Source organism: Amphiura filiformis, chromosome 17 (genome assembly GCF_039555335.1).
Source record: "Amphiura filiformis chromosome 17, Afil_fr2py, whole genome shotgun sequence".
NCBI classification, from domain to species: domain Eukaryota; kingdom Metazoa; phylum Echinodermata; class Ophiuroidea; order Amphilepidida; family Amphiuridae; genus Amphiura; species Amphiura filiformis.
Window position 1 is genome coordinate 26,374,637 of NC_092644.1, and position 144,179 is coordinate 26,518,815.

The 144,179-nt window shown below is 36.8% G+C and overlaps 1 protein-coding gene across 1 annotated transcript; it reads right to left on the reverse strand.

The window, feature by feature from the left end:
* Window positions 1–38,396: 38,396 nt before the first annotated feature.
* LOC140137531 (influenza virus NS1A-binding protein homolog) lies at window positions 38,397–115,232 on the reverse strand. Its single transcript, XM_072159246.1, is given in 13 exon segments — window positions 38,397–39,339; window positions 40,397–40,570; window positions 41,335–41,460; window positions 42,331–42,576; window positions 44,737–44,943; window positions 45,598–45,661; window positions 45,664–45,894; window positions 54,228–54,350; window positions 57,599–57,723; window positions 61,714–61,838; window positions 62,755–63,059; window positions 101,077–101,423; window positions 115,061–115,232. Coding segments are annotated over 12 exon segments (2,094 nt in total). The 5' UTR covers window positions 101,101–101,423; window positions 115,061–115,232; the 3' UTR covers window positions 38,397–38,995.
* Window positions 115,233–144,179: the final 28,947 nt, after the last annotated feature.

The window sequence follows — 144,179 nt, forward strand, 5'->3', positions numbered from 1 at the left end:
CACTGGAATATTCACTAGGCTATTGAATATATTGATGAGGCTGTTGAATATTCATTAGTCCATTTTGGATATTGATGAGTCAAATTGGATATTCATTAGGCTATTGAATATTCACAAGTCCACTTGAAAATTTATGAGACTATATTGAAAATTCATGAGTCCACTGATATTCATTAGGCTTTTGAGTATTCATTAGGCTATTGAACATTCATGGGTCATGCATTTGGATATTCATTAGGCTATTGAATATTCACGAGACTCATAGACATGAGGCTATTGGAAATGTATGAGTCCACTTAAATATTGATGAGGCTATTGGATATTCGTGAGTCCACTTGAATATTCATTGAGAATATTCACGAGGCTCATGATATGAATCAGTCATGAGGCTATTGAATATTCAGGAGTCCATATGGGAATATTCATGAGTGCATTGAATGATACTTGAATATCCATGAAGTTCTTGAATATTCATGAGGCTTTTGAATATTCGACACCTGGATGATATAATGTGTTCACCATCCTATAATAAGGCATTCACAGAATGTTATGACATACAAAGCAAAGATAAATGTATATCATCCTAACTTATGAGTCATACTGATTCAGAACAATTCTTCAAGAGACATCCTACTTTTTTTATATTTATTTGTTTATCAACAACAAGGAGATTATGATTAGGCTATGTGAAATCTGTGTTAGGGGCTGTGCAATAATTATGTGTACCCCCGGGTGTTGAATTTTCAAAATGGTCTGCCGAAAATCGCTCCTCCCCCCCCCCCCCCATTTGGCCGTGCCAAAAATACTTTGCCCCCCCCTTTTGACGTGCCATAAAACCTTTGCCCCCCCTTTGACGTGGCAAAAATTCATTGCCCCCTTTACACATGCAAAATTTTGGGAAACCCAAAACCTTAAATTGCCTATATCTTATAATGCGAGCACAGCGAGCAGGAAATGTTGCATATTTGAATGTGTTCCTAACGTTTTCCTATACCTTTTTAGGGCGTAATATAGAAATGGTGCCCAAAATATCTGTGCCAAAAATCTGTTGCCCCCTTTCGACCTGCCAAATATCGCTTGACCCCCCCCTTTCGACCTGCCAAAATGCTTCCCCCCCCTTTGGCCTGCCAAAAAATCTTTGCCCCCCTATAATTCACCAGACCAGGGGTAGGCCTACACATAATTACTGCACCATCCCTTAAGTTTGACAGTCATACGTGTTTCAGTGTATGTCAAGCTATTATAGCCTAGATGTTTTCCTATATCTACCTTGATTACCTTGAAAATATACCCGTAACACTCTCAGTTCCAGTGGGGACGATACAGACGACCACGAAGAGGTTAAAGAATCGGTGAGGGTGATGAAAATGGAATCGAGCTTTGAATTGAAGGTAACCGTGGCAATGGCAAATGATGACAAAGTGCCATCGACGAAGTGAGTCAGATGTGTGGAAATTATAGAAGGCGACAAGCATGAAAAGAAAGATCGAGTCTCGAAAGTTCTTGTTGAAAGGAGAAACGGCAGCTCAAGATCAAAAAGAAGGGGTGATCAAAACATTATATTGCATGGATCTTTAAAATGGACACGACCGACTTTGATGTATCAGTAGCCACCTTTGATGAAACTGGTCTGCTACTCATAATGTCATCATGTGATTCATCATTTGTGGCCAGCATAGCTCCATGCCTTTGTTACCATTTTAATATGTGACCATAGACTCGATTGGTGTTAATAGAAGGGACATGGTCAGCAACCAAGGTTTCAGCAATAAACAGAAATACAAGATAATATTATACAGTAGCGAGACTACAAGATGAAACTGAGTCTCGTATATGGCCTGGGTCCCCGGACAAAGAGAAATGACTATTGGAGAGGTAGTTGTAACACAGACAATTTCGAACTCAACAGCAACATTGTTAAATACAAATTTAAATCTAAACAAACTAATAAATGAACAAAAAGATGCAAATATAAATCTCTAAAGAACAACAGAACCGGGTGAAACACAAGTGGCCTCGCTACCCTGAACTATTGCAGCTTTAAAGATATTATACGAGGGGCAGTCAGTATGTTTTAAGAGTTGACTCGTGACGTCATTTGTGGATCGTTTTCATGGCATTTCTCAATGATTACATAAACACTGTACCTATGTCTTTCAAACAACACATGTAAAAATTCTATCACACACATGATTACGTAACAGCATTAACATAAAATCAATGGTCTAGAGTCACCTGGTGAAATTGAGGCGTTTTTGTTAAGGGGAATAAGAGGCTGAAATGAGGTATTGTTGTATTTTCTATATTTTCACGGTAATTAAAGAATGGAGAATGCTGCCTTTTTGAACAGTAATAGAACACAAACTACCAGTTCATTAAACCATGTTTGCTGGGCTGTAAAGGTTTTAGTTTATTTAAAATGCGTGGTCAAATATGTCTTATTTTTGACAAAAACAAGGCTTTTCATTCTTTAAAAATCTTGATATTGCCAAAAATAGCAAACGTGGAAATTTAATTTTTTTTTGCCAGTTCTGTTGACTAATCTCCAAACATTTAAACGGGAGTCTCCCTAGAAAATATTTGAATCCGTGATTAAAATATAACTGTTATTGTACCATTGTTACATTTATACAAAAAGTAGTGGTACAAAGAGAGAGGCCATCGTTTGAATGAGAAATTTATTTTAAAACTTTTCTGTTCATTTCAGGTTGAGATCATCCATAAAAATTCATATGAATATTTAAATTACAATTTTCATAGCATTTTGTATTATTTTAGGCCCTATTTACATGGAATTTAGCAAAATTTGTGCATTTCCACCATGTTGTATCGGTCATCCCACCTGCGAATGCGCAGATTGTTGTTTCATTTGCACCAGTTATCATCGCACTGAGTACCAGCTCTCCCACGTGACTAGTCATTATATTTTAGTCTTTTTCATTTTGGAGATAATTAATGTCATTTGTAATAACTGCTTTTTCATTTTCGCCATTTTTGCAGAATAATTTTGCTTCCATTCAAGCCCTAAAGTTGTTGAAGTTTCCAGACGTCCCATTTCCACCAAAGTTAAATGGCAAGTCTCATATTTTACCAAATGCAAACGGAGGACCTAGTGTTTATTCCTGCCCAAAACTAGCCACATGCACCTTGTACTTTTGCTGTTTTCGGACATTGTAAACACGTGTTTTTTCTGTAATTTAAAAGGCCCGCCTTTTTGCGTGATTTGGCAGTGTCCCTAGTATATTGATTTTATGCTCATGCTGTTACGTAATCATGTGTATGATATAATTTTTAAATGTGTTGTTTGAAAGACAAAGGTACAGTGTTTATGAATTCATTGAGAAATGCCATGAAAACAATCCACATATGACGTCACGAGTCAACTCTTCAAACATACTGACTGCCCCTCGTAATCTTACTATAAATATGCGAATGTTGTATGTATGTATGTATGTGGTTTATGTAAAAGGCTCCGTCAGTTTCGATCCACATGTCGCCAAATTCATACGGGAGATCGAGGAATATACGGGAAATTGCCTCGACTTTATTTGGTTGAAATCGGTCAAGAATTGGCTGCAAAAACAGTGAAAATATGGGTAAAAACGGGGTTTTTGTTATGAAAATCAGTTACCAGCCTGCGCGTCACTGCAGCTGGCAGGCAGCGCGTCGGCGCGCGAGCGTAATGCGCACTACGCCAATGCGCGCGTAAACGGCGCAGAGCCACGCGACTTGCGAGCCAGAGACCAGTGGACATGATAATACAGAAAGAAGGAAAAATAAATAAAAATTAAAGGACAAAAAGGTACATGGACGGGTCACGGGATTATGATAAAGATGAACATGTCCGCATACACGCTCTGAGAGGACGTATACGGGACAAATATGTGTGTTGTATAAACAAAATGAAGCGGTAGACCTATACTATAAAGAAACATGAAATTAAAATGACAAAAGAGGTACGAGTAATAGGCCAACGGGTTAAATTAACTAAATGAAACGGGAACGAAACAAAGAAGGAAAGAAACTAATCAGGAAATGTAAGGGGAAAAAGAAAGAAAAAAAAAAAAAAAAAAGAAGCTATAGGCCTAATAATGATAACAGAATTAAATAAAAAACATGGAAACGGGAAATCACAAGCAGCAAATAAAAATGAAGCTAAAAGGAAATGTAACAAATAACAGATTTAGAAAAAAATGGGAACGGGTTTAAATAAATAAATAACATGGAAACGAAAAATCAAAATGTATCTTTTCGATGATTCTACCTGTCCAGTAATTCTTCCTGTTATAGTGAACGCTCCCATTTACTCATCAAGCGGGGACCCGCGCGAAGCGCGGGTATCCCGCTAGTTGTATCTAAACAAACTAATGAACAAAAAGATGCAAATATAAATCTCTAAAGAACAACAGAACAAGGTGAAACACAAGTGGCCTCGCTACCCTGAACTGCTGCAACTTTAAAAGATATTATAATTGTATCTAAACAAACTAATAAATGAACAAAAAGATGCAAAAATAAATCTCTAAAGAACAACAGAACAAGGTGAAACACAAGTTACCCTGAACTGCTGCAACTTTAAAAGATATTACAATTGTATCTAAACAAACTAATAAATGAACAAAAAGATGCAAAAATAAATCTCTAAAGAACAACAGAACAAGGTGAAACACAAGTGGCCTCGTTACCCTGAACTGCTGCAACTTTAAAAGATGTTATAATTGTATCTAAAAAATAAATAAACGAACAAAAAAATACAAATCAAAAGAAACTAACAGAAACACTGTAAAAGGCCAACAAAAACAAAACCAATAGCAAAACAACAAACGGGTCACAGTGCAACTACCCCCAAATAATCATTCAAAAATGCAAAGGAAATGATTCTGATACCTCAAGAAACCAAGAAATACCTCAAACCAAGAAATACCTCAATAAACCAATATAAAATACCTCAATAACCCACGAAATACCTCAATAACCCACGAAATACCTCAATAAACCACGGAATACCTCAATAGCCCACGAAATACCTCAATAAACCACGAAATACCTCAATAAACCACGAAATACCTCAACAAACCAAGAAAAACCTCAATAACCCACGAAATACCTCAATAAACCACGAAATACCTCAATAAACCACGAAATACCTCAATAAACCAAGAAATACCTCAATAAACCAAGAAATACCTCAATAAACCAAGAAATACCTCAATAAACCAAGAAATACCTCAGTAAACCACGAAATACCTCAATAAACCAAGAAACACCTCAATAAACCAAGAAATACCTCAATAAACCAAGAAATACCTCAGTAAACCACGAAATACCTCAATAAACCAAGAAACACCTCAATAAACCAAGAAATACCTCAATAAACCACGAAATACCTCAATAAACCACGAAATGCCTCAATAAATCAAGAAATACTTCAATGAACCGGGAAATACCTCAATAAACCACAAAATACCTCAATAAACCGCGATATACCTCAATAAACCAGGTCCAATCCATATACCAATTTAAAGATCCATGCAATGTAATGTTTTGATCACCCCAACTGCCGTTTCTCCTTTCAACAAGACCTTTCGAGACTCGATCTTTCTTTTCATACCTGTCGCCTTCTATGATTTCCACACATCTGACTCGCTTCGTCGATGGCACGTTGGCATCTTTTGCCATTGCCACGGTTGCCTTCAATTCTGAGCTCGATTCCATTTTATGACCCTGTCCGATTCTTGAATCTCTTTGTGGTCGTCTGTATCGTCCCCACTGGAACTGAAAGAGTTACGGGCATATTTTGAAGGTAATAAAGGCAGAATAGGAATACATCTAGGATATAATAGCTTGACATACATTGAAACATGAATGCTTGTCAAACAGAGTGACTTAAGAACGCCGACCACGCCTCCTTTTGAGGAAATTGAAACATGAGAAGCAGTTGCTGAAACATTTGCGGATGCGGCCTTTGTGACGTTTTTCTTTGGTTTCCTCGGGAAGTACTGCTTCAGTCACGTCGATAGCTTCATCCCCAGCTTTGTTCCTTTCCTTGGTGCTACTATTAGACATGTCATTGTTAAGTACACTTCCGGTCTCAGCTACATTTGATGCCTTCAGGCCATCGTTAGGTACCTCAAATTTGACTTCAGCGTGTGATGTATTACTTGTGGTCTGTTTGACTTCAGATGCAGTAATTTCCTTGGGAATGACTTTTTCAGTCAGGATGCCAACTTCATCTCCAGCTTCGTTCTTTTTCTGGGTGCTACGGTTAGAAACGTCATTGATGAGTACACTTTTGGTCTCATTTGATGCCTTCAAGCCATCGTTAGGTATGAGTTCAGCGAGTGATGTATTACTGCTTGTGATCTGTTTGACTTCAGATACAGTTGTCGTCTTCAGGTCATCCCTTGATTCTTGCAGTTTGACGGCAATGTTGGATACGGTTTGTGGTGTATAGTCATGAAAGCTGGTTGATAGCAGATTGTCCTTCTGTTGAAAGAGTTTCCCGGTACTACACATGCATGATCCTCCGAAGTTCTTACGTGATTGCGATTCCGTTGATTTAATGCGCCGCCCCAGATTAGTAGTGGGAAAAACATTACAAGAGTTTGACCTTAAATAGCGTGATTTCAAAGCTTTGTGGCGCGCTAACGGGATGTTAGAAGTATGTGTTGATGAGCTCGAATTGGCCAATGAGGAATCCTTGCTTATGTTGCACAACATGAAGTTGTTAGAGGATTGAGACCCAGTTGATGCATAGCTGTAGCGGTAGACGGGTAAAGCGAAGCCCGATGCACTGAACATTCCCTCATCTCTGTCTGATCTAGATGCGGCCACAGCACTGTTTGATACGGACAATCTGTTTTCAAAACATGTTGTTGTGGATGGTCCTGGTGTCACGGTGTTTACACGGGGTCGTACTATATTAGAGGATGTGTCCATCACCGGTGTGAATGTAGGAGAAGTAGCGGTGGTAGCAATTGGTCTACCAGAATCAGCAGCACACTGACTTGAGGTACCTTCATGAGACCCTGAGATATTTGATGTGCTTTTCTGGGACACGACCGATGGAACTGATTCGGGATTTTGACTGTCGACGTCAGCACCACGTCCTTGGTTAGGTAGCTTCTGATCCCAAACATCGGATTTGATGGCCCATGCGCTAGATGTGCATCCATTTGTCAGATCCAAATTGGTTACTGCTGAAGAATCCATGTTTGATGACGCTGTATTTTTACCCTGATATTTGCTGTCTCCACAGGAATCGGGTTGCTCAGCTAAGCCGGTCATATCCGTAGCAGCAGGTTTTGTTATGATGGCTACAGATTCACTGGCAGGAGCTGTTGCACGAGGCTTGGAAGTGGTTGCCGTTGGTGTCGCTGACCCGGTGTTATGAAGAACAGTGCTTATGACCTTAGGTGATCCTGATGTTTTATATGACTTGGATTTATCTGACATTGAAGAGTCGGATGTGTCAGATATTATGGGCAAACATTTGTTGACAATGGGGGTGATACTTCGTGAACTTGGAATTGGCCCGGCTGGTCTAACTCTGGCTGCTTAAGGCCGGGTTTTTTTTGCCAGAAACGGTGGCGTGGTGTGAGACTTCCGCTTGAAACTTAGCGCATCCACAATAGGGCTGCATGCTGTTGGCACTACGACTTTCTGTGGGATCCGGATCTTACCAGGCTTTGGCTGGAATTAAAATAAAAACAAGAGGCAACATATTCAAAATAAATCAGAAATGTTTGGACATAAAGATTTGATTTGTATATTGCTCAATCAAGTGATCTAGTATCTACCAAATATTGTGTGAACAAAAGCCAATATTCAGGCACGATGATTTACATATATGGTTGAGTATAGTCGGGTCAAGCACTGCATATGTGTAGGGGGTGTTTTGGTACACCAGATTCATATGACCGCCTGCAAGGGTAAACCATCTCCAAGGTACCTGACTGGTATACACAGAGTACCTAATAATAATGCTACTGCACCCGGGTCCTACATTGACGACGGCGGTGTGTATGGGTAGGTTGAGTCTGCATGGTCTCGGTGCAGTGTCAGTGGGTGTAAAATGTGCCAACTTACCCGGTGTTTCTCCACTTGCTTTAAAAGCCCCTTCAGGTTCATAACAACCTCGACCATTGTCGGGCGTTGTCTCGCATCTCTTGCCTGGCAAGTGCGTCCCAGAGCAACTAAAATTAGAAGCTGGCGTGCATTGCCCATCTCTCTGATCATGTTTCCCAAGGCATAGGTTTCGGTCGCCAATGTATCACCACTTTTGTTTAGTAAAATCTCCGGAGCAACATGAGGGTAATCTAACTGATTTTGCTTGAAATCTTGGGGTTTGCATACGTTGAGTGGCTTGCTGTAGTACCTATCCTTCGGTACTTCTACGGAAAGGCCGAGGTCGATAATCTTTGCCCGCCATAGCCCTTCAACTTGATGAATAACTATATTCTTCATGTGCAGATCGCCATGAAGAAACCCGATAGTTTGCTGCCCATTTAGTGCCTCGGCGACGTCCAACAACAACTGTGGTAAAGATGAAAAAGAAAGAATAAAGATTTTTTAGTCTAAAAAAAAAAAACCCATGCAGACGTAATCCTCTAACTGAACAGCAGTAAATTTGGGCCAAAATAATTATCACTAGGCAATGCCCCCCCCATTAAAAAGTCAAGGCACGCCGCTGGGTCGCAACGTTACCATGGTTACTAGAAAATTCGATGGTGAGTCCAGAATTTGATTCATATTTTTGTGCATGGGAACCCAACCGAATTCCAATACACCCTTCGTAATTCGTCATAAACTGTGTAACGGGCCTAATCTCGTGCATATTTGAATTAAAACGCGCTACAAAAAGTAACTACAGTTTGATCAGCTCATAATCGACAGGAATTATTTGGCTTTTACCACTACCAGGGCCGGATTTACCTTTTTGGGGCATTGGGCATGTTGGGTCAGGCTAAAATTTGGAGGCCCCAAATGAGAGGGTAGTGATGGGTGTAACCTACAGCACTGACCACCCTATCCTTGATCGAGAGGTATCGTCTGTCATTAACCTAACGCACTGACCACCATATCCTTGATCGAGAGGTATCGTCTGCCATTAACCTAACGCACTGACCACCCTATCCTTGATCGAGAGGTATCGTCTGCCATTAACCTAACGCACTGACCACCCTATCCTTGACCGAGAGGTATCGTCTGCCATTAACCTAACGCACTGACCACCCTATCCTTGACCGAGAGGTATCGTCTGCCATTAACCTAACGCACTGACCACCATATCCTTGATCGAGAGGTATCGTCTGCCATTAACCTAACGCACTGACCACCCTATCCTTGATCGAGAGGTATCGTCTGCCATTAACCTAACGCACTGACCACCCTATCCTTGATCGAGAGGTATCGTCTGCCATTAACCTAACGCACTGACCACCCTATCCTTGACCGAGAGGTATCGTCTGCCATTAACCTAACGCATTGACCACCCTATCCTTGACCGAGAGGTATCGTCTGCCATTAACCTAACGCACTGACCACCATATCCTTGACCGAGAGGTATCGTCTGTCATTAACCTAACGCACTGACCACCCTATCCTTGATCGAGAGGTATCGTCTGCCATTAACCTAACGCACTGACCACCCTATCCTTGATCGAGAGGTATCGTCTGCCATTAACCTAACGCACTGACCACCCTATCTTTGACCGAGAGGTATCGTCTGCCATTAACCTAACGCATTGACCACCCTATCCTTGATCGAGAGGTATCGTCTGCCATTAACCTAACGCACTGACCACCCTATCCTTGACCGAGAGGTATCGTCTGCCATTAATCTAACGCATTGACCACCCTATCCTTGATCGAGAGGTATCGTCTGCCATTAACCTAACGCACTGACCACCCTATCCTTGATCGAGAGGTATCGTCTGCCATTAACCTAACGCACTGACCACCCTATCTTTGACCGAGAGGTATCGTCTGCCATTAATCTAACGCATTGACCACCCTATCCTTGATCGAGAGGTATCGTCTGCCATCTGGATGCCCAAACTGTTCTGAATGTCAGGATGTTTTCAGTTTATGTCATGTATATAGTGTGCACCCCCACCGCACCGCTTAGGTGTGTATCTGGTGTGAAGGGGCCAGCAATCCCCCTCCCCCACTTTAAGCTGCTGTGAACCACTGAATGGCCCATGTGGTTGTCTTTTATAGTGCCTAAAAACGCACCGTGAGGAAGGCATGTACACTCAAGTGGCCAATATTTGATTTAGATATAAGATCGACGGTGTCTGCGAGAGCATTACAATTTAGAGGGAGACAAGCATTTGCACGTGAAGCGCGCGAAACTTTTTTAATTTTAGACTATTTTAGCCCAAAATGAAGCTGAAATTTGCTATTATAACAGGCCATTGCACGCAAAAAAATTACAATATTGTAGGGCCTACCCTATTTTGGCCCAAACATGGTGTTTTCGGCTAAAATGGAAGATGTGCAGGGCAATTTTGGGGCCCCAAATTTTGAAGCCTATCTGGCCCAATGGTAAATCCGGCCCTGACCACTACGCCAAAAAAGTAGACCCATGCTAAGTGTGATATAGTTGACCTGTCTGGTCTATATTGCGCGTATCTTTTTAAAAAAAAGTAGGACTTGAAACATCATTTGGAACGCTTCTGGCGACATTTTACAAGACAAATCTCACAATAAATATCGGCCGATTGATATTAATCCGCGATGTTATAGGGCGCGCCGATTACGATCTGATCAAACTATAAGGTTTTATGCCACTTACCTTTACAATTTCCCATCGATTTAATGGTGGGCAATTTTGTCCTTCTTCCACGTCATTTAGAGTACAGGTCTTGAAAGTGGAGTGGTCTCCAATGAATTCTATGACAAATGCATCGATAGGGGTACGATCGACTACCCCGTAGAATTCCGGGAATCCAGCAACTCCAGATACAGCCTTAAACGCTTTCACCTCCTTGTTCAGTTCTTTCGTACGCTTGTGTACGGCAACCTGTAAAGCTGTTACAAAAACAAACACAATACAAGGTAAATGTGGCACCTAACCCTGACCCCTAACCCTATAATTAGCATGTGATGTTTCTGTCTAAAATACCATGCACATCTACCCAATACAAGAAGACTCGAGATCCGAGCTCACTAGTACGAACTACGCCATCAGGGTCGGATTATCAAAAGGGCCATTACCATATTGACCTATGACCTGGACCCAAGTTCCAGGGAGGGAGGGGGAAGAAAGTTAAACGAAGACAAAAGAATAAAGGAAAGTGGCAACATTTACGGGCAGTGTTTTGATATGAATCACGTGGCCGTGATGGGTGTAACGCGTGGCCAGTGGATCCGATAGCCGAAATGGACCCTATATTGCCAGGGTCCTGAAACAGGTTTAAGTCAAAACCAATGAAGGTATTCGTGAGAAAGTGTTGGGGCGTATTATGTATACGTATTCGCTTATTTGTCGGGGTGTGTTTATGTTCGTTGGGACTGGGTCATTAATTTAGTACTCTCAAGTTGGGTACGAGTGTTATTTTTGTGAGGCAATCCTGAGACGGGAAAGTCCACATTGGTTTGCTGTTACACACACTGTAGGCCTACATCAAATTGCCTGTGACGCGTGTTCCAGGAAGCTGTTCCATGTCAGTGTAATTTGCTGTTGTGTCAGTTGGGCAACTGCTTAGTTACTGACTTGTGTTATGGAGTAAAGTATTGAAGTAATCCTGTGTGTAATTTTGATTCATTTTGATGGACAGGATTTTAAGAAAAGACCTTTTGAAAAATTGCCAGTTTCTGAATTGAGCGCAGTTTAGTTCTGGTTATAATAACTTACTCATGTTCTGAACATCTCGCAATCGCAGTAGCTTCTCTACTACAAGCTTGTTTCGATATCTCCTAATAATGCAGTCACCGAATATCCCACTCCCGACGACTCTATCGTTTCCGTGTCGGTCTATCACCCTCTTCAATTCAGACGGGTCTATCATATTTCTCTCTGATTGGTTGAAAGGTCGCAAACTGACTTCACTTCGACTAAACGAATGACTCAAGTAAATCACAAACTAAAACTTAAAATTCGCAGAGCTGCGGGACTATGCACTGGACTCATTGAGTTCAGTACGGTGTCTGAAGCGTTGCCACGATCACGTTGATTACGGATTACATTGACCATTTGTTGCCACGCGACATGTTTACGCACTCAACGCACGCGTAATTACGCACTCCCTGGGAGCTCCTGGGCCAAATGCCCTCTCTTGCAGATCTGCATATGGCAACATCACAAGCCCAACTTGCCGTACGTATCAGGAACTAGAGGATTAACAAAAGGATAGCATTTACGGTGCGATTTGCAAATCATTATAGGCCCTTTGCAACACGCATCACATCTGCTGTCAAATCCGGGTGTCAAATACACGCGAGCAAAGCCCACTAACGGCCTGCATTATTTTCTCGGAACGCGCAAACAGCTATCTTCAGAAGATAGCATCGCGGGCCTAATAAAAGAACACAGAAAATATTTCACAAATTTAGAAAACGTCTGTTAGGAAAGTGTCTTTTGATGTTTTTTGTTTATTTGTTTGTTTGTTTGTTAGATTTTCGTTATCTACTTAAGATAGTATTTATTTAGTGTTTATAAAATTTATAGAAATTGAGAAAGAATATTACATGTTTGTTTGTTTGCTTTTTTGTTTGTTTTATACTCAAGATAGCATTTACGGTGCGATTTGCAAATCATTATAGACCCTTTGCGACAGCCAGCATTGTGGGCCTATAATAAAACAGCACGGAAAATATTTCCCAAATTTAGACAAATTCTGTCAGGAAAGTTTCCTTTGATGTTTTTTGTTTAATTGTATGTTATTTTTCCGCTATCTATGTACTCAAGATAGTATTTATTTACAAAATACAAAAAAATTAAGAAACTATGAAAATATTTTGTTTATATCTACTGATGAATGGATTTGGAACCTTATGAAATAATTTTTTTTAAGTCATAGATTTAGCATGAGACGAGTCAGAAATTTCATTTGGTATATTTTTTTTAATATATATATGTTACATGTCTATTTGTTTGCTTGTTTGTTTGTTATCTGCTCAGGATAGCATTTACGGTGCGATTTGCAAATCATTAGGCGTATGCATGTAGGCCCTTTGCGACACGCATCGTCTGCTATCAAATACACGCGCGTAAAGCCAACTTACGGCCTGCATCATTTTCTCGCAACGCGCAAACAGCTATCTTCACAAGATAGCATCGCGGGCCTAATAAAAGAACACAGAAAATATTTCACAAATTTAGAAAACGTCTGTTAGGAAAGTGTCTTTTGATGTTTTTTGTTTATTTGTTTGTTTGTTAGTTTTTCCGCTATATACTCAAGATAGTATTTATTTATTTCACACAAAAATTGTGGCCCTGAGGCCAAATTACAAGTGGTTTACAATATTAAAAAAACAATTAAACAATAAAAGATACAGTATCAATATTAACAAGGAAAAATACAGCAACTGCTGTTGATAGAAAATGAATATTGCACTTATTCAAGACATCATTCAAAAACACACCAAATACCAAATTAAGTTTCAGATTATTATTGGCAGACCAATTCACTGAATTCATCCAAAACATCTTGAATTTGGCTGGATTTGGGGTGGATACAGTTCTCAACAATTGTCAAATCGTCAACATATTTCCAACATTTTGTTTTAGGCACACTACTTGATACAGCATCATTGATTATAATCTGAAAGCCTATTGGTCCTAGTTTCGTACCTTGTGGGAGACCTCCATTTACAGTTTTGTATAGTCAGAAAGAACATGTTTATAACGAACACACTGTTGTCTATTGCTGACAAAGTCAGACAACCATGGCACAATAGACTCACGGACTCACATATGGATAAATTTCTCCATAAGCAGAGTATAGTCGATCAAGTCAAATGCTTTTGAGAAAACCGTGAGTACCACTGTGCCAACGTTGCTGACCTTGTCAGCGCCTTGATGAAGAATGTGAAGCATGCTAATTAAATAATCTGAGGTTGACACACCTTTGACATTACCAAACTGTTGGTGGTCAGTTTTATGACTTACATCTTCTAACCCACTTGGATATAAAACCCTCCCCGATTTTTGCAAAGCAGTCAGTCTTCTGAAAATAGCATTGCGGACCTAAAAAACAACAGAAAATATTTCACAAATTTAGAAAACGTCTGTTAGGAAAGTTTGTTTTTGATATTTTTTGTTTGTTTGTTTTTCCGCTATCTACTAAAGATAGTATTTATTTACCAAATATAAAGAAATTTAGAAAGGTTGAAAATATTTTGTTATCTACTGCTGATAGCATTTGAAACCTTATGAAATAGGCCTAATTAAAAAAAAAAAATCATAGATTTAGCATGAGACGAGTCAGACATGTCATCTGGTATATATATTTTTATATTACATGTTTGTTTGGTTGGTTGGTTGGTTAGTTGGTTGGTTGGTTGCTTGTTTGTTTGTTTGTTATCTACTCAGGAAAGCATCTACGGTACGATTTACAAATCATAATAGGCCCTTTGCGACATGCATCATCTGCTGTCAAATACACTCGAGCATAATCCACTTACGGCCTGCATCATTTTCTCGGAACGCGCAAACAGTTATCTTTTGAAGATAGCATTGCGGGCCTAATAAAACAACACAGAAAATATCTCAAAAAATTTAGAAAACGTCTGTTAGCAAAGTTTATTTTGATGTTTTTTGTTCGTTTGTTTTTCCGCTATTTACTCAAGATAGTATTTATTTATAAAATACAAAGAAATTGAGAAAGGTTGAATATATATATTTTAATCATATCTTACTAATGATAGCATTTTGAACCTCATGAAATAATTCATAATAGATAGAAATCATAGATTTAGCATGAGACGAGTCAGAAAGGTCATTTGGTATATTTTTTTATATTTCATATTTTGTTTGTCTGTTTGTTTTTTAGCTACTCAAGATACCATTTACGATGCGATTTGCAATCACCCGTTGCGACATGATGCGTCATCTTCTGTGAACACGCGAGAGCCCACTTACGGCCTAGCCTGCATCATTTACGGCCTGCATCATTTTCTCTGAACGCGCGCTCAAACGGCTATTTTCTGAAAATAAGATTGCGGCCTAATAAAACAACATAAAATATTTCACAAAGTTAGAAAACATCTGTTAGGAAAGTTTGTTTTTGATGTTTTTGTTTGTTTGTTTGTTTGTTTGTTTTTTCCGCTATCTACTCAAGATAGTTGTTTATCAAATACAAAGAAAGTAAGAAAGGTTGACAATATTATATGTAATATTTTACAAAGTTTTACAAAGGAAATTGAGAAAGGTTGAATATATTTTATTAGGCCTAGCTGTTGATGATAGAATTTTTAAACCTAATGAAATAATACAAAAAGAAGGAAATCATAAGACTTAGCATGACACGAGTCAGAAAGATCATTTGTTTCTTTGTCTGTCTGTCTGTCTGTCTGTTTGTTTTCTTATCTACTCAAGATACCATTCACGATGCGATTTGCAAATCACCCGTTGCGACATGCATCATCTTCTGGGCAATGTCCTCTAATAAGTCCATAAAATTGCGGCCTAATAAAACAACAGAAAATATTTCACAAATTTAGAAAACATCTGTTAGGAAAGTTTGTTTTGATGTTTTTTGTTTGTTTGTTTGTTTGTTTTTATCCATTTACGGTGCAATTTGCATATCACCCGTTGCGACATCCATCATCTTCTGTGAACACGCGTACGCGTGAGCCCACTTTACGATCTGCATCATTTACGATCTGCATCATTTTCTTGCAATGCGCTCGCAAACGGCTATCTTCTGAAGATAGCATTGCGGGCCTAATAAAACAACAGAAAATATTAAGAACGTATGTTAGAAAAGTTTGTTTTGATGTTATTTGTTTGCTTGTTGGTTTTCCGCTATCTACTCAAGATAGTATTTATTTGTAAAATACAAAGAAATTGAGAAAGGTTGAATAATTATATTTTGTTAGGCCTATCTGCTGATGATAGCATTTTTAAACCTAATGAAATAATACAAAAAAAGAAGGAAATCATAAGACTTAGCATGAGACGAATCAGAAAGACCATTTGGTATATTCTTTTATATTTCATGTTTGTTTGTCTGTCTGTTTGTTTAATTTTTTTTATCCATTTACGGTGCAATTTGCAAATCACCCGTTGCGACATCCATCATCTTCTGTCAACACGCGTGAGCCCACTTACGATCTGCATCATTTACGATCTGCATCATTTACGATCTGCATCATTTACGATCTGCATCATTTTCTTGCAATGCGCTCGCAAACGGCTATCTTCTGAAGATAGCATTGCGGGCCTAATAAAACAACAGAAAATATTAAGAAAACGTCTGTTAGGAAAGTTTGTTTTGATGTTATTTGTTTGCTTGTTAGTTTTCCGCTATCTACTCAAGATAGTATTTATTTGTAAAATACAAAGAAATTGAGAAAGGTTGAATAATTATATTTTGTTAGGCCTTTCTACAGATGATAGCATTTTTAAACCTAATGAAATAATACAAAAAAGAAGGAAATCATAAGACTTAGCATGAGACGAATCAGAAAGATTATTTGGTATATTCTTTTATATTTCATGTTTGTTTGTCTGTCTGTTTGTTTGTTTTTTATCCATTTACGGTGCAATTTGCAAATCACCCGTTGCGACATCCATCATTTCTGTGAAAACGAGTACGCGTGAGCCCACTTACGATCTGCATCATTTACGATCTGCATCATTTACGATCTGCATCATTTACGATCTGCATCATTTTCTTGCAACGCGCTCGCAAACGGCTATCTTCTGAAGATAGAATTGCGGGCCTAATAAAACAACAGAAAATTTTAAGAAAACGTCTGTTAGAAAAGTTTGTTTTGATGTTATTTGTTTGCTGGTTGGTTTTCCGCTATCTACTCAAGATAGTATATATTGTAAAATACAAAGAAATTGAGAAAGGTTGAATAATTATATTTTGTTAGGCCTATCTACTGATATGATAGCATTTTTAAACTTAATGAAATAATACAAAAAAGAAGGAAATCATCAGACTTAGCATGAGACGAATCAGAAAGACCATTTGGTATATTCTTTTATATTTCATGTTTGTTTGTCTGTCTGTTTGTTTAATTTTTTATCCATTTACAGTGCAATTTTTCTAATCACCCGTTGCGACATCCATCATCTTCTGTCAACACGCGTGAGCCCACTTACAATCTGCATCATTTACGATCTGCATCATTTACGATCTGCATCATTTACGATCTGCATCATTTACGATCTGCATCATTTTCTCGCATAGCGCTCGCAAACGGCTTACTTCTGAAGATAGCATTGCGGGCCTAATAAAACAACAGAAAATATTAAGAAAACGTCTGTTAGGAAAGTTTGTTTTGATGTTATTTGTTTGCTTGTTAGTTTTCCGCTATCTACTCAAGATAGTATTTATTTGTAAAATACAAAGAAATTGAGAAAGGTTGAATAATTATATTTTGTTAGGCCTTTCTACAGATGATAGTATTTTTAAACCTAATGAAATAATACAAAAAAGAAGGAAATCATAAGACTTAGCATGAGACGAATCAGAAAGATCATTTGGTATATTCTTTTATATTTCATGTTTGTTTGTCTGTCTGTTTGTTTGTTTTTTATCCATTTACGGTGCAATTTGCAAATCACCCGTTGTGACATCCATCATCTTCTGTGAACACGCGTACGCGTGAGCCCACTTACGATCTGCATCATTTACGATCTGCATCATTTACGATCTGCATCATTTACGATCTGCATCATTTACGATCTGCATCATTTACGATCTGCATCATTTACGATCTGCATCATTTTCTTGCAACGCGCTCGCAAACGGCTGTCTTCTGAAGATAGCATTGCGGGCCTAATTAAACAACAGAAGAAAACGTCTGTTAGGAAAGTTTGTTTTGATGTTATTTGTTTGCTTGTTGGTTTTCCGCTATCTACTCAAGATAGTATATATTTGTAAAATACAAAGAAATTGAGAAAGGTTGAATAATTATATTTTGTTAGGCCTATCTACTGATGATAGCATTTTTAAACCTAATGAAATAATACAAAAAAGAAGGAAATCATAAGACTTAGCATGAGACGAATCAGAAAGATCATTTGGTATATTCTTTTATATTTCATGTTTGTTTGTCTGTCTGTTTGTTTGTTTTTTATCCATTTACGGTGCAATTTGCAATTCACCCGTTGCGACATCCATCATCTTCTGTGAACACGCGTACGCGTGAGCCCACATACGATCTGCATCATTTACGATCTGCATCATTTTCTGCATCATTTTCTTGCAACGCGCTCGCAAACGGCTATCTTCTGAAGATAGCATTGCGGGCCTAATAAAACAACAGAAAATATTAAGAAAACGTCTGTTAGAAAAGTTTGTTTTGATGTTATTTGTTTGCTTGTTAGTTTTCCGCTATCTACTCAAGATAGTATACATTTGTAAAATACAAAGAAATTGAGAAAGGTTGAATAATTATATTTTGTTAGGCCTATCTACTGATGATAGCATTTTTAAACCTAATGAAATAATACAAAAAAGAAGGAAATCATAAGACTTAGCATGAGACGAATCAGAAAGATCATTTGGTATATTCTTTTATATTTCATGTTTGTTTGTCTGTCGGTTTGTTTGTTTTTTATCCATTTACGGTGCAATTTGCAATTCACCCGTTGCGACATCCATCATCTTCTGTGAACACGCGTACGCTCGAGCCCACATATATCTGCATCATTTACGATCTGCATCATTATCTTGCAACGCGCTCGCAAACGGCTATCTTCTGAAGATAGCATTGCGGGCCTAATAAAACAACAGAAAATATTAAGAAAACGTCTGTTAGGAAAGTTTGTTTTGATGTTATTTGTTTGCTTGTTGGTTTTCCGCTATCTACTCAAGATAGTATATATTTGTAAAATACAAAGAAATTGAGAAAGGTTGAATAATTATATTTTGTTAGGTCTATCTACTGATGATAACATTTTTAAACCTAATGAAATAATACAAAAAAGAAGGAAATTATAAGACTTAGCATGAGACGAATCAGAAAGATCATTTGGTATATTCTTTTATATTTCATGTTTGTTTGTCTGTCTGTTTTTTGGGTTTTTTTATCCATTTACGGTGCAATTTGCAAATCACCCGTTGCGACATCCATCATCTTCTGTGAACACGCGTACGCGTGAGCCCACTTACGATCTGCATCATTTACGATCTGCATCATTTACGATCTGCATCATTTTCTTGCAACGCGCTCGCAAACGGCTATCTTCTGAAGATAGCATTGCGGGCCTAATAAAACAACAGAAAATATTAAGAAAACGTCTGTTAGGAAAGTTTGTTTTGATGTTATTTGTTTGCTTGTTAGTTTTCCGCTATCTACTCAAGATCGTATTTATTTGTAAAATACAAAGAAATTTAGAAAGGTTGAATAATTATATTTTGTTAGGCCTATCTACTGATGATAGCATTTTTAAACCTAATGAAATAATACAAAAAAGAAGGAAATCATAAGACTTAGCATGAGACGAATCAGAAAGATCATTTGGTATATTCCTTTATATTTCATGTTTGTTTGTCTGTCTGTTTGGGTTTTTTTATCCATTTACGGTGCAATTTGCAAATCACCCGTTGCGACATCCATCATCTTCTGTCAACACGCGTGAGCCCACTTACGATTTGCATCATTTACGATCTGCATCATTTACGATCTGCATCATTTTCTCGCATAGCGCTCGCAAACGGCTTACTTCTGAAGATAGCATTGCGGGCCTAATAAAACAATAGAAAATATTAAGAAAACGTCTGTTAGGAAAGTTTGTTTTGATGTTATTTGTTTGCTTGTTAGTTTTCCGCTATCTACTCAAGATAGTATTTATTTGTAAAATACAAAGAAATTGAGAAAGGTTGAATAATTATATTTTGTTAGGCCTATCTACTGATGATAGCATTTTTAAACCTAATGAAATAATACAAAAAAGAAGGAAATCATAAGACTTAGCATGAGACGAATCAGAAAGATCATTTGGTATATTCTTTTATATTTCATGTTTGTTTGTCTGTCTGTTTGTTTGTTTTTTTATCCATTTACGGTGCAATTTGCAAATCACCCGTTGCGACATCCATCATCTTCTGTCAACACGCGTGAGCCCACTTACGATCTGCATCATTTACGGTCTGCATCATTTACGATCTGCATCATTTTCTCGCATGGCGCTCGCAAACGGCTATCTTCTGAAGATAGCATTGCGGGCCTAATAAAACAACAGAAAATATTAAGAAAACGTCTGTTAGGAAAGTTTGTTTTGATGTTATTTGTTTGCTTGTTAGTTTTCCGCTATCTACTCAAGATAGTATACATTTGTAAAATACAAAGAAATTGAGAAAGGTTGAATAATTATATTTTGTTAGGCCTATCTACTGATGATAGCATTTTTAAACCTAATGAAATAATACAAAAAAGAAGGAAATCATAAGACTTAGCATGAGACGAATCAGAAAGATCATTTGGTATATTCTTTTATATTTCATGTTTGTTTGTCTGTCGGTTTGTTTGTTTTTTATCCAATTACGGTGCAATTTGCAATTCACCCGTTGCGACATCCATCATCTTCTGTGAACACGCGTACGCTCGAGCCCACATCATTTACGATCTGCATCATTTACGATCTGCATCATTTTCTTGCAACGCGCTCGCAAACGGCTATCTTCTGAAGATAGCATTGCGGGCCTAATAAAACAACAGAAAATATTAAGAAAACGTCTGTTAGGAAAGTTTGTTTTGATGTTATTTGTTTGCTTGTTGGTTTTCCGCTATCTACTCAAGATAGTATATATTTGTAAAATACAAAGAAATTGAGAAAGGTTGAATAATTATATTTTGTTAGGTCTATCTACTGATGATAACATTTTTAAACCTAATGAAATAATACAAAAGAGAAGGAAAATATAAGACTTAGCATGAGACGAATCAGAAAGATCATTTGGTATATTCTTTTATATTTCATGTTTGTTTGTCTGTCTGTTTTTTTGGGTTTTTTATCCATTTACGGTGCAATTTGCAAATCACCCGTTGCGACATCCATCATCTTCTGTGAACACGCGTACGCGTGAGCCCACTTACGATCTGCATCATTTACGATCTGCATCATTTACGATCTGCATCATTTTCTTGCAACGCGCTCGCAAACGGCTATCTTCTGAAGATAGCATTGCGGGCCTAATAAAACAACAGAAAATATTAAGAAAACGTCTGTTAGGAAAGTTTGTTTTGATGTTATTTGTTTGCTTGTTAGTTTTCCGCTATCTACTCAAGATCGTATTTATTTGTAAAATACAAAGAAATTTAGAAAGGTTGAATAATTATATTTTGTTAGGCCTATCTACTGATGATAGCATTTTTAAACCTAATGAAATAATACAAAAAAGAAGGAAATCATAAGACTTAGCATGAGACGAATCAGAAAGATCATTTGGTATATTCTTTTATATTTCATGTAGTTTGTCTGTCTGGTTTTTTTTTTTTATCCATTTACGGTGCAATTTGCAAATCACCCGTTGCGACATCCATCATCTTCTGTCAACACGCGTGAGCCCACTTACGATCTGCATCATTTACGATCTGCATCATTTACGATCTGCATCATTTTCTCGCATGGCGCTCGCAAACGGCTATCTTCTGAAGATAGCATTGCGGGCCTAATAAAACAATAGAAAATATTAAGAAAACGTCTGTTAGGAAAGTTTGTTTTGATGTTATTTGTTTGCTTGTTAGTTTTCCGCTATCTACTCAAGATAGTATTTATTTGTAAAATACAAAGAAATTGAGAAAGGTTGAATAATTATATTTTGTTAGGCCTATCTACTGATGATAGCATTTTTAAACCTAATGAAATAATACAAAAAAGAAGGAAATCATAAGACTTAGCATGAGACGAATCAGAAAGATCATTTGGTATATTCTTTTATATTTCATGTAGTTTGTCTGTCTGTTTTTTTGTTTTTTATCCATTTACGGTGCAATTTGCAAATCACCCGTTGCGACATCCATCATCTTCTGTCAACACGCGTGAGCCCACTTACGATCTGCATCATTTACGGTCTGCATCATTTACGATCTGCATCATTTTCTCGCATGGCGCTCGCAAACGGCTATCTTCTGAAGATAGCATTGCGGGCCTAATAAAACAACAGAAAATATTCAGAAAACGTCTGTTAGGAAAGTTTGTTTTGATGTTATTTGTTTGCTTGTTGGTTTTCCGCTATTCAAGATAGTATATATTTGTAAAATACAAAGAAATTGAGAAAGGTTGAATAATTATATTTTGAAATAATACAAAAAAGAAGGAAATCATAAGATTTAGCATGAGACGAATCAGAAAGATTATTTGGTATATTTTTTTATATTTCATGTTTGTTTGTCTGTCTGTTTGTTTAATTTTTTATCCATTTACGGTGCAATTTGCAAATCACCCGTTGCGACATCCATCATCTTCTGTCAACACGCATGAGCCCACTTACGATCTGCATCATTTACGATCTGCATCATTTACGATCTGCATCATTTTCTCGCATGGCGCTCGCAAACGGCTATCTTCTGAAGATAGCATTGCGGGCCTAATAAAACAATAGAAAATATTAAGAAAACGTTTGTTAGGAAAGTTTGTTTTGATGTTATTTGTTTGCTTGTTAGTTTTCCGCTATCTACTCAAGATAGTATTTATTTGTAAAATACAAAGAAATTGAGAAAGGTTGAATAATTAGGCCTATATTTTGTTAGGCCTATCTACTGATGATAGCATTTTTAAACCTAATGAAATAATACAAAAAAAGAAGGAAATCATAAGACTTAGCATGAGACGAATCAGAAAGATCATTTGGTATATTCTTTTATATTTCATGTTTGTTTGTCTGTCTGTTTGTTGGTTTTTTATCTACTCAAGATACCATTTACGATGCGATTTGCAAATCACCCGTTGCGACATGCATCACCTTCTGTGAAACGCGCGAGCCCACTTACGATCTGCATCATTTACGGTCTGCATCATTTTCTCTGAACGCGCGCGCAAACGGCTATTTTCTGAAGATATCATTGCGGCCTAATAAAACAACAGAAAATATTTCACACATTTAGCATGTTTAGAAAACACCTGTTAGGGAAGTTTGTTTTTGATGTTTTTTGTTTGTTTGTTTGTTTGTTTGTTTGTTTTTCCGCTATCTACTCAAGATAGATTTTATTTTTTTGGAAAATACAAAGAAATTGAGAAAGGTTGAATATATTTTGTTAGTCCTATCAACTGATGATAGCATCTTTTTAAACCTAATGAAATAAGACAAGAAAAGAAGGAAATCATAACACTTAGCATGAGACGAGTCAGAAAGATCATTTGGTATATATTTTTTATATTTCATGTTTGTTTGTCTGTCTGTTTGTTTGTTTGTTTTTTATCTACTCAAGATACCATTTACGGTGCGATTTGCAAATCACCCGTTGCGACATGCATCATCTTCTGTGAACACGCGCGATCCCACTTACGATCTGCATCATTTATGGCCTGCATCATTTTCTCTGAACGCTCGCGTAAACGGATATTTTCTGAAGATAGTATTGCGGCCTAATAAAACAACAGAAAATATTTCACAAATTTAGAAATCATCTGTTAGGAAAGTTTGTTTTTGATGTTTTTTGTTTGTTTATTTGTTTTTGCCGCTATCAACTCAAGATAGTTTTTTTATAAAATAAAAAGAAAGTAAGTAAGAAAGGTTGACAATATTTTGTTATCTACTGATGATACCATTTGGAGCCGTATGAACTAATTAAAAAAATCATAGAAGTCAGATATTCCATTTGGTATATTTTTTTGTTACTGCATGTTTGTTGTTTGTTTGTTTGTTATCATGTTATCTACTCAAGGTAGAATTTACGGTGTGATTTGCAAATCATTATCTGCAAAAGAAAACACGCTCAAAACCTACTTACAGCCGGCCTGCATCATTTTCTCGGAACTAGCAAACGGCTTTACGGGCTTAAAGGTTGGTCTTAACCCTGGAATTATGGAAACTTTCGGGCTTCATAACTGCTAAATTATTGGTCTAAAGAATATAAAAGTATACATTTTAGAATGGAAATGACTTGATGAATTCATCTGTGAGGTCAATTTGGGCCAAAATGCTCATTTTGGAGAAAATTACAAAAAACAGGTTTTTTGGCCCAAATTTTTTTGCGCAACGTAACAAAAAAATTATTTGGTCAAAAAAATTTTTTTATTAATTTTTAAAACTAGATAAAAATATCTAGGGACCGTTTTTTATTTTTTGAATTTTGACCAATTTTGACAAATTTGCACCAAAAATGGTCAAAAAAAGCCTGATTTTCGCCCAAATTTCAAATATTTTTGGTGAAGTTGGTCAAAATTCAAAAAAATGAAAAAACTGTCCCCAGATATTTTTATCTAGTTTTTAAAATTAATAAAAAAAAAAAATTTTGGCTAAACAATTTTTTGTTACGTTTTTATGAAAAAAATTTGGGCCAAAAACCTGTTTTTTGTGATTTTCTCAAAAATTAGCATTTTAGCCCAAATTGGACCTCACAGATGAATTCATCAAGTCATTTCCATTCTAAAATGTATACTTTTATATTCTTTAGACTAATAATTTAGCAGTTATGAGGCCCGAAAGTTTCCATAATTCCAGGGTTCAGACCACCCTTAATACAACAACAGAGTAAATATCTCACAAATTTAGAAAACGTCTGTTAGGAAGGTTTGTTTTTGTTTGTTCGTTTATTTGTTTGCTTGCTTGTTAGTTTTTCCGCTATCTACTCAAGATAGTATTTATTTGGAAAAAACAAAGAAATGGAAAAAGGTTGAATATATTTTGTTAGTCCTATCTACTGATGATAGCATTTTTAAACCTAATGAAATAATACAAAAAAGAAGGAAATCATAAGACTTAGCATGAGACGAGTCAGAAAGATCATTTGGTATATTTTTTATATTTCATGTTTGTTTGTCTGTTTGTTTGTTCGTTTTTTATCTACTCAATATAGGCCTACCATTTACTGTGCGGTTTGCAAATCACCCGTTGCGACATGCATCATCTTCTGTGAACACGCGCGAGCCCACAAAGTTTACGATCTGCATCATTTACGGCCTGCATCACTTTTCTCTGAACGCGCGCGCAAACGGCTATTTTCTGAAGACAGCATTGCGGCCTAATAAAACAACAGAAAATATTTCACAAATTTAAAAAACATCTGTTAGGACAGTTTGTTTTTGATGCTTTTTGTTTGTTTGTTTGTTTTTTCCGCTATCTACTCAAGATAGTATTTTCTTTATAAAATACAAAGAAAGTAAGTAAGAAAGTGAAGTTTGGAATTAAATCAAATTGATGAAAACATTCATCAATTTGTAAGTAAAAAGGTTAACAATATTTTGTTATCTACTGATGATACCATTTGGAACCGTATGAACTAATTTTTTTTTTTAATCATAGAAGTCAGAAATTTCATTTGGTTTTTTTTTGTTACTATACGTACATATTTGTTGTTTATTTGCTTGTTTGTTTGTTTGTTTGTTATCTACTCAAGGTAGAATTTACGGTGTGATTTGTAAATCATTATAGGCCCTAAGTTGCGACATCACTCATCATCTGCTGTCAGCTCAAAGCCTACTTACGGCCTGCATCATTTTCTCGGACCGAGCTTAAGGGCTGGGGTATGAACGTTTGGACAGTATTTATTGTGGGACATTAGAGCACATCAGACCTATCGAATTGCATTCTGAATACGAAGAATGTCATTCTGATATCAAATAATTTTGATTTTTGAAATTCGCAATTTAATACATTTTATGGCAAATCATTAAAATTGATATTTTTGATATTTAACAGTACTTGAAGTAAACTTTATAAATTTGATGATTTATACTTAAAGTGTATGTAGGTGGGATGAAAAGCCGACGATCAATTGAAAATTTTGACCTTTCGTATTGAAGATATGGATTTTTCCCAAAACACCAAAAATATTTAGGTCTTTTTGGGAAAAAAATCCATATCTTCAATATGAAAGATCAAAATTTTCAATTGACCGCGGCTTTTCCTCCCTGCTACATACACTTTAAGAATATGTCATTAGATATATATAATTTACTTCGAGGACTGTTATATATCAAAAATGTGAAAAATATCAAATTTTTATAATTTGTCATAAAATTTGTATTATATTGTGATTTTCAAAAAATGAAAATTATTTGATATCAGAAAGACATGCTTCGTATTCAGAATGCAATTCGATAGTCTGAGGTACTCATGTCCCACAAAAAAATACTGTCGAAACGCAATAAACGCTCATTTTAGATCCCTTAATAAAACAACACAGAAAATATTTCACAAATTTAGAAAACGTCTGTTAGGAAAGTTTGTTTTGATGTTTTTTTTGTTTGTTTATTTGTTTGCTTGTTATTTTTTCCGCTATCTAATTGAAGATATTATTTATTCGTAAAATACAAAGAAATTGGGAAAGGTTGAATATATTTTGTTAGGTCTATCTACTGATGACAGCATTTTCAAACCTAATGAAATAATACAAAAAAAGAAGGAAATCATAACACTTAGCATGAGACGAGTCAGAAAGATCATTTGGTATATTTTTTTTATATTTCATGTTTGTTTGTCTGCCTGTCTGTCTGTTTGTTTTTTATCTACTCAAGATACCATTTACCATGCGATTTGCAAATCACCCGTTGCGACATGCATCATCTTCTGTGAACACGCGCGAGCCCACTACTTACGATCTGCATCATTTATGGCCTGCATCATTTTCTCGCAACGCGCTCGCAAACGGCTATCTTCTGAACTTCTGAAGATAGCATTGCGGGCCAAATAAAACAACAGAAAATATTTCACAAATTTAGATAACATCTGTTGCGATTTGTAAATCACCCGTTGCGACATCATCACACTATCTACTGACTTTTAAACCTAATGAAATAATACCAAAAAAAAGAAGGAAATCATAGATTTAGCATGAGAGGAGTCAGAAAGATCATTTGGTGTATTTTTTTATATTTCATGTTTGTTTGTCTGTCTGTTTGTTTGTTTTTTATCTACTCAAGATACCATTTACGGTGCGATTTGCAAATCATCCGTTGCGACATGCATCATCTTCAGTGAACACGCGTGAGCATAGCCCACTTACGACCTGCATCATTTTTTTCAGAATGCGCAAACAGCTCTCTTCTGAAGATAGAGGGCCTAATAAAACAACAGAAAATATTTCACAAATTTAGAAAACATCTGTTAGGAAAGTTTGTTTTTGATGTTTTTTGTTTGTTTTTTTACGCTATCTACTTAAGATAGCATTTAGTTATCAAATGCAAAAAACATAAGTAAGAAAGGTTATAAATATTTTGTTATCTACTGATGATACCATTTGAAACCGTTTGAACTTTTTTTTTTTAATCATTGATTTAGCATGGTAAAGTAATATGTCATTATGTCGGCTCAAAAATACCAAGATAATCTCTTTGATATTAATCTTATTTTATATGTGGACTTTTTAAATCAAAATTCGTCATAAATCTGACATTGCTTGCTTTCTATTTCACATTGAATTCAGGCATAGATGTTTATTCTACAACATATGACTCAGGCAAGTTGTAAAATTATGTCATGTCGGCTCAAATGCTAAGGGAATCGTTTTATTGGCAATGCAATGAATTCAGGCAAGTGAAATTACTTCTTGACAGTGAAAATTAATGTAATTATATTGTGTCAGGACTAAAGAAAACGAGCAAGGTACACCAACTTGATGTGGGGAAACAAGTGAAATACAGACTAGACAATATGCAGGGGGGACCAGCAAATGTAGGCATAGGAAGTAGGTAAAGTTCGATAGCCAAAAATTACCAGTTCCAAGGCTCACAAAAGTGCTAAACCTGCAAAAACAACAAGGATCAATGATGTAAATCACTGTGCACATAGACATACTCGGTAAACCAAACAACCAATGTAGGTACAAAACCAGGCAAAGTTCGATGGCCAAAAATGGTTAATTTCAGAGCCCACAGAAGTGTCAGCGAAAGAGTACAAAAGTAACCTGGAGCAGACAAACAAAACCAAACAGATAAATTATTGTGTCCTTTTTTAATCATAATTCTTTAGAAATCTTTACATTCGCAACATTAATTCAAGTAAAATAATTCACAGCAGAAACCCGATTTTTCTGACTCCAATACGAGCGTATAACAAGGTCATCACCAAAGGTAAAATGCAACAATTGAGTTATGATATGGTGGGAAAAATGAATGATGTCAATTAAAGTTAGTTCACTCTGAGACGAATAGGTATATTCGTCTCAGATTCACTTTAAGGGCGCTCAGTCGACTCACAATACTTGATTGTTAATAAAATTAATGGCAAGTGAAGTTTTTAACGACAAAGATATAGCCTATCACAGAAAACAATTGAAAAATTGATACTTTTTATGATATAACAAGAAACAAAGATGGGAATAAAAGTTAGTAGTTGCACTGTAGACACTTAACCATGACAACTGAAACTTGTCTGTGATGAACACACTAATCGGAGTAGGCCCTATAGATTTTCACAGTTAACTTACTACTTAGGACATAAAATTATTTACAAATTAGTGTAAAGGTTTTGCACTGAAGGCTTCAGTATAGTATAGGATTTTTTGGCCTTTAATTTCTGACTACCCCCCCCCCCCCAACACTAAATACTCTACTGACGATTTTACTAAGAATGGAGTGTTCTACATTTGCTGGTTTTGCTCTTTTTGTGAGCCTTGGAACTGGTAATTTTGGCTATCGAACTTTGCCTACTTCCTATGCCTACATTTGCTGGTTTTGCCCCCCCCCCCTGCATATTGTCTAGTATGTATTTTACTTAGTTTCCCCACATCAAGTTGGTGTACCTTGCTCGTTTTCTTTTCAATGGAGTGTTCGTTTACTTGTTGATCCGTATCCGTTTTAGAGTACTAACCATCCTGCTGATCACATTTTCATTATGCATAAAAAAAGTAAAATTCTCAAAAATAGCCCAATTGGGCTACTAAATCACGGGTTTGATACTCCACCAATAAGGGGGGGGGGGCTATTAATTATGGTACATCAATTATATACAAAGTGAAATAAATTCAGATATGGAAAAAGAGGTTTTCATGACATCGGCCAAAAATATGGCATTTTTTATTGACCTTATACTTCAGTTCACCTCACGAACAAAACACAACATACATTGTACAAATGCAGAAATTGAATTACAGTAATTAGGTGAAATTGAGTAACCAAAATAAGTCATCAATATTACATACATACATAGCTGCATTCCGTCTCTTACTAAGAGTAATAATAGAGCAAAGAAACAAAACTTCAACATAAATAAAAATGTCTCGATCTATACTGAACTTCAGAAGAGAAACAAAAACAGCTGGCAGGGGAAAAAAATTGCATTATTGTATAATTATTGGATATATTCAGATATAATACAGACATTGCAAAACTTAAAATGGTTGAACATTCATTTGATTACAGGTTGATTTATAGGAAAGGAATAAATAATAGACATCTTTTTCAGCGTGACAATATTTATTTCAGGCACATGCTTAAACCAGATGAGCAGGTCGTGCTTTTTCCTTTATTTTCTCAAAGCAGAATTTTTCAAACTGAAATATTGCAGGGGAACAGGTTTATTGAGGATGACAAATCTCTTAATGCTTATAACCAAAACGCACCGCATTTTCAACTTTGAACTCATAATAATTATGGTACAAAAAGCAAGGTAACCTGATAGGAATGTTCAAATGATTCTTGTTCTTCAAATTTGGGGGGAAAGAACATCACATTTATCAACTGATCAACAGTTTAAAAAGATCCAAAAAATACTATTTTCTTGATTTGAAAGTAATCCGTGTCAGAATTTCATTTCAGAATTGACTATTTACACCAGTTTTCAGAATAGAACAGAGCCTGCCTATGTCTGGATGAATCAGGTCTTCATCATAACTCAAATTTTGAAACATTTTGAGCGTATTGTCATGTAAAGCTAGACACCCAAGTTTCATCAATCAATCACCCTCACCATAACCAAATCATGCCCAAAATGTTGCAGATTTTTTAAATAAATTATTTCAGAAACCACATGAAATTTAATCCCCTCCAAAAACGGGAGCATAACTATACAGTGCAACTCTGTCTTTGTTTTTCATTCTCATTTTGTTCCTGTGTATTTTGCAGTCCTCAAGTTCTTTTTAGTTCCTCAAATACTTCTGATCTACACTCAAAAATTGCATTACTTCTAAAACCAATAGTTTTTATGAACAATTTGGTGCAAGATTCTCAAATTCAGAACAATTTACTCAAAAACAAAAACCTCTTTGCAGCACTGACTGACTTGGGGACAAAGCCTTAATTACACGCATACAAGGAAACATATGTACAGAATATACAGAGAAGGCATGTCTTATAACACATGAATATTCATTATGGTTTAAAATCACCAGGTCTGATAGGCTAGTTGTCTTGTTGAAATATGAATATTCATTATGGTTTCAAATCTGCAGTTCTGATAGGCTAGTTGTCTTGTAACACATGATTATTTGTTATATTTATTTATAAGTTGTCTTATTAAAACATGAATATCCATTATGTTTTCAAATCAGCACAGTTCTGAATGAATATTCATTAAGGTTTCAAATCATCAAGAGTTTTGATTGGTTAGTTGTCTTGTAACATGAATATTCATTATGGTTTCCTATTCCTAACAAGTGCCCGCACTCAAACATATAACTCCTTAATAATGCCCAAAAATTATGACATCTTCCTCTTAAAACTGCCATGCTAAACTATCATTTCAAAAATTTGTCTACATTTTTGTAGAATATTTCCCCACTGGGAAACAGGAAAGATTCTTAAAATTCACTCAAACATCTTACCCTAACCTACAGGCAAGTAAATTCAGTTTTTGTTTTTTCATTCAGCTGCGTACTAGGCCTAAAAGACTCAAAAATGAAAAACACAAATTCGCTAACTTTTTACAAAATAAATCTTTACATACTACCAGGATTTGATTCATCAAGTTGATAAATCTACATATCATCTTGAATTCAAAATTTTTTTATCGGTTCATTTATACAATGTCCTATGCAACTAGTAAATCTCAGAAACAAGCTGCCACAAAATGTTTTAATAAAAACATTTAAATTTTGGGTTACATAAAGGTCATGAAAACGTTTTTAAAACATTTTACATGAAAAACACTACATTTTAAAAATGTCAAAATGTTATTGTAAAATATTTCTTGGCGCACATTTTGCAAAATGTTTAGAATGTTTTGCATCAAGTTTTCCTATTTTAGGAACGTTATAAAGCATTTTATACCCTTTATATAACACAACAATAAAACATTTTCTGTAAAACATTTTGTGTTTGCTGGGAAAGCATACAGTTGCATCATCAATTTTCTCTGCTCAATATTGCTGTACAATACTAACTTAAATAAACTTCTAAATCTTACATTTTATACAGTCAAGAGGTCACCGCATCTGTCCGTTCATCTCTGTCTATTCTCTGTACATTTTAACTACATGCAAAATTTTACATGCAAATCATTTCAAAATGGTTTTCACTACTGTCCCAAAACTACATGCACAATTTACATGTAAACCATCCCCAAAAAATTGTTTTCATTACTCTCCCAAAGCTTACAAATTTCTACTCGCCCCCTCTTAATGTGTTATAATACGACACTCTTGCACCTTAATTATTCAATTTTTAACCACAAATTAATATTCCTTTGATAGTACGCCCTATGACTTCAGATTTGTTAGTTTTCTTCATTAACCATGACTTACCTAAACTCCCTCCCCAAATCCTTCGGCATAAACTTGCCTATGATCAGTAAACTCCCTCCCAAAATCCTTCAGCACATACTTGCATATGTTTGGAGTGAAATCCTCAACCAGACCAGAAAGTGTTGCTTGAAGAGTCAAGCCACCCCCGAGTCTGATACAATACCAAACTGATTTTTCTCTAGTACAATCAGAAACATAAATGCATATTACAATGGGCTCAGATTCCGACCATGACATTCACTCAAATCGTTGACGTACATACGTTTACGGACACCGAACAGGTGTGCATGCAAAAAGGAGACCATCCATTGACCTCACTGACAGCACCACAAAAAGTGTCCAGACTTCCGTAAGAAAACAATATTTCAACATGATTGTAACTTAACAAACAGGTAAAGTACATCATTAACTGATTGAGTTTATAGCTAACATGCAATCATTTGCATTTACTGAAGGATTAAAACAGACAGTTTATCTATAGAACACCTTCTTCAACATAAAAGGATACTCTTTAATTGTCAGACAATCACATTAAATAAATAATGCAAAAAAATATTAAATGGACATTAAATAATGGGCAATGGTTCATAGTGAAGCAGAAAAATGAAAAAAAAAATCAATACGTAAGTTGCATAATTTAACTATTTCATTGTTTAACAATAAGCTAGCACACAATGTTTATTTGAAACTCGTTAATCAAGATGTAACCACCTTTAATTAAAACTGCACCAGCGGAACTCGTTTAAAATTAAAATTAAGATAATACTGCGTAAGCCAAGTTTTACACAATTGTAAAATATTGTAAATCTTTATTCCAATACATTATAATAATCTCTTGTATTATTAGTTTCAGTCAAATATGTTAAGTATTTTGTTTGGCAAAGACATTCCATGTAAAATCCACACTATAAGACGTTGAAATATCTTCCACTGGGGAAGGGAGTATGAATTTCAAATGGAATGGTCACATTAGGCAGTTCCATTTGAATATCATACACCCTCTTTGACAAAGATTCAAACTGAATCTTCCACAGAGATAGGGTGAGTTTCAAAGAGTTCATTCCATTTGAAATTCATACTCCCTCTGTGGAAGAAATTTCTAACAAAGTGGATTTTGAATGGAATAGTCCATTGCAGCAGTCTAACACCGAACTGCGGTTGAGTTACAAATGCAATGATTTCATGAAGTTGCAAAGTTTTTTTCTTCAAAGTAATAAAACAGAAAGACACATTCTTCTATTCTTTAAATGCAACTTCTCATATACCATAATTAAAGAGCTTTGAGGTTCTGGTTGTGTTCATACAATCAGCACTAAACTTTCAACAATTAATTTCCAACCACAAAATTTACATTAAGATATGGACAGACGTAACATTTTTTCTTTGGTATCTTAATTAACATCAGGAATTTAAAGAACTGTGCTAGCTTTTAAGAGAAACTCCCCGTATCAACACCAGTAAGTGAGACCCCACCGTGTGCGTGCATGTAATAATAACTAGATACAGAATACTTTACTCTCAAAACATATTACCAATAATTGCTTTTGTTTGCCTTTTGTTGGTTTCAGATTCTTTGTCTGAACGGGCAACAAAATCTGCATAGAAAAATGAATAGCTTTGGAATGCAGCATACATTGGTACCCCTGGTGCACTGTGCCTTTGAGCTTCGCTTTAATGTTCAGAATGACTTACACATGCAGGTACAAGATGATCAAAATTATTTTGACACAGACTACACCATGGCTTTCTCTAGCTCTAGTATTCCTACCACATTCCTCAAAATATTTAGGTGTGTGATTTGCATCACACTCCTGGTATTTTTACGAGTATTCGCTACTTTAATTTGCACTCCTTATGATCATGATTGCATTCACATGCCTCATCAGACAAGGCCTATTAAGTCCAAAGTACTGGATTATAGCACTGACTTGAGTTGGGAGAGATATAAGCGACGCCTGCCAGAAGATCATCTGCGCATGCTTCATGCATTATAAAGCGACACACTGACATTCTCGAGTGTGATCATGCAGTTTGCGGCACAGTGAATACAACTGTCATAAACAGTGCAAGTCAATCAGTATAATAAGCCACCACCAGCGTTCACTTTTAATCATTTTATTGTTGTTCAGATTTAAAGTGGTCAAATTAGACTGAAAACTTCTCCCATTTTTTTTTTTTTCGCGAAAGGCTTTGCACCAATTCTGGCAAGTCCTGCCTCAGCAGGAACACTTGCCACTACCTACAGATATTAGTCACTGCCGTACAACCCAAAGTAACAAGGAACAATGGTGTGAACCGAAAGGCGCAGGGAGCCAGGGAACACATGCTGGGCGATACAGTGTGAAAGTCAGGGAAATTCAAACTCTCAGTCACGTGTTTATTTATTCGTAAGATACACAACAGATTCGCACTACTTAATTTATGGTATATTAATTTACATGCTTCAGGGAATTAGACACAGTGGAAAGTAATGTCTTCCCATGATGCAATTGGTGAAATTGTGCTTAATCACAGCAGCTGAAAGGAGTATCACATTATGCATTGCGGTACCATCATGCGCCATTGAAAATGTACACAAAATCCCTCATTTCAACTTTCAATTACTCACTTCCCTAAGGGGTGCTTAGACTTTTGTTTGAACAAATATGACCCCTGTATTGTGCAACTACCCATAGGTCTCAATATTTAAGCAGCTCTTCTTTTTGTTGTAAACATTTGGTAGAGCAAACCAATTCACTGCAATGCATGATGGGATGTTCCCTTCAACTGCTGTGGATGTTTAATAGACATGATGGGATGGCAAGACTATCTGCCGTGGGAGTGGGCCATTCCAGTTGAAATCCATACACCCTCTGTATGGAAGACATGATCTTATCTCCGCACAGGGGGTGTATATTTCAAATGGAGTCGCCCATTTCAGGTAACCACGTTTAAATTTCTCACTCCCTGTATGGGAGATTAAGGTCATGTCTTCCATACAGGGAGTGTATGGATTTTAACTGGAACAGCCCAGAAGGGTTTCTCTATGACTGGAGTACTGCACACTTACATGCGGTATGCATTGTACATGTGACGTTACAAAGGTGACAAAACTTCATAATTTTGCAACTTTCACACTTTTTTTACAAAGCATTTTTTTTAAAATCTTTATCCCACTGACTGACTGACTGACTCGCCTACTGTTTTGTCAACATACATTTGAAATTTATTTATTTATTATCCTATAGAAAAATAGCACTACATTTTGCAAAAATTTTCCCAAAGTTTGGCTAATGTTTTAGAACAATTAGCCATGTTTTTGGTACTAGATGCATCCTCGTAATTCAACATACCGATGACCACATTAAATGCTTCATGCCATTTACATATTAATTTGCCTAGAAAATGACATGGAAGTAAAAAATTTTGTACGTCCATATTCTTTTGGTTTTTTAAAATTGTTTTTGCCTATATCTCAATTTCATTATTGCTGACTTTATTAGATCACATTGTGTAACATGTGTCCGTCTACTCTTGATAGCAAGGAATAACCCAAGACTAAATTCCTTGCAAAGACATTCGGGATGTAATAATTGACAATGGCAATTTTCACGGCCTGCGATGTCACTAACAACGGATGAATGCATCCAGTACCAAAATTATCATTATTAAAATTCTACTCTAAAAAGTACAAAAATAAAACACTGCATTGTCTTCAAGCAGATACAAGTACAAGAATAATGAAATTCTACAGCATTCACGTCAAAATACAAAAACATTTTGAGCAAAGTCATATTGTTCATTATAAATTCTAAACACATCCATAAGTGCACAAGGCCATGGAAATGTGTAGATATAAGGACTTGTATATGACTGTGCTATGCTGATGTTCCCAAAATGGTACAAGATGATTGAATCATAGATTAATAAAGAGGTGCAGATAGCGCCCCTAACAAGCATAGTCCCAGTGCTTCGTATGCAATACGAATTCTACATATTCATGAGGGCTCATCATCCTATCGTAAGTGTCTAACAAAAGTACACAGCTTTGTGTACCTTTGCATTTACGCAAAAAATATCGAGACTATATTTAAAGTAATATATGCCCTGGCGCAGTCCATTTTTCGTCTTGTTACATACACTTCGTGGAACGATTAACCCTCATTAGCAGATAATGCTGAACACTGCCAGTTGGTGCACTGCCTGCTTATTATTAGTCTATATGGATTTAACTATGTGAGAGGTAGAGAGATGTAACCAAATGGACCGACTAACTTACAAATCCCAAGTCTTCAAAAGTGAGAACTTTCCTCTGTGGTAACCTTTGGATGGTCTAGGGGATACAATCAGACGAAATCCATACAATCTATGGAAGACTTCACCTTAATCTTCCACACAGTGGGTGTATATTTCAAATGGAGTCACCCATTCAGGTAGCCCCATTTGAAATTCACACCAACTTGTGTTTTCCATAGGGGGTGTATGGATTTCAAATGCAATAGCCCAATTGCCTGAGACACACAATTTGACCTTTTCGGGAAATCCCATAATTCCTTGCGGTTAGACCCCAGATGTCGTTTATTTGACATCACGCCGATACGCACATCGTTTAGCGAACATCGCTACTGCATACTGTAAATCGGCCTGACGTCCAAATCTGGGGTCCAACACAAAAAGGTTAATACCTGTGCCAGCTCATGTTGGTTCTTCACATCAAGAATATTAACGAGTTTACCACTTCATGTCCAATTTGGTTACTAGCTCTCCGACTTCTCATCGTGAAATATTCTTAATGCTATCACAAGACACAACATGTGTGCTAGTGGCTTTTGTAAGGAACATACTTATATATTGTAACACTAATTTGTCTTGTGTGCGTGTCTGAATTTCTTTACGAATGTCTGAAGTGTTTTTCGTACAAAATGTTCACACAATTGTGACTTAAATTTATAGTTTGAACACAGATATAGACAATGGCTAGCCTTATGTTGTGTATCAAGTTTAAATATTCTTAGTTGCACCACAGAACTTGACTGCGAGACTCGGGTTGCCAGTTTCCGCCATGTTTAAATGCCACTCATACAAGTGAATATAATATACCTTTGTAATGGGCAGTATTCCAGTTGAAATCCATACACCCCTATGCAAGACATGACCTCAATATGCCACACAGGGAGTGTGAATTTCAAATGGAATTACTTGAATGAGTGACCCCATTTGAAATTTACACCCCCTGTGTGTGAGAGATTTAAGTCATGTCTTTCATAGGGGTGTACGGATTTCAACTGCAATAGTCCAGTGTATGGATTTCTTTAAATAGATACACAACAGCGCCCAAATCATTGTCATCGTCATCTGTGATCAAACTATACATAAATGTGATGATGGGGGTATACATTCAGACTTTTTTTTAAAAAAGGTACGTAACTACTTTCAAGTTTTGGCAAGGTTTCCATAAACATGGACATTTAACTAACATATCTTAGCGACATCACCATTGAAAAACTATCCCAACCCTGTAATTACTCTCTTAAACAATAAGATCATGCACACATGATCATTTGTAAAAAATGTCACAATTCAAACAAATGATTTCAAAACTTGCGAGCAGAAATTCATACCCTTTTAAAATGGGACAAAACAAGCATTTAGGGTGTCTTGAAAATTTGTTTCAATAACAGGGAGTGTACATTAGTATCATTACTCCTGGAATTATCAGAGTTGTAACGAGCCATGACTTGTGACTCAAAAGTACAATGAGGCTACTGACTCAGGTGATGTTTAGTGACTCAACCCCATTGACTCGACTTCAAAATTAGGCTAAATGACTCAACTTGACCTGAATATCTTATGACTCGTTACAACCATGGAAATAACTTGTGAGTGTTAGTACTCGGATAAATACAGGGACTCAAACAAGGAATACTTAATAATGGATAACAGGAAATTTTCGCGGGCGTTAAACGCAACCGCAAATTTAAAACCCCACAGAAATATTTTTACCCCATGGGCTCCAAACCGAGAAAAAAATACCACGCAACTGTTCCGACCAGTTGAAATTGCGCACATTTAACCCTGCGAAAATACCCCGTTATGCATTAGCAGTTAGGAAACAATAACACTAAATCCATCCCAACAAGCCTTGAAATAAGCAGACTGGAACCAGGAGCAAATTGTTTTGAACATTGCTCCTGGTTCACTGGAATTTTACAAGAACCAGGAGCAATTTCTGAAGAAACAGGAGCAATTTTCAACATTAAATCCTTTTCTGCATATATTTAATACAGCATACCAGCACAACGGCATCAAGTACAAAACTGTAACCAGGAGCAATTTATTTTAGAAAATTGCTCCTGGTTCATGTGAATTTTACAAGGACCAGGAGCAATTGGTGGCTTTACGAGGGTAAATTTGCTCCCCGCGCCCGCTTATTTCAAGGCTTGCATCCCAACTGTAAAATCAGTCTCAAGATTCATTATAGTGTTGAAAGTTATCATCACATTTGGGACAAGACACAAAATGAATCGCAAAAAATTGTGAAATGAAAAAAATATCACAAGATAGATGAACATCATCATTATTTGTGCAGAAATAAGCTTTAGTCTACATGTATGAATACAGCACTATGTGACATTTAATTCACAAAATCTGCAAATAAATCACTTTGTCTTTAAATTCTGTAACTTTAATATTTGTTTCTGAAACAATATTAAATATATATTTATTACCTTTGTGACAAGTCTGTAACTTTCAAAACTTTTTATAGCAATATTATATATAATTACCTTTGTAACAATTAATTCACTCAAATTACTTGAAATTCCATAACAATATATAATATTTCCCCCTGTAACAAGTTGATTTGGTTGCTTAATTCAATTTTTGGTACGTAATAGAAACCCTGAAATGTGTAACGATATGGCAAAGTGGCATTCCAAAAAATAATGTGCCATTTTTGTAATCACCATACAGTATGATACACAAAGAGCAAAATACAAACACGTCACAACCTATATATTAACACTGTTACTACTTCATTATTTCCCTAATTGACCGGTTCATCTTCGGGTATTTCAGCCTCGTCGGGTGACAAATCTGGTGATTGTGGCGGTGTTGGTGACCGACTGCGACATCTGGTACGGAGCAGATGCGTTGCGTGTTCGCTCCACTGGTTCGTATCTGCATCGTAGACTTCCATGGTGTCCAAGAAATTCTTGCCATCGAACCCACCTACGGCGTACATACGACCGTTCACAACAGCCACGCCTACGTTGACGCGAGGCGCTGTCAGGCTAGCCACATTCGTCCATTCCATGGTGTTGGGGTCAAAGCACTCTACGGTGCCGAGGGCTACTTGACCGTCACTGCCACCAACGGCATAGATCTTGCCTGTGTATAAGACATGAAGCAGCTTTGATTACTTCTCATGTTTTAATGCATGACCACTATTTGATAGAACTGACGATTTAATTGCTGCCTTTCGACATTCTACTACACAAGATCCACCTTTCATTTAAACTGTGGATTACCAAAATCGTACACTAAATTTCAACTTTGTATTGACACTTATGCATTGTCACATTGTACAGTACTAATCATTTTAAGACAAAAACGTTTTCAAAAACAATAATCCACTGCAATTTCATAAACAATCAATCTCAAACGTGTATGAGGTGATGAGCTCCAACTTGACAAGCTATAGCAACAATATGTTGACAGGGCATAAAATCTTAATTTCCTGAAACAATAAATTTTATCAATATATTGGTCTGTCATGCATATGAACAAAGCCATCCAGGTGTTTTCTTTTGACTATTGACATCAATAGAATAGTCTAGATGATATGAGTGTGACAGTGTGATAATGAAATCTAGTCTTGGTGCACCTGTCTTTCTTTGTTTTTTTATTTGCATATTTACACTGTAAACTAAATTTTAATCTGACACTAAATTTAAAAGTGAATGCATAATGGTGACAGTAACAGAGCAGAAACATATTTATGATTTTATGAAATTAGGAAAAAAAATCTGGAAACATCCATACAGACAATCAATCTTACATTTGATGGTGCAGTAGGGTCTTAGGAGGCGACACCGCATATATTAGTCTTTAAAGGCTCCTTTTTCAGCATCAATGTCACTCATACACCCTTTTTTTTTTAACCCATGCTATATATTGTCACCCAAAGACCCCTTCTTTCTCCTAGGAACTGAATGGCAACCTCCACTCAACACTACTTTTATTACTTCGGTTTTTTTTTCAAGAACAAAGCCAGAAGTTCAATACACTAGGCTTCTGTGAGCTGTTTTTGGCTCTCTATCCAATGACCCTGGGTTCACCATACAACTTATGCTCTAAATCTTTGTGGAATGGCCTCTTAATCAACCTTCCTGAAAGGAGCTGAAATATTTTGTGAGCATTAGTTAACATTGTATCCATTTCTTACCTTTGTATGTGCAAACCCCAGCACCTCTTCTGCACGTTGCCATAGGAACACCCATACTCCACTCATTCAGTTCAGGATCATAGACCTCGACAGAATTAAGGCAATCCCAAGCGTCTGAGCCGCCAACGGCGTAGATCAAATCTTGTAAAGCACACACACCAAGCTGTGAACGACCTGCAATAATGACGATATTAGTTCATTCATTTCATTTTATTAAAAAAGCATCGTGGCCCCAAGGCCAAATTGAGCAATTTTTACATTAAAAGACATCAAAATATCACAAATACAAAATATATAAACAATCAAATCAAATCAAATCATTACAATAACTGATTAAAATAATTCTAGCAATCACCTAAAAGTACTGGCTCCTTTATGCAATGGGTTATTCAAATTCATACACCCCCTATGGAAGACATATCCTCATTCTTCCACACAGAACGTGTGTGTATATTTCACATGGACCTCCATTTAGGTAATCAAATTTGATATTCACACTCCCTGTTTGGAATATTAATGTCATGTCTTCCATAGGGGTGAAGGGTGAAAATAAGGATGTCTAAACCAGGAGCCACTTTTTAACAAGAAAGGTTCCTGGTTCACAGCCTCTTGAAGCCCACAAGGAGTCAGTCCAATTCAAACTAACCGAAAGTGGCACACTCTGTATATATTTGCTTTCTTCCCAGAATCCAACCTGATAAAATGGGGAGTTTAGTTCCAAGTGGGCACTATTTCAAATTTCATTGTAAGGTGTTGAAATCATGTGAGCAAATTATAGAAGTCAACATCAACCAGGAGCCACTTTTCTTTCTTGGTTCAAGCTGATTGTCAGCAACCAGCAGCTGTGTTAGTTTGGGTCCTGCTTATTTTCACCCTTGTCTTCTCTAATTCTGTGCCTGTATACCATAGTTCATGAATCACATTTGATGTTGACATACCTTGTTGCATTCTAGCAATGTACTCCCATTGGTTTGTCTTGGGGTCATACACCACACCATTCTTGAGTCCAGCACTACCAGCACAACCACCTATCACATACAGCTTCCCATTGTACACAGCTGCACCTGTAGAGACCAACAACAATCACAATCCAATTTAGTCAAACAAGGTAGCCAAATCTGATGCTTGGTAGCTCAATAGCTGCCCTGTGAACATTTGGTAAGTTACACAATATATTGTACTCATCTACATATAGTAGTTACACATGGCAGCTATTGCACTTACCCACTTCTGGTACTGAGTAGTCGAATTGGGTTACTCCAGCAATTTAAAAATGCCACAAGTTTTGCTTTCAGATTTTGAAACAAAAGGCATTGAAAGAGCTCTTAGATGAGATTCGTAGAAAATCACACAGGCTTAGATCAAAATGTGACTTGAAACGCACACTAAAGTATACTTCAGACAAGTTACATTTGGGATGGAGTGCTGGCGACTTGTGCAACTTGTAAAGTGCCATGCGTGCCTAATGGACTGAAAGTTTAGGCAAATCCTGTAATCAAACTAGGAAAAAAATCTGTTTTGAAAATTTTATGCTGTACATCCATAAAATTAACAAGATAAAATATTATTGGGAGACAAAAGTTATTAAGATGTGTGTGACATTAAAAATTGTTGAAACCAAGTTTGTGATGTCATCTTCTGCGCTGATTAACCACAGAGTAACTGCATGTGCCACTGTTGCCATAAATTTTAGCGGCGATGCCAGCTCAAGCAGTACCTGTGTCCTTCAGTTTGTTGACTTTGTTGGTACATAACAAATGCTTGGTAAAATAGAGCACAAACTTTGAAAAATGTAGTGTGTAAGATGTATGCAGTGATGGCATTTTATGTGCATGGACAGTCACAGTGGAATTGAAATTGAGCTTTTCTGCAACCATACACCACTCTGTTCCTAATTTATAAAACAATCTCATCTTTTTATTAAATCAACTTACCTGCGCTAGGTCTCTCAGTCGGCAGATCCGCCATACGGGTCCATCGCATAGTCTCCGGATTGTACATCTCAATTTTACGAAGCTCAATCTGTCCACTGGATCCACCTACAGCGACAAGCTTGCTGTCGATCACGCCAAACTCAAAGCGGGCTCGTGGCTTATTCATGTTGGGAAGAGACTCCCATTTGTTTGAGATAGGATCATAGGATTCGACGGAACTGTGACACTCACCACGGTTAGAGCCACCTGAAGAAAGAAACAAGGATTTTTTATTCTTAATATCTTGATCTTCAAACTATTGTTGCTATGTTCAATTTTCAGTCAGACCTTCGATACCACCAATACATGAAGGCACCCACAATGCAGCTATGACCTGGTTATTCCTTCATGTAATTTTACATGAAATTAGGGTTAGGGTTAAGGTTAGGGTTAGTTTAGGGTTAGGATTAGGCTTAGGATTAGGGTTAGAGTTAAGATTAGCTTACACGAATTAATTACATGAAGGATCGACCCAAATTTGGTTGCAATAGGATTTGAACTGTTCATATCAGACCAAACTTTAACCAAAAGCCCGACATAATTGTTGACGGACACACACACACACCCACCCCCACACACTGATGGACACACAACTCGTGATGCCATAAGGTGACCTAAATATGAAGAGCTTTGTTGCAAAAGCCCTTACATCCACTTTTTGAGAAAAACAGCTTTTTTTTAATTGAGCAAGTATTACTTGTTCGATTTTATTCAATTTGGGTTTGGATAAGTGTTGATCAGTAGAAACTAAAAGAATAGGTTTAGTATAATTTTTAAGCCTTCCTATTTATTTTATTATTTATTTTATATCGCTCATTTTGTGAATGTAAGGGCTTTTGCAACAAAATAAATTTACCCCTTTTCTAGAAACCACCTTTGCAATCAAATTTGAGCCCATTTGTTTGCACTACTTTATGAAACTTGACTAATGCTTTTAAAATCAAAAAGAAAAATTGGAATATCTCATTTATTTTTTTAATTATGAATTTTTAATTAAATCAGGCATTTTTGAGCATTTCCGAAGCTACAACTTTTGTTAATTACAATGATTTTTTCAAACCTAGTGACCCTAAAACAGTTCTTTTTGATTTCAACAGTTAAAGAACATTCAATGCGAAAAATAATTTTCCTAAACGGGAAATATACGATATCTCCGGAAGGGGAGGTGGTATGAAGGTCAAACAACCACCAAAATGTGTATTTTATACCCACACTATAATGTCATGCCAATAACTCAATTTCAGCCAAAAGTGGATGTAAGGGCTTTTGCAACAGAGCTCTTCATATACTGCTGACAAGTTGATTTCCTAATTACGTAAAATACATTCAATTCCATTACATAACCCTCTAATCCAGCACAGCATTATCAGCAACTGAAAAAGTCACCAACTTTTCAGGCCAAGGAACATTAAAAAGGTTAAAGACATTCTAATTTCCTTGCCAGGAAGTAATGTCAGGTCAATAATCGTATGATCATTTCCCCAACGAGGAAATGACATGTTTCAACAGTTGTAGAAAGGAAACCCAGACTTCTAATACAAATGTGAATGTATAAAAAGTAGATTTCAGTTTGCATATATGCAAGTGAAAGTATCTTTTGATTCAGTCACTGCAAATTATGAAGAAAAAAAATTTGAAACTTGCACAGATTTTAACATCAATGTGGAATGGGGTTCCCCCCGACTCAAACCCCGGCTCAAACTTAGTTCAAATTCAGCTTACTAACAGATTTTCATCAATTAAAACTGTTTATTAATATGCATTTAAAACATATTTTTACCAGTATTTTTTGTAAAAAGAAAATTGGTGAAAAGTGTACCCTACAGGTAAATTAAGTAATTCTTGGCCAACTTTGAACACTCGGAACGCTAGTGGCTCCGCGATAAACACACCCACATAGCACAGCACTGAAGAAAGCATACACACGTTTTACAATGCGTACACTCTTAGTACACATGGACGCAACAGCTACGTACAAGCTTGGCCAAGAATTACTTAATTTACCTGTAGTACCAATTTGATGTTGAAACAAACTTTTTTTTTTTTACATTAACATTAAGATGTTTGTTTATTGTCGGCTTTTGACGAAACAAGTGTATATTGAATCTTTGAATTTTTGTTGAAACAAACTTGCCAATGGTAAAAATCAGACGTGAAACAGGGTCTTTAAAAAAAGAGAAAAAGAGCTGAAAATGCTCAAAAAAACGCTGGGAAAAAAAAAAAACGTAAAATTGGGGTAAAATGGCTCAACTTGGGCTGAAAATTAAAAGAAAATGCATAAATTTAAAAAGAGAAAATCAGCTGAAATGAGGGAAAGTTTCAGGTCTGAAAAATAGCCCCTTCAACTGATTACCCTCTGGAACTCACCTGCTGCAATGAGTTGACCATCCAGTTCAGCTACCCCTACTGCACACCTGGGAGATGCCATTGTAGCTAAAGAGGGGTGAGCACAATCGCTAGCTATGGAAAATGCCTTGTGAAGAGACTTCTTGGGAGTTGGTTTGGCTGTCTTCTCCGAGAGTGTTATCACTGTGAGTTGCTTGTTTAGTACTGCAACAGCTACGTATCTGTTATCTAGGGTATACAATATGGACATGTAAAAAGTGTTATAACTATAATCATGGTTGTGTAAAATTTAGACTAGCAATATTTGTAACTTTTGAGAGTGCCAAATCGGCAGACTGCTGAAGGGCCTTGCCTCATATTATAGACTGTAAAATATAGAAGGTATGGGGTACATTGATTTTACATGCAGCTGCAGTAAAATGCATGTTTTACTGGCCCTCAATTATGTTCCAAATGCTTTAAAAAATCTGCAGCAAGCTATATAGAGCCAAAGCCAGCAGACACCGGCCAAGTCCCAAACTTTCTTTGAAACATGGCGTAAACCAGGGGTTCTCAATAAGCAGTGGCTGACCAGCTCAGACCCGTCTACCAATTGTAGTTTTCCCTTGAATTAACATAGCAATACAAGGTGTATTTCACCATCAAACACAATATTTGATATGATTTTGACCCTCAGTGGCCCGTGAGCTAATATAATAGAGAAACCCTGGTGTACACTTTCAAATACCATTGCTTCCCACAAGTTGCAAGCCACCACAACTTTGTTGGATCTTGCTACGGCCCCGGATTAAAACTCAACTTTGTGCACTTCCAACCGCCGTGTTAATATCAAACATCTAAATTTTGCTCTTAAATTTCCCCCTTCTCAGAATCACCACCTACCTGCCATGTCGGTTGAGGCGATAATTTTCCACTTTTTTTCAACAGATTTATATATCGTGTTCTTTCCTCCTCCGGAGACATGAAGTACTTATTCCTTTCATCCTCCGGGGACATGTAGTACTTGTGTCCATTTGCGTGTCCATTAGCGCCACCGTTGGCAGACAAGTGTTTCTTCTTCTCCGGTGTCTGGTACTTCTTGACAACCAGCTTGAAGCTGTCGACGAGATCTTGGTTGACTTCGTCCACTTCCTGCACGTCCTTCAAGATGTTGTTAGCAGTCAGGAGCAGTGTCTGGGGCTGTAAAAGATGAAGAAAAAAAACTTATTTAGAGATCATATCCATACTATTTTTCATGCTGATGGGGCAGTGACGTCAACGCGTCGAGGCAGCTGTTCAAATGCGGCATCTTTAAGCAAGTGTGTGTGTATTCTTGCGCTTTGATCGAATGATAGCGATTTGAAGCTGCGCCCAATGAAACACGCACTGATGTCACTGCCACATCAGGGTGCAAAACGGTATGGTATATATATTACAAAGCTGGACCAAATATCCTGAACCCCATTGGGGTGCTTCTGAGGGAGGGAGGGAGGGTAGGGTGGGGCTCAAGAATCAAAGAAAGTTACTGTAAACACGAGTAGCCAAACTGGCAAAAGGCGATTTTGCAATATTATTAGAACAAATTCAGTTGCAAGAATCCGACCCCAATCTTGCAAAGGATTTTTTAAAGGAATTCTTAATTTTTTTTGCAAGTAATCTGTGCCAACTTTGCAAAAATACTAGAATGATCTTTGATTTCAAGTATAAATCTTGCTTGTTTGTGTTATCTAACTAGTAATACATCATTCTGATCACTTATTACTGTATCATTTCATAATTTCACAATGATGTAACATTTTTGGAGGCAAAATCAATACACCTCAATTGTTTATGTGTTTTTTTCATTACGCAGCTTCACACAAACATTTTTTTAAAGCGTGTTTCCAATTCTCTCCCACGCCACAGAATTGCTGCTATATATAAATTATGTATCCACCTGAAATTCTATCAATACATCCATTTCGAGCCAGGTACAAGTTTATAGTTAATTAGTTGCCATGGTAATGTCTGTGTGTGCTGGGTAATATTGCAAGTCACATCAACACCTGATATCAACTGTAAAATTGAACTTGATATGAATGAAAAAGAGCAGTACATAGGATTTCCTTGAACAAATGTGCTACATACAATTTCTTTAACAATCATTATTCAAGGTAAAGGGGGGGGCTGTTCTACGAGCGGGCGGAGTTTCCAAGCAGGGTTGGTCAGTCTGGGATTTTTGTGGTACAGGCTAAATGACCCTAAACAATCACAGGCGGCTTAAAAAATCTGTTTTTTGCAAACATATTCTGAAAAGTTTCAAAATCATCCATTTTGGCCAGTGAATGGCTGTTTTTACTTCCATACAGCTTAACAAACAAGCAGGGAAAAAACACACTAAATCTGGGTCAGTCAGCCCCATAAAAAAGGATTTGTTTTCATTGCCTAACCAACATTTTGTGTCTTATAATAGGGGCAGTGAGATCATGCCCGACTCCCATTTTGTCAAAATCATCGAAAATTTTATTTTTCCTTAAATTTTTAGAAATTTTATTCATGCAGTTACCATTTCTAGAATAAGACAAAGAGGACATTTTCATAAGGTGGGTTAGAGGGAAGCAAGACTGTACCTGCTCAGAAAATTGAATTATATTGAAGTAGCCAATTTAACACTTTCACCATCATCATCCTCACTCGCATCCTTCCCTATTTCTGTCCCTACAGACCGACGCCTACGGCAACGCATAATTGAATGAACCTTCATATTTTTTCAGCGCTGCTTTTTTTCTTCCGATTTGTGAAGGTTTTTTTTTTTTTTTAAATGTCCAAAATCATAGTGAGAATTTTGAAGACAAAATTCACCTTCAGTCAACTCCCTATATAAATTTTTACACTTTTGATGCAATCAATGCCTTTCACATAATAAATACAGGTCTGTAAACAACTACATAATACTAGCCACCTACCTACCTGGATCACTAGTACAACATGTATTGGACTATTCCGTTTGAAATCCATACACCCCTGTGGAAAACATGACCTTAATCTCTCACACAGGGGTGTAGATTTCAAATGCCATCACCCATTACGGTATCCCCATCTGAAATTCACACTCCCTATGTGAGCGATTAAAGTCACGTCTTCCATAGGGGGTGTATGAATTTCAAATAGAATTGCCCAATTCACCAATTTCACTGCTTTTCATGCCAGCTAAAATCCAGTCCACCTCTTAGGGAAGTGCATTTTTTTCTATGTAGATTTATCGCATCACAGATTCTGTGTGCTTTCAGATTTTTTTCTACTTTCTCTGCATCATACAGACTTTATAGAGTGTATCTTGGGGCTTTTAACTAGTGTTCAATTTATTTATGGGAAATGCACAGAGACCATTATACTTGAAATGTATGTAGATAAATACAGGGTACAGACATTCACATTTTAAATTTTGTCATCAGAAGATCAAATTTTTCTCACAACCCTTAGGAAACCTTTTTTTTCTAATAACACATGAAGGGTATAATATAATATAATATAATATAATATAATATAATATAATATAATATAATATAATATAATATAATATAATATTATTTTCATTATAAACAAAAGTTAACAAGTGTTTTTAAACACAAGTATACTCATATATGTTATTGTGTGCTATGTGGGGTGTGTGTAAAATATGCGTATTACAGCATAATATGAGGACAAACAATCAAAACTTCACTATCCAATCGCCGCAGCACCAAAGTGAGGACAGCATGTTTCAAATTGGTCCGCAGTCAGACCGTAAACAAATATCCACATTTGATAGGTTAGGAATGAAAATTTGTTACGCAACATCTACAGTTGATTTGTGTAACATGCACCGTATTATATAATAAAAATCTGAATGTATTAAGTCTGTTATGCACAGTGCTATTATATAATATATGGTCAAATCGGTTGTAATGTCGTTATCTACTTGATGAATATATTCATAATACTCTGTAGTTGACAACGCTCTCTCTCTCTCTTCCATCCAATCGCTCTATATATCGTATGTCTCCTACAGGCAATTTCATTTAATATTTTCTCATAAACATGTGGCATGGACAAACTCCCTTATGAGCTGACAAACTCTATTAACATCATATAAAAAGTGTGCAAGTAGATATCTTGTTTGTAAATTATCAACTACAGCAAATAAAAAATTGCAATTGACATTTTTTGTATATTAGTCTTGGAAGGCGTCTGCTAGAATGAAGTACATGTATTTTTTCATCTTTTATTTTTCCCTGTTCATGATGTATATATAATAACCAATTTCTACATTGAACATTTTGACCAATTTTACAAGAACCACTGAACCAATACTAGGCGTGTTAACTGTTTGTACTCATTCAAATGCATTGAAAACTTTCCCCTTATCTACTAAATCAAGAAAGCAAATCAGTAGGTACATGAAAATGAAAACTAGTATGACCTTGAATCGGTAAAAGATGTTGCATTCTTCATCCAAAATACTTGGCATGAAAGACAATTAAGGTCCATGTATAACAGACTCCGAGTATTCGACATACCGTAAACGTTCGCCTAATGGCGCACCTGGGCTCCTTCCTTTGCCTTGGGGTAAATTTCATGTACAAATAGAGAGCTCCCTCCTCTAAAAATCCCAACAAGAATTAAGGGTATGTGCCCTTATTTGCTGGTGGGATTTTTACAGGAGGACACTTTGTGTCTAAAATACCAGTTATGTCAAGGGAGCCCATAGCGCCATTAGGCGAACGTTTACGGTAGATTATTTGATGTAACATGTCTTTGTTGTTTAATCTATTCCCATTCTATTTACAGTAGTGTTCAAGTTCTAACGAATGTTTGATGATGTAAAATTAATACCGTAAAAACTTGATAGATAGCATATGTGCTTACTATCGAGCGCTTTAAAAAAATGCAAACATGAAGAGCCCCCATCCACAAAAGTGTAAAGGATTTTGTGCAAATCATCGATACACATAGTTATATACGAACAAGTAAACCTGCAAATGTGTGTGTCAACCCCATTAGCTCAGTTGGTAAGCATCAGACTTTGGTACAATTTCATGTTTTCAAAAGCGCTCGATAGCAAGAAAATATTCTAACTATCGAATTTTTACTGTATGTTACGTAGAATGTCTGATGGAAATATATTATCGATTTTACGTCATCAAACATTCGTTAAGGGTAGATGCGGTATTGTTGGTCGAAGTAGCCAAAGAAATCGATTTTTATTGTCTAAATCAATATATTATTGAAAAATAACACTGATGTTTTGCAAAAGTTCATTATACAAATCATATACTTTTGAAAACTTGCTTAATTTATTGTTGTTAATAAGTTATGTACATTTTACAAAAGTGTTGTTGTTTCAGCCCTCTTTACAACATAACTCAAGAACCACATGACCTACAAAATATTTCTGTGATATTTGAATTCTTCTACACGCTCGCAAGGAAAGGAGCAATGCAATTTTTGCCAAAGCTCACTACCATTCGCAAGATGTTGTGAACTACCAAATCGCAACACTTTAAAATTGTGTATTACCTTAAAAGTTGAACATTACTGGAAATAGAGTGGGAGTAGATTAAATAACAAAGACATGTTATGTTGAATATTCAACATCATTATCTCTTTTTAAAAGTCTGTAGCGGCCCTTATTATTCCTAAAGAATCCATGCATAAAATATTAATTCCACAATAAACAAATGCCTTTTTATTTCGGTACAATAATGAATGACGTTATTACCATAAAATGAAATGCATGGGTCAGTGATCGCAACTCATTAGAACAGCAAACATACAAACTGCATGAAGTGAATAATTTTAGATGTCATCAGGCACGCAGACATAATAATGGCAACACTGATTTTCATAGCTACTGAAAGTTATTCCGAGGTATAAGAGAGCCAAATTTACACTGCAATGATGCAAATTAATTTATGTTGTCCTTTTTTAATCACTTTTTAATCAGTAAAAGTGGTTATATGTTTTTTGATTGGGTTTTAATTTAATATGTTACACAATGTAATGTAAATGGGCAATTTAATACCACAATTTGATTTTTCCTAAAGAAAAACTTGCTTTTAATTTCAACAAATTGTCTAATTTACACACTAATCAAATATACAGAGGAAATGACTTGCGTAATACAGCTAGTCAACTACGTAATTTTGAACAAATATTGGATTTTGAAAATGTATGACATCAAAGATATATAATTTATAATGTAAATTTGAATATTCAATTATTTATTAACTGCCAACACACCAAGGTTCAAAATGTCAGCAAATTTTTTTTCCAAACGTTAATAGCAATTTGTTACATTTTGAAAATGAAATTTTTAATAATTATTTTTCAATCAACCACAGCAATTTATATTAAAAAAATTATGTTACACTGAACATGTATTTTAAAATTCTTTACTTCTGTGCTTGTTGTTGCTCATACAATCATGAAAATTCTTACACCTGAGCGCTACAATTTTATTAATTTTCCCAATGAAATTGATCGATTGAAATGCACATAAAATCAAGGAAAAGCAAATAAATGTGGTGCGATGAAGCTAAATGAGTCCGATATCGATTAAAATTATGTTTTTAATTTCATGCAGGAGCCATTTTCAAAGCTTTATTTTGCTAAAAACACCATCATAAATAGACTTACAGTTCTTCAGATATGGCCATTTCAGTATTGCTCAGAACAATAAAATATATAGGAAGTTGAATACTATTATTGGCTGAATCTCAAAATCAATATTCTCAACATCCCACTCATTTTGCTTGATCGCATCACATATACCCCATGTGGCAATATTTAAATAAGTTTTGCATAATTTAATTTTCCTGAAATCCTGAAATTTGATGAAAAATACAATTTCTTTCCAATCTAGATGAACACTTTGGAGAAGATAGCACATAAACATCCCTACCCTTATAAAAACTGTTAAAATGATTGGAACCCATGACCTGTCTACCTCCACTCTATTAACCGCAGTCTATGGCCCTCACAGACTTAGCAAGCACGTAGCCAGCCTGAAGGGCTGGACCAAGCGCGATAAAACAGGAAGTCCTGCTTGACCAGTTCTCCACAGAAGAACTGACTTACACCTGTTACTTTGATGACAGACAGACAGACAGACCAGAATTATTCATGGATACATTTTAAACTTGACAAATTCCTTAAAGAACTTAGACCAAAAGCGGGGCTTCATCATTAAGCAACCTCTCTGGATAGTATATTTTAAAAGCAACAGAGCTCTAAAAGTAGCACTACCTCCACTCTGGCAAGTGTTTGGCACAGAATCTACTAAATCTAGATCTGGCATAGCCAATGTAATTATGTAACCCTGCCTACGTGACTCAACTGTTGTAAACAAATCCACATGGTTTTCATGTGTGAACAAAACAGGTGGGATTGGGGAGGTGGATTGCTTAATGTCAAGGGGTTTTATAAGCTAACCTAAAGACCCTGGCTGGCTGGGAACTGTGCCAAGGCATACCAGAATCAGCTGATTGCATAGTATAATGCACATGAATCAGGTGTACAATGTATTCAAAAGTGCTTTTAATTTTCTGTGGTTTTAAAGAAGCAAACTAGCTTCAGGTTAGCTTTTTTAAAACTTGGAAAATAACTTAAAATGTGTGCATTTAACCATATTTTTTGAGAGGTATAATTGCGTGCATTCGCAATTCATGCACTGCATTTACATATTTGTGATGCGATCAAGCAAATCAGTCGGCACTCGGAAATATTGATTCGGAGATATAGCCAAACAAAAGCAATATTTCCTTTTGTTTCCTATTGTTTTGGAAACTCTTTAATTGCTCATATCTTTGGCACTGGTTGTTCAATTTCAATGGGGTTTTCTGCAAAATGCAGCTTTGCAAATGTTTTTTACTATCCTAATAAAATAAGAAACTGAAAATTTAATTTTTCCGAGTTCCGACTGATTTTGCTTGATCGCATCACATTTTACAGTTGTCTTGCAGTTACGTGTTGTTGACTGATGCTTGGGACTGAGAAATGAAGATATTGTGGATGATCCATTACAAACTCAATTTGGCCAAAAATCCGCTCTGCAGTGTACTCCCCATCAAAATATTCTACAATTCCTATTTCTTTATCGTAAATTGCAGCCTCATTCAGCATGGCAAATGTCCAGTTTAACATCCACAACATGGTAAATAATGACATAACTAAGCACCTGGGTTACTAATTAGGTCAGAATACAGTAATCCTCGTTTCATATCATCCCTACTGTTCACCATGACCTTCTCTGGTCAAATCCCCAGGCACGTTTTCGTTCAGCGTTTTAATCCTACCTAAGCACCTTCACAGGCTTATTTGCTTTGCTTTCCTAATTGAATTCATCTCTCAGGAACGTCATATCGGACTATTCCAGTTGAAATCCATACACCCCCTGTGCACGACATATCCTTTATCTCCCAACACAGGGGATTTAGAGTTCAAATGGCATCGCCCATTCAGGTAATCCCATTTAAAATTTGCACTCCCTGTGTGGGAGATTAAGGTCATATCTTCCATATGGGGTGTAAGGATTTCATCTGGAAAAGCTAATTTTCAAAGCTCTTAATAAAGGTCACATCTCCATTTCAGGTTGATTGCCTGCAGTTATTTTTCTTGTCATCACGATATTATGACGTCACAAAAAATAATGGTAATGCTAATTTTCCTAATTAGTATTATAACTGGGACATTTCAGTTGAAATCCATACACCCCTATGGAAGATATGATCTTAATCTTCCACACAGAGAGTATAATTTTTTTAAATGGGGTTATCTGAATGGGTGACTCCATTTGAAATTTACAACTCCTGTGTGGGAGATTAAGATCATGTCTTTCATAGGGGGTGTATGAATTTCAACTGGAAGAACCATTATTTGTGACATCTCTTGAGGTGCAATTATCTAATTTGTGTTGACCACTCCCTAACTTTTGTTTCATAAATTCTAAGCATTTCATTTTTATATCCAATTAGTAGCCATCTAAAGAAGGATATGGCCATGATAAAATGTTCATTTCCATTACATATTTGTGGCCAAATCATTTTTTTTGAGGGGGGGGGGAGACATTGTGGCACAGCAGTTAAGGTCTTCAACTGGTGCAAGAGGAATCAACATTCATTAGGCCCTACATATTTTTGGCCAAATGTTTGTTTGTTTTGTTTCTTAGAGAGCAGGGTTTTTGACTCTGATGCATGGTTTGATTCCCAGAGGAGACAATGTCATTAGCAATTATCCGACCCGTCTATTACATCGAATCAAATTGTGGTGCAGATGTAGTGGGTGACAAAGCCCTCACAGCCAGTTCCGATCAGGGTAACATCCAGCTGTTTGTACACCTTTACGGGCATCAATTTCACTACCTTGGAGTGACATTTGGCACATCTTCCTGGATTATAAAGGTGTTTTTTTCATCCCTTCTCAAAATGAACAAGTGCCTTGTGACAGGTGTGAACATCACCCCTGGGAAATAAATCCAAGGTATTTGAAACATCAAAATCGCTCTTTATAATTACCTCTTGTATCAGCTCGTCCAGTTTCGTCCCGCCTTTGACCGTCCTGCGCACCCAATCCACAGCCGTCTCAAACATGTGCCGTGCGCTGGTCGCTCCGGACTCCTGGGTAGCGATCACCTCAAGCTAGTGAACAAAAGAAAATGCAACACAAAATGCAACATTGTTCTACGCCTTGGATCGGACACATCATCATCATCATGTAAGTCTACCAAACAACCCCTTTTTTTTAAATCTGCAACCATTAGAACACACACATATATGCTGCAACTGCTATCCGGTCTGCAACCATTAGAACACGCACTCTGCAACTGCTATCTGGCCTGCCTGCTCACAAATCACACTTGGCTGTTTTCCCTGAAAATTGATAGAATGGGAAAAATAAAGATCAAGTCATTAGTAACGCTTTGATTTCACTTTTGGCTTCCCACTTCTACCCCGGTTCTGAATGCCAATCTTCATCATGCCACCATCTCCTATGTATCTTACCCCATCCATTTATTCCATGCATGCCAATTTACTCTAACTGTATTCAGCAAATTCCTTCAGCGGTGTCCGACTGCTCTTCCTGATTATCGCGTAAAAAGAACTAGGTCATGTGTTGCTTCGCAGCTTGATCAGCGAATGAGGTGCCAATGTGATGATGACGTCATTCAATTAGCCAATCAGAACCCCAACTTATGTGTTTACGCTATAAACAGCGCCAAATTGGAGACCACTGAAGAACCTTGCTGAAAACTATATTAGAGGATGCTTAATAAAGAGCGTTTTGTAAAAAATAGTAATTTTAGCGATGGGAATTAACAAATTTCATCAGATTTAATAGTTTCATCAGCAAAACACATTTTAGAAGAAATAGGGAAAGTGATCCCGCCCTTGAATTTTTAGTCGGTATGGTAATGAAGCTCCAGTGGTCAGGAGGCACAGACAGGTCTCACAAACCTGAGGTCCTGGGTTTGATCAGCGGACAGGATCACTTTTCCATCTTCCTCCTATAAAATATAATAACAAAACTGTTGAAACCCTATGAAGTAGTGCATAATTGTTATAAATTCCTCATCAGACCTCATCTGAAGTGTGGATCTCAACTTCCATAGGCCAAGTTTAACAGTCCACCTTCGCACTTGTTCCAATACTGACCCTCTGCGTGTCAAATAAAGCTAAATTTGGACTTGGAGAAATCTGCAACAATTCCTATAGTCAATTTGGCTTCCTCGAGACAGTATTGTCCACCGTGTGATACACGCGTGATCAAATGCGGTGTATTGTATGTACTGCAGGGTGCAGTAGCGTCACATTGCATGCTACAGATGCACCGCGTTTGATCACACATGTATCACACACAGACACCTCTATCTCAAGGAAGCCGAATCAACCATACCAAATGGAGTCCAATTGCCGATCTCGTCAACATCAATGAGCAGACGATGCTAGACTTGGTTCAAGACTAAGTGCAGAGAAGTGTAGTAGTCTATGTTCATATTTTCAAATGTAAATTAGCGAGAAACTCAACAAAATAAATAAAATGTAGGTCTAATGCTTTCCCTATTAAAACAAAATACACCCTATAAAAAACCACACAATAAGATTAGTTCTTTTACCTGGGTCATGCATGTCAATGATTACTCTGAAATTAATACACGGCAAAAACAAACCTGGAACCTGATGTCACAAAATAAACAAATGAAATGGAAAGTTTATTTTACCAATGGAAAATGAAAGATTGAAAAAGAAATGGTGTGGTGATGTGGCATGACACGATTGTTCACACCAATGAGGGGGTGTCCAAAATTTTTTGAAATCACCCAGAAATGAAGGAGCTATATTGATGGAATTTTGTCAGTATAATTACTGGTCCTTATGTACATTATGGTCCAAAAATGGTCTCAGAAGTATGTCTACTTTTTACAGATGGTGCTAGATGGGCGGTAAGCAAATAACCTTTTCATGATAAGATCCTCCACTTTTTTCACAGTGGCCGCATCATCCCTAAGTGATGGACCTCCACTTCTTGGCTCATCTGTGAGGGACATGTGGACACTTTGGAAATTCCTTTTTCAAAAAGCAACAATGTCATATGACAGGCAACCATCGCCGTAGACAGCCTTCATTTCATCATTGATTTTCTGGGCATTGTAGGCCTAACGCTTCAAATAAAGCCCGGAAATGCAGGACCTTAATCACGCTGCGTGCCTCAATTTTCTCCTTGCAGGCTATGTGCTTACCACCCATCTAGCTCCACCTGTAAAGAAAGTAATCATAAAGTCTTATTCAGATTTCATTTGACAGCTTAACCATCGCGTATACGCGCGCGACTTCAAGCGTGTGCATTGGACCTTGTGCAAATAATACGTGCTGGACGGCTAGCAGTACGCTTAATTTGTAAAAGGGAATCTGAATAAGACTTTACTTAAATGAAACCATTTTTGGACTATAATGTACATAAGGACCAGTGATTACACTGACAAAATTTCATCGATACAGCTTCTTCACTTCTGGGTGATTTCAACAACTTTTTGATACCCTTGTATGATGTACCTATAACTATATTGAATGGGGTGTTCAATGTGGTCCAATATGCCTTCAAATTTCCAGAAACTGATTGGTTGAGTCCATTATTAGATGTTAGTGCATGCATCAAAGTTCTCCTGAAAAGTTCTATTCGAGAGAACACAGCCATGTGTTGCCATATTTATCAGATGGCCAGAGTGAAAACTGTGACCTTCTGCAGCCATCGCAGCCAGATCCCCTTTGAACTTGAACCATCACTTCAGTGCATGCACCATAGTCGAGTGGTGAATGCCTTAAAGACTGAGTTAACTTTACTGCTGATAATACCATCTTTAAGCTTGGGCATTACAATTTAATGTTTGCTGACAAAGATTTTACAGGAGCAAATACTTTCAAATCAAAGTTTCCTGGAGGTACACTATTTTGCCCAACATAAATCATGTTTTGATGAATCTCATGTGAAAAAATTGGATCCAAAGCATAAAATACGATGCTTTATGCCCAATATTTATCAAAAGACCAAATATGGAATACATTTTAGAAAACTAACACAGGATTCGTATTACACATTGTTCGGCTTATAAATTGGCGAAAATTGAGATGCCTAACATCTTAGATTGATAAAGAATGGCGTACAAGCAGCTGAACGCAGCGCCAAACGCTAATTTTGTGTCGCGTAATGTGCAACTGACTGACTGGTAAGCTTGAGCTCATGCAAGCGTAAGAATAGACTTTATTTACACCCAAAAACTTAATATTTTTCGCCAATTATAACCTCAACAAACTATAACCTCACTTCTAGCATCTACACAAATTGCATGCAAATATCATCATCCTCCAGAAAATTGTGACCGATCCCTTACCTGTAACCGTGGCAACAGCTGGAATTCTTGACTTAGCACCACATCATCAAAGTTCTTCTTCACGTAATCATCCACAATGGAGACAAGGTCAGGATCACACTCCTCACTGGCAAATTCACGGAGTTCTGAACAACATGACGAGAAAAAAGGGTACAACTTTCTCAATTTAATGTTTCAAATTGCTGGGTCAATAGACCTTTTTCAATCAACCTTTTTCCAGTCATCACTGTCTACTAGTGTTGCTAAAGCTGTGATAAGGTAGCCCAATTGGGTGACTTTCCCATGCAGCTTTCACCTATGTCCTGTTGCATAGTAAAATTTGGCCAATTTCGACGTTTGGTAGTTTCCCATTCTTTATCTTGTTTATCTTGTTTATCACAGATACAACATAATTCATTACTGTATGTGCTAGACACTGCGCACAGGGCCCTAGATGCATCAAAACGGTATTTTGCATTCAGGCATACAGGGTTTGAATACCGAGGACAGAGGGTTTTTTTTATCCGTCATTTCTTTTTCTCAATTGTCCTTTGGCTACTGCACATTTTGTTTGCACCCAAATTTAATATTTTATTCAGAAATTTCTCATTAACGGTATTCCAAGCTTATTATCTTTTTCCCATAATATAATCTTCTGGCAACATAAAAAAAATATTGCATTAATTTGGTATATTACTTATTACATTATGACATTACAATAAATCCAATAAAATTCAGTGCTCCTGACATACGTGGCTTTACAGTGAAGTCTCATCCATCAATCATTCCAATGACGGTTTTTCACAGATGAGTGACAGTGATCAATGCACATTATCCCCCAATGCAGACCTGACTGTATCAAAAATGTAATATCCTCCAGAAATGAAATACATACATCCCGACTTTTTTATCATTATTTACTCCCAGAATATGAGCGTCATGGATATCAAACAATACGGATATGAAGCAATACGGTGTCGGCATGAAAGCCGGATGAATTGCGTTTGTTTTATGGTCTATACATGTCCCGTACAAGGTCATTGCGATGGACTATTCCAGTTGAAATCCATACATCTTCTATGGAAGACATGACTTTAATCTTGAATTTCAAATGGGGTTACCTGAATAGGCAATTCCATTTGAAATCTACACACCCTGAGTAGATTAAGACCATGTCTCCCACAGGGGTGTATGGATTTCAACTGAACAGCCATGTTTGAATCTTGTCTATTGAGGCTATATCAAACTTGTTCCCCTCCACCAGTATTTACTCATTTATCAAATAATTAAATCAAATCTCTGCGCATCACTTTTGCGATTTATATCAGAAAGTATCCACATGACATTTACATTTGTATGATACACTAGGATCCACAACATGCTCATCTATCAGGGCACAGTTCTTTAACCCCTAATATATTTGCACATTCATTGAATGACATTTGAAAATGTGGGTACAAAAACTCATACTCTGTCATTTGAGGTCAAATTTTGGACTATGATTGTTTTATTGAGGTTATTGGACCATGCCATTGGGATGAGGCTATTGTAGATCATAGTGATACTCTTTGCTTAACTGACAAATTGTATAGCCGTCTTGCAAATATTTTTCAATATTGGAATTCATGTTCAGCATATGGCCTTGATACTGGTTTGAAAAATGCACTTTGTTTGTATTAGGCCAAGTAAAATAAAAAAACATGTTTCACGTCCGGATTTTTGAAAAAAAGGAGGAAGCGGGGGCTTTTTTTTGTTTTATTTTTATCTCAAAATCGTGTAAATACCCATAATTAGAGCTGTTTTAGCATATAATGCCTGGAAAGAGGAGGAGGCCTCTTTTTATTTGTTGTTCTGAGAGATAGGCCCCCTCTAACTATCACAAAACCTTATAAAAGTGTTTCTTATATATTAGCAAGGCTATAGAAAGCATTTCTACTTCCTAGACATATTTTTGAAAAGTTATAACTGAATTTCAAAAATAAAAATAAAAATGAAGAAACCTCAAAAAAGGAAGCGGGAGGGACATGAAACATGTTTTGTTTTTTATTTGGCCTTATATTTTTAAAACATGGTAGAGGCAACAGAACGGATGCATTTTTATTGTACTGTCGTTTTAACGAGCTAATTGGCAACATTGATGTTTGTTCAAACTTGTCCTTGCCAATGCACACTAATTGAGGGATACAAACACACCGAACTCAGCTCTATTGTTCGTATTTTAAAACTATAAATACACTGAATAGTAAATACACCATTATAAACAATAATTAAAGGAAATAACATCTTATACTTTATCTGTGATTAAATTATATAGCAAAGCATCTCTTCGAATTGAGCTGATTTATGCGGGGAACGTGCATTGTGCAAGGTCATTTAGCATTGGAATTGGATTCTATACTCCTGGAATGCTGTATTTCAATTTCCAGGAATACAGTACATATTCAGTAATAATCAAATTCCAAAAATATCACTGGGATTTCTAAGAATCACTGCTCGCTGTTTCTTCCGCTCTCCTCCCAAACACTACACAGATGGATTATAAATTAACACATTTTACACAATTCTATAATACTGAACTCCACTTGAACTTCAGGGATTTCTCTTTCTGCTGTTTGATTTACATCTGCTATCATCAGACAATCTATGTCATGGACGGCCTCATTGATTTAACATTTGGCTATTATAGTTGAGATCCATACACCCCCCACTATGGCAGACATGACCTTAATCTTCCACACATGGGAGTGTAATTGGGTTACCTGACTGTGTGACTCTATTTGAAATCTACACCCCCTGTGTAGGAGATTGAAGTCATGTTTTCCACAAGGGGTGTTTGGATTTCAAATGGAACAGCCCACTTGGATATTCCAATTTCCATTCTGCTCTAAGCATGTTAAGGGATTTTTGTTTCATCAATTCTAAAACACAGACTGTTTGAGCGAGATTTGTGGTGCAATTTCTGATGTGTATCAAGTTTGAAAGCAACATGTTTGTAATCAATATTACAGAGTCGGATAAACAGACATGAAATCTATTCTCTACTCACATCATCTATTCTTAGCCAATGCCTGAATATTCTAATTATTGCTTTCTGAGCAGAGTGCACTTGTTTCATCGTTTAATGGAACTATGTACAAAATTAAGGAATTTTTGTTTCATCAATTCTAAACCCAGGTTTGAGCAAGATTTGTGGTGCAATTTCTGACGTGTATTAAGTTTGAAAGCAACATGTTTGTAATCAATATTAACAGAGTCGGATAAACAGACATGAAATCTATTCTCTACTCACATCATCTATTCTTAGCCAATGCCTGAATATTCTAATTACTTTCTGAGTAGAGTGCACTTGTTTCATCGTTTAATAGAACTATGCACAAAATTCAATGCGAAATAGTTTGATAATTGAACATTTATCATGACAATTGATGAAATACCTGCCACATGAGATTCGTAGCCACAATTTGATTTCTCCTTTAAAATTTTCATCTCTCTCCTCAATGCGTCATCAAGAATTCACATACAGATGAATATGATGCAAATGAGGAGCCAGGAACCATTTGAAGACATACGATCGTGTTTGATTAAATAGGCTTTTATGTATGATATATCCAATACATACATGATTGATTGTAGTCTTTATGAGATGAGCCTTAAGATGACTAGGAGCTACTTTTTAAACAGACAACAGAAACCGCCCAAATATGTGACTGTCGAATCTGGACTACGTCATATTTGCCTGTCCCTCATGGAAGGTAAGATAGTGTATTTTTTAATATATTGCCCTTCACTATAAGCAGGATGCACTAATCACCTGTGTATGTGTGCAAATGATAGATTGACTACCATACCACTCTTTTCAAAGACACTAATCATACAGGATTCTATACAATTATGATCCCGGTTTTTATCCCTACTCTTTGATAATCTATACATGTGTGATGGAGAGGAACAGAGTACCATCTAGTGCAGGGCAATACATTCAAAAATAGTGTAACCCACTGCTATGGCAATTAATCCTGTTACATCACTACTTTGAATGGCTAATAAATGCTGGAGGTTAGCTATTTTCATTTCCATGAGTGACAAGCCAATTATGGCAAATTTACCAAGTCAAGTCTAAATTGCTGTGACCTTACCTAAGCAAAATCTTGGGTTCATGTTTTGTACAAGGTGTTGAGCACAAGCCATCTTTACTCTGGATATCTTCCATTGTCTGGCAGCTTGGTATACTGAATGCACTTGCTTGTAGGGTACCTCAATCCTGCAGAGAAAAGGAGCAGTAACATTCAAAGAGTTGAGTCTTATAATACATGTATTTGTGGCAATAAATTACTTGTGTCAGGGTTTGTCTTTTTCATCGGGATCAACTGAAGTGTTACGGGAAACCGTACTACCTTATATCATATTCATCCTGTTTTACCGTATCTTATGGCAAACCATACTACCAACCGTATTTATCATATTTTGCCATATCAATATGGTCTAACCGTAATAGTTGGTATGTTTGATGATAATCATCGCCCTCATCATTTTGCAATAGAACTTTTCAGCAGGACTTGTGAAAAACACTGAACTTGCACGACCACAAAAACAAATTGAACAGTGAACACATCTATTTCTGGCAATTTGAACACGTATTCGACCACGCAGTGCCAGTGGACACCGCGTTCCATACGCCACGTCAAGTATGCCACGGCCTGAAGTATGTCACGCGCTCATCAAACAGTTGTGGTGTTTTTGTTTAGCGTACATGGCATCTTTCTTAACTAATTTCCAAATATTTTCGATCACCTGCTGAACAGGTCTATACCTGACTAAAGGTCCGTTCATACAACGCTGCAATTGCTGTGCTATGCGGTGTGTTGACGATAAATCAATCACTTTTGCCGCAACTCAATGCAACTCATCGCATTTCTAAGTTAACTTTATTGCGATACCGCAACGCAGTATTCTGCGGTACCATGCATGCAGTGTGGCATCACATCGAATCGCAATTGTGGCGTAGTGTGGACGGACCTTTAGTTAACATCAAGGGGTAAAGGCAAGAAGGCCCTATCTGCAATAGCTGCCCTGTACACATTTGGACAATTTCTGCATTCTATATTGTACCCATTTACAAATATGACATCAGGCAGCTATTGCAGATACGGCTTCCTAAACCCTCGACATGTACTTACTTTCCAGTATAGGCAAAGTTAACTAACAGCTCTATCGCACCGATATTCATGCTAGCGTCCAATTCATGGTCCAACACAGCAACGCCCTCGGCAGCTCTCTCCATGTAGTAATCAAACAGATACGGGCTTCGACACGCTAGCACAGCACGATGGGCGGGGATGGCGTGACTGTCTAGACGGAGGACGACATCGACAAACTGGTTCTGCTTGCGCAGCTCATTCAGGGTGGCCATGGTAGACCCCGGTCCTGAGAGATCCCTCATAGATGAGCGGGAGGGAGGGAGTGACGGAGTGCTTTTTTTGGTCTGCAAAAAAATGATGAAAACAATGGAAAGTTGTTAGTTTTTAACTTGACTGATTACAACAACATTATATTATCTTGCATCAAACACTGAACTTGATTGCGGACAAACGTAATTTCCCCGGACCAGACCGATATCAGTCAGGCAGGTATACTTTTTACAAATTTAACGGTTTAGTCCGATTCAGGGATTCCTGCCATGGACTGGTAGGGTCAGGTATCAATTTTCACAGACCGATATCAGTCACGCAGGTAAACTTTTTACAATTTTAACGGTTTGGTCCGATTCAGGGATTTTTACCATCGACTGGTAGGGTCAGGTATCAATTTTCACAGACCGATATCAGTCACGCAGGTAAACTTTTTACAATTTTAACGGTTTGATCCGATTCAGGGATTACTGCCATGGACTGGCAGGGTCAGGTATCAACTTTCTCAGTACAATGTGCCCTGACATGTTCTTGTAGCGAGTAATTTTAATATACTGTGCATGGCAACTGAAAGGTGACATCAATGACAGTGATATGATACCTTTCATCATTTGCAACAAACACAATTTAAAGTGAACATGTCCCCAAGGAGCTTTAACTAATAATAACCAGCTACAACTTACAAGTCATACAACCACCTTCCACAGACTTTGTGGTCAATAACAATTGCAGCGAAATACACAACTCACTTTACAGAAACATTTAATTAGTCAGTGTCAAATGAAAATACTATTATTTCATCCAAAAAAAAAGAGGAAAAAAGGAGAAAAAAGAAGAGACATGATGACTTGCATGATCATTCAATTGACAAGTCAATATCATACCTTGTGTTGCCATGACAACCACATGAACATAGGCCAGAGCTATGTGAGGAAGGAAAACAGAGTTATGTGTAGCTGTATGTGCAGATAATTATTTTCATGAAGTTAACAAAGAGCAGACATCCCACCAATTAATATTTTATTATTAATATTAATTAAGAGTACTAATATTTTCTCATGATATAGTCGCCTAACACGATATTGCATACCCATAATAATATGCAGATGCAAATTTTCAAGAAGTTCCACAAATTAAATTATATTTTTTCTTCTGTGTTTGAAAAAATTAGCCTTTCAGAGAAAAATTGTTTATTTTTTCCAAAATTAGGGAAATAATACTGGTTGGCATGTTTTTTACTGGTCACCCCAGTTACTGCATACATTTTGTTTACACATAATCCAATCCTACTTCTTTACAGACATCGCCCCATTAGTAAAAGAGAACATCGCAGACATCGCAGCCCCACTCCTATAATAGTCTCATTTCTTAACCTTGTGCTTCAAGTCATGAATGAATATCAAGTGTGCCCAGACCCTCTTCATATAAATTTCATGCCAATACAAAAAAACGTTGTGGGTTTAATTTTCAGGAGAAAAAAAAAGCAGTTACAAGAAAGTGCTCTGCAGAGGATAAAGTGGTACATTACAATTTTCGTTAATTTCAAGGTTTGTACCTTGTACACAATAAATACAGTTTTTCATGTTTTTCTTTTGCGCAAGCTCAGAGGAGCAGGAAAAGCACGAACACAAATGGAACATTTCTACTTTAAAATGCACAGTAAATACCCACAGCAACATATTCATATAATGAAGGAGGATTTTATACAGTACCATATTTGAACTAATTAACATCCTCTTCAAATAAGTGGCTCCTGAGGAATTTTTCAAGCGATAACCGTCTGAGCGCCCCTTTTCAATCCACCTGTACCATTAAATTTCACCTAATGTCTAAATAAAATTATATTTAAACCTTCCGGGTTTGGAATATGATGATTACGAATTCTGATACACTGCATTTTTAATGTTAATTAATGTGTGTAAAAATTTTGATTTTGATTTTCAAATCATTTTAATAAACACATCCTGAAAGTGACCGACTTAAGGCACTAATATAATAACATCAATAACATGGCGAGTATCAACTATCAAATGGCCTCAAAAAGTGTTTGTTGATATAAGTTTGGAAGCCTTTAAATACATTGTATGTAATTTTACACCATACGAAGTCGGTTGGAAAATTGAAGCTCTCGTCAATATGGTCTAATATCTGGGACACTTTAATAGTAGTATTGTCAGTTTGTTCCATACATTTTTATCTGTTAACCCCCTGAGCACTACCTGCCGATCTAACATTGCCTCTGATTGGTCAATTACATGATATCTTTACTTTAATCACCAATCAGAATGGAGCTTTGCAAATAATTTACCCCAATTTACCCCAATTTTTTTGGTGAAATTATTCTAACAATGTTGCGGATTGGTCCAATTGATAATGAAAACTTCTTTTTGGCCAATCGGTAGGTAGTTCTCATGGGGTTAAAATCCATAGCATTCTTGCACTTTAGCCTAAAATTAACAGTTGTGTTTGTTAGGTTTATGTTATAGAAATTTTTTTTAATTTGTGTACATCGTGGAACATACTCTTTGCGTGGCTGTGCGTAGTAAGCAGTTGTACGCAGATAGCCTTGCTAATATGGACGTGTAGAGTAGCGTTGTACGCGCGTGTATTAGCATGGTTAGTCGCGGAGTAACAAGGGTCGTTGAATGTTCACAATGTACACATATTAAATAATTTTTCTATAGTTTGTTTGGTTGTTTTTTGTTCTCTTTATCATACAAAGTCACAGATATTTTCACACTTCTGTATTTAAAAATTGGTCATGAAAACATGATTAATTTTTGTGCTTAGAATTTCAAAATTTGTGCTACTTTTTAACTTAACTTATTTCATATTTTCTACATAGACTTATAATTACACTCTGAATTCATTCTAATTTTGAGTATTAGCTACATCTAAGAAGCACAAAAACACAAATTTATTTTTTTTTAATAATTTTTTTGTTTTAAATGTCATTCTTGATTTGTCCAACGTACGTATATATTGATGATTATTACCATTTTCATGCAGTTATAATTTCATTATATAAATTCATGTTTTGCAAGTACACCCTAAGATTTATACGATGTTTCTGTAACAGTGGGTCTTCTGTTGAATAATTTTAAAAAATAACAAATTTCTTGCTTTGGTAAGATTAAAATTGTTAATTTATCAAAATTAAACACCATGAAAAAAACCCTCTGAAATTGAAACTTATGCGGCCGACAGGTCATAGTGGTCATATAATCCTGTGGCATTGATAGACCAACCACCATGCAGGTAAATGCGAGCGGCTTAAATGTACAGAAATTGTCTGACATTTACCTTCATTAACCTCAATGGATGGCACGTTTCATCTTCAGCAACACAATTGATGACCACGATGGCCTCATCCCAATGCCATAGTTCAATAATCTCAATTAAACAATCAGAGAGCAAAATTTGACCTCAAGTTGCCGAGTATGAGTTTGTGTACCCAAATTTCCAAAGGTCATTCAATGAATGTGCAACTGTATTGGGGTTAAAGAAATGTGCCCTGATAGATGAGCATGTTGTGGATCCTAGTGAATGGTTGACCACGGCGCTCCTTTACATTTTAGACAAATGTATATCACACATATATTTTGATTTTTAAAGCGTGTTTTAGAAAAAGTAAAGAGGGGGAAAACTCTCTGACATTTGCTGAAACATCAATCTCCATGATATGAAGACACAGGCTAATTAGCATGAGGCCAATAATCTTTTTTCCAAGGGGAAAGGGAACTTCTTTTTTTTGTACATGTAGATGTTAAACGGTACTCAATCCATACACTATACGTTACGACTTCATTTTTCTTGACATAATTATTTTGTTTTCATTCTTCTTATGTAAATCCGTACATAAACCGCCGATGGTCTAAGATCCGTATCATTTAGAGTATAGACCATTGAATGTTTCGAGCCAAACTTGCATTCCCTAAATCCACATTTGAAGAGCTTTGTTTCAAAACCCCTTACATCCACTTGCCCAATTTTGAGAACACATCAAAAAATCATCAAAATAATCACTGATATACATAAGGTGTTTTTCAACAAAAGCAATTTTCGGCACGATGCTCATCCTACCCAAGCATCCCGCCAAAAACTGCTTTTGTTGCAAACCCCCATATATCAGTGATTTTTTTTGATGATTTTTTGGTGTGTTCTCAAAAATGGGCAAGTGGATGTAAGGGGTTTTGAAACAAAGCTCTTCATTTACACATTATGAAAACCATGCTTAACCATGCAAACTAACAGTCTCTCAAATCCTATGTGAATTCCAAATTATATGCAGCATGGTGAAAGTGGATTATTAAGACATGACTTTTGTATGGTATGGAGCATCATTTATCAAAACTCAGTTTTATAAAAATTTATTGTCCTTGAAAAAAGGATTTTAATGGCCTCATGATCATCAAAGCTGATTATAACTGCGTCTTCATGATATTGAGATTGATGTTTCAGCAAATGTCAAAGAGTGCTTAAACGTTTTACCTCTTATTTTTCAACTAATGCTCTTAAAAATACGGTATATATCGGTAGTATTTAGTGTATATATTTCAAGCACAGTTTATTTTAAGACCGTTCAAGGAAATGTTGTCTTTCAGTTAAACTGAGTAAACCTGCTTTCAAAATAGTACTATCAAAGCTATACTGTATAACAGGTAATTTATCAGGACGGAGGTTTTGATTTTTGCGCTGAATTTAAGAACCGCAAATTTAAAAGCCGCTACCTTTTTAACCCATAGGCTATGATGATGTGTAGCTGCATAAAACCGCAAATACAAGGAACTGTTCAAGAGAGTTAAAATCAAGAATAATTACCAGACTGACGCTGAGCATAGTCCCACCCCGCTTTTGGGTAAACATTTTTTCAAAATTGGGGGTGGGACTATACTCAATTTCAAAAAAAAAAAAAAATTTTAATTTTTTTTTTAAGTTTTTATTTTTTCGGTTTTGTAGTGTCCCTAGACCTAGACCTAAATGCTAGGATCATTCATGGTTGACCTAAAAAATTTTTTTTTAAATTCAAGATATTTTGTATTTTTAATATGAAAATTGATAATTTGTATTCATATCATAGTCTATTAATGATTTCAAAATGCATTGAATTTGAATGCATTTTGAAATCATTAATAGATTATGACATGAATACCAAATATCAATTTTCGTATTAAAAATACAAAACATCTTGAAATTTTTTTTTTTATTTTTTTTTTAGGTCAACCATGAATGATCCTAGCATTTAGGTTGAAATTTTTTTGAATTTCTTGTATAAAATAAATAACCCCCAAAAAAAAAGAAAAAAAAGGATGTGGGGACTATACTCGCGTCAGTACGGTAATACTGCAGAAATATCCTGCTATACTGGACATGATGCACAAAAGTTTCTTCCATCTAAAAACATGATCTTTTCTATCAAAGATTGTGAAAAATAAGTTGTTGCAAATAATTTATTCTACTGTATTTTTATCCTGCCCCTTTTCTATGGTTGATCAGTATTCGTTGGCTAAAATTTAAATTGTAACAAGCTAAAGAATTATCCAAAAGGGACTCTCAAATGCATGGAACACCTGGGAAAAAAGTAAAGCGAGACAGAGAGAAAGAGCTAAATCTCTGAGCGTCATCATCATCAGTACCATTTCCATAGTAAGTACGCACTACATCTATGGACCACAATGACCTCATCCCAATGGCATAGTTCAATAATCTCAATTAAACACTCATACTGCAATATGTGACCTCAAGTTGCAGAGTATGAGTTTTTGTACCCAAAAGTTCAAAGGTCATTCAATGAATGTATAAATGTATTAGGGTTAAAGAACTGTGCCAAGATGTTGTGGATCCTAGTGACGGGTGTTTACTACGTCCCATTATGTAACTCCTCTAGGCTAGTTTCTTCAAGCTCCCAAGGAGTCTAGTTTTAAAGCAAATTGCTTTTTTCGCTAAGTGTATTCTCCATTTGACTTCCTTTCATCGCTGATGATTAATTCCCAAGACTAGAGGGTCGTTTTGAGACTAACCTGTGTCAAAAATACAAACCATTACCTGACAGTTTATAGCCTATGTTTTTCCCCCCCAAGTTCTACTAATAAAATACAAACTAACTGCCACTTCGTTTGCTGCAAATTTTACATATTTTAAAGAGAAAAAAAATAATAAATTCCATAAAATGTCAAAATAAACTTGCATTAGTTCAGGGCACACACCACTAAATAATCGTCCCATTGAAATACACGGGAAAATACAAGAAAGTAAGTTTGTTTTTCTACCCCATGTAACAACATTTTTAATATTTTGATCAAACCAGTGTCTTAAATAAAGATTAAACTTTTATTTAAATTTAATTTTTGGGACAAGTTAAGACAAACTTAAAAGATACGCACTCCTGAACAGCGCCATCCCGAATTTCAGCCGACACGCTCGCCTCCTTACCAGTTCCGCCCATGATATTGTTCCGAGGGCCTATTACCCATGCACATTCGATTCAGAAAATTTTCTGAACAGATATGTAATGTTGAGCTCCTATTCTATCTTTTTTATCAAAACAACCAAGAGTCACTCAAATTTGGTTCCCTCGGGACGCCGATATATTTCGCATAGGTGCTATTTTTTACGAACTATGAAGGGTTACACCAAATGCGGAAGGATTTGGTGTAGTGCACCCTTATAAGAAAAAATATTTTTGATATTCTTTATTTTTGGAATCAGTGGTCAACATCCTAAAAAAGTGTAATTGCTTTTATCGCTAGTCACTCCAAAGTTATAAAACAGGGCTCCAAACAAGCTTGGACTGAGTGAAAATATGATACTTTTCGCAATTTTCAGCATTCAAGGGCCAGAGCAACATTTTGACCATGTTAAACTGTATTTATAATTCCATTTACATCAGGAAAGTGACTTTGTTTACAAAAATATATGTACAATCACAAATTTAACATGACCGAAAAGCGACATATGTGATCATTTCACCCCCCCCCCCCACTCTTAGATCATGCATAATATAAAGACGTGTCAATAGGCATATGCCTTAAGTTGGGGGGGGTTATGGGTAGATAGAACGGTAATTTGACACTCTAAAATGTTAAATTTCCAAGTTATGTATTATTTTTGCATGATCTAAAATTAAGAAACCCCATCATTAGAATTAATTGATAAATAATTTCTCTCTTGGGAATTGAACATTTGGTCATGAGATAAAAATGCCGTTATTTTGTCATCATTAGGCCATAATATAGTATGCTTTGACTTTAGATGTCTATTGAGACCCAATTAAAGGTTCAGTGATTATTTTCAAAACGGTTATAATTGAGTTTTGATCTTATAATTACATTTTGCATCAAAATAATTCCAAAGATGTTTCATTTTTTCAGCACCGAGATAACCAAAAGTGACCACTTCTATGATATTGGGGCCAAAATAGCTCAATTTCAAGCACGGTCTTAAATTGTCAATTCGACGGAACTTATGCTTTTGAAGCTAATTTCTCGTATGCTTAAGAATGAAATCGCGATTTGTAGACGGAAATAGAAAAACAGACTTTTTTCTTTGCAAAGACATCAGTTTCAGTCAAAATCTCAACTTTTTGGCACTTAAAATCAGGTATTAATCATGTACATAGCATTTAAAAATGAGTCTTCAAGGGCACACACCACTAAATAATCGTCCCCATTGAAATACACGGAAAATACAAGAAAGTAAGTTTGTTTTTCTACCCCATGTAACAACATTTTTAATATTTTGATCAAACCAGTGTCTTAAATAAAGATTAAACTTTTATTTAAATTTAATTTTTTGGGACAAGTTAAGACAAACTTAAAAGATACGCACTCCTGAACAGCGCCATCCCGAATTTCAGCCGACACGCCGCCTCCTTACTAGTTCCGCCATGATATTGTTCCGAGGGCCTATTACCCATGCACATTCGATTCAGAAAATTTTCTGAACAGATATGTAATGTTGAGCTCCTATTCTATCTTTTTATCAAAACAACCAAGAGTCACTCAAATTTGGTTCCCTCGACGCCGATATATTTCGTGATAGGTGCTATTTTTTACCGAACTATGAAGGGTTACACCAAATGCGGAAGGATTTGGTGTAGTGCACCCTTCAGGCATATATCATGTGATGATTTTATTCCTTCACTATATTTGTCTGTTTTGTCTTGTTTTGTTTTTTATCAATGTTTGTTGTATGTAGGCTTGACTGTAAAAAAGTTTGGAGCAACTTAATTGCCATTTGGATGACAACTTTGCCATCATCAATTCTGAATCCAAATAAAGAAACGTCTAAAAATTGTTGAAACTTTTGTGGGAGATTTGGCTATCTTCCTGAGAAATAAACAGTTTTATGACTTTTATCTGGGCCTGTATAACAGTATAACCTGTGGTATTTAACCAGGATACAATTGGGGAATCAGTTGTTTCAATAATAATAAGATGTTAACTCACTTACAGATCCCAAGTCCAATCATAACTGACCACTAACATAATAATATACAATTATCATATAAATGGAGCATAGATTCAGAGTCTATGGTGGGGGGTACATGCAGGAGATGATCTTACTCTGATCAGGCTCTGATTGGCCCAAAGTTTTGGTATGTGAGCAGGAACATAATTTATGACACTGGACACCAAACATGGCCAAAGAACTGTGTGATGTCAATGAAGCAGGATTATGCATTGTTTTGACATTTTCCAAGAAATCACCTGCATGTATGTCTTGGAATCGAACAGTTATAGTACAATTGTAGCAATTACATATTTACCTAATATAATCTTAATAGGGTGTGGAGGACAAAATTTATAAAAGCTTAAATTTAACAATTGTAATAAATCAAAGATTAATTTAGCATAATCATGTTTATTGAAGGCCTTTGTTATTGTGGTATTATGACCCATCACCCTTGTTATAATAGGGCTTCTTGGTAGGCCTTCAAAAACAATGTTTTTGAAGGCCTATGCTTTAATCTAGCATTGCTCTTCCAGCAATACTGTACATTGTACATCCTCGAATAGTTGCCCCCAGGGGCATTGTATTTTCCAAAAGGGGGGGAGGGCGTTTATTAAAGGTCATTTTTAGAACAATAATTCCCGCTGAAATCATTAGGTAAGCTTAAAACTCATGCTGAAATGACAAAACTATGAATGACTTCCGGTTCACTTCCGGGTTTACGCCAAAATTAGCAGTCGTGTGTGCACCTTGGTAAGCTTACTTCACAAGATAGCATGGAAATATCAGCATTTTTGAAACATCTTGGTTGAAAAAAATAGTGGGGGCGTTTAATTGAAGCGGCCGGGCGGCTATTGGAGGTTATACTGTATGCATTTCTGCCTGCACTTTTTTTTTTTCAAATGTTATATACATAAAATAAATAAAATAAAAAATACATCATAAATAAATACATTTTGCATGCAACCAAAATTAGCATCTTTAAAAAACCCCAATGCATGTGTAGAATGCTTCCTAGAAATTATAACATCACAAAGTACAGTGATTGATATTTGGTAAGCTTAACAAAATCCAGGGTAGTGTTAATAGCAGGAAATCCCTTGCAGAACAGGTAGGCGGACGGATTAAACATGTAGGTCATCTTTTCGTTCATCATTGATTAATATGAAACTGATACATAAAACTGGTACCAAAACAATTTCAATTAAATTGACTGAGAATGTGTACCGGATGGATCTATTTCATATCATTCACATACATCTACATTGGGACACAATATATTATGGACAGTTTCTACTCTTTATCCCAGAAACATACAGCGCTACTTTTTTTTTTTTTGATTAAAAGAAATATTATCCTGTTTTGCCAAAAACATAGCCAAATCCTAATCCCTCATGTAGTTCTAGTTCCATAGAGATTACGGTATGTAGTACAGTACAGTGACTCGGAAGTCTTTTCGACTTGACTCCAGAAATTGTTAATTTATTGAAACAACTCGACTCAACCATTAAATGACTCCAGGCCCGTATGCATGATTTTCTTTTTTTTTGACCAAAAAAGCGTAAGATACCTACGCTCACAAATGGTGATATTTTGGGATTTTTTAAAATATATTTTTGTACCCCCCCCCCCCTGCGTACGGGCCTAAATGACTCAAAACGTTACAAATCTGGTCTCTCTATGGTCCCAGACTCCCAGGTCAACTTCAATAACCAAGTCATCATGACAATATCCAAATAATAATTACCTAACAGCATTTCCTGTTTGGATACATTGTATCAATGCATTGAGTTTACATTCAAGTCAAGTCATCGCCGTTTTTGATAAACGAGCTTACATAAAAACCCTGTGTGCAATACAGAATTCAATTATTTCTTTTCAATTTGTATGTCCCATGGCTTCATCACAAGAAGTTGCAATACCTTGTAGTTACAAATAAATTAAAAGTCATTGAATGATTTTTTTTTGGGGGGGAGGGGGAAGATGACAATATTCTGGACACATGATTTTGGTTACCTGCAAAATATCCTCTGTAGCTCTGTGTTCCAATGTACACTCCCGGAAAAACTACAGAACACCTATCGCACCCAATAGCCTAACCCCTAGAAAAACATATGGTGCAGTATGGTATTATATAGTTGTACGTACATGTATGCCATATTTACTTGTGCTCCTTCTCACACCTCAGCATACTCTACTTCACATACATGTACTAGATAGTACAGTATGGGGCAGGCAAGAATTCAACAGGCCTGCACCGAAGAATCTTGATTAGGACATCCCTGGGCTATATCTCACTCAGACACTCACTACATCAAACCCTAAAGATACACCTAAGAAAAAGAGGCTGGCAACAAACAGGGAACGATGTCTCCACTTAAAAACTAGCCATGTGTAACTTTTGTTTTGTTCGTATCAGTTTAGTCCTATGACAATTAGCCATTTGACAATGCGGACGGGGTGTGCACCTCATATCATGCTACGATAAGTTTTAGCATCTTTAACAAGTTTCAAATTACAATGTTTAGAAGATACAATCAACACATGCGGATCAGTTTTCATGCTGGTGTTGGCTGTTGGCTAATTCATCTGCAACACCAACAGTCGATAACACTGCGACACTGCCTAGTTAATAATTACGCTGCCCTTTAAAATACTACAGTAGCATGCATTTAACGATAAAGCAACCATGCAGCCTCGTAACCTGATCTACAAATGTTATTTTTTCTGTACAGTTTATCCAACATGACATTACCATCTTTTACTGACCACCCAAAAACCAAGGCAATACTGGATATCCCTCTCCACGCGTGTGTCGACTGCAGACGACAAGTTTCAAATTTTAAATTTCAGAATTGTACATTTTCATGACCATATTTGGAAGATGACAATATTCTGGACACATGATTTTGGTTACCTGCAAAATATCCTCTGTAGCTCTGTGTTCCAATGTCGTCGTCGTCGTCGATCTACTCATATCTGAGTATTCGTGACCTTTCTGATGAAGTTTCTCCACTCATGTCGATCTTTTGCTTTGGTGTAACAGCTGTAAATTGACATTTTGGTTAACGAAACAATTCCATCTGTCCACCTGAGTCTCTGTCTTCCTCTGCTTCTCTTCCCTCAACTTTTCCTAACATTATCACTTTCTCTAGATTGACTCCTTCTCGCCTGGCAACATGTCCAAAATACTGTAACTTCTGTTTCCTCACTGAGTTGATGAGCGAGACTTTCTCTCCTATTTCATGCCGAACACTCTCATTTGTCCTTTTGGCGGTCCATGGGATGCATAGCAGTTTTCTCCAGCACCACATCTCAAACGCTTCAATCCTTCTTTGATCTGCCGCATTGATCACCCACGCTTTCACACGCATATGTTGCGATCGGGAAAATCAAAGAGGAGACAAGTCTAATCTTTGTTGACTTGCTGATGCTTCTGTCCTTCCATAACTTGTGCATGGTGCACATTGATGTTTTTGCCTCAGTAGAGCATCCGCCTTGGTTTGAAATCATGGATCCAAGGAAGTTGAACTGTTTGATAACCTCAATTGCTTGGTTTCCTGCATGAATAGTGGTGTTCTTTCTTGTTGGTTGATGACCATCACCTTGGTTTTGCTTACATTTAGAAAAAGCCCAAAGTTTTCACTCTCCATTCTCACTCTTTCAATCAGGTCCTCAAGTTCACAAGCACTGTCTGCTAGTAGGGTAGTGTCGTCTGCATACCGTATGTTGTTGATGGTTCTGCCTCCGACAGATATTCCAATGCTGCAACTCTCAAGGGCCATTCGCATAATATACTCTGCATATGCATTAAACAGATGAGGAGACAAAATGCATCCTTGTCTCACCCCTTGCTCGATTTTGAACCAGGTACTGTCACCACATGTTGTTCTAACAATTGATTCCTGATCGTCATAGAGTGTCCTAAGCAGTTCTACCACATGTTTTGGGGAAGCCCATTGATACTAAGGTGTCCCACAGTTTTTGATGTTGAACAGTATCAAATGCTTTTGAATAGTCGATGAAGCACATGTAGATTGGACGGTTGAATTCAATAGCTTTCTCTGTAATATTTCTGATGTTTGCTATTTGGTCTCTTGTGCCTCTGCCTTCCACAAAACCGCCTGCTCTGGGGAATCTCACGACGCATGTGCTGTTTGATCCTCTCAACCGTAATGTACAGCATGATCTTACTTGCATGGGAGATTAGAGAGATGGTCCTGTTGTTTTTGCATTCTCTTGTGTCACCCTTTTGGGGAGTGGTAGGAATATTGATCTGGTCCAGTCTATCGGCCAGCTCTTGTCTTTCCATAGAAGATTGCATAATTTGTGCATCACATCCACTCCTTCGTCTCCGGTTTCTTTGATCAATTCAGCTGGGATATCATCATATCCTGGTGCTTTACCTGTCCTCATTTTCTTCATTGCCATCACCACTTCTGATCTCAGTATGTCAGGTTCATCTTCATCAACCTCAATTGGTTCTGTTTCACCTCCTAAACCATCTTTACTTGCATACAGCCCTTGACAGTACTGTTGCCACCTCTGTTTGATTTGATCACTCTCAGTTAGAATTTCACCATCTTCATCTTTGATTACATCCAGCTTTGGTGTTTTCTTCCCTGTGATTTCTTTCACTGCTCTAAAGAGATCCCTGGAGTGGTTGGTAGAAGAATGTGATTCAACCTCTTTGCATTTCCTTTCAAGAAAATCCTGTTTATCTTGTCTGGTTCTGTGTTGAATTCTCCTGCTTAGGTCTTTATACTGCCTTTTGTCCTTCTCCGTTAGTATGCCTCTTGCTTTCACCTGTCGCCTTTCGTCTGCCATTGTACCCACTTCCTCTGATATCCATGGCGATCGGGTTTTCTTTGGTTTCGGCTAGTTGTTCTGTGCTGCTGTAGAGATTGCCTTCTTGGTTTGTTCCCATAATTCATTAGGTGTCCACTCTTCTTCCTGTTCGAGGAGTATCTGAAAAGAGTTCCTGACTTCCACTCGGTACTGATCATTAATACGATTAACATCATATCTACGTGGAGGAGTGTCCCGCTTGACTGACTTAAGCTTTGATCGAATTTCAGCAACCAGAAGCTGGTGATCTGAGCCACAATCTGCTCCTGGGTATGTTTTTGCTACATTCACACTCGACCTCCATCTTTGTTTGATTAAGATGTAATCTATCTGATTTCTGGTCCTCCCATCTGGAGATATCCAGGTGTAAAGTCGCCTAGGATGCTGTTGGAATAGCGTGTTTGTTACGATCAGCTCATTTTCGCTGCAGAAATCAGCTAGTCTTTCCCTCTCTCATTAGCTTTGCCCAGTCCAAACTTTCCAACGGCATCATTGTTAACCAGGTCATTTCCAACTTTGGCATTGAAATCCCCATGATGATGGTAATATCTCTATTAGGAATTTTGTTGATGGTTTCTTGGAGTTCATGGAAGAAGGAATCAATTGTCTCATCATCTGCTGTCGAGGTTGGAGCATATGCCTGAACTACTGAGATGTTGACAGGTCTTGCTTGGAGACGGATGGTTATCAGTCTGTCACTGATTGGATTGTAGCCGAGGACACATTTTGCTGTTTCTCTTGATAGAATGAAACCTACTCCATTCCTCTTTAGTCTATCAGTGCCAGAATAATATACAGTATGTCCATCATCAAGAGAGAAATGACCTTTGCCAGTCCACCTGACTTCTGCTAATCCACAGATCGGAATATTACATCTCCCCATTTCTCTTTCTATAATGTGCAGTTTGCTATCATCTGTCATACTTCTCACATTCCATGTGCCAAAACGATTATTATGCCTTAAGTTTAAGATTTTGTCCTTTGTTCCAGCCCTTTCATCAGCCTGTGAAGCGCCATTACAGGACCTTTCAAAGGCACACGTATGTTGCCCGTTCCTTTCCCCTCCGGAGCCAGAGGTATCACCTTGGTTTGCCGGGCTGGTGACTGCCCCACTCTTAGAAGACTTCATCATTTAGGTTGTCTTGGGAAAAATAGTGAAGTGGGTTCCCGCTTCCTTCTTCACCAACAGTAGTCCTCTAACTCGACCATTGCTGCCAGTCATAAGAAAGATCAAATCATCCGACTGCCAGCTTCCATCATTCTGCTGTTGGCTGATAGCTCTTCCACTAAGAATGAGTACATCAATGCTGCTGCCCATTGATGGTCGCCCTGCGACATGTGTCTACCTTTAGATAGCATTTCTTCTATCAGGGTGTTGATTTAAAACCCACTCAGAAAAATCTGAGTCGGTCGGGTTATTTTATTTACCGCCGCCCGGTGGTCGGCGGTGGTGCTAACTGGCAATACTGACTCATCATTATGGCAATTAGGCCTGGTGTCGCCCCACAGTAGCAGCAAGAACCTTGATCTCCATGACCAAAGAACTCCCTGGCCAGACATTCACATCCCAAGATGTTAAAAACAACCTACTTTTTACTCTATGATTGGGGAGAAAGAGAGAAAGAAAGAAAAGATGAAAGAGATAGACACAATACCAGTTAGTGTCCACACTGCCTGCTCCTGTAAACAGTATAACTGAACACGGTGTACAGGGGATGGCACACAAGAAGGTGCCCATGTGGCGCTCGCCTTCACCATCAAACTGGGGATCTGTATCCTGTACCCCAGAATGATATTACAGTCGGTAATCGCCCCTGGGATCAGGCGCTAAACCCTATACTAAGGACAAAACCCATTGTCCTAGACAAAACCTGATGTTAACCATCCTACCAAGCCAACTAGTTTGACTCACCTATCCTTGCTAACTGGATTGCGAAATGAAAAATTATAGCAAGAAAAGATTATAGAAAGAGTGAAAGGTGAAACATAGAGATGAGTAGGTTGGGAGCACCCCCCATAGATAAATCCATGAGGGCAAAATCCAGCTTCTGCACCTACATTAGTTGTGTAAAAATGTCTTACTCATGATCATATTATCTCTTCACGTTTTCCACAGTGTTCCAATGTACACTCCCGGAAAACCTACAGAACACCTATCGCACCCAAACACTTTATAGCCTAACCCCTAGAAAAACATATGGTGCAGTATGGTATTATATAGTTGTATGTATGCAATATTACTTGTGCTCCTTCTCACACCCTCAGCATACTCTACTTCATATACATGTGCTAGATAGTACAGTACGGGGCAGGCAAGAATTCAACAGTCCTGCACCGAAGAATCTTGATTAGGACATCCCTGGGCTATATCTCACTCAGACACTCACTACATCAGGGGTCGAAATAAGCGATAGCCCGATAGCCATGGCTATTAGGGTTTCTGTCGGGCTATTGGTTTTATTCCATGTAGCCCGTCCGGGCTACAGGGGTTGATGCGCAGAAAATGAAAACATATGAAAGAAAAATAAAAGCTTCGATCTCCAATATTTACGGCTTGTCCAGAAATTATGTAACATAAAATGCAATGTAACGACATTTGTTGAAGTGATGTCACCGTAGCATTGTAACATAATTTAAAAATAGAAATAAAATACACTCCGCCGGCATAATTGCACAGATTGCGATATTGTCTAGAACCACTGCTGCTAAGTTATTGCAGTGCTGAATGATGACACGTACATGAGTTGGAAAATTTTCTAATTCTAGGGATCGGAAAGAAATGCTTTGTGGGTGGTGTGTAGAGATATGCCATCGGTGAAATACGACACAATGATCGGCCAGAGAAGAAAAAAAAATGACAAAAGTTGCCCTTGAATTATGTTTTATAGTCATCATACTCCAGTAATTCAATAAAGATCATAATATTTGGCCTAAACTTGAACTCATTTGCAATGAAATGTCATTTTTTATTGAGAAATGCATGGGTTCCACGTGGTGCCAATGGTGTTGAATTCTGCACTTTGCCGAAGTTTACTGCATTTTGTGGAATTCGGCGACCTTTTATGGCATAAAGCAACACTTTTATAGTAAGTAAACTGCTTGGGAACTTTCTTAAAAAGCGAGATAGTTGGTTACAGGCGAGAATCGTATGAAAAGCGAGATCACATTTTTGCCAGGCTTTAACTATTTATACCATTCGTAACACATCATTGTAACCAAAATCACAAAATCTGATACCAATTAATAAAAACGGTACATTCAATACTTGACAGATTCAAGATTAAGAACCCTTCATTTTAGGATTTGAGCGCATATTTTTAACACTTTCAGGGGTTCAGGGTTCTGAGAACCCTGGTTTTAAACCCTAGTGCTACCCCTGATTATGGGGGGGGGGCAGCGTTCGAAATAGGGCCGGTCAGCCGGCCATTGGCCTGTAACTTTTTGGATTGGCCGGTAACTTTTCTGACTGGCATCACAGTTGCTGGTCCGGCTGGCCGGTAACTTTTTAAGGTCAAGCCCGGCTGGCCTGTAACTTTTGGAGGCATATTTCAACACTGGGGGGTAAGGGTTACTCACTAATAACTGAATATTTGAACAAACGATTGGTTTGAATTGTGCAAAACAATGTCTTTTTTCAGGGCTATTGAATTTCCTTCAGGGCTATCAGAAAAAATGGCTAGATAGCCCGGATGGCTATCAGGAAATGGTCCCTTATTTCTACCCCTGCTACATCAAACCCTAAAGATACACCTAAGAAAAAGAGGCTGGCAACAAACAGGGAACGATGTCTCCACTCAAAAACTAGCCATGTGTAACTTTTGTTTTGTTCGTATCAGTTTAGTCTTATGACAATTAGCAATTTGACAATGCAGACGGGGTGTGCACCTCATATCATGCTACGATAAGTTTTAGCATCTTTAACAAGTTTCAAATTACAATGTTTAGAAGATACAATCAACACATGCGGATCAGTTTTCACGTTGGTGTTAGCTGTTGGCTAATTCATCTGCAACACTAACAGTCGATAACACAGCGACACTGCCTAGTTAATAATTACGCTGCCCTTTAAAATACTACAGTAGCCTGCATAAACGATAAAGCAACCAGCCTCGTAACCTGATCTACAAATGGTTTTTTTCTGTACAGTTTATCCAACATGACATTACCATCTTTTACTGACCACCCAAAAACCAAGGCAATACTGGATATCCCTCTCCACGCGTGTGTCGACTGCAGACGACAAGTTTCAAATTTTAATTTTCAGAATTGTACATTTTCATGACCATATTTGGAATCATCATGATGTATCAATTGGTTCAGTGGTTTTTGAGATAGCACTTGATATTTTGAGAAAATGTTTCAAAACTTTCGACTTTTCTGTTGAGGCCTAGGGGCAGCTTGCAAAGCAATATGATGAAGCTGCAGAACATTTGAACAAAGTGGTATCCGTGAGTGCTCTGGTCAAATAATAGGTCTTGGTAAAATATTGCTAACATTTTTGGTCTTTGTGTGACAAGTTAGTGCATAACTGTCAAAATCAGGATGTCTTTATTGGAGGTCCATATGTGATTTTGCTTCTACCCAGCATATAAACCAGCAAACTATCCGGACAGCCAACATACCACTATCTGCACCATAATATAAATACCACACAACACAGGTTGTTGTTGTCGAGGTCAAACATTTTGCCAAGAAACATGGCAAATAATATGTAGACAGGTCTAGAGCTGGCTCAGTTCCTAGGACTAAGAGGCTGCGAAGCGGCCGCGAGGGCGTGTGAAGCGCGCCCAGCGAGGCCACTCAGAGGACTACTTCCAGCGGGTACTGGTCACGGCACTGGGTCCAGGGCTAAAACAGGTCCTGTGTGCACTATTATAATTGAATACCTGAGTGGAAGAAGGGCCCAACTCCAATTTGTCACAAAAATGAGTTAGACCCAGCATTTTCTTGCCAGCAGACTGTTCTTCCTTGTGTGTGAAAGATGAGCCAAAATCCACTTTCTAAATAGTCTTCCACATACACTTAATCATGGTTTTTATGGAAGAAAGGCCCAACTCCATGGAGTTGGGCCCTTCTTCCACAAATATTGGCTTAAAGAGGAATTTTGTTCATCCATGAAATCTGCTTTTCACTACAATAAACTTTCTTGCTAACATATAACATGCTTCTACTTGTGCAGTTAATGGATAATTTCCAAATTTCTGTAGCTATTTATAACACATCTGCGTACGGAACTCGCACTTGCAATATATTAGTGGAAGAATGGCCCAACTCCAGCTCGTATTAAGACCTGTACCGCTGCCATGGAAACATCATATATGATTTCAATGTATGTAATACTGTATGTTCATGTATTAAAGGTCCCCTAAAGATGAAAACATTCTGTCTATAAAACCTTTCCAAATATTAAGTTTTTTCTTAATATCTCAAAAACAGTTTTGATGGAGTTGGGCCTTTCTTCCACTCAGGTATTCAATTGTCCTCAATGAGCAACATGCTAACATGGCTCACTCTTCTAGCTTTTAACCTCTTTGCCCGTAGCCTTCCAGAGAAGATACCTTATCCTTCCCAGAATCCTTTGTAACACGTTATATGACCTCATTTCCTAAAATGACATTCCTATTACTTTGTACCCCGGCTTTGTACAGGTTCCTGTTGTTTTCATCTTGAGAACAGACGGGTTAAACATGAATCGATAGTCGTGAAATAAACACATTTTTGCAAGATCTGGATGTGCTCTGTTCATTGAGATTCATTTCTTCACTGGATAGCAAACAGTACAGGAAATTAAAATGGGAGAAATGCATTGTGGGAAGTATAAGTTTGCTTTCCTCCATGTACTGCTTGATCAACAGTACATTCTCATTTACTCCTCTGCACTACCCTTAGCTGTCTGTTCCATTAACGTGACTGATATGTAATTTGACCCGTCCGTCGTAATATGCCAAGTGTATTATGTCGCATGACCCTTAGAGATGAGCAAGATTGCTTATCTTGTCTTATGACTTGACACAATGACCTATAAAATATGGGCCAAATATTCAATCAGAGTTCCCAGCGATGCATGCATACGTACCTTGCTTCAATAATATTACGCCTCCATAACGTGGTGGTAATGACACAGGTAATATTATGAATCAGGTGAAATTTTAATAATTTTATAAATTAAAGCACAGAGTTCTCACACTGATTTTTTTTTTAAATTAATTTTTATTGCTATGTAGTATTTGTATACAGTGTATCACATTAATTAGCTGTTGAAGATATATTTGGGAGCTGTATACCATTTTCCAAAAATCATAACATATTTTCCGGCTTTAAATCGGGTCTCTCCCTCAATTTGTATTCCTGTATTACACAATTGCAGACTATACAAGCATAATTATTATGCTATACCGATTCATAACTTCCTCAGTCATGATGTTGACACTGCGATGACATGCAACATCCAGTCATGCAGTGAGCGAGTGCCTCTGCATTGACCGAGAGCATTCTTGGCAACGATTCTCCTTTTACTTTGATGACAAAAATTTCAGCTTGGATTTGACTCTGTGGATTAAACATTGGCTGTGCATGATAAAGCAGGCATGGTTTGTGATCGTAATGGAATGCCTTAAGACTTGTAGATGGTTCATTTACTGATTCAGCATGCATACATGTACATACCGGACCGGTATCAACTATCCGACTAGCAAAATTGATGTTGATAATTGGTAGATGATAATAACATCTTTATTAAAACAGATGTAAAATAATTTGATGCTTGTTTTTATTTCAATTAACTTAACGAGGAAGTACAAAATTTGTTTTTTTGGATTTTATTTTGTAACACAAATTTCAAATTAGCAGAGGACAGGAGAAAAGTATTCTTAAAACAGAACTTTAATTCGAAAACATCATGTTGAAAATAGATCAAAACACAGCATGGAAATCAACAGGCACGTGTAAGGGGAATGGCCTAGCGTCTATCATCCTATAATGCTACTTGGCCACCACAATTTTTGCCTCAAACCACATTTTCAAAACCCATTGTTTTGTTACATTTATGTATACGTCATCAGAATGACATCATCAATTTTACTATTTGTATTGAGTAGCTCTGACAGTTTGGACTTTAAAATCATGGTAACATGTTTATAAGAACATTTGGTTTAGTTATAAACCTCAAATCATTTTGTATTTCGAGTACTTTGTTTTTATACATTCTAAGATTTTCTGGCAAATTAATATTTTGTCTCTTTTTTTCTTCACATGATATCTGCTATATCTTCACAGAATGATATCTGCTATTTTATTACAGAATATAGTAAATCATCTGCCAATTACAGGCATGAGACTGCACTTTCCTAAAAAAAACTGAAAAAACTGAAAATGCGCGTGAAATTGGGCGAAAAGTACCAAAAACAGGCTGAAATTAAATAAAGTTGCGGAAATTTTGACTATAAAAAAAACTGAATTCAGTTTTTAAACTGAAAATTCTCATGCCTGCAATTATCAAGTTAAATTTTACGAGTCAACTAATCATCAAGTTCAATTATCAAGTTCAATTTTGTGAGTGAACTATAAAATGAAATTACCTTTTCATTTACATGTAGAAACAAACCAATGAATTACAATAAAATTACAGGAAATTACTATTTCATTCCACTTACATACAACACAGTGGTGTATCAGATTAGCTAATTAAAACAAAAGAAATTGTATATAATGCATTTAATACGGCCAAAATGTACTAAATGGGCTAAAATAAAAATACTGACTTTTTTATGGGGGGGGGGGATGCCAAGAATTCCTGTTTTTAAGGTGTTACTATATATACCCCCTGATAAATGTTGTGACTAATCTTGCATTTTTCTCAACAAATAACTACACACTGGTAACAAAAAATATGTACATGTATATTATAGGGGCAAGATATCCAATTACTTCACTGAAATTTCAGTGATTCAAGACAAGTGGTTCATATATGTTAAGAAATGAGGTACATTCTAGCGGTACCTCTTCTAGTGGTATTTTTTATCATAAATAACGTACCTCTTGTCTTGAGTCACTGAAATTCCAGTGTACATTTGTAGTAACTGGATTCCTTGCCTCTATAATACATAACTTTTGTTACCAGTGTGTTATTAAAATGCAAAAATAGTCACAAATTTATCAGGGGGTGTAGTACTTAAACAGGAAAATGCTCATTGCACTTAACAAATCAATCCAAAAACATGATATAGTTGGTCCAGTACGATCATTATTATCAACAGGCTTAATAATAATTTTGTACATCCTCTAGATGCTTTCTCTTAAATTTTAGCAACCAAGTCAACACACGATGTAGCTATTAGGTTAGAACAAGCTACACTGTACTAACACCACACATCTGGAGCTGCTAGGGTTGTTGCTCGCGCCTTTTCTCCCTAGATACAATTTTGACGTTGATATTTCACACCAATTGACACTGCTTTCCAACGTTATTTTGCTTGCAGGGTGTACAATCTGCACACAAAACAAGGCATTTATCAGTGTGCTACCAGGAGGAGTAACTATACTCGCTCTACAAAATTTGGCTGGCTGTGCGCATGGCTAGTAGTAAGGAAAGAGGCACGTTTAACAGGTTCCAGCGGTTTCATGGAAAAGTCGGAAGTTCACGAGGTATAATTTAGGTAATATATTTTACAGGCTCATTTATTTTCAAATTCAGTGCTGGAATATTAAAATACCTATGTGTATTTATAATACGAGTACTACAGATTGTAGTACATGTATTATGGATTCATTTGTATTTCAATGACCTGGAAAAAACTAAGCAAAATGTATTTATCTTGGGAAAGTAAAAAAGAGCCAGAAGTGAAAAATTGTACATTTTCATAAAATGTCCTGCATGCTACATGTAGTTCTGATTCATAGGGCTATCATCAGAATTCGGTCATTGTCTACTATCGTTTAATGGCTTAATAACAGACTTGGTGGACTGCAGGATGTGGATGACTCCTCACATGATGCATCAGATTCTCAGCATCGGTGTCATGGGATAGTGTCATCACAGAGAAGATTGAGTACACTTCCCACAATGCATCTCTTCCATTTCAACTGATTTGCTATGTGCAACATGGGTTGATAGTGACAAAAAGTACCTCAATGAACAGCGCACATAACAGAGCGCATCCTGATCTTGACTATTGACCCATGTTTAGCTGGTCTATTCTCAACTTGAAAGCAACCTGTACAAAGTAATAGGAGTGTCATTTAATAATGTAATGAGGTGATGCATCATGTTGCAAAGGATTCTGGGAAGGGTAAGATATCCTCTCTGGCGTCACCATCACTGCAGAAATCTGGCATAGATCATTTTGGCAATCATGCTCTGATTTTGAAGACACAATCAATGGCATGTGATTCTATCCCAGACCCAGACTAAATGAGCATTGAATTGTCATTGTTCACTAATTATGATCAAGTGTTTTTGTTTCACCTGAATGCCACTATACCAAGTAATGTTAAAAGATGAACCCTAAACCTAATCCAAATCTTACAGTTCAATAGGTTTTTTTTAGTAACATTATTTCCGGTTTCCAACCTTGAATAACAGGTATAATTTTGACCAAGCTAGCACACTGAGGTTTTGAATTTTATGCAAAGGATTTTCAAGAGCAAAAAAACATCAAATGAATTTGATTTTTTTTTTCAATTGACACCCAAAAATATGATAGATTTTTGGCACAACTAAAATATTTTTTAAAAGGATAAGCAGAATCTAGATGCTTTGTTTGTCTGCAGGACAGCATCCATCTATTTTCTTTCTTTTTTTTGGTTACCGTACTACAGTGCTGTACGGTGCGACCATTTTAGGCGCATTGGCAACTAGATTTTTTGTGATGCGCCTAAACATTTAATCCCAGGCGCCAATAGCGACCAACTATTGAAGCTTTTAATAGCCAGCGAATAAGATAAGATAGTTCATACGTTTTTATTGTTTTTTGTAAGTGAAGGTGGCGTCAAAGTCAAAAAGAACTTTGAATTTGATGAACTTTTTGGGAACAAGGAGAAGGAGGACATGAAACAATATTCAGTTAATCCAACAGCTATATACTAAAATTAAGTTCGTACTAGTGGTAAATTATGTAAGGTCATGGAACCGGAAATGGAAGTAAGCCTTAAAAACCTTAAAATTGAATGTAGTTTTAAACAACTGTGGCAGTATGACTTTGAGCAGTTAGAATACGATGAGTTGGCGCCTCAGTTATTTTACTTAGGAGCCAAATTTGGGCGCCTAAATTGATTAAGTTAGGAGCCATTGGCTCCTCAATCAGTTTTTGCACCGTACAGCACTGCCGTACTACATGCACCAGCTGCAAAATGTATGCAAAAACGTCACAATTTATAATGCCCTTGTGCTGCCTCTTATATCTTGATCCAATATGTCAAATACTGCTCACAATTCTAGCTATGAAGACAATCCAACATTACAATCATTTCTGAATGATTGCACAGTACACCGCACACAATGGCAATTTCTAGCTATTTAAGACAATAACATGACTTAAGAAACGATTAGAGAAAGATTGCTCAAGGCCTCTGATTGTTGTATAATATAACAAAATCCTCAATACTTGGAAAACAAAAAAATTGGCATTCTCTATTTTTAACTTCGAACGAGAAAAAGCAAACAGCACACACTGACAGGCAGTCTATTGATGCATCCATTTGCCAGATGCAGCTTAGTTGTCTTGTCAGAACCCTAGATATTCTGCTTTTCTGTACATCACAGCCTGTAGAGGAATATACTCCAGGTTACTTACAAGTGTGCAGGCGTGCATTTTCTATGATTCTATGTATACGTTGCCTTAACCTTTCCAGCCAGTATTAAGAATAGAGAATCTATACTAGATGAAGCGCACGTAAATACAGAATTATACAAATGGAACCGAGTTAAGAGTAACACATGTAAAACAGAAAATTTGTGCCAGGTTTTTACTTGCATATATATATGTGTACATTTGAATTTCACTTAATTTCAGAATCACAGCCCACAAAATATTTTTGTGACGCGTTTAGGTCCGTATGGACAAACAAGTTAGACCAAGTCTAACTATTTATATTTGACTTAGGGAAGGATCCCTTTAATTTCAAAGTCCAAAAATTAAACTGCAGCTATCTAATATTTTTGTATTTGTTATCTAGAACAAGGTATATAAATACTAAAAAGTTCCTCGTCATAAACTAATCTCTATAGTTAGACCAGGTCTAAGTTAGACCATGTTTTGTCCATACGGACTGTAGGGTTTACTATACCCGAAGGTATTCAGACGACTGCAAAATTTAGGCAAAATAATTCTAACAATTTGCCTGCCTACTCTCCATAGTTAGACCAGGTCTAACTTAGACCCAGTGTTGTAGGTCTCGAGACCAGGTCTCGGTCTCGAGACCATCTCGAGACCTTTTTTGTAGTGTCTCGGTCTCGGATATCAAGGTCTCGGTCTCGGTACTCAAAAGATCTCGGTCTCGGACCTCAATAGTCTCGGTCTCGAACGTTTTTTTGTTCGAGACCTGTCGAGACCTGAAGAAAAAGATATGATTTTCTGTTGTTGTTCATTATTTATTCCTTACCCTAAATTTCAAAGAATGTTGAAGAAATTGTTAAGAATAAAGATATAAAAATCATTTTATAAAGTTATAAAAAGTATAAATGAATCATAAGTGAGCTTGTTCGGATGTGAGCTTCCAATTTCAGTTCATGATTAAACATAGGTGGGCAGGTGGTGGAAGCGACGAGGATCCCACTTAACTTTTGCAAGGGGAACATTCTCCACAAAAGCAAAATAGATGAACAAATAGAAATAGTTGCCCTGTGCACACTGCAGTGTGCATCTTCTTTTCAGCACAAAAACAAGTGTGTTTTGTGCCCAAATATGGTAAAATCGCTCAATTTTGTGCGCTTCGCGCACTGGTGTTTCTGACCCTGCACGCACTGGCCTAATTTTGCCTCCACTATCGCCAACATTTTTGAAATTTTCCCAAAATTTGGAAAAAAAATTAAGACAAAAAGTGTTAACTGCAGGTCCAAAAAACAGTTGGTACAATTATGAGTTCCCTTTCAAATTCTCAGCAGCACACCCCTACCCAAACCAAACTTGAGTATCCCAGGGGATTAAACCAAGGTCTCGGTCTCGGTCTTGGTCTCGAACTTAGAGGTCTCGGTCTCGGAAGGGGTGGTCTTGGTCTCGAAGGTTTGGTCTCGGTCTCGGTCTCGATCTCGGACGGGCAGGTCTTGGTCTCGGTCTCGGTCTCGGACATAGAGGTCTTGACTACAACACTGCTTAGACCTAGCCTAACTTATTTTGTGCATACAGACTGTAGGGTTTACTGTGTACATGAAGGACTTTGAAAACTCCAAGAACTGCAAAAAATACAAGCAAAGTAGTTCAACATTTTGCCTACCTACTCAACAAATTGAACAATTAGAATAAGTAGGTCAATTTGAATTAATTAAATTTTCCCCATAAAAGTAACATTACAATTACCGTATTTTTTTTTTTTAAGTTTTTTTTTTAAGTTTTTTTTTTCCGGTTTTGGAGTGTCCCTGGACCTAGACCTAGATGCTAGGATCATTCATGGTTGACCCAGTTGAAAAAAAAATTTAAAAAAATTTCAAGATATTTTGTATTTTTAATATGAAAATTGATACTTTGTATTCATGTCATACTCTATTAATGATTTCAAAATGCATTGAATTTGAATGCATTTTGAAATCATTAATAGAGTATGACATGAAAACAAAGTATCAATTTTCATATTAAAAATACAAAATATCTTGAATTTTTTTACAATTTCTGAAATTTTTCGAAAAATGGGGGGTGGGATTATACTCGAACGTGGGACTATACTCGGACGAATACGGTAACTCCTTTCTGTAAAGTGCTATCCCAGAGCATCAGTCTGCTGCTCGGATTATTCACATTTTATAAACATGGCTTGTGAATTAGGCTGTTTCTATACATCTAACTTACAGATTTGAATTTAAATTGATTGTTTTCTTGTTTTCCATTTGCATTGTTTATTAGCCCATCTATCATGTATGTTTGTTCTAAAAGTTGCAAAATCAGAGAATTTCAATGAATTTTAAATGTATACTGTTCTGGTCTTGTCTAGTCCAGGTAAGGTTACAGTTACAGACTATGTAACTATTTTGTCCACAGGGAGAGAACTTACTGGTGACCATACACTCACAGAACCCAACCTTGCGGCTACTTGAGGGCTTTTCTCCTCTTCCCTCCTCCCTCCTCTACTTGAGGGCTTTTCTCCTCTTCCCTCTCCCCTGTATGGATCGGAAAGGTCTTTGACAAAAATGTAACCATGTGTCCGTAAAAATAAACTTTCAAACCTAGACAAACAGTAGTCAGTAATTTGTTCTAGTGTGCGGGTTTGGATGTGTGCACAACGATCTGAAAACAAGGATGCCGAGGACATCCATAGTAGTTCCGTCTACCTAGATCTACCAGTGTATTGCAAACATCGTAAAAAATGCATATAAGACTGTCTAGTTTGGCGCTCATGTCTCAGTTGTTAAGTCCATTGAGTCCATGGTTTGGAAGTGTGCGGAAAGTCCTCTGTTGTTAGATAGGAAAAAGTTGTAGGTCCTTGTTTGCAGGTCTTTACAAGTAGTGGTGTGCGTGGGTTAAAGGACACTGGGGTTAAGTTACACCAAATTTAATCCAAAGGGATTATAATAATGTTTATTGGGGGGGTGATAGAGCAATCTAAGTGTTGTTTTTTTGTACATCTGCTCCTAGTTCTATTTGCAAATTGATTTTACTTGAGTTTAATATGCTAGCTCAGAATCTAGAGCATGAAACTTTGTACTTTTAACTTTCTAAAGCCACCAATAAAAGGATAATAAAGGGCATTGATTTCCCTTTATCTGGTCAGACTAGACACCGAAAGATCCATAATTTGCCCTGTAAGTGCATCAAAACTATTTTCAAAAAAGTTGCCTTGTGTTTAATTTTTGAAACAATTTATAAATTTAATGTTTAAATATGAAAATTAAAACATTGTGCCAAAGAGCCTATATTATTTAGGCATGATACCAATTTGGTACTACAGCCCGACCTCTCTTATCCAGCCCTCTTTTTAAGTTTTATACAGATCTTTTGTTGTCCCAATTTCAGTGCTTGGGATAGTCAATGCAAAATACCATGTAATTCACTTATATCCGGATTTTTCACTTATCCGGACAAGGCTTGGTCCCATCATGGCCGGATAAAAGCGGTTGGACTGTATTCCATACACATGTACACAAGTATAGTATATGGAGTATGTGCTCATGTTCAGCAGAGAAGGGCTTAATACATGTACCCCTACCCCTGTTTTATCGAACAAATACTGACATCTGATCTAGGTCTTTGCTCTGATAAAACTGTGGTGTACAATACAATCATGAGAATGACAATTATACAGGTCCTTACTTTATCCCCACCCTGGGAGAGAGTTCATTATTTCATAATCAATTTCAAATCAATAATCAATACCCAGCCTATATCAAAAGATTACCACAACCTGCATTATAGATTGCATGCAATTCAACTTTAATAGTTTCCTCCAGTAGTACATGTATCTTCTGACTGAATTCTAAATAGTTGCATGCAAATGCAGCAAGATTGGTTCAAACGGACTTTTTGTCATGTATAATTCTTAAAATATTAGTACTAAAGTATTTATTACAAACCTTGGGGTTTTAAATCTGCTGAAACATAATACTTTTAGTGTTCAATTCCGATTTTATGAAAGAAACTTCTGAATTTCATTAGTTGGTAGTTGATATTATACTATTTCTCATTATTTCTCATTCTCATTATCAGTCATTTAGGGAGCGATCGTTATTTATGACAGGGGGGGAATGGGTAAATTTAGGGGGGAACACAAAATTTTTTTGTGGTCTTGAGGGGGGAACCTGAAATTTTTAGTTGAACCAGGTGGGGGGATTGTTAAATTTTAAATGGAGAAAATTGGGAAAACAAGGGGGAACGCGAAATTTTTTGTCGATATATTTACCAAAACACCCATTCCCCCCCTGCCGTAAATAACGATCGGTCCCTTAGCTAATGATCTCCAAGATTTTCCCCCTACCATGTACAATCCTAATAAAGCATTATTTCAGGGGGACAATTCCACCACCATCATTGGACATATTTTCAAACTTGGGAATAGATCAAGAAAGTGTATTGTTAGTGATCCAAGGTGCCCTCCCCTGTATTTTTTGGCAAAATCAGCCCACTTTTGACAGTTTCTGGATCCTAACAGTTCCTCGGCCCCTTATGTTTTGGCCATCCAGGATCCATGGCTGCTGCTTACAAAAACAAATGTATCAATAACTCAAGAACCCCCCCCACCCGAATATCAAATATGCACACTGAGAACAGCTACTCCACGAACCCCTTAGTTATCTTAGCTAGCCACCATATGTCTTGTTTCAATGGATGTAAGAAGAGAAGCAACAATTATCATGACAATACTTGCAGTAAATGAATTTAAAATCACTTTTCCACGAAAAGGTAATTCAATAAAGACAATGTATTAATTACAATGTAAAGCATAGAAACAAGTGTTCAAATGATGAGGATTGCTAGCGGGCCACATGAAGTAACTGTTCTTTCCCGCTTTATTAGATTTCATTTTTTCCTTCACAAGGAGTCATAATGATCTCATTCACTGGGCTATTCCATTTAAAATCCACACTACCCCTGTGGAAGATTTTGGAAACATCTGCCACAGGGGGAGTATGAATTTCAAACGGAATGAACATATTAGCAGCTCCATTTGTAACTCGCACTCTTCAGTGGAAGATTCAGGTTGAATCTTTCTCAGAGGGTGTATGAAATTCAAATGGAGCTGCCTATCGTGCTAATTCCATTTGAATGCATACTCCCCTGTGGCAGATGTTTCCAAAATCTTCCACAGTGGTAGTGTGGATTTTAAATGGAATAGCCCAATGGCATACATTGCAGCATACCTGCCAACATTTGGATTTTCATTATAATATGATTAAATTATTATTCAAAGTAGATGTAAAACAAAAATCATGAGGAAAGAAAAAACAATATTAAAAACAGAAAAGTTTGTATAAAAGTTGAAAAGTCTACCATAACATGTTTACAAATACAAGATAACAGAGTGATGGGACATTGAACCCAATTCTACAACTGATTAATTATCGCAGTGGTTGATGATAATCATTGATGTATTTGTTCAATTACATCGCATTGGCAATGCTTATTAATATTATTTGTTTTAATGGAATTGCAGACGGCATAAAACATGTTGTTCAGCACGTAGCTCATCTAATCCAAAACACAATAAGGGACACACCATTTTACTTCCACGGGGCAGGAAGGGAGTTGAGGTTGGGGCAATTCCTTCCCCAGCAAAGTTGTTTTTTTCCACTGCTGATTTTTTTACACTATGTATTGCCCATGTATATTTTTCATGCAATTTGTGTTTTTGTTTGGCTCTTGTAAATGTAGTGGGCTGTGGGAGAATTTTGCTTTTTTTTTTTCTGTCAAAACTTCCAGGCCCCCGGTCAAATGGTGCATCCCGCCCCCAACTCAACACAAAAGTTGGCAACCATGAGAGTTACCAAATCTTTTAAAGACCCCCTTTGCAATGATTTTACATCCAACACATACATGTACAAAGGGTGTCAATCCTGGGGGAAATAGGGATGTGTTGTCCCTCCCATTTTTTCTGAAAAATTAGCCATTTGTAAACCAATTTAGGCCAAATCTCCCCCCCTCCCACACACACACACACAAACACACTTTTCCAGACGGATGACCCCCGCTGCAGTGTACAACCATATTGGGGTTAACAAATTATTATAATTAATGTTTGAGATCTAATGAAACTTTGCATGACTAAAGTACAAGTAGGTAACAATGACACTTTTATCAATCAAAACAACTTGTTTTATCGCCTGGTTATCTCATGTAGACTAGTACATGATGAAATTCAAAACAAAATGTTGTACCATTGAATTGTGTCAAGTGGTTTTAAGCCAGACAACACATGACAGGAAAATTGGTGAAGTTGTTTATCATTTCTATGGCAACTGTGAATGGAGCTCTCCTAGAGTGTGGTGTAAACACTGCTATCCAGTCACAACTACCAGTATCAAAGCAAGACTTGCCTGGTTGAAAAAAAGGTCTTTCTCTGGGTTCACCAACTCACCTCACCTTAGCTAACTATTATAATATATTGTAGACTAAATTCCATGTTCTGCCCAATACATAAGCATAGCAATAGTTACATTCGGAACAGGTTTTACATTTTGTAGCCATTCTTACTAATCCTATTCACTGGCATTCCATGATTCCTTCAGCCATTTTGGTGACTAATGAATATGCCTCCTGATGCTCGACAGTGGGGTCAGGTTGGTTTCTACTGAAATCGTGGGCTAAAAATCCTGATATCAGGAAAAATTCCTCAGAAATCCCAACCCTGACTAATGCACACTTTGAAATGTCTTAATGTACAGAAGCACATCACACACTCTATGACTTGAGAACAGAGTCCTCAAATAATTTTTTTATATTAAAATTTCACAGTCACAACGACTGACAGGCATATAAATTATATGTTACTTACGAGTTAAGCAAGTTTCGTCATCACAACAAGAACTAACACTGGACCTAGAACCCCTGTTATTCCTTTGTGGTGATGATCTGCCATTGGATATTGGCATCGTGTCCAGATGATTCTGACAAAGTCTTCTAGAATTTCGCAGCCTGGATAAGGACCAACTCCTTCACAAATAATAATGTCAGTAACATCCAAGAGTCTGACATCACAGTCAATCAGGCTCACGTTTTGAACCAGGAAGCTTATAATTTACATCTAGACTTCCAATGTTACTAAAGAAGATCTAGGTTGCCAAACCATTTCCAGCTTTTCTAACCCAAATCCTGGATTAAAATCCTCAAAAAGCCAATTCTTTTCTCTTCATCGATCGTTTCAATTGGAGAAGGAAAACTATAAAAGTTGCAAACTTGCAAGACCCAATGTTGGATAGTATCCAAATTGTTCTCTTAACCGTTAGTTTTTATGCGACAAGAAACAGTACAAAAATGTAGTGAAAATCTTCAAAAGTCACCCAATTGGGCTACCAAATTGTGGATTTGGCAACCCTGATTAGAAGAGATATGTTTACTGTATAAAAACAAGGTCCATTGAATACAAAAACACTTAAAATTTCATGCTTGATACACAAGTTTTTTGTTGGATTGACAAAGGTTGCATAATTCTGAGTTCACTTACAAGAGCTCACAAGGAGGGGGAGGAGTCAATCTTATGTTATTGGCAACCCTGATTAGAAGAGATATGTTTACTGTATAAAAACAAGGTCCATTGAATACAAAAACACTTAAAATTTCATGCTTGATACACAGGTTTTTTGTTGGATTGACAAAGGTTGCATAATTCTGAGTTCACTTACAAGAGCTCACAAGCAGGGGGAGGAGTCAATCTTATGTTATTCAAATTTCCTTTTACTCCATCTCAGTAGGCACTGCACAGGTGAGCGAACCAAGTTCACTGTTTCCTACTCTGGGTTTCCTCAACCAATCACTGCTTCACAACCATTTGGCAAAGCAAAAAAATGTTTTGTTATGTGTAATATTTGGATCCATTTTTTATTCATTCCAAATATTATTACCCCAAGATCACTTTACAATTTTGACTTACATGTAAGTTCCTACAATTTTTTGGCTAAGGAAGGTATTTCTCTCCCCCCCCCCCTCCCCCGGATTTAAATTGTGATTAATTTTAAGATTTAAATTGTGCCAACCCTGTAAACATCCGATAGGATTGCACATAATGTCTCGCATTCCATTGGTCTCTTTTGACTTTATCATGGGTTATAAATGAAGCAGTTCTTGGAATCAAACAAAATTTAAAAAATTGACTAAAATAAAAAAATTTAAAAAAAATCTGATTTAATTCAAACAATTTTTTTAATTAATTTTTCTTTTTAGAATAAAAAATGAATCCTCTTTCCATTACCTTTGGACAGTAATAAACATGACTAAAAGGAAAAAATAAAAGCTAATTAAATTCAACAATAAAACACCTTTCTATTATTAGCTATATCATCACACAGGTTGATTTTGTGATAAATAACACAAGAAGCTTCGTACTTCCTCCCACTCAATTTGTGATAATTGCCAACATGCATCCATATACATGTATCTACATTCATTGCAATTCCGACTTCCCAAAAAATCAGGTGAGACGATGGATTATAAATTACAATCACTGTCAATGACAACCAGCTCATACACTTTTGTTTCAGTACATGAATTAAATGAGATATAAAGTCCTAGTGCTATAGCCGATTCAACCCATCGGATGTTTTTTCAACATATCCAGGTTGCCGGTTAATCATCTGTACCTCATCTTTAGTGTGATATGCATGATCGCCCGGTAGCCTGAATTTGTTTGAAATCCGTTCCACGGTGGGTTGAATCTACTGCTCAATTTTAATGTTTGGTAATGACACAGACAAAGAAACAAATTTATAAAATACTAATTTCTAAATGGAGACACATATTTTTAAAAAATCAGAATTTAAAGTAACAGATATTTCATGGAGAAGGGGAGCAAAGAAAATTTGGCTGAAGTTGGATTCGAACCGAAAACCTCTACCTCTGGTTTGCAAGACCTGTGCTCTCCCTATACATTAATCCAGCCCTATGATGGATGGTGATCCCAATTACCAATATCGTTGCTTGAGTGCTGGTCAGAGCCTTAGCCCTAAACCGTCAATTAAACCACAGATATTGATTAAACATTCAGTAAGGTAACAAACCAAAGATTGATGAAGTTCTGAACTAGTGTAAGGCAAAAAAATAATATTTGTCTCTCGAACATTTTGTAAAAAGCTAACACTGCAGCTATTTGCTCATGTGTGTGGTAGGGTGCGTGCTGCGTGTGTTTTTAGCCCAATTGTTCTTGTATTTTTGCCGCTACAAGGGCATTTTTTTAATGCAACGTAAAACAAAAACAACAAAGGCAATTGGATGGCTTTCACAAACTTAGGCCTGCAAGTTTAAGAAACAAACTTTGTTTTTTTGGCCTTAGGAATAGGAAAGAAGGGGGTTAAAATATAAAAAAAATGCTTCTCCTACATGTACTCTCTAGATTTAAACAATGATCAAAGGCAAACCTCTAGCAACCCATTTCTGGTTTCGTTACATGTAGAGATGGGCAAAGAAGGTCAGCTATGAAAAATCTAACAAGTTTAATGTCTGTAGAACTTCATCAATCTTTCTGTGTTTTTCCAATGCCTCGTGTTTGATCTCTATTTTTATATTTGATTATAAACTGCACTCACTGATGGACTATTTGCACATCATTATATATTGCTGATAAATAGTATTGTTGCAAGTTGTGTGCTATCAACTAAAAGAGTGTGCAAATAGTACATTATTTGAGAGCCACTTCAAAACAATAAGTGTATTGTGTAGTGGTGAAAATAAAAAAAGTGTCTATTAAATTATGTCTACCTGTAAGTAAAAATAGTGTCATTAAGTACCGTATTCGTCCGAGTATAGTCCCATGTTCAAGTATAGTCCCACCCCCCATTTTTGGAAAAATTCCAGAAATTGTAAAAAAAAAAAAAAAAATTAAAGTTATTTATTTTTTCAGTTTTGGAGTGTCCCTGGACCTAGACCTAAATGCTAGGATCATTCATGGTTGACCTAAAAAAAAATGCATGATGTTTTGTATTTTTAATATGAAAATTTATAATTTGTATTCATGTCATACTCTATTAATGATTTTAAAATGCATTCAAATTTTTTTTAAATTCGAATATAATCCCACCCCCCCAATTTTGAAAAATTTTCACCTAAAAACGGGTGGGACTATACTCGGACGAATACGGTGCTAGCAATATCTTCTAGTATGTACATTTACAGGTAGATGGTTTTTTTTTCCGTAATACAAACATTGAAAAAACTCATCACATTAATTTAGACCATTTAAAACTAAAGAATAAAATAAATGGTGTTTTCAAACTAGATGCCGACCATCAGGCCTGGAAAATGTGTTAATTTCCCCGCAAGTGAGATAACTTTCCTGGCAACTTAGCATGATTTCCCACCATTTCTTATGCATTTCTTTATCCAGAAAATTTCCCGCCATTCTAATCAGTACATTAAATTCTATATGCTCTCTTACATGAAGGATATTAGACTGCAAGGGCAAAAGGCAGCCATTCACATGCAATCCAGTAGCGTTCGGTTAACAAATTACGATTATGCAACAGTTTCCAAGTTCCTGCATATTGAAAGGGTACCGACCGGACTCTATCCAGGCTAATCAGGATCTGATAACCGAACCTAGTTTGTCTGTCTGTCTACGCAAAACAGATGCTTGATAATTAACTTCTGCTTCACTGATTCCACACAGTACCGAGGTCTAAGCTGCAACTTCTTACGAGAACGAAGCCTGCTGTGTGCATGTGCAAATTATGCGAACTTGTGTACACTTGTGTATTTGAGTTAAAAAATATACAGGGTGTATCAAAATGATTGGTACCCATCAGCTTAGGCTTCTAGGGGACAAGATTGCTACAAAATGCAACAAAGGAGCTACATTATTTATATTAACTGTTATAAAAGGTCATGAAATTATAAATCCTGGGTATTTCAAGATGATCCAATAATGCAAATGTTGCATATTGAAGAAGCTGGCTTGTCTATATCCACCAAACACTGGTGGGTAGTGGGTACCAATCATTTTGATACGGCCTGTAAACAAACAGTAGGTAGAACTGAACACTATCGAGACCAACTAAAACCCGATAACTGATAAGATCCTAGATCAGTTCTTACTATTTTTCAACTTTTTCTCAGAATTTATGTCGGTTGGATTGGCGATTATGTGTTGTATGTTTGTGTTGAGTGAGTGGGGTGTGAATTTTTTTACTGGAAATTGCAGACTTTTTGGGGTTTTTTTTTAGCCCCCCAGTTTAGTCGGGAGGGGGGAGTGTAGGTTGTGTGGTGTGTGCTGTGTGTCCCAGGTTGTCACACAAAACAAACAGGTGCATCATCACACATCATTTTAACAATACTGATTCTCCCTATTTTTGTGAATGCACATCGCTGATTGGCTGTTAAAAACAGTGATGTCGTCATTGTATCAATGTACTCCCGTATCAATCTACAAAATACTAGTAGGAGAGTCTTGCTTTTTTAAATAGATTTGTATTTGTATTGTATTTCATTAAGTACATGTGTATGTGCTGATTGTGCTCACATCTTATAGTGCAGTCAGTGAAAAGATTGAACAAACAGGTCAGGTTTCTTGAATGTTTGTGTGATGGGCCGCATTGTGAGGTAGGAAACACCATGTTTTACAATCGGATCACCCACCTCCAAATTATGTTGAACTTTTTTCTCTCCTAGTTTCTGTAAATTTAACCGTGCACAGGAGAAACTTGATGCACACTCCTTCAACAAAAATGTCTATTAAAACGACCTCACCCCGCATACAAATTTACAAAATTACGTCTTCAGATGCTGAAAACAACCGCTTTGAAATCTGTATGCATCTGATTGCCAGCCAGTGTAACAGCCTGTGCAGCATTAATGGTTAGAGTGAACCAGAGGATATATTGCTTGCAACCGTGCTGAAGATACACAATTACTATTTTTAACTTGAGGATACGATTTTGATGCATAAATCCTTATTGGCGGATGATAATTTTGTTATAAAGATTTTTGACGGATGAAAAACAAATTTGATGAGATGGAATTTAATTAAATTGATTTGCATTGTCAGGTGTAACAGTGGATGGGTCAGATAATTTAATGTGTACACATATGTGCAGAGAATCTTCTTTCTTTGATGTACAGTCCAACCTCTCTTATCCGGCTATGATGAGACCCAAGCATTGGCGGATAAACTTGTGAAAAGTGAATGTAATTTTGCTAACATTGAGACAGTAAAATAATTAGCCAAAACGGGGGCAATAACAATGAAAAATGACATCTGAATGCTTCATGCCACATAGTTATGTCCTTCTAAATGCTGAATAAGAATTGCAAGAAATCCAAGGTGTCAAAACATTGAAAACATGTTTTTCTATGAAGATTACCTATCTGGATAACAGAGATCCGTATAAAAGAGGCCCGGATAAGGGAGGTCGGACTGTACCAGGCTGTCAACCATACTATGTACTTTTTCGCTTCAACTCATTTTATTTTAAGGGTGGTCTTAACCCTGGAATTATGGAAACTTTCGGGCTTCATAACTGCTAAATTATTAGTCTAAAGAATATAAAAATATACATTTTTAGACTGGAAATGACTTGCTGAATTCATCTGTGAGGTACAATTTGGGCCAAAATTCTCATTTTTGGAAAAAATCACAAAAAACGGGTTTGGCCAAAAAATTTTTTTTATTAATTTTTAAAAACTAGATAAAAATATCTAGGGAGCGTTTTTTTATTTTTTTTGAATTTTGACCAACTTTGAGAAATTTGCACCAAAAATGGTCAATCATAAAAAAATCATAAAAAAGATTTTCGCCCAAATCTTAAATATTTTTGGTGAAGTTGGTCAAAATTCAAAAAAATGAAAAAAAACGCTCCCTAGATATTTTTATCTAGTTTTTAAAAATCAATAAAAAAAATTTTTTGGCCAAACAATTTTTTTGTTACGTTACTACTAAAAAATTTGGGCCAAAAAACCGTTTTTAGGATTTTCTCCAAAATGAGCATTTTGGCCCAAATTGGGCCTCACAGATGAATTCATCAAGTCATTTCCATTCTAAAATGTATACTTTTATATTCTTTAGACTAATAATTTAGCAGTTATGAGGCCCGAAAGTTTTCATAATTCCAGGGTTCAGACCAACCTTAACATGTATTAGTAGCATCTCTTCTCCAAGATGCAAGGTTTTGTTTAATTGGGCACTTGTTTGTTGTTCTTTTGTGGCGCAGTCCAACATCCTGCACCAACATTTTATACCAAATGGCCAGGTACTGTCTTCTGGAATTGGCAGGAGAGCATAATTAAATAGCTCATCTGGAGCCTTCAATAGAATGTAAGGAGAGAATAATCAACTAGGAGAGCTAAAAATCACTCTCCTATATATATCAGATTTAAGAACAGCAGTTAGAGCTCTCGTTCTCCTCAAAAGGCAGTCCCTGAATGGCCCTAATCACTTGTGAGTACTAGCATGAACCTGTACCTATGATAATAACTTTGTATAGTTGCACAAAATAAAAAGCAAATTGTGAACTTTGTGCTCATTTCTGTGAACATTGAACTAAAGCAGCTGATGCAAGTGCAGCTTGATTTTGAGAAGAAAAAAAACAATGGCGGCACCAGACATTTTTTCTGGGAGTGTGATTTTTTGAGGGGTGTGGGGTAGATCAGAAACTGGGTGATTATGGCCCAAAATTGTGGATTTACTGCCATTTTTTGCCTGATCGAGGGAGAGGAACTGGGGTTTGGGAAAATGTACCCCTTGTCCCTCCCCCAGGGTGCCACCATTGACATTTACTACTTACATGCTCTTGACTTCAGCATCCTTTGTTTACAATTTAATAAAAACAGAACATTAATTGTTGTTGACCTGAATGAAGTCCAAACTTACCAAAATCAACTTTTTCCTAGCTTTCTATATTTTTTTAAAGGCCTCATTAGACTCAACTTATATCCATCCCATTCAGATTTTCTGCATAAACTTGTTTTTTATACCAAATTATGAGCAATTTAACACATTATCTATGGCACTCACCTGAATCAAAGTTTCCTTCGACATGTTCCATCACCATTGAACTAGGTCGGGCCATCATCTTGGAAAAATTTCACTTTTTTGGAAACTTAAAATGGGACAAAAAATACAAATTGGTAGAATTTACTGTTGCAAATCTGGGCAGTTAGGAAAAGAAGCGTTGTTTTTTTTAAAATCAAGATCCAGGTTGGACTGTCGGACGAGTTGTGATTGGTCGGTTGGTTGGCAACGATGACAAAGACAGGATGGTGAGTGGTGTGAGAGAGATGAGGCGATACGCCTGGGCTACCTGTAACTCGACTGCGATTCAAGATACCGGCTCATTTTCATGTTGGTTTGGGGTTTAAGGCCTGCGTAAAAGAGAGAGAGAGAAAAAAAAACAAGAGTCAGTTGTGATTATCGTACACTTCGATTTACAATGTTCAAACAAGTGCAATGCTAAACACTCCATTGTCACCGAACTTCGATTTTGATGGTATCAAATCGCTAAACGCAATCCAATCTGGATCAAGTGCTATGCACTTTCACAAATACAATGTATGTAGCAGAAAATGCATTGCAATTATTTCTAGACTATAAGCTTACTTACCTTGAAATCAGTAGTTATAGACTACTGATTTTGTATTCTAAATTCACATTAATTTTCAAAATTTAAATCCAAAATAATAACAAACTGTACCAACATGCATGCACACCCAACAAAATTCACTATGCATGTACACCAACCAACTAATCTCCACATTCACTTGCGTCACCAAACTTCACTCAAGTGCACAGCTTTGTTCACATTCTCTCCACTCAACTTGATTTTGCTGGAAAGTTCTTTTCCTTTACAGAATGTATGCAGCAAAATATTTTAGTGGTATTAATTTTATTAATAGATTTTTATTAAAAGGGTTCTGAAAATTTTTCCAATTTTTTGTTATTCGCTGTTTGAAACATCTATACCAAGCACTTTGGCTCAATACAAATTTTTGCAGGCTTTTATATTTCTGTGTCCGAAATTAACCACAAAACGTGCAAAAATAATAACCACACGAAAATTCCCGCTTACAGCAATAAATCTAGCTTCAATGTTTCCTGGCAACCAATATGTAAGGGAACGGGGAGTTTGCTATTCCGTTTTTAATGAATAAAATGTTATTAAGAATTGGCTGTTAAGCAAAACAAACAAAAAACCACCCTATTCTACGGGTGACTGACCTTTCAAGTAGGGTAGGTTAGTCAGGCCTTTTTTTTGCAAAAGTTCTGAAAAATCACCAAAATTTGTAAATATTTAGCAAAATTTTGGGATAAAAAAAAAAAATCCTGAAATTTTTGAGACTGGGTCAGCATTCATTTCCATAGTAAAAATGTATTCCCCAATTTCTTAAAATCTGGTCGGTCAGAACAGGGTTTTTATTTTGCACTCGCCTTAATGCAACTTACGAAGATGATAGATATTGAAATTATGCAGTATGGGTCAATAAAACTAGCCTTTGGGCAATTTTGGTTTCCATATTGCATCTTATCATTTCAAAATCCCTCAGAAGTAATCAAAGAAATGGACAATTTAGTAAATGAATGGAAAACCTCACCACTTTCCAAGCCTACAAGTGCAAAATGATGTGTTCGATAAATCTTCATGATTGACTCGTATATTACGCAGTATCGATACAACGCTAGATAGCGATGCAAAAAAAAAAAAAAAACATCATTAAGGGTTATGGCAGTGTTTACATGTTAACTCTATAATTTTGGCATGCCAATTAACTATTTTTCTATAACCCAATCTTCACTGATAATTAGTATTTGAAGTATAAGGCCTAACGATCAGTGCTTGCCTATGTAACATCATGCGCCAGAGATTTCCTTGTGCCAAAGGCAGAGGCTCATTCAGGATTTCCATCAATTGATTGAATTCAGTCATCATAGTTCACAGAGCCTTGCCCTTGGTACACTGTTTTCATTTGAAGGGATGTACACTTCTTATCTATTCAATCAAATGCCGAGATTCAAGCATGCAATCAACCTTTTGTAGACAGTGCTACTACGTCCAAGTAAATATGCAATTTCAAACAAATCTCTCAAGAAATTATTTCTGATTTCCATTATATTTTGTGCGACTTCTTTAGAAAGCAAAGTGGAGCAGATGGTAAAAGCTGATCATGTGACCCAAAGAACGACGTCCTTCACCCTCTTTTGTGGCCGAATGCCAGCCAGGGGGGTACTCAGTACAAATGCCTTTTGGCATATTAATGACAATGACCCCTTTTTCTAGGCGAATTGTTGGTAAATGGATAACTCAATTTTGCCTCACTGTAGCCAACAATTTTGAAATTTCCCCAAAATTTGCAGAAACAACGACAATTTGTGTTAAATTTGGCTGAAAAATTAGAGTTTTGGTACGGTATATCAATGAGCCCAAATTTTTTGAAAAATTGGTATATTGATGGGTCCACTTTCAAATTCTCAGGGGCACACACACCCAACCAAACAAAAACTGAGTACCCCCCGGCGTATGTACAATGACATAAACACCTGTACACGTGTGTCATATCACCTTATGTTGTAACTTGCCGTTTTCTTTATGCAGAGATAAATTTGAGGCCCTAATGGAGGAAGCTAAATCACACAGCCCAGTTTTTGTAAATATTTCTGCATTTATAGTTAGCTTTGAAATCACCAGCGACATTTTATAAACAATAATAATCAGGAAAAAAGATACTTTAAAATGTAGCTGCCAGTTTATTGCATTACAATCCATGGATCACAAACTGCCAATCAAAATATTTCATTAAGACTCATCACCTTACAATGTAAAATATGGTATTGCTTTTAATTAATGGTTGAAATAAAAGTGCTAGTGGTAGAGATTTACGCAGTTCATCATTGATCAATTCGTTTGATTGAAGACGTATTATAGGCATGAATCCTTTTATTTTCTCTGGCTCATTGGTTTTCTCTGCCCGAGAGCCTAGTTGCTATGACAGCAGAACCATAGATAGGAAGGAAGTTGGAATCAAAAATGCAGTTAACATTTTCTATTCAACAAAACAATTTGATTTCCTGTTTTGAAGGAAAAAGAAAGTAAATCTGTTAGCCCTGTGGTAGCCCTGCGGTAAAATGTGACACAATCTGGTCCATGGGGGCCAAAGCAGGCATTTTTGAAAATTTAGTTAGTAATTATTACATTACACATACAATAGGCTATCATTTACTGAAAACACCAAAGGTCTTGGTTCTAAAGTTATGAAGTTTTTTGATGTCTATTTTCTTATGTATTTTATTGTTTTTTACTCAATATTTTTACCTTTATCTCAGTTTCAAATTTGCAGCCTTTGGCCCCCATGGACCAGATTGTGTCACATATAAAGGAAACCTCTATTCAAAAGCAAGAAAACTTAAATATTCTGGACATAAAGCTCCCAATTTCAAGGAGATAAATAAAATGTTTATTTGCTATTTTGCTTTATTCAAAATTTCTAAGATATATATTGTTCCACTGCAAATTTTACTAATGAGTGCGTCAACATGTCATGTTTGCCTTCATAGATTGAAGATTAAACTTTATGAAAAATAATATTCTGTTGGAAAATGTAAAAATTATTGGAACATATTCTTACAAATGTGTCAATCAATGTCATTATAAAAATGCTTGTCTTGTCTGCTGGATTCATTGCAGTGTTTCAATATTTCACAGCTCCATGCAGCGGATTTTTCCCTACCCCGATCGAGAGTAGACTATCTTTTACCCTCCCCTCCTTCAAGACTCGTCACTTTGCGTCTCCATGTTGCAGCTTTGCCCCCCCATGAGTACGGTGCTGATCAAATAATATATTAAACTAATATTACTAACACCAAAAAAACTCAGTTTATATCATTTCTCATCATATGCTGCATCATGCAAGGCACTTCCATGGAAAAGGGGACAGAAATCAGTTACTCTTGCATTTTATAGGGAACTGCATGAATGCAGTCAACATCGATAAAATTAGATTGACCTTTTTGTACACAGTTCCATAAAACAGACTCGGGCCATATATCCCATCCTGATATTGACGACCACGCATTGTGTCAGCGACCAGGTCTGCGCAGTGTAAATTATCGCTTCTGATTGATGCAATTTGATGGCTAAAAAACATGATAAATAATTATTTCAAACTGACTGGATGATGGAAAGGTTATGGGGTAATCTAAGCTGGGATGGCATCAACCAAATTAATTTTATTAGATCTATGCTTTCTTTGCAACAGATTTTTCCCACAGGTAATATGCTATCAATGCAATAATCTCAAGCTAAATACGTATAACAGTACTTACTAGATCTCTATTAAAACTGAAATATTCCCAATATTTGATTATCAAATTTTGAAATACAAAAACTGAACAAGACACTCCAGAATTGCTGGAACCATAAACAATGTTTATATTATTATAATACGCATGTATCGTATGCTGAAAATCTCATCTGGGTTAATTTTCATTGAAAAAATAACAGATTCAGTTTTTAAGCAAAATATATGACTTCTGGCTTTCAATCATTGTCATCATCATCACTATCTGATATCATCATCACTATCTGATATCATCATCACTATCTGATATCATCATCACTATCTGATATCATCATCACCATCTGATATCATCATCACCATTTGATATCAATTAAATCATCAGTACCATTTGACATCATTTACCGGTATATCATCATCACCATCTGATATCATCATCACCATTTGATATCAATTAAATCATCAGTACCATTTGACATCATTTACCGGTATATCATCATGACCATCTGACATCATCATTTTCATCATCCTCTTCACCATTGCCATCATCATCACAATTATACTATGTACTTGCTGATTGCAAAACATACATGTAGAACAACGTCTTGCTGTGTGCACAGATTTCAACTAGCCGACAACCCTGCCAAAACTCTACTGATATACTGTAAAAGGGGATTTTCGCGAGCAGTTATTTTCGCGATTTAGACTAAGAGAGACATTTTCGTGTATGTTATTTTCGCGATTGCCAAGTCCTGCCCTATAATTGTAATACATTGTTGCATATATTCGCGAGGTGTTATTTTCGCGGTTGGAGCTCCAATCGCGAAATTGATGGAAATTTGCAAAAATTAAACCCCACAAAAATTTCCCCTTTTACAGTACTCCATGTCTTGCCTGCAAAGAAAAGCAGGCCATATAGATAGTGAAGGAGGGATGGCAGGCAAAACAGGCGAGGCATAATGTAGGCAGCAAAACCAAGTCAAAATTGACAGCATCTCCTGAATTCCCCCAAAATCAAACCAAACCTGCTGCCACTGGGCACTCCGGGCAGCACTGCATCTGCATATACTAGAGTTGCTAGGAATACGCGATTTTTTTGGAGGCCAAAAAGTGCCAAAATTTGCGTTTGTTGGCAAAGTTAGAGTAGCAAGATACAATTCATTACATCTTATTAGTCAATCACATTGACAAAGTAATTAAAACTACCCAATATTAACTGAAATTACTTGTCACTTATTATTTTGTCTTCACAATCAATTCACTGATTCTCGTAATTAATTTTCAGTATTTATCCGTACCTGGTACTGACAGGGCACACATACACCTGCAATTTCTTCTCACTGTAAGTAATGGCTTCTAAATAAACCATACAAAAAGTGAAATAAAACTAAAGTGTGTCACATTTCCTTATTTCCAGTAATGAATGTGTTCTTATCAGTCTGTCAAAGGTTCAGTGATTTGAGGATGAAAAAAGGGCAAACATGAGATATGGATGCTTTCTGTCCACAGCAGCTGAAGGGACTATCCCATCATGCAATGCAATGTATCTGCTAGCCGCAGTCCCGGGGCCGCAGTATGTGGCCCTCATGGACTTAGCGAGTGTGTAACACAAGCAGCCAAGCGTGAGGCGTTCAACCAAGTCCGCGTTTTTTATGCAACTTCTCTGGATACTTGGATAGTATACTAAAAATTATCAGCAACAGCTCAAAAGTAGTGCTATCATGTATCTGCTTGCTCCACAGCAAATGTATGCAAAAAATAAGTAAGAGCATGAGAGCTACAAATGTATGGATAGAAATCATACTTTTTCAAAAAAATAAGTCTAAGCATCTCTGATTTTTAAGTGAGTAATTGAAAGTTAAAGTTAAAGATTTTGTCTACACTTTCTATGGCATGTGCACGTTGTGCAGTCGAATGATGGTAGCGGTACCCCAAAGCATGATGTGATACTGGATAGACTGCCATGCTTTCTGTCCATCTAATAATACACCCACAAACAACGGTAATTATGTCGCTATATTGTCATTTCAGAATTGGAGATTTTACTTCCGAGTGATCTCTTCACAAACCCACGCACAAGGGATCGGCGTAATTTGACTGAGTGACGATTGTTTTCTGTCAACTGACAAGTTGCAGTTTTAAAATTGAGAAAATTTTGAAAAAAGGACCCATCCATATACCAAAATTAGCAGCCTACATGTACAAAGAGGGATCAGCAGGATTTCTCACCATTTCCTATGTATTTCTTTATCCAGAAAAGCAAAATTTCCCTCCAATGACCAAATTTCCGGCAAGGAGCCTGTTTTTCCACGCCTGCCCGTATGGTCATTTGTACCGAGTACTGCCCCCAGGGTTTTTACACTGTAGGGCTTTGCTGATCTTTTGGGTTATTCCATAAATAAACAAACATTTTTAAACTTCCTAAATCACTGAATAACCATCTTCATCAGCTCACTGCAAAATCCCATCCATATCAGTTTTGGACAATCAGGACATAGATTGGTCATTCCCCAAGTTCAGCTTTAATCCCGTCAACGGGTCAACACAAGATGTCACAAGACGTTTTGACTATTAACGACAACAGATTCATCTCACTACTCGCTCGTCGCTCGCTCTTACAATGTACACTCTCTGTCAGCCATTTGCTTGGGCTCAATTATTGTTAGAGCAAAGCAGTTCCATTCTATTTATAGCCACAATTTGAGCTATAAATTATGCACAATCACGTGTCTTCACTTAATTTTTAGTGGAGTTCATAAAAAAATACTACTGTACTTTACTGCTCATAAATATGGAAATCTTACACATACATTGTAGACACAAAAATTGTATCACTAGTTACAAAAAATATTAAAATATCTGTGTAGTAGATAGTAGCTGCATTACTACGTGTAGCTGGGTGACCTGGGTCAAATCAGTATGGTATTGAGAAGCCAATTTTCCAGCACATATTAATTAAAACAAAACTTCCATCACTCGAGGTCTGGACACATTTTTATTAAAAGTGGCATCAATGCAACAAATTCTATCTCATTATCTACATGGACGATTGTTGAGCCCATCTACTGACAAATTTATGATAATAAACATTCAAAATTACTACCATTACTTCAATTTTTACCACTGCAGAATAGAAAACAAAATGCCAGTGCACAAAATGGAAAACAAAAATATTATTCAAAAACTTCATAAATATCTGAAGTAGTCTCTACTACATGCACCCACACAATATCAAAATCAAATTTATAAGCTTTAGCTTATTTTGTCTTCGAATATAGTGCAATATTCAAAAACATTTCAGTCACTAGTATTAAAACAGTTTGATGCAAACTTGCCTCCCACGTAAAATGGCAAATATCAGGGTTCAAAATAAGCAGAGGAGCCAGGGGGAAATTTCGCCCCTGCTAAACCTGCAAATGCCTTTTAATTCCCATGGAAATCTTCACGACCAGACCAGTGTGCAACTTTTTATTGAAAATTACCCCTTCTTACAAACATCTTCAGAATAGCATGTAATAATATTCATTTTTAGTCTGCATTTCCTCCAGGTTGATATGAAACTGTCTCTGGTACAAGGCAAAGACACATGAACTAGGGGCAGTTTTTAAAAGAAGTTGCCCCTGCTTCAGAAAATCGTATTTACTACATATCTGATATTTATTTAGGGCCTGCATGGCAGTACAGATAACACCAGTATTACTTGGGAGGTCAGAGGTCAAAAATTTGACTTGAAATATGATCATCATTAATATCCGATGATCTGCATCATTCTATGTCATCATTAAACTACATTTACACCAACAATAAGGCAAAGTAAAAAATAAAACATGTTTCTCGTCCAGGTTTTGGAAAAATAGGAGGAAGAGGGGCTTTTTATTTTTTTTTTTTATTGAAAAAATACCCTAAATTGCCCTATTTTGAGTCTTTGACGCTTTTTATCCATTTTATAGCGTAACGATTAGAAGCTGAAAAACATAAAGAGGCTCTTTTTATTTTGTTGTTTTGAGATGTCAACCCCTCTGGTCATCACAAAACACTTCACAAATGCTTCTAATACTATTTTAAAGGCTTATAAGAAGAAGTTGCCACTTCTCTAGCATCTTTACAAAAACGTTATGACACAAAGATTGCAAAATAAAAAGAAAAATTATGCAAAATCTTCAAAAAAGGAAGCGGGAGGGGACGAGAAACATGTTTTTTATTTACTTGGTCTAACCAACACTATGGGAAATGTGCATTGACTTTTTCACACATCTGGTAAAATGATTAAGGCCGGGTTAGAGCTGAAAATGACTCTCACAACGATTTGTTGCAAATAGTCTGCACTGATGAAAAATATGTCCTTTTTAGGCCATTTAAAAATTTTAATATTTTGTCACCAATCAAAGCAAAAATTTGAAAGAAGTTTCCCTCCAAAACTCACATCAAAGCAAGCTAAATTAAATAAATGCATTTTATTCTGACTGACCGTTCAGTGACCCTGTCTGTGGTTTAGCAGGTCTTTTGTCTGGCTGGCATTGCTGCACCACCACGTACAACCCTGGCATTGAGATTATCATCAATGAACCTGCCTGTCTGCCTGCATGCAGTAAATGAAACATGTGAACTTGAACCACTCATACTGAAAATGTCAAATTACCTTCTAATTAGCAAGTACTGAAACAAATGTCATCTTCAAATGACTGTGCATACAAACTTTCTTTTTAATTACACCTTCAAAAATAGATTGCTGTATGCCTCAAATCAGGGTTCGAATTCGGCTGTATCGCATAGCAGTTTGCTCCACATTTTGAAGTAACTGCTACCCAATTTTGCATTTGCATAGCACTTTTTATAGTGCTTTAGTATATACATGTATATGGAAGTATCCTGATTATGATGAATTAGCCAAAAACTGCTACACAATTATTTTTAAACGAATTTGAACCCTACCTCAAATATAGGCCTACATTCATGTGAGGAGTGAGGTTAGTCAACACCTTGTTTAATATCTAGTTTTCTAACACTTGAATCAGTTTCCTTTATTCTGGGGGGTTATTGAAATCTACCATCATTTATAAGCAAAGCATCCATTTGTTTAATTTCAATATTTTGATGGTGTCATACCTATTAGGCCCTACATATTCACTATCATACCAGCCTGTCAGGTATTATACCTAAAAATTAAATTTAAGTTGGAAACGAAACTCCCATTCTAAAATTCTAAAATGAAAAACCTTGGTTATTACCTGGTTTGGTTATGGTACTTTATTTTGACCAACCCAAAAAAAAAAAACAGTAATCCCAGTAATACTACTAGAAAAGCAATTTTTATCCATCCAAGCAGAATTCCTTGAATTTGGATGATTTGCTGCACAGGTATAGGCCCTATCTATAACACCTGAAGGCAGTAACCAAAACAACAAAGAGTGCACATAAAGGTCACGCAGGGTACCAAACCAATGTGGTTATACTAGCTAGATCCAGTCTTGTGCTTTTGTTTGTCTAAACTGAAACCAGGGAAGTGCAAACCAAAAAATGAAACACATTTTATGATATGTTGTTTTTTATGTTATGCTTGCTTGGTAAGGAGAAGACTGATAAGTCTATAGTATTATCAGCACATAGACCCTCCTTCTACAGTCTATGATCAGCAAAACTATAGGAAGGTAAATAAGATTTTAAATGTTGATGTTATTTCTGGTAATGTTCTATTATATCATGCTCAAAATTAAAAGAAAAACATTGATGTTTAATATACTTTGATGGTTTGCTATGAAAAATAACAAATTACTAGGGCTTCATCAATGTTTTGTTTGTCCCGACTTTAATAATATTTAATACACTCACTAGCCAGACACCAGTTTAGGAAAAATGCATAAATGCAATAATTTATTCTAGAATAATCTACATAGAAATTAGAATAGGTTTAACGGTTTAATAGTGGATTATGGATACATAGTATCAAGGACTCTTAGGTTTCCGCAAATCTATGATTCATTATCATACGTCTATGACGTCATCATGTACAATCTGGGTTCCTCAGAGAGTTCCTTAGAGTTTGCTCATACATGTAGGCCTTCGGTTTGTTCAGCATGTCAAATCATCATAATTTTACTCAGTTCATTTCTTTGAATTGGCTCATAATATCCGATCTGCTACTCTCATTAAACCTTTATGGGCTTTGCTATCTTTCCACCCTGGCTGCGCTGGACTGATGCCAATTTTCTGAATCCCGCCAGTTTATCTGCACCTAGCCTGAATCACTATTACAATGGACTTTACCAATGATGTGTGACAACCAAGAATTTCATTGTAACACATGTAAATGTACACGTATGACTGTGGTACACACATTGTCCCTGTATAAATGTAATGTATTGTGAAAATTCACCTAAACTTGGACCAAAAAAAGACATTATCTAGACAATCTAGAGGAGGGGGGGTGTTGTCTTGTCAAAGTCTTTAGTTGCGGTTGGCTGTTCCAGTCTACCAATTCCAGTGTCATAATATAAGACTCAGCTCCTGCCCTGCACATACTCTTTCATGGCTTAGATTTCAGTTCTGGTATTAAAAGGAGTATTTTGTGATCCTAGCTAGCATCCTCTTTTTATGACATTTTTCAGTAGATATCCACAAAAAAGCTTATTCCCAAAATTTCAGTTGATTCTGATTTTATGCGAGTTATGCATGATTATGTGTATTACACTGCTCCATAGACAATGTTTTGTAATTTCGTTCTGGTATACCCCCGGGGTATACCAGAACGAAATTCAAATTTCACAATATCTTTACTAAACGAATTATTCTGCAAGAAATTTTTTGTATAAACATTATGTAGCCAGAGGTTTCCAGTGATATAAAAATCTCAACTTATTTTTAGAAAAGTGGGGGATGATGCTGTGGATCACGAAATGCCCTTTTAAACAAGAACTACTATTTTTGTCACTCTGCTCTGTACAACTTCAAGCATGTCTTATTCAATAATTTGTGTTTTAATTTCTAAGAGACTTGTACATGCCAGTAGGCCTAGTTGTTAGGCCTGATACAGTTTTTTGAAGTCGATATCGGAAGCAAATTATGCAACATATCGATATATTGACACATGCAACAGACTTTACCATTTTATTTACGACTCCACCCTCTTTCAGGAAACCGCAATGATCCCAGACATCGCTTCTTTTGGCTTGTTTTGATTGAAAATCAGTGATTTCAATGTCTTTTGGGGGGATCTTCTGGAGGGGTTTGAGACGACATGATGATGGCTCAGCTTGGAATTGGCAGACAGTAATTTAGGATATATTCTAAACATGTGTGCCATACAAGCCTAAAACCAGGAGTTAAAATGAGCTTACTGGCCCCAAAGATGGCTCCTGGTCCTATAGTTTGTAGTGTAAAATATGGCAGGCCTATAAGTAATAGTTGTATCGAAGAATGATCCTTTTGCTCACTGTTCTTTGTGAATGTTCTCTACCATTATTCATCCAGTCCTACAAGTGTTTCGTTGACCTAAATCTTGGTTGCTTTTTTTCATATTCGCCTGTCTTCTCGCCTTCTCGGTCGCTCAATTAACTCTTTCAGAATACACAGGCCTACATGTACAATAAGGCTCTCACCAATTCCCGAGTACCCGAGTTCCTGCCCGTCCTTGGCCTACCCGGGTCAAAATTCATGGGTCAAAGTACCGTACCCGAAAAACGTCTGGCTTCAATCAGAGTACATGTGTATCTTCCAGATGTTTATCAACATATTGATAACATTTAAGTTTTAAACATAATAGTCGAAACATTCAAATGAAAAACTTGAATAAAAATAAAATGATAATTAGTCCAAGTAAAATACAATACAAATAAAAACATGTTTATTGCCCCTCACCCTTGATTAATTTGTAATTTTAAGTTAACCTTATGAATATGTAGCTTGGGTAGGTTGGAAAAGGAAAGATCGCCAAACAAGAAACAGCAGTCCTACAATGAGAAGGACGGCAGTCCCGGTCCGGTCCCTTGCTCAGATTGACACAAGCGCCCTGTTAATGAGCGACCTAGATGCGGAGCTTGCCTTTGTATTCCCTTCAAGAGCGCCGAACTGCGTCGACCAACATTTTGCCGTGTAATCGGCCAATCAGATTATTGGACGGTCTGTTGTTTACAATTGTCAAACGATTGATTGAATCTGCTAATCAGAACCCCACTTCCGTGTTTATGCTCTGCACACTCTAAAATGTAAAAACTGTAGTCCCTTGCTGTTGGACTTGGAGTGTTGCTCAAAATGATCAATGCGAGCTGGGCACCTGTTATTGAACGACGTACACAGAGCTTTGTGTTCCCAAGAAGAGTGCCACTCTTTGCCAACCGGACCAACACTGAAATTGATGCATATTCAGCCAATCACCTTGTTTTGTTTTGCATGATTATCTGAGCTGAATTAAAATACATGTATACAGGGAACCCATACCGTAGTAGGCATAGTAGCTCTGCACAGGGCAGCACCAATACGAAAATGTCATACCGATAAATGTCTGTTTGCCCGGTTTTTTAAGTTTGCGTTGCAAAAGTACTAGAATTAGCCAATATCCAGTGATATCAAGCTCCAGATATCATGGATATCTGCAGAAAACCCACTTCTGTGTTTACGCTTTGCACGCAGTCTCGCAGATGCACGATGCACTCAAAATGTAAACAACCACCATTCGCATTGTTTTCTGACAGAAACTGTAAAGCTTAACTTTATCATAAGTAAACATAAACAAACAACATGCATGCAACATCGCCAGATTGCACTTGCAATGCTTGCAAGTGCAAAATAAAATGAAACTGAATGATGCAATGCACTGGCTGGCAATGCGTGCACGTTTACCCTGTGTAAAGATAGTCACTTGTGCTGAGCATGAAATTGGTCACTTATCGCTCACTGTTCAAAATGTGACATCTACACCAATTACAGTCCCCGAAACTGTCTACTTTTTAGCCGACCTCAATTCCGAAACATTTAGTGATAGTTAAAATGCGATCCCCAACCCTTTGGTTACCTTTGGACGAATTTTTCAAATCTCCGCTGAGTCTCCGTGTCTGAAATTCCCGGTACAAACATCGAAAATGTCGCAATTCTCAGTTCTCGGTGATGATACTATATCCGCGATCGCTGTTTTCATACATGAATATGCATATCTCTGACCCCTGTAAGGTCAAAAAGCGTGGCGTTGATTTCAACCAATCCGATCCACCGTTTAATAAGCAGCTTGATACTGACGTCATATCTGAGGTGACCAGGAGGCAGGAGCTACCATTTTGGTAAACTGAACTCGACTCGTGCGTTCTTTTGGTTCACATAAATCGAACAAAATTTTCAATAACGGGTAATAGTATGATTTCAATTTTTTATTAATGAAGTTACTTGTAGTTTTGAGGAATGACAAAGTTGTTTTTGGAAACTTAGATGTTTGTTTCAACTGATGATGTAGGATCGCAAGGTGAGTGAATTCGTGAAGAGATTTGCTTGTTTGAGTGATAGTAGGATACGGGATGTAGGCTAGTCCTCTGTGTTTGACCGGCTCCGACGTCTCAATTCACAACGTCTCAATTCGTACCTGCTTACCAGACAGCAATACTGCGTATTGCTGTATGGAACCAGATATATGCACGTTTCTGTGTTTATCTTTATTTTATGTGATTCATGGTTATGATTTCAACAACATGACAAAGCATGAAAGTTACAAGGAATGAAATTAAACTCACCTAAATTCTTCAAAAATAAGACGGAATTAGGCGGAGGTGACCAAAGCCCAAATTGGTCAGTGTACGGTCATACGACCATTAATTTGGGTCAGCTGAGTTGTTTATTTTCCGACATGCAGAATCCGTTCGCCGTCGTTGTGACATGTGTGATGTTTTGGCACTCAGACCGATTCCCGCGGTTCCCGGTTTTTCTTTGATAAATCCACTCCATTTCTGGATTTGCGCCCAATCATCGGATCAAAATACACCCAAATGACAACATTAGCAACACCATACCAATGTCGGTCGTGGTGAGCACACACTTGGGTCCTGATGTGACCAGGCTCAAGATAAATGCTCAAGCAAAGCATGTTGGCATGAAGAGAAAACTAGAAGTTTATAAAAATCAGCTCAGCTTCACCTCTCGATGAGTCCTTTATCTGTCTGACAGAGCTTGACCATGTTGACAGGACGGTGTAACCAGTCTATGGCCCCGTCTATGGCCCGTCTATGGTCCCCCGGCTATGGTCATGCCGCGGTCAATCTTTATACATGTACATGTAAATACTAGTAATACTAAATAATAAGTATTCTTTGTTTTATTAATTATCATATCTGCATATCTGCTCAGGTAATCTCCAATATAGCTCTGCTCGGGGCTCTGCTCTGCCAGAAAATGGTATGAATACATGATTGGTTTATTATAGTCCAGTCATGTGATCACCATGCTGGACACTTAGGTGAGGAAACATGTGGTAGGTCCATGGGTACATGTGATCGGTACAAGGGCACATGTGACATTCAATAAAGTTGCTGTGTAAAACCATGACCTACCCTCTCTGAGCACAGAGGGAGTTTGGGTCAGGCAGAAGAAAAAAATCGCTGCCTTTGGAGGCAATTTTTTTTTTCAATTTTAATGTACCTTTATACAGAGCTGGGTAGGGGAATTTTTTTTGCTCATGAGTGAGGCAAATTTTTTTTTTTTTACTCATCAGTGAGGCAAAATTATTTTTTTCAAAAACTCCCCCCCGCTAATATCTAATGGTGCGTCCCTAACGGGTCTTATCATGGCGGCTGTCGGCTGCAGTGGCGTAGCCAAGGGGGGGGGGGGGGCAAGGCTTCCCCCCTGTGAAGAATCTTGCCCCCCGGTGGGGTGGTGGCCCCCCCGACATTTAAGACTTTTTGTGTTTCTGACCAAATTTACATTATATTTTGCCATTTTAACCTAAAAAGTGCCAATTTTTGCGCGTACCATATTTCACCAGTTTAGCTTCAATATGGCAAATATTTACTCGCGATTCGCGCGCATTGGTAACATTAGCTGATTTTGTCGCCAAAAGGTGCCCCCCATTTGTCTTGCCCCCTTGCCCCCACTGGCAGACTGGGTAGTTTTTTAAGGGAAAATTGTATTGCCAAAGTATTCTGGCGAGTAGGCCTATTCTTACCATCTTAGCAAAAGAATAAAAAAAATTGCTTCATCAAAAGACCGAAAACAAATTGCTCCACTTCAGAAATGATGCCATGGTAGAAAAATTGTTACAGTTTAAGGAAATAAATTTTCTCGCGCTTCGGGCGAATTTGTAGGCCTAAGCAGTGGGGGCGGCACCACTGATCGATTCGGGGGAGGCATTTGGGGAAAAGTGCATTTCTCAAGGGGCAAAATCGACACTTGTGCACTTTGAAAATTGCCGCAAAAAGCGAAACCTGAATTTACGTAATTTGGAGGGTTTTGCCTCAACTGGGGGGGGATGCCGTAGCGCCGCCACTGTTTGTAAGGAGCCCGCCGCGTGAAGTCTCGAGGTAGGCCTAGGCCTATAATACCGGTATTGAATTATCTTGAGATAAAAAAAATGATCTTTTATATGTCACTTTCCGGGCTTTGTTCCTCCGAACTTGTAATAGTGCACCATATTAATCTAGTGGGCGAGGGGTTGAAAAACGGGATGCCTAGTGGTAAACAAAAAAAAGGTCCAAATTTTGAAAAAAGTCCACTTTTTCAAAATCCACCCTCCCACCAGTCCACTTTTTCAAAATCAGCCCCCAAATAAAATGATGAATCCTGGTTAGGCCTAAAGTGCCACGCATTTGTTCGGTGAGTTATCATGGTTATTCACTACTCAGATTTTCACCAAATAGTAATCATTCCAATAGGAAACAGGACGGTTCGCACCCTTTCAATTTCGGACCCGTGCACTTTCGCCCCCTTTCAATTTCGCACCCGTGCACTTTCGCCCCCCTTTTAAACCGCGGGTAATGTGCTGCTGTTGATTGATGATGCACGATCGATCGCTTCAACTCCCGGCGGTACAGTGGGGTGTTGTATGTGTATAGTATTGGTTGACTTTTGAGTGTTGATTGTCTGTGTTTGCAGTACCGGTACTGGGTCCAGCGTGTACAATAGCAAATAGTATGTTGATGGACTCTCCGGTTCGATTGAATTTAATAGGCCTATATTATTACGATATATTAAATGTGCTTCGACTAAAGATTGGTATTCATTATGTTTTTGATTTGTTATTTTGCTTTACTTAGGCCTATTTTATTTTATTTTATTTTAAGCCTATTAATTATTTTTATTATATTATTATTATTATTATTATTATATTAATTATTATTATATTATTGTTGTTAGAATTATGTTACCTTATTAGTACTTTATAATAGGCTGTATAATTTAGTATTCAATTATTTATGGCCTATAAAGTATAAAATTTATAGGGCCTAATATTGATATGGCCAAAAATATGATGGCTTATAATTTATAATTTTATCCCATCTTTATGTTGCCGAATTGATCTTCTTTGACATGACACTAATGGAAAAAAAATTTTAGCAAATTTCTCAAAGACAAATGCGCACAAGCAAAACAAATGCCTGCAGCAGCTTTGCGATAATGCTGTGCCGCCTTTCACCACCTTTCTTCACCGCGAGTATTAGCTGCCACTAGTACGCGAAAGCGCCGGGCGTGACATGGGTTCAATCAATGCAATGGTAGCCTACGGTGACTAGGCAGTAGCACGCATATATTCGTCCCAGAACACACCCGTACCGGATCGATTGCTTGAAAAGTCTCCGGGCCACGCGGCCGCGTGATTGTATCAAGTGTGACTCCCGGTGTGACTCCTTCAACCCATTATGTAATGAATGACTTACGCGAAAGCGCCGGGTATGGTGTGGGTCAAATCAATGGTAGGGTACCGTAAACAGACACGCAAAAGTGCCATATGCCTCTTGACGTACGATCGTAAAATATTATTAATCAGGAAAGTTTTCTGTTCGTTTTAATGAGAAATGTAAATAATGAACCAAATGTTTTAACTTTTATGTCTTTTAATGAATGATGTATTTTGTCTGTGTTCTTAATTAATTTAATATATATTTCTACAAGTGTTACGTAAATTGTATAAAACAAAGAAATGTAAATACTTTTAATGAATTTTAATATATTTGATGTATGATTTTTTGATGTTTATGCATTTGTATGTTTTTAAAAAAGTCTTACATATATAGGTCTTATGTATAATTCTACAAATTGTTATGTATATTGTTTTTATGACACAGAGCCCCTGTAATAGCAGATTTATCTGAAAGGTAGCCCTGTATAAATATGGTTTTAATAAATAACATAAAGTAAATAAACAAATTTGTGGAAAAATGCTATCCAATTCTGCATTGTAAATGATTGACATTTATGTGTTCATGATTCATTTTGTTTACTGGCCTGTCAATCACGGACTCATTATGACGATGCTTTATTAACACCACGGCACATCTTATATCTTAATCTGCTAAATATGCCGACAATTTTAAGGCGGGATGTTTGAACTCGAAGATGTCAATAATGTAATATAGCATCTATTTCTTAGATAATAAAGATCGTGTAAAGCTAGGAGATGAATTTCTTTCTTTATTTTTCTTTTCTTTTTCCTTTTTTTTTCGTTTTTATAGTGCCTTTTTTTTTTTTTTTTTTAATCAAGAAAGCTGCTTTGTCTTTTGAACCCTGTTTTGTTTTTGGATGTTGCTGCACATAATAAACAGTTTTAAACAATCAATTTATTTCTATCAATTAGATTTGATCAGTTCATCTTAATTTCTTTGGATTTCGTTTTTTCTTTCCCTTTCTTTCTTTATTTCCTTTCTTTCTTTTTTCGTTTGCATGATCAGGCTATGACATCTATCTTAAAGGAGTATTTCGTGATCCTAGTATCATCTTTTTATGACATTTTTTAGTAGACATGGTAGATATGCTTGAAAAAAATCTTATTCCCAAAATGTCAGTTGATTCCGATTTTGCATTATGCGAGTTATGCATGACTATGTGTATTACACTGCTCCATAGCCACTGTTGTAACACCAGAACGTAATTCAAAATTGAAGATATTTTTGCTAGACGAATTAAATCTGCAAGAATTATTTTTTGGACATAAACATTATGTAGCCAGAGGTTTCCAGTGGTATAAAAATCTCAATTTTTTTGAGAAAATTGATGGGATAATAATAATGATAATAATAATAATAATAATAATAATAATAATAATAATAATAATAATAATAATAATAATAACTTTATTTATACACGGTAAAACATGTTCAATACAATATTGATCTTCCACATGTCCGTGTGGATATTAAAACATTACTAAAATATAAAATATAAAAGTTTGTTAAAAGATAATTATAATGCAAAAATGTACATAGACTAATACAATATTTCACTAAGAGACAAAAATTTATAATAAATGAATATGATAAAATAATCTGCATTCATCCTCATATCATTGTTATTCTTCTTCTTATTATTATTATTATCATATTATTATCATTATATTATATTATTAAATAAACTTTGTTTATATTATTAACATTGTTATTATTATTATTATCATATTATTATTATTATCATCATATTATATTATTAAATTAACTTTGTTTATATGTTTTGTGTTACACCCCATTGGATGTTGTGTCATACTTTCATTGTTTTTAATTTTATCCATTGCTTGTTGACACTTGTATCCTTTTGGATCCATCCTTTGGTCGTCAGTTGGAACAAATTTTCACTGTTTTTATACATATTATAATTAATAATTAAATATAAATTTATTATTATTATTACTATTTATTATTATTACTATTTTTATCATTGAATTCTAATTATTTCATTATTTTGGGTAAGCCTGCTGCTAAAATATCTGGCCTGTAATATATACTGAGAAAAAAAAAATCGTTCCTCTATTTTGTTATAAAATATCCTTTCTTTCCTTCCTTCCCGGGTTTATCATGACTTAATAAGTGCATGCCCGACGGCCCCAGCACTATAAACATACTACGCCGTACCGCCGGGAGTTCAAGCAATCGATCGTTCATCAATCAACAGCAGCACAATACCCGCGGTATAAAAAGGGGGCGAAAGTGCACGGGTGCGAAATAGAAAGGGGGCGAAAGTGCACGGGTCCGAAATTGAAAGGGTGCGAACCGTCCAGCATTCATCCAATAGACATGGGTCTCCTTTGCCCTCCTTTAAAAAGTTTTCATGCGCGCGAATGTGAACTTATCATAACCTATTAGGCGTAGATTTCATTTTGACAGTAAGGTGGATGAGGTTGGAAAATTTCAATTCATAGTGAATCCAGCACCGTTAGGGGACAAAATAAGTTTATGGTACTAGGTTTACAAATGCGCGAGAAGTGTGCGAATGAATTTTCGGGGCTAAAATGACCAAAACAAATTAGGTTTGGCCAGAAACTCACAGTGACAGTCAACATGATGGACCATCCACATCGGCAGAATATTGGGCAATTTATTCAAATAATTAAATACTTGGCAATTCTCAATTTTGGGTGCGGGTCAACAGGACTCAACACCAACCGACAGTAAACTCAAAATCAATCGTGAAGAGCCTTATGTCCTTTTTTTTTATTGCTCTTTTGGTTTTCTTTTGTGATCCGCGAACCATTTTATTCAATTCATCCTGCATAATGTTGTTTTATCTTATACACCGCTTATACATGTATAAATTTCCAAAGTTTTCCAGCCAATCTGTGCATGATTGATCTGAGACTAGTCTCAGTGATTGATTGACTTTACTTTTCCCAAGAATTGAGTGCGATTTTTGCATATTAAATGCACACTCTGATGTCACAATGACGCGATGAAGTTGTGCTCATACTTTGGGCGGATAAAATAGCAACTCCTTTTTTCCCCGGCTTTCAGGAATTCGGAAACCACCCAGATATTTTTCTTGCCAAGGGCAATGACCTTTTAAAAGAAAGTGGTGGCGCTATTTATTTTCTGCTTCATACCAGGCGGCGAGTGGCATGATAGAGCCGGCAACTTGTTTGGGGGCGTTGTGTGATAAAGTTCTCTTTATACGTCACTTACGGCAATTTGAAATTAGTCTGATTGATCACATTCCCGAGAGGAAAGGGCTATTTTGAGAAAGGCGCAGGATAACCAGGATTGGATAAGCAACATTCATCCCCCCAGAGAAGATGAGAAGAAACCCCCGGCCAAGTCCCTACCGTCAGCAATTTGTGCAATAGTACGGCATTATTACTGAACTATGAGCTTATTGCTGGAAAGGGCCTTAACGTACCGGCTATATAAGGGGCTGTGCAATAATTATGGGGGGGGGGTAAAATGTCCAAACGGCTCGCCAAAAATCGCTTGTGCCCCCCCCCCTCTCGGCCCGCCAAAAATCGTTTGTCCCCATCTCGGCTTGCCAAAATATCTTTGCCCCTCCCCTTGCACATGCCAAATTTTTGGGATCCCAATAATTTTGCAAACATTAAATTGTCTATATATAGGCCTACATGTTGTGAGCGCAGCGAGGAAAATTTGCATATTTAAGCGTTTCCGCACGGTTTTCCTGATGCGTTGTTGCACGCGTGTACACTGCTGATGGTACAAAGATTTTCTTTCCTTTTCAATTTCAAACACATACTGCAGTTACTGTCCGTTTTCCTATACACAATACACAGTGCTCTTTCCCATTGACGCGTGACCTCTACAAATAGCCCTACGTTAAAAGTATGGAGATATGACTAGTTAACGTCGCTGTGTGAAAAATAACCGGCCAATATTAAAAGTACTCTTCTAAAGTTCTAGAAAATATAGTTTTTAACATGTCCTAAATTTTTAGCTAATTTAGATGTTTGGAAATATTCGTACTTTGGTGTTTTAGTTAATGTTATAGGTAATAGTACATTGCCTAGTTAACGTCGCTGTGTGAAAAATAACCGGCCAATATTAAAAGTACTCTTCTAAAATTCTAGACAATATAGTTTTGTAACATGTCCTAAATTTTTAGCTAATTTAGGTGTTTGGAGAGGGTCGCACTTTTGTGTTTTAGGTCGGATGTGTGACCGGCAGATAACACCAAAAATACGCAGAAATTATCTCCAAACCGAGTTAAAAAAACAATCATTATGTTGCTCATTTTCAAGAATGCTGGTTTACAAAAGCAGGCAATTGTCTCATTTCGTGAACAAAGGTACACATACCATTGTTTCCTTTCGTTTCCTTTATAATCGGTTACCGTCAACTGAAGCTATAATACCAGCTTTATTGCGATATCGCACATGAAAACAGACACTTGTGCACAACCAGTGAAGATCCGATTTAATCAGTTGAGCTGTTTCAATGAGTGTTATCTTGGTTTAATAGCTTTTAAGGGGGTTCGAAACGATGTTTCTGGAAAACAGAAACTGAATTTAGAACCATTTGAATAGATTGAATAAGTTAAGCTAAATACACTGAGCAAAATAGTTTTTGTTTGAAGAAAATCGGACATACGGTTGTCAAGATAGGCCTATATATGTTTTTAGTTTCTTTCTATTCTATTGTTTTTGCCAATATATTGATGAAGTTAATGAGGAAAATTGGAATAATGTGCTCATGAATATTCATGTTTGCCAATATTATACCAATATCTTATGAATAAACCTTCATACTACTTTTATTTTATATGATTTTGACATGAAACTTTGCCAATGTGTTTCTATGGCCTAAAACATTAACATGTGATTTTCCCGCCCGTCTAATTTGCATATTTGCATAATTAATTAGCATTATACTTCAAGCTAATTAATTATGCAAATATGCAAATTAGATGGGCGGGAATTAATTAATTATGCAAATATGCAAATTAAATGTTTAGGTCATAGAGACACATTGGCAAAGTTTCAGGTCAAAATTCTTAAAGGTAAAAGTAGTATGAAGGTTTATTCATAAAATATTGGGAAAATATTGGCAAAAATTAATGTTAATGAGCACATTTTGCCAATTTTCCTCATTAACTTCATCAATATATTGGCAAAAACAATAGAATACAAAGAATCTTTCAACAGCAATATCTCAAAAACCGTTTGTCCGATTTGGCTCAAATTTTGGAATTAAGATTATTTTGCATATCTCTCTGCAACAAGTCTATTTTAATCTCAATCAGAGCAACTTGATTTTGCCTTTCGTACCACCTTAATGGGGTTAAGTCCTGCAAAGGTCGAGATGAATTCTACTGTAGACATGACTGCATCATGACGAGTGGAATAGTGAAATAAAATCCTTAAAATATTGCAGTTGGAGTTTACAAATCTGGATTTTCATTCCTTGGCCTTGTCTTTATAAAAAACATACGGTAACAAAGTACAAACATATCAAAAAAACTCAATTTTGCGAAAGAAACAATGTCTAGAGTACATCACAGCTGCCTTTTAAGGGGCTTTCGGTGAGAGCAAAATTTAACTGAAAAATATGGGGTCATTGGGACGGTGAGAGCATGATTTTTGGCATTCGGTGAGAGCAAAATGTAAAATACTGAGGTCTTTGGGTGAGAACATGATCTTTTATTAAATGGAATCTTTGGATGAGAGCCGAAACAGAGGCACAGAAACCTTAAGCATTGAATTTTTAGTTCTAAATGGCTTCAAATATTTTTTTTTTTCAAAATAGGTAACGAAATCATAAATGAAAATTGCTGTACGTTTACAACTTACAGAGCATGTGTTCAATAGGGAGCTATATATGGGGGGTCTTTGGGTGACAGCGGCACTGAAAAAGAGGGCATTTTCTAGCCCTTATAATACATAGGCCTACGCGCATGTTACCTCCAAAGTGGGAGTGCCCCCCGCGGGGTATTATAAAATAATCATATTCGTTCTTTAATGATTTAAAGAACGAGCATCATAGTGTTAAAACACTGTATTAGTCAGGTAGGCCTATATACGGGAATTTATGACCCCCGGACTCTACCAAATCAACTTTTTAGCTTCCTTCTATATATCTATTTATGCCAACACATTCAAAAATGATTCCCGGCACATATTTAAGGTTAAAGGTCAACACAGTGGTCAAATTTCAAAGTTGCTCAAATCTGGTTAACAAGCACATCACATTATTCCTCTCATTGCAAGGATTCAGAAAAAAAGTATAGTTTGACCTACCTGCAACAGTACCGTTCTTGAGTTATAAGCAAAAAGGTCAAATCTTGGGGGCGGTCAGTTATTTGGGCCAAACAGGGGCCGAAAATTAACAATGCTCCGATTTCAACGAAATTGGTCTCAAATATCATTGCTTGTCATGTAAAAACAAGTCGTTAGTGATATGTGCTTTAATATGGAACCATGAGCAGTGGAGTATAGCAAGCACTTTTTCAGAGGGGGGGGGCAAAGGGGGGCAAGACAAATTTTAAGGGGGCACCTTTTGGCGACAAAATCAGTTAATGTTACAAATGCGCGCAAAGCGCGCGAACAAATTTGCCATATTGAAGCTAAACTGGTGAAATATGGTACAGAAAGTGAATAAATTCGCGCGAAGCGCGCAAAAATTGGCACTTTTTAGGTTAAAATGGCAAAATATAGGCCCTAATGTAAATTTGATCAGAAACACAAAAAAGTCTTAATGTCGGGGCGGTGGCACCATCCCACAGGGGGGGGGGCAAGAATTTTCACAGGGGGCAGTAGCCCCCCCCCCCCTGGCTACGCCACTGACCATGAGAGCCTGATTATGGAGCTTTATGGGTTCATCACTGAGAGCATGGTTTTTGGCACAATAGGATGATGATCTCTGTGAGAGCAAAATGAAGATATGAGGTCATTGGGACCGTGATTTGGGACACACCGTTTGGACCGGGGCATTGGGTGATAACACTGGGCAGATATCGGATCTTAGTGAGAGTTTTGAACCGCCACACAGAAGTTAAAGCCATATAACATTTGCTGAGGAGAACGCCCTCAAAAAAATTTTAAATTCAGGTTTTTACACGATTGTAATGTAGGGGAAGGTGGGGCATAACGGAACACTTAACTTTGAGGATGCTCTGTGACGTCACCATAAGTAATATGACTGTAAAAATTATATATTCAGTCGAAGTTTGTATTTACCTGTAATATACCATTAACCAATATGACTTGAATCTTACAATTTTTTATAAAAATGAAGAAATATTTTCAACAACAAAAAATCCGTTTTGCCCCACTATCGGGGCAAAACGGAACCCCCCTATGGGGCAAAACGGCACCCTGGGTGCAAACTTATATTAGTTGTTCCATCGGTAGGCCCTATTCCTAGTTATATGTAGGCCTATATTCAGTTACAATATTAAGTGGGCCTACCATCTCTGTGGAGTGAGTGGTTATTTTCTTATAGGCCTAGTAGGCCTATAATATGTATGACCAATATTTGATTAGAAAGAAATATTCAGTAGGCCTACCATCTCTGTGGAGTAAGTGGTTAACTTTTAATCATTAATTCTATCTGTAGGTCTAGTTATATGTCTATGTTTCAGCGAAGTGTTTACCATGTTCGAGTAGGCCCCTAGATAACGCCTACATTTCCTTGAGTGAAGACAAGTTATGTCCAATTGGGGCAAAACGGAACCCATCTGTGGGACAAAACGCCCGGGGCAAAACGGAACCCTGTTCCGTTATGCCCCGCACCTAGGGTTCCGTTTTGCCCCATACCCGATTTTTTAGAAATTGGTTGCATGCATAATACATCGTAGCATATAGGCCATGCACTTAATACAGCTCATGGCTAGTACCTTCGTGTTTACAATATACACAATTATTTGGGAATCCGATATTAATGAAGTAAAATTTCAGCGCATTAAGGGCTGGGGTATGAACGTTTGGACGGTATTTATTTTGGGACATTAGAGCACATCAGACATATCGAATTGCATTCTGAATACGAAGAATGTCATTCTGATATCAAATAATTTTGATTTTTGAAATTCGCAATATAATACACATTTTATGGCAAATCATTAAAAATTGATATTTTTGATATTTAACAGTACCTGAAGTGAACTTTATAAATCTGATGATTTATACTTAAAGTGTATGTAGGTGGGATGAAAAGCCGACGATCAATTGAAAATTTTGACCTTTTGTATTGAAGATATGGATTTTTTCCCAAAACACCAAAAAAATTAGGTCTTTTGGGGAAAAAATCCATATCTTCAACATGAAAGGTCAAAATTTTCAATTGACCGTCGGCTTTTCCTCCCTGCTACATACACTTTAAGAATATATCATTAGATTTATATAATTCACTTCGAGGACTGTTATATATCAACAATTTGAAAAATATCAAATTTTTATAATTTGTCATAAAATTTATATTATATTGTGATTTTCAAAAATGAAAATTATTTGATATCAGAAAGACATGCTTCGTATTCAGAATGCAATTCGATAGGTCTGAGGTGCTCTCATGTCGCACAAAAAATACTGTCGAAACGCAATAAACGCTCATTTTAGATCCCTTAAACATCTACATATCTTACACCAGACGGGTAGTAATTTTTTGACTCGATCTTGCTCGAATGTCAGTGGATTGTTTCAGATAAAATTTTTGTTGTAAATCCTCGTAGCCATACTTGTGTTCCTCAATATAATTTGCATAGACGGCAGTATTGCCAAGGCCTATTTTTCCAGGTGGTTCCGTTTTGCCCCGGGGGTCCGTTATGCCCCACCTTCCCCTACTTTAGTAAACAAAGATTCTCTGCAAAAATCAAGACTTTAGGTGCTGTAGTTTTGTCAAAATCCGAGATTTTGAATAAACCGCCTGAATCAGCGTTTTATTATTACGATCGAAATATTAGTCGAACGCGTATGCGATGTCAACACACCCCTACGTATACACGGCGTGCGGGACACACACACACACGCCAGAGGGTCGTACCATATTACAACCGCCGGCGTGACATGCATTAGACCCTCCCTCGGGTCCATGGAGAACGACTGGTAATGTAGATTACATAGCATTAAAAATCAACCGGGAGCGGTCACTGAATTTTAGCATTCATACTGCAGTTACTGTCCGTTTTCCTATACACAATATACACAGTGCTCTTTCCCATTGACGCGTGACCTCTACAAATAGCCCTACGTTAAAAGTATGGGGATATGACTAGTTAACGTCGCTGTGTGAAAAATAACCGGCCAATATTAAAAGTACTCTTCTAAAGTTCTAGAAAATATAGTTTTTAACATGTCCTAAATTTTTAGCTAATTTAGATGTTTGGAAATATTCGTACTTTGGTGTTTTAGTTCATGTTATAGGTAATAGTACATTGCCTAGTTAACGTCGCTGTGTGAAAAATAACCGGCCAATATTAAAAGTACTCTTCTAAAATTCTAGACAATATAGTTTTGTAACATGTCCTAAATTTTTAGCTAATTTAGATGTTTGGAAATATTCGTACTTTGGTGTTTTAGGAAGGATATGTAAACGACAGATAACACCAAAAATATGAAGAAATTATTTCAAAACCGTGTTAAGTCAACAATCATTATGTTGCTCATTTTCAAGAATGCTGGTTTACAAAAAGCAGGCAATTGTCTCATTTCGTGAACAAAGCTACACATACCATTGTTTCCTTTCGTTTCCTTTATAATCGGTTACCCTGCAACTGAAGCTATAATACCAGCTTTATTGCGATATCGCACATGAAAACAGATCCGATTTAATCAGTTGAGCTGTTTCAATGAGTGTTATCTTGGTTTAATAGCTTTTAATGGGGTTAAGTCCTGCAAAGGTCGAGATGAATTCTACTGTAGACATGACTGCATCATGTCAATGTAGGAGGTGTGATAGTGTAGTGGCATCAATTTTGTAGAAAGAGAAATTGGCTTTGGGCGCTGGGAAGTGGTTTTGGTCGCTGTGTATTTAGAATCGGGTGGGGTGGGGGGGGTGAAGGACTATGGCATATTTTGATAGGCTATTATGTAATTATGTATCGGTCCATTATCCAGGCCGGACCGAACCGAGACTGTGGGACAGTCTAGACATGCATTGGCGCTATAGTTGTAAATTCCGATTTTCTTTGCTTTACCTCACTTGTTCGGCTCAAAATTAAAAGGGGACATATCTGACAGTAAATGCTAATATTTTATTGAAAATTAATACTAATACTATTTTTAAAGAAATGTTATAGGCCTAATATGGCTTTAAGCCTTAATCGATTCAAATACATGTCTGGGTCAAGAGGGTTTCAGTGGGAGCGCGGGTCCAATCCTGCCCAAATAGGCGTGGTGGTAATCACAGAAGAAATGGAGATTTAAAAAAAAATTGCCATTTTTATAATGATAAATTGATTCCTGTTCTCTTCTGAGGCTGCCAGGACGTGTAGGAAGTCGATATTCAAGCGGTGACTATTCGCCATTAGACTTGTACAAGATGACCCTTTTGTTTCTGTGGGTGACATATTAATCATGTTATAGGCCTAGTCATTTGCAGGTGGTGTATGACGTGCAGTCCCTAAATTCAGTAAATTTTCATCGTCAACCGTGTAATTGAATGGGATTATTTTGAAATTTTAAAACGCTTGAAATATCACAAACAAATAGGCCTATGTTGATAAATAATATAAATACAAGCTAAAACCGTTGGGGTTCGATAATGAACCCCACAAAACTAACCGAGTATATGGAAAATGCCATACGGCCGGGCGGTTTCACGAGTTGCCGGCTCGATCATGTCATCCGCCGCCTGGTCATTTGCTTCAAGGACATCACTAAAACAACCTAAAAGGTAAAAACTCAAATTTCGCTAAAATGTCAGTTGTTTCCTTTTATCAAGGAGGAGCAGTATAACTAGGCCTAGAATAATTGTGACCAGCTTCAACAAAACCCGCAACAAGTCGCCAGGCATGCATGTTTTTGAGTTTAGGCCTTTAAAGATGACATTCCCATAAAAAAAAATCAAATTTTGGAATTAATTTCATGGTATTTGACTGTACTTATTAACGCGGCTGTGTACTCTAGCCATTGTTTCTTTCTCAAAATTGAGTTTTTATGATATGTTTGTACCTTGTTATGTTTTTTATAAATACAAGGAATGAAAATCCAGATTTGTAAACTCCAACTGCAATATTTTAAGGATTTTATTTCACTATTCCACTCGTGTTTGAAATTGAAAAGGAAATAAAATCTTTGTTGTACCAGCAAGGTACACGCGCGCAACAACTCATCGCGTTGCGTATCGCGCAATTTGTTAACGCACAAATACGCGACGCATACGCGACGCTTATCTGCATGCGCGGCGCATCTTATGGAAACACCACGGAAGCACTGATTTCACAAAAACCTAGTGGTCAAATGGCTCCGTTTTAGCTGATAAAATGTGGGTTTTTTCAAGTTCTTTCCCCGATTTAAATATCAAGTTATGAATGGATTTCGCTCAAACTTCTCAAGGGGCTGTGGATTTACCCGATGTTCACGTAATATAAGTTACAAAAACGAAAACTGTCGCATTCTCCTGTGAGATTCGATGAAAGTGCAAAATGTGACCACTTTAAACTTCAACGGCCATTATTTCAATGTTCATTTTCTCGGTAAAATGACGATTTAGGTACACGATAACTCAATAAATACAGCATCTATAGGTAAGCAAATATGATCATCGTAAAAAGCATGATCGACTCAAGAAACGGTTTTCTCATTTTTTATATTTTGGTCTATTTCCGATTTTGGGCATCATTTTGTGCAAATAGGCGTTTTTGAATTTTAAAAGTTCATTTTGATGCCTTATAATTTATGGTCAATATCTCAAAAAATAAGGCCAATATCAAAAAATAAAAAAAAACCGTTTTTGGAATGGAGCCTCAAGATTGAGCTAAAAACAAAATAAAATATTTTGGAAAGAGTGTATATTTCTTTTGACGCACCATAATAAAATAGACAAATACTCACTTTTTGTGATTTTCTTCAAAAATGTTGTTTTTACCCCAAATCTGTATTTATATTAAGATTTATTGATGTCTTGCCTTCATAAAAATGTATACTTTTATATGTTTTGCGCGAATAATTACAAAGTTATTGCACTTTTACTACATGCATGTCTGAGAGTACACAGCCACCTTAAAAAGAGGTTTATTTAATCAATAATTAACCGTTGAACTATGATAATCCCTATCCAATCCTGTAGGCCTATGCAGGAAACTAATCTGCCCATTACTCAGAATAGCAATTTGGCCAAAATATCAGGGTATTATATTTACAAAATTAATATGCTATTTATATAATTTTGGTATCATTTTAACGCTTATTGTCTAGTACTTACAATTTTATTCAAATCATGACATGTCAAAATTTTGACTTGTTCCTCGTTTTGTCAGAACGGGTCACAATTGAGAAATTCTGGAGTCTGCGAAAGCTTAGTTGGATGTTGGAGAGGTTGGAGAGATTCCTCACACAGCGCCACCCACTTTTTGCCAAAACCACAATGTACCCAGAATTCCACACCCATTTAAGTGTTTACTATTGTTTAAATTATCATCCATTAAATGAATTTATTTGCATGAATTCTATTGAGTAATTGCAGAAACACCCTTGCATAGAGAGTTACAAATCCTAAAAAATACACTTACTATCAGAGAGATATTATGATTTTGTATTTTGACAATTATTGTCATGCTTCTTGGGAATTATACTGAAAAATAGAAACGCTCGATAAAATCTCCATTTTGGGTCTATGGCTGTAACGCAATGAGTGAATATAGTGCGATTTTACCATTGGAAATACTGGACATTTTTAACATTTACACCTTTAAAATATTGTGCGATTGTTAAGGAAACATAGCAGAAATGAGTTGGGGGACGGAGCTTTGGGTGAGTACCGATCATAGTAAAAATTGTCGCTATTTTATTAATAAAACCGGCGTTTTTCGGTCGGCTACACCCACCTAGTTTTGATGATAAAATATGTGATTGTCGGAAGAAGTTGAGCATGTTGACGACAGACTGGTAATATTTTTAGATATTTGCACCTGATAGAACCGTCAGTGCTCTGTATCATCAGTAAATATTTATCAATATTAAGTTAGGAGCTTTAAACCTCTACTCATCTATTTGTTGTAAAATAATAGTACGTTTAAATGAGGGAAGTTAACCATGTTAAACTGAAACCGGACCCATCACATTTGATGAGTATGCATATGAGTTTAGTTTTTGGCTAGGCACAGCTTGTTTACAATAAATGATTTACAGGGCTGGCAACTTTTTGGAATTGCTAGGCCCGGGTGCTAGGCGTGAGACACTGTCGTACCGGGGTGGAAATATTTTTTGCGGACTACAATGTTCATTTTGACCCATGATTATTTGAGCCATGGCACGGCACATGAGAATCTAAAAAGTGGTGGGGGGGGGGTAGGACAACAAATTATTTTTACGATGCGTAAGATTTTACTCATTTGACAGCTCTTTGCGTGATATTTACTACCTAGGCGTGAGACTATACTACCTTGGTGTGAGACTGTATGTGAGAAAATGACCAAATGAGTGAGACTCATGATAGCCAATGCATGAGAGTTGACAGCCCTGTGATTTATAAATCTGATCATAATGAAGCCCCGGGGAGGGGGGGTACTCAAGTTTGGTTTTGGTAGGGACGTGCCGCTGATAATTTGAAAGTGGACCCATAAATATACCAATTTTTCAAGAAATTTTGACCCATTGATATACCAAAAGTCAAAATTTTCGGCCGAATTTAACCCAAATTGTCACCTAGTTTTTACAAATTTTCCCAAAATTTTGAAAATTTTTGCTAAATTAACGAAAAATTGGGCTATTTTCCGAAAAAATTGAGAAAATTTTGAAAAAAAAGGACCCATTCATATACCAAAATAGGCTTTGAAAAAGGGGTCATTGATATACCAAGAGGCTGAAAATGCTACCCATATTTGCGCACGTCCCTTATGGTCATTTGTACTGAGAACCCCCGGAATGAAGCTCAATGACAATAATGGTGATCACCAACTCCAACAATATGAACAAATTCAAGGCTTCTCAGCAATACCAGGCAATGACCATGGTACCGTACCGGCATGCCTGGGTATGCTACATGTAGCCTGCAATACAACATATGTTTCTGTTATCTCGGTCGGGGTTACTCGAGAACTCTGGCTTCAAATTTGCACACGATGTTACGCATTCAATGCTAGAGTGCTTAAAGCTATCGATTTTCGGTTAGACAGCGGTGCAACTGCAATTTTGTGCACCAGAGGATATTTATTCTGTTAATGTTGAAATTTGGATGAAAGTTATTTCCATGAGTCAACTGTATCCTTTGAGTAAAATTTGCCTATTTTGAACTAAAATTTTATTGGAGTGCAATTTTAGCAGCATTTTTGATGCTATTGCCTGCTGTGATTCAGGGCCTAGATTTCGTCTTGGTTTGCGAGAATCAAAATCCATCATAGTCACTGCACTTACTGTATGATACAATGACAGAAGTTGATTCATACAACAGAATCTTACAAGAATCATTACGAGAATCTATTCTGTGATTCTCGTGATTGGCTGTGTTTACTTCTGAACTTGCTTTACACGGTGTCATGCTTCAGCGAATCCGGCTAGATTTTGAATGCAATGGTTTCTTGCTTCTAATGTGAAGTTATCGGTAAGCAAATTCGTTGCTAGACTTCTCGAGCAAATCTTGTGCCCTCGAACATGAAGGGGACACTTACCGTTACACTAAATGGGGGAAATCACAAAACATGCCAATTGCCATAAAATAAATAACTCTAGTCTTGATGAAACAATTCCAACAAAAGTTTGATTTCTGATCAGGGAAATCAACTTTAAATAAAATAATATTTATTACCAGTACCGGAGATACCAAAGACAAGGCAAATTGGTATTTTGAGAAAATTGACTTTGGCCCTGTATAATAAACCACTAGAGATTTTGCAGTCTGTCCCCAACTGGATTGGAAGACTGATCAATGCTAAATTATAAGGCTGTCAATTTCCATTTCATGTGCTAAACCTGTTTGGATTTTTTGGCCAAAAAGCAAACTATTGGAATTCTAAAATAGAATTGGACACCATGTTTTTTGGAGGAGCGATTGCCGAATAGGGTGCAACTCTACTAGTCTTATTACAAGACTGCCCTACCCCAACCCTAAACCCTAACCCTAAACTCTGTAAACGAGGACTGGACTCAAGTCTAGCAAGTTGGTAATTGTACCTTTTTGGAAATTAGTATCAGTCATTCGTACTAATATAATTTTCTAGACGACTTCTGTTTTGAAGAATAACAAGAAGTAAAATTCTATGCAAAATATTTGTACTTGAAAGATGCTAAAAAATCCACCATTCTTCAACTTCAATTTCCAGAGATATTTTAACACACATCTGTTCAAATGTTGAACCTAGTCATACTGTGAAACAAATGTATGTAATGACATTTATTTCACATACTACCTGTTATCGATACAGTTTTTTGAAGTCGATATAATATAAGCAAATTATGTGACATCAATACAGTATCGATACATGTATTGACTAGTGATGAACCGATCCCCGATCCAAAAATTTTCAGATCGGCCCGATCCAGATCCAGATCCGATCCACGTTAGGGCTATTTTCCGACTCAGAATGAATGACGACTGTGACACATTTAACACTTCCATGTATGCTCAGTAGCTCTCACAGTAGTACAGTACATATATTTACCGTAGTATTTTACCTTGAAAGAATTACTTGATATCCCACGAAATAACTCATTTATGCCGACTTGCGTAGTTGTAAACAAACATGTGTACCAATTAAAGCTATGCACATAGCATGTGTTAGTAGCACACAATTCTAAGCTAGCGACACGGCGCTAATCTGGTAAATTCTAGCTTGCTTCTCAAAGTTCGTTAATCCGTGTACCATGAACTTGTGAACCTGTGCAGACACAGTGCGCAGTGGCATGCTTACGGTAACAACAAGCTCACAGCGCTGCAGCATAAAATGCGGAAGTATACAGTCACTTACGAGGCATTATAGGGTTAATTATGTGATATAACGTAAGGTTTATCATTTCTTGAACTTTGTAACTATTGTGGGAACACATCATGTACTTCAGTATTTATTAATTTCATCGTTTTTAACATCGTTCAGGTCGGAATATATCTTTTTATCAAACAATGTTGGATCGGTTCACAGGATCGGTAATTGAGTGGATTTTTACCGATCCCGATCTACATCCGATCTGGCCAATATCGGGCCGATCCAGATCTACCGATCTGGATCGGTTCGTCACTAGTATTGACACATTTTCAAGATGCAATTTTTGTTTCATCATTGTTTATTATACAACAGAATAGGCCCCCTGCATAGCAAAATGTCCGTGCAAAGTCTTTCGGGGGATCTTCTACTTCTACATGTAGAGGGGTTTGAAATGACATGATGGCTCACCTTGGAAAATGGGAGACGATAATTTGGGACATGAATTTTGAGTCAAAATTGTTGTGAATGTTTTTGATGACTGAAATAAAGCCTCTGAAAAATGTGAGTCTAGTTGATTAGTTTTATATACCAATTTATACCTGAAGGAATGACAACCTTCACAAACAAATAATGAAGAAAATTCTGTGTTGTATGCGAAGCCACAGGAAACTTGGAATCAAGTGCAAACACTGTTTGTCAGGGGGTGAAATCCCTACCCTTTATATTTTCCCCCACGCTTTTTAGTCAGACACTCTTTTTATCAAAAATTGAACCCTCACCCTTTTGCAGTTTGTGACCAAAGCTTACAAAATTGTAGCTTATCAAATTCGGAAGACTGAACATCGGCGCTACCGCTGTTTCATAGTCACTTCTGGGTCCATTTCATCACTATATCTGCATCATCAATCCATTTCAGAGTCCGAATTGATGCAGAATTTATCCTCATCTAACAAACACAAGTCTCATGGTTTTCTTCTTCATCTGAAACATTTGCGACATTATTGGCACAAGTGAATCACTGCAATCATCTTATGAAAAATTTTGCCATGTTTATCGTGAAGCATACATGGTGAATGGTAATGGGCTGACATCCTGAATCAATTACGATACGTGGAGCGAGCAGACCAAAGCTGCTGTGTGGAGACTGGCTAATCATGGCCATTCATAAAATCGGATTGTCGATTGTACTATGGGTGACTTTACATACATCAGTTGAAAACATCAGCAAATTAATTTCTGAAATTTTTATTCAAAATTTACAAAAAAAATCATCAAATTACTTCATTATAATTTTTTTTTCAATTGGTAACTTCATTACCCACACACTTTATTGCTCCTACGCTTTTTAGAAACATCCACACTTTTTACCGATTTTCGGAATTCCAAACCCCCACGCTGTAGAAAGCGTGCCGGAAAAATTTTGCTTTACAAGTGGCCATAACAGATGTATCTAAATTGAGCATGATTTGGTTGGCTCTTCGCAACTGAAACAACCGTATCCAGGAAATGAACATGTTGGATGGCAGATAGTCTCGGGAGAGAATGCCAATTAAACAGGATTTTGCTTGATGACTACTATTAAAAACTTGGCTTGGGTGTCGACAGTTTTTGCTCTCATGAAGTATAACTGTGAATGCAGCATTTCCGGTGATAATATATTTGCCATGCCAGTTGGCAGTTGATGTTGGCATTGAGTCATGAATAGGTTGTATCTCTTCAGTTTGATTGATCTATATGTAGATCTATAGTCATTATAATTTTAGAAGGATGACAGCCAGTGAACCAGGCCTCAAAATAAGGGGGGGGGGGATCAAAGGATCCACTGGCAGAGCTGCCAACCCTTCTTGATCCTGAAGACTTCCTCATTTGCTGACAATCTTCTGTCTTCTGCGAAACATATTAAATCTTCTGCATTTGCAGCCATCTGGCTAAATCTTCTGCATTTACACCCATCTGGCTAAAAAAAATCAAAACAAAATCAATTATAGCCCACTGTCCTGTCCTTTTGCAAAAAAAAGGTTGAGTAGCCTTGGAAAGGCATTTTTAAGGGTCTCAAAAGCTAACATCCAGGAGCTTTAGGACGCTGATCCCACACAAGGGCCGCTGCCCTTGGCACGAGAGCGCCACATCCTAAGCTTTTTTTACACTTCGCAGAAATTTTCTGCATTTACATAAGTTGGCAGCTCTGCACTGGACCCTTGCCTCTGAAATTCCAGGGCTCCCTCCCTGCCAATTTCCAAGGGTCCCATAACAGTAGATCTCAACAAAAAAAAATTTCTGGGAAGAGAGAGTAGGTGATTTCCATTATGGATGCATGAATAACGCATTGACTGCAGAATTTGGAAGCTTTATCAACACAACGTTTTTGTCTACTGTGCATGTATACTCAAATCTTTGCGAATCCTGCGTCCTCATCCTACTTTTGCGGGTTTTACCATAGGACCGGTCAGGACCTGCCTTATTTTGAGAATATATTTTCAATTAAAATTTTGGTAAGTTTAGACTTGGGAATTTTGGTAAGTTTAGACAAGGGAATTAATTTTGTTACACAAATTTATACACCAAATAGTCCCATTTAAGTTATAATGCATTTTATAGAGTTGGTGGACTTTGGAACTTTCTCCGACAAAATAGTAAAATGATAGTATGGGAAAATCTTGATACCCGTCCTGTCAAGCATGCAATGATACATGTGTAAGTATACCTCCCAACCACGCTACTTCCAATCAGGCTAGTCTGCAGGAAGGAAGCTATAGGCAGAGGAAACCAAGAAGATGTGGCTCTTAATATTCAGGAAGTGACGGATCTGATCCGTGAGACTTTTGACAGTGGAGGAGCCGAGGAGGAAGTGATGAGATCAAAGATTGACACCATACGTGTAGATATATCATGTCTTATCACCAGGTTGGATCTATTTTAACCAAATCATGAACCAAATTGTTGTAGAAAAGTTATCTTCATATAAATTATAATTGGACACTGGAGTTGTGAGACATAGAAGTGATGTAATGTAGCTGTAGCTGAAATGAAGTTGACCCTTCCCCTTACACACACACACCCACCCCCACATGACACACCCACTAATTATGGACAGTCCTGTGGTCTTACTTTCCAAGTCCGGTCACACAAGTTAGGTTCATCACACTTTTATCTACTCTGGTGTAGCACAGGCTCTGTGCTGTACTCTGATGTACATGTACTTATGATGATCCAAGATATCCTTGCTACGCTCGGTGCTCGCTTTTCTCGCTAGATTCAAGAGGCGTTTTGGTTTATGAACATGGCTAGTTCTACCCCGGTGCAGACTGCCTCCACACCTCAAAATGCGCCTTAGTGCAGACATGATGCATTTTATGTGGTATTCTTTATGGTATTTATATGAGCACACACTGATATTACCAGTGACACACCCGCACCCCTACACCCCCTCCCACACACCCCCACACAAACGAATATAATCAACACATGGGATATTATACATGATGGTACGCTTTTTTTACGCTGTTTTAAATAATCTTCCTGTAGAACCTCGGCAACAACCCATAAGAGGGTTATGGCTCGCACCACCACCATCCCCAGTCTACGCCAAGCTGGCCCAACTACAGGCCAATTTCTACAAACTTTTACGTCTTTCTGAAAATGCCATTTTGTAAGACTTGCATCTTGACAATCCTTTTTGGGCGGTACAATATTTGCTCTAGCCTTTTGGAGTAACGGTAATGAGAAAGGACTATTAACTGATTCCAGTCTCTAACACCACTGAGCTAAAAGGCACTTTTGAGACAAGTACATGTATACATGTATAACTTTCTTTTTCAGAGCAAACTAACCCTTGCTCTGTGTAGACTTCCACTGATCTAATTGAGGTTTTGGACTTGTGGTTTGCTACAAATCACTGCACCTGCCCAACATGAAAGACCATAATAATTAATGAGGATCAACAAAATGTACACCAATTGTTAATGACTCTCTAATTAAAATCCTTATTGAGAAAAAAAATGCACATACATGTACTTGTATCCATTTATGATCACAATCATGTCAATCCACCAGGACACAGTTCATGAAGCCCAATATACTTGTACAGCAATAGATTAACATCTGTGTGTATTGGGTACTAAAAATCTTACTTATAACTTGAGGTCACATTGAGAGCTCGGTTGTTGAATAGAGGCAGGGCTACTAGAACATTTCAGCCCAAATCACAGGTCAAATAATCGATAAGTCACCCAATTTTTTGTATTAACCATTGGTTTCTATGGGGCAGGAAACTACCGGATGTTGCGGGAGCCAATGGTGATAAGTTGCCCAAATTTGTTTTACAGCATTGCTTTCTATGTGGCAGGAAAATTGTAAAAAGTTGGAGGGCGAATCTTCAAAAATCACCCAAATTGGCTATTAAATGGTGGGTTTGGCAACCCTTATGGAGGTTATTGGATTATGACATTGGATGTGAGACTCTTGGATTGTATGTGGACATGTATTGTGTGGTTTTAAATATGAATGTGACTAGGAATAAGGATGTTATGGGTCAGTGATTTTGCATTATTTGTGGAGGTCAAAAGATCAAATAAAGGTTTATTGGCTTTTTATTTTGAGAGAGAGAAGTCAGAAAATATGTGAAAACAAGGAAAAGAAAGCCTGATATTATAGTGATATAAAATTGATTATAAATATGCTCATCGTGTTTAAAATCCTACGTTATCCTGAAGCTCCAGGGCACATGGAAATTAATTTTAGGACAAAAATATTTTAGTATTATAAAATTTGAGCATAGATTTTTTTTTTTGCACAGTTAAGTTGGAGGGGGGCAGTTTTAAGCACCATCTGGAAATATTGCAAGTGTAACAGAATTACATTACATGCAGGTATATTAGCTGGTGTGCAAAAAAAATGAAGAAAAACTTTTTTCTGGGATATGTGCATTATAAATATCAATATTCATTGAACTTGAAAGTTGAAGGCATATACATGTACAATGTAAATGTTTTGTCAAATCAGGGACGTGCTGGTCAATTGTATTTTTGTAACTTGTGGAGGTGTATTTATGACACATCTGGGTGTCAAATATAAAAAGTACAATACAGGTAATGTGGGTGAAAGTTCTATTTATTCGAGCAAAAACACTCTTTAGAATTAAATCCATGCATGATTATTATCATATTGTGTATTATACTATTTGTGAAGTAAAAAGATGTAGTTTTTGCTTGATTATTGTTTTGGTGATATCTTCAACAAAATATGAAATTTGAGTCAATGTCTGTAAACCATTTTATGTTTGATCATAGATTTTTTAAATTTTAACCTTCAATTTAAAAATTAATAAAGAATACTTCAATAACAATTTCAATTTCTCATCTCGATATCTTGACAATAAGAACAGAAAAACAACAATAATAATGATGAAAATATACAAATGTAGTACATGTACCATGTACTTTTATGGTAAGGCAATATTCCAAGTGTCTTGGAACTAGCAAAGATTTGAAAATTCATTGCATATTTTCACCTCTTCTTCCCCCAACTCAATCTCGGGCAAAATGAGATGCACAGAACTTTCCAAACTTAATTCTTTTATAGTTTTACACATAATGAAATATTTTCACTGAAATGTTTTTTAAATAAAATTAAAATTAAAATTTAAATCACAAATGTCTTCCAACAATGCTTTTAAAAACGTAATTTTACTGATTTTGGGGTAAAAAATTGGCCAATTTCTCTGAGACACTACAAATGGTATGTGCTCATCACAGCAGCTCTGAGGCACAGTCTTTGGCTTCAAATATTTTGTAATCACAATGCTACCAAGTTCTGTACTTATCTACCTTAAAATATGTTTCATGGTTTTCTGGTCTTTCAACATGAACCACAAAGTGCATTGTATTTTAGCCTAACGCCCCAGTTGCTTTATGGCGAGGCACACCACTCTTCGCCATACATACATTCTCCCAGCCACATTTCCCTAACATAATATGAAATTTTTTTTAAAAAAGGAAATTTATTTTGGCAGAGGCGCCGGCGGGGCTCGAACCAACGCTGCACTGAGCCGCTATCATGTAGGCCTATACAATATCGACATATCACCAGCGCCTTAGACTGCTCGGCCACAAGGACTTGTTGGTAACATCATGAAAATTTAAACATATAATCGCAACTTCATTACTTCAACATACCACGTGACAAGCTTATTTTAACGGCATTCTAGAAACTCTTGGCGTTTGGCGATTAGAGGAGTAATGGCGAGGGGGATGGAAAGAGGGAGAAAGAAAGAAAGAAGTAGAAGAGAAAACTTTTTTTCTCTGGTGCGGATTTGAACCCCCGACCCCTCGGGTGCCACAGGGGTGTAGCTTGCCCGGCCAAGCTTTTCGTCGCCATATCACTGTTCGCATGATGACGCAATCGCATCACGTGGGATTGTGCCTACGCTTGTGCCTACGCTTTCTAAATTGAGGTTTTTTGATGTTTGGTACAGTTAGGGTTAATTAAAACCAACAGATTCCATATGTAATGTTCTGGTCTGGATCCTCCTCATACATGTAGTAGAGGATGAGTCTAGACAACCTCAAATTAAAAGGGACCCACATTATTAGCATGGTTGGTCTGGTCATGATTTTTGTTTTCGTGGAAGGTTTCGATTCAAAGATATTTTAAGTGTGGACTGTACATGTTTTCTCTTTTTTTGTGGGCATTTCAGATCCACTCTGACATGTGCCCACACACTCACAGACACACAGAGAGACAGACCCACAACATACAAAATCACTTTATAACATCAGATCAATGGCATTGAACTCTTACTCTTTCAGTTTGTTGACATTATTAAAATAAATAAATCCAGGAGAGTTGAGATTAGGGCTGACATATGTTGCAGGATTTTCCCCACAACAGATTCTCTGGAAATCAATATGATTAGTGGTATTGGTTGATAGCAGCAAAGACCACAGAGCTGCTCTAGAAGATGATTTGCTGTCATGATACATCTATGCTTTTCGTAAAGGCGAGTTATAAAAAACCATGTTCTATACTTCGTTCGACTTGTAAATTGCAAAGTCTAATATATTCATGGATTGATTTAGACTGGCATGCACTAAGTTGGGCACAGCACCTTTAATGTACAAGATAGAGTTTCATAATTACAGGGACTGCATTTTGAGTGAGAGCAATCTCTCTCTACTGCTCTCCTTTTCGATATATAGGATAGGGATTTTAACCTCTCCTTAGTTAAACATTCTCTCCTTACATTTTAATGTAAATGCTCTAACAGTACTGGACTGTCTTTTGGAATTTGCAGGAGGGCATTAAATAGCTCTTCTGGAACCCCTCAAGGAGAGCTGTCCTATATCAGATTTAAGGAGAGCAGTACTTGGAGAGTGATTGCTCTCCTGCAAATTCCAAAACACTTAAATTAAATTAATGTGTGACTGGCCAGTGCTTATGGTTATTAATAGTGATAGGCTGTACAGCCCAAAATAAGGGGTGATGTTTCAAAAGCTTAGGGTACCAGCTGAATTGAAGCAGCTAATCCTCCTGAGCATTTTGACACCTTTTAAAAAAAATCGGTTGAAAAATGAGACAGTGCCGGCCAAATTACTACGCATAAGGGGGATTTCTTGGGACCCCCCCCTATTTTTCACTATTTTGACAATTATGGGAGTTTTCTTTGCTGTTTGTTGGATTCTAATGATTATTTACATGATTTTGGGTCCCCTGGATATATTTATGCAATTTTTACACAAATCATATGTTTTGATGCAAGTTTAAGAGCCAATTTAGGATGTGAGGGCGCTGTTCAGCCCAATAGCTGTTACGTATCCCCCCTACTAAAATTTTATCATTTCTTATTATCAAATCAAAGTTACTAATAAATAACAGCATCTGTCCAAATTTGAACTCTCAACCTTATTTCACTTGTGCGTGGTACCCATTTGAAAATGTGTAGAGACGCTTCCATTGACTTACATGTGATACAAAGGTCGTTGACCCCTGTATATTGCTATGGGCAGGTTACCCCTGTATTAAAAATTAGCGCCACGGCCACACCAAATGTGATAAATGGCTGAAAATTTCAGAATATGGATGATTGATGATTATCTCTAGTATGATTAACTTAAAAATCAAAAATGGTTGCGAAAGGGGTCGCTAAAAGGTAAAGCGCCCTCACGGCCTAATTTTACCCCAAACCGTTAATTTTAAGGACACTCAAAAGTTTCATTTGACACAAAGTGCATAAATGACCTGCCTGGACCTAAAACTATGTAAGTAGATACCAAAAATGCACTACATAATCCTTAATGTGATAAAATTCCCCTAAAACTAGAAAATAAAGGTCAAATCTGCCCCCCCCCCTTGTGTGTCGTTATTTGGCCGGCACTGTCTCAATTTTTGGCCGATTTCAATAAAATTGGTGTCAAATTACTCAGAACAACAAGCTGCATCAAATACGCTGGTACCCTAAGCTGTTTGCAACTACACCCTTATACAGCCTATCACTATTATTAACCTTATAACAACCCTGAATGCTGCACAACCATACAGGCTGGGTGCCTTCCCTTCAATGGGAGGGAGTGGGCAACACATACATATATGGTCGAATCCAACGAAAAGTGTACACGGCATGTTCAGGGCCATAACTTAAAAGCATTAATCAATTGGCATTCATTTTTGTATTGTGTTTATTCGCCTTGATCATACGCTTCGCGCCATATATAATAAGACCCCCTTCTGTGAAAAACTAAGAGCCTGTTTCTACAGAGCCAAATACCGTTTCGGAAACGGTATGGAACCGTTAATCACTCCTGTGGAAACAGCCTCCAACGCCTTTTTGCAACGCCTTTTCAACGCCAACGGAAACCTCGTTGGAGTAGGTTTTTGCCGTTAATGAAGCAGGTAGATTTTCTGTGAAACAGACCTAAGCGGTAACTTGCCGATTATTGAGCAAAATGGCTGTTAATCAACATGTTAATTGGACAGACGACATGACAAAAACGTTAATAACAGCCTGGGCAACATAACAACTCCAAACTATTATGTAAAGCCACAATTTCTTCGTGATACGGAAAAACAGAAAAACTCACGGAATTCGGGGTTTGCTCGTGGCACGGAAATTTGTAAATGCTACAAAATAGTGAAACACTGTGTAAAATGTAAAACTTTGCTGTTGATTTGCAAAATATAACAAAAAAAGTGATCATTTAGCAATAATCAACCATTAAACAATCCATTCTAGCATTGTCATTCAGATTAAACGGTACCGGTATGAACACGCCAGCGGCAAAAACCTGTCTGTGGAAACAGCAGGTTAAGCGGTAAGATAACGGTAAGATAGCGTTATCCATTTAGCGGTAACTTAGTGGTGCGCCTGTAGAAACACGCTCTTAGACACAGAGACTCCAAAACATGCTATTTTTACCCATTTTTTCAAAATATTTCTTAAAGTATTTTTAAAACGTCTAAATCAGTTATGAAAAGAAGTCATTGGATTGAATCTAAATTGATTTCCTGAAAGGCGTGTATTCAAAGATTGCCTGTTCAATTTTTCACATATTTGTACATAATTATGAATTTTTTGTGATCATTTTTGAGTGGTATTTTTTACATTACCTACTGAATACAATTTTTCATAGCACTAGATATATCTTTAAAAATGGAAATCACTAATAAATGCGCAATTGATACAAGCTTTGATATGTCCAATACTGAAATGCATTGCATTCGGGCATCTTTATTATTGTGTTTAGCTGCCAGAAATTCTAAATGGCACAAAGGTAGGTTTGGTAAAAAATATGCATTACCTCCGAATACATGTTAAAAACTGTGTCATTTCCACAAAGTGAGAGAATAGTAAACAATAGTTAAGCAATAGGTGCAGGGTAATACACTCTTTATTTCTACCAAGTTTCAATAGCCTGCGTTTAAATATTT